Consider the following 144179-nt stretch of genomic DNA (forward strand, 5'->3'; position numbering starts at 1 on the left):
TTAAAAATTTCTTGTAGTTACAACCACGGTTGGCCTTTCCTGTGCACTTACTATAAAGTGCTGATCTAAGCTACTGAGCCGCACAAGCTCATTAATTCTCACCATAACCTTCTGAGATGGCTACTATTATTTCCATTTTGTAGTTAAGGGAATTTTGGTTTAACAACGTTATGTAAGACCAAGCTTGAAGGTGACGCTTTGACCCCAGATCTCTCTCCCCCGACTACGAGTTCCGGGGGCGCGCGGACAGACGGGTTTTTCACTTTCCCGCGGGCCACGCCCCTTAGGCGGGGGAATCCGTCGATGACGTCACGTCCCATGGTGCTTTGCGCGCCCGCGCTACTATTGGCTTGGCAAATAGGCTCCTGTTTCAAATTGTGGCGCCGAGTCGTTGCAGAGTTTCTGGGCAGTGACAAGATTGGGTATTCTGTCCGGCTAGTGCGGGACAGGTCACCCACCGCCAGTCAGAGTCCTGGGTGGAGATCCGGGACGGCTAGCTGCGTGCGTCGGTCCTCCTGTCCGCGCCAGCAACCGGCGGAGGAGGCAAGCACGCGGGCCCACAGAGGTCGCCGAACCTCTTCGAGCACCACAGCCCCCTAGTCCGCCGCCAGGCCTTGATTTTTTTGGCGGGGACAGTCATGGCGTCCCAGATAAATTCCTCCGCGAAGAAGAAAGAGGAGAAAGGGAGGAACATTCAGGTGGTGGTGAGATGCAGGTAAGAGAGACCTATTGGATTCTGAGAGTCGGTCTTTGCTGCTGGGCTCCCTCCTGCGCAGTTCCAGGAGAGAAGAGTTTTGTTTGCGTTTTCCGAGGGCATCCGGCTTACGGGTTTCTCGGTCTGTATATGGTTACGTTCTGCTCAATAAGAATGATACTAGTTGGTGTAAGATGTAAAGTAGGGTCTGTTTTTCAGGCGAAAAAAAGGATGCTTTTTACAGGTTATGGTTAAACTGCTATTCAGGAGATTTTTTGATCATTGTTCTTTACGGGAAGGTGCGTTATTTTTGAACTAACATCGATAAAGACTTAGGTGTCAGTTTTATGCGGTTGCTACTCCATGCATTTTGTCAATTTAGAGATAGCACTGCATACCTACTTTGCAGATTGATTAGCGTTTATCTTGGGGTTATCTCCCATCACTTCGAAAAAAGTAATTGCTTACTTTCTTTAACTATTCTAAATGCAGTATCTTTTACATCTCTGTTAAGTAAACCTTGCTGATTTTTTTTTTAGAGAGATATTTTTTTTTAATATTTATTTTTTAGTTTTCGGCGGACACAACATCTTTGTTTGTATGTGGTGGTGAGGATCAAACCAGGGCCGCAAGCAAGCCAGGCGAGCGCGCTACCGCTTGAGCCACATCCCCAGTCCCAACCTTGCTGAATTTAAACATTGCAAGTTACCAGAAGAACTAGACAGCTTAAGTTAGTGTAGGTGTCTGGTTGTGCGGCAACTTGACTTTCCTTTGTGGAATCATTTGTTCATATACCAAAGGAGACAGAATTTTCTGGATGAGGGTTGTTTAGGGGTGTGTTCAACTCCCTCCTGAGTGTTTTCCAGATAACTTCTCAATCTTTGTGTTCTTTAAGAAACTGGGGTCTCGATATTTTGTCAGGCTGGCATTAACTCTTGGGATCAAGGGATCCTTCAGCCTCACCCTCTCAAGTAGCTGAGATTACAGAAGTGCGCCACTGCGCCCCAATTTAACTAGTAGAAGAAGAACATAATTGTTGTAGAAACTGCTGCTTAATTAGAGATTGAATTATTCAGTTTCTTAGAGCCTCTTCACGTATAGTGTATATGTATCTGTGTTTCTGTTTTTGTTGCTGTTGTTAAAAGTTGCTCTTGCTACTTTTCTGTACCCAGAAGTATCCTAAAATTAAAAGGTTATTTAAAAAACCTATATCAACAAACACTCTTTGATTTTGGTTAACTCAAATCTGGTGACTTGAATTGTAGGTATCTACGGTGATCACTGAGTTTCCAAACTAGGTGTCAGAGAGGAAATTATGTAGGAACCTTAAGCCTAGTCAATGATGACACTTGCTAGTTGAGGTTCTTGGGCTTTAAAATTTTTTTTTTCCAAATGTAGTTTTTTTATTTTGATGTCTAAATATAAGGAAATGTGCCTTCTGTAGAAAAAAGATTTCAGAATTATAAAAAGTTATGAAGAACACTGTAGCAAACATTGTGTATCTATCATCCAAATTAAGAAACATAATAATCCTTATAGCTGGAGTCTCCCATGGACCTCTCCCTATGCCTCCTCATCCATCCACAGTTAACCATTTTCTTGACCTTGATGTTTATTATCTTAATATATTTCAAGCCTTACCTTTTTTTTTTTTAATATCTACTTTTTTTTTAAGTTGTAGATGGACACAATACCATTATTTTATTTATTTACTTTTAGGTGGTGTTGAGGATCAAACCCAGTGTCTCACACATGCCAGCCCCAGCCTGAAGGAGGTTTTTTTACTTTATCACCAATGAAAAATGCTCAGATCTAACATGTACAATAATTTTTATATAGAGAGGGTTTCTACTTTTTCTTTTCTGGTTAGGCTTTTCTCTTTCAGATTGCCTTCCTGGTGCAAGTCTGTCATTAAGCATAAATAAATAATAACATGAATTACTATGCCTTCAGGGATTGGCAAATCTTTTCTGTAAAGAGTCTGGATAAATAAGTATTTTATTTAAATACTTTGCAGGCTCCACATGGTCTCAGTGACATATTCTCTGGTTTTATTTTTTTGAACAATACTTTAAAAACTGTAAAAATTATTCTAGATCTTTGGCAGGGCAAGAGCCAGATTTTATACAGACCTCCTGTATTCCCCCTTCCAACAACTTCCCTCTTTTCTATTCCCCCAGTTTTTAAAATATTCCAAATGCATATAACATAAAATTTACCACCTTAATCCTTTTAAGGAAACAACTTCAGTAGCATTTAATATATTCATAATATTGTGCACCCATCATCTTCATCCGTCTGCATAATTCTTCATCTTGAAAAACTAAAACTCTATACTCACTGTAACTCCACATTTCCCCCTTTCCCCCGCCCCTGTCCATGGTTTTTCCACTCAGTACCTCATATAAGTGGAATCATAATGTAGTATTTATCCTTTTGTGATGGATTTATGTCACTTGAATAATGTCCTTAAGGTTCATGAATGTTGTAGTACATGTCAGAATTAGTTTTATGTTTAAGGCTATGTAGTACACCGTAGTATGTATGTATCACACTTTGTTTCTTCATTTATGTGTTTATGGACACTTGGGTTTCTTCCATATTTTAGCTATTGTGAATAATGCAACTAGGAACATGAGTATACAAATATCTCTTTTGAGACCCTGTTTTCAGTTATTTTGGGTATTTAGCCAGAATTAGGATTGCTAGATCATATGATAATTCTATTGCTAATTGTTTTGAGAAGCTAATATCCTGTTTTCCACAGTAGCTACATCATTTTACATTTCTCACACAGTACAAGTGTTTCACTTTCTTCGTGTCGGTATTAATTCGTGTCTGTATTAACATTTATTATTTTCTGCTTTTTTTGATAGTAGCCATCCTAATGGGTATGATGTGGGGTATTTCATTATTTTTTTTTTATTGCATTCCTCTAATGATTAATCATGTTAAGCATCTTTTGATATACTTATTGGCCATTTGTATATCTTCTTTGGAAAAATGTCTAAGTCCTTTGCCCATTTTTTTAATTGGATTTGTTTTGTTGTTCACTTTTAGTTCTTTACATATTCTGAATATTATATTAATCCCTTTTCAGATGTATGATGTGCACAATTTTTAGCCCATTCTGAGGATTGCCTTTTTGTATGCCTTGTTGATTGACAAGGGCATTTAACCACTGAGTGGCCTCCCTAGCCCTTTTAATTTTTTGAGACAGAGTCTCACTAAGTTGCTTAGGGCCTTGCGCATTTTCTGAGGCTGGCTTTGGAATTGTGATCCTGCTGCCTCAGCCTCATGAGTTGCTGGGATTACATGCCAATGATACAGTCTTTTGATGCCTACAATTTTAAATTTTTTATTAGGTCCAATTGTTTATTTTCATTGTTGCCTTGCTTTTGGTGTGACATCCAAGAAATCACTGAAAAGTTCATTCTCATGAAGTTTTTGCCTTATGCTTTCTTCTAAGAGTTTTTAGAGTTATAGGTTTAAAGATTTAAAGTCTGATCCATTATAAGTTACTTCATTCTTTTGCATGTGGATGTCCAGTTTTCCCCACCATTTGTTGAAAAGACTCTTTCCCTACTGAATGGTCTTGTCTTCCTTGTAAAAAATCATTTGCCCATATATGAAAGGATTTATTTCTGGGTTTTCTATTCTAATCCTTTTGTCTATTTGTCTGTCTTTATGCCATTACCTGACAATTTTGCTTATTATAACTTTGTAGTAAGTTTGGAAATCAAAAATTATGAGTCCTCCAGCTTTCTTCTTCAAGATTATTTTGGTTATCTAGAGACACCATATGACTTTTAGGATGACTTTTTCTATTTCTGCAAAACATGCCATTGAGATTTTAATAGGGATTATGTTCAATTTGTAGATCACTTTGAGTATATATCTTTTTTTTTTTTTTTTTTTTTTTATACTTTTTGGTATTGAGGATAGAACCCAGGGATACTTAACCACTGAACTATACCCAGCCCTTTTTATTTTTTTTTACTCTGAGACAGGGTCTCGATGAGCCTCAGTTGCTGAGGCTGGCCTTGAACTTGCAATCCTCCTGCCTTAGTCTCTTGAGTCACTGAGATTACAGAGTCACTGGGATTACCACACTTGGCTTAATGTCTTAATATTACTCCTCCAGTTCATGAACATAGATATGTTTCATTTTTAAGTACAACCCAGGTGATCCTGTGAGTGTTTTCATTCATTGTATTAATATGATATATTATGTTGATCATTTTACATCCTTGGTTAAATTAATTCGTAAGTATTGGATTCTTCTTGATGCTATTTTAAACGGAGCTGTTTTTGTAACTTCCTTTTTAATATGTAGAAATGCAACTGACTTTTTTGCATGTTGACTCTATACTTTGCTGAATTCATTTTTTTTTTTAAGAGAGAGAGAGAGAGAATTTTTAATATTTATTTTTTAGTTCATCTTTGTTGGTATGTGGTGCTGAGGATCGAACCCGGGCCGCACGCATGCCAGGCGAGCGCGCTACCGCTTGAGCCACATCCCCAGCCCCGCTGAATTCATTTTTAAAAATACTTTTTAGTTGTTGATGTACCTTTATTTTTTTTTATTTATTTATATGTGGTGCTGAGGATGGAACCCAGTGCCTCACACATGCTAGGCAAGTGCTCTGCCACTGAGCCCCAACCCAGCCCTGAATACATTTATTAAACATTTTTTTGTGGAATTTTTAGGGCTTTCCACATATAAAATATCATCTTTGAACAGAGATAATTCTACTTCTTCCTCTGCAGCTAAATGTCTTTTATTTATTTTTTCTGCCTAGAACTTCCTGAACTTTGCTGAATAAAACTGGTGAAAGTGGACATCTTTGCTTTTTTTTTTTCTTCCCAGTTATTGGGGATTGAACTCAGGGGAGCTCTACCACTGAGCTACATCCCTGGTTCTTTTTTTTTTTTTTTTTTTTAATATATTTTTTAGTTGTTGATAGACCTTTTAAATTTTATTTTGTTCATTTATTTGTGCGGTGCTGAGAGTCCCTGCCTCCCACGTCTAAAGGAAGCACTTTGCCACTGAGCCACAACCCCAGCACCCCCCCCCCCCAGCTCTTTTTATTTTTGGCAGTGCTGGGGATTAAATTTAGCGCTTCATGCATGCTAGGCAGTGCTCCACTGCTGAGCTATATCCCTTGCCCTATTTTTTTTTTTTTTTTTTTTTTAGTCAGGGTCTCATTAAGTTGCCAAGACTAGCCCAGGGGGCTGGGGTTGTAGCTCAGTGGTAGAATGCTTGTCTAGCACACATGAGGCACTGGCTTAAATCCTCAGCACCACATAAGAATAAATACATAAAATAAAAATATTATATCCATCTGTAACTAAAAAATATTAAAAAAAAAAAAAAAAAGACTAGCCCAGAATTTAGGATTCTCCTATCTTAGCCTCAGGAGTTTGGGATTACAGGCATGTTCCACCCATGCCCAGTTTGCTCTGCACTTGATCTTATTTATTTATTTATTTATTTATTTATTTATTTATTTATTTATAATTGTAGTTGGGCAAATACCTTTATTATTTTTATGTGATGCTGAGGATCAAACCCAGAGCCTGCATGTGCTAGGCCGCTCTACCCCTGAGCCACAACTCCAGCCCCTGCACTTGATCTTAAAGGAAAAGCTTTCAGTCTTTGACCATTGAGTGTGATATTTCTGGTAGATTTTTCACGTATGACTTTTACTATGTTGATGTACTTTTCCTTCTATTTCCCCATTCATTGTTTTTATCATGAAAGGGTTTTTTGTCAAATACTCTTTTCTGTACCAGTTGATGTGATTCTATGTCCCCCCCCCCTTCATTCTGTATCACATCAATCAGGTTTTGTGTGTTTAACCATCCTTGCATTCTGGGGATGATTCCCATTTGGGAGTGTATATAATCTTTTTAATATGCTACTGAGTTCAGTTTACTAGTATTTTGGTGAGCCTTTCTTTTCCCCTGTGCTGGATATGAAATCCAGAGCCTCATACAAGCTAGTTATGTGCTCTACCATTAAGCTATACTCTTATCCCCTTGTGGAGCATTTTTGAATCAGTGTCCATAAGATCTACTTATCTGTAGATTTCAAATGGTGTTTTTGACTTTGGTATTAAGGTAATGCTGTTCTCATAGAATGAGTTAGGAAATATTCTCTCATCTTCAATTTGAGAAGATTTGGTACTAGTTCTTTTTTGAAATGTTTGGTAGAAATTACCTTGAACTCATTAGTCTAGGCCTTTGGCATATTTTTGATTATTGCTTCAATCTGCTTACCAACTACTTATAGGTCAGATTTTCTATTTTTTGTGGTTTAGTGTTGATAGGTTTTATATTTCTAGGAATTTGTTCATTTCGGTTATAGTTGTTGGTGTGCAATTGTTCATAACAATTAACAATCCTTTTTACTTCTATAGAGTCAGTAGTAATGTTCCCACTTTCACTTTTGATTTTAGTAATTTGAGCCTTTTCTTCCATAGTTGATCTAGCTATATGTCAACTTTGTTGATCTTTTTGAGGAATTGGCTTTTTGTTTCATTAATTTTCTATATTATTTTCCTTTTCTCTGTTTTATCTTTAATCTTCATTATTTTCTTTCTTCTCCTGTCTTTGAGATTAATTCATTCTTTTTCTAGTTCCTTAAATTGCAAAAATAGAGTGTTGATATGAGATCTTTCCTGTTTGTTTGTTTGGTATTGATGGTTGAACTTAGGGGTGCCCAACCACTGAGTTACATTCCCAGCCTTTTTTATTTTTTGAGACAGCATCTTACTGAATTTCCAAGGCTGGCCTCAAGTTTGCAATCCTCTTGCCTCCACTTCCCAAGTTGCTAGGATTACAGGTGTGCATCTCCATGCCCAGCTCCTGCTTTTTTAATATAGGACTTAATATAGGATTTATAGCTATAAAGTTTCCTTTTAGCAATGCTTTTGCTGTATCTTATCAGTTTTGATATGTTGTTTTAATTTCATTTGTCTTGTATTTTCTCATTTCCCTTGTGATTTCTTCTTTGATTCTTGGTCACTTAAGTACACACACTTTTTTTTTTTTTTTTTTTTTAATGCATCTACTATACTTTTATCTCAGTACCTTTGGGATTTCTTTTCTTTCTCTCTATTTTAGGGGGAGTGATAATGGGGATTTAACTTGTGTTCTTTATCACTTAACTACACCCCTACCTCTTTTTTTTTTTTTTTTTTTTAACTTTAAGACAGGTTTTCCCTAATTTGCCAAGGCTAGCCTGGAACTTGTAATCTTCCTGCCTCAGCCTCCAGAGTCTCTGGGATTGTGGACCCGCTGTGCCTAGAGGCCTTTGCAATTTCTATTCTTTACCAGAAAAGCTTTTCCTCCCAAAGATCTACAATGAATGGCTCCCTCACATTTTAATGTTTTTCTTGTGGGTTTTGTTTGTTTTATTCCTTCAGGTTTTAGATTGGTGGCGGGCTGGGGCCAGGGGTGGGGGTGGGGTGGGTGGGTATTGGGTATTGAAACCAGGGACACTTTGCCATTGAGTTAGAAATAGAATTTAAATTGCAAAATAGCTCTTTCTTTTCTTTTTCAAAATATTTATTTATTTTTTTAGTTCTCGGTGGACACAACATCTTTGTTTGTATGTGGTGCTGAGGATCGAACCCGGGCCGCACGCATGCCAGGCGAGCGCGCTACCCCTTGAGCCACATCCCCAGCCCGCAAAATAGCCCTTTCTTAGTTTTTATTTTGAAATAAGTTGCTTAGGGCTTCACTAAGTTGCATATTTTATTTTATTATTTATTTATTTAATATTTATTTATTTTTTTTAGTTTTCGGTGGACACAACATCTTTGTTTGTATGTGGTGCTAAGGATCAAACCTGAGCCGCACACATGCCAGGCGAGCGTGCTACCGCTTGAGCCACATCCCCAGCCCCTAGGTTGCATATTTTAGATTTTAAATATTATCAATCAGAAGCATTTCTTGACTAGCATAAAGTAGCACCCACCTGTCTTCCCTATCATCATTTCCTATCCCCCTTCATATGCTGTATTTTCATTTCTTATCAACACCTAATATATTTATTTGTTTATTTGATGATTGTCTTTCCCTCTTTACCCACCATTAGATTAAAATTTCCCTAAGAACAGGAACTTTATATTTTGTTTGTTTTAAATTTTGTTTGGTTCACTGCTATATTCCCAGTAGCTGCCATATAATAGCACTTGATGACTATTCGTAGACTGAATTTTATACTTCTCCACAGGATAGAACTTTAAAAAAATTTTTTAAAAAAATCATTAATCTCTCTTTCCTCACCATTTTGGTTGTTTAAATTTTTATACTGAGACCAACAAATTGATGTGTTTGTTAGCGTAATCAGTGGTAATTTTGCAGTTTTGAATTAGCTAGGGAAATCTGGATAGGAAAATAGTGGCTCGGCAGTACTCTTTCTACTAGTACAGATAGTTCCAAAAGCTCCTCTAGGAGTTTTGATGACTTTTAGGAATGTGTGATCTATATGAATTTCCTATGACTCAATTCTGACAACTTGATTCGTATTTACTTGGTAACTTAATCATGTGCCCAGGCAAGGGAGTTCAGGGATATGAGGCATAATAGAGTAATTGGCTTTAGCCATAGGAGAGCAGTTCACCCCACTTGTTGATATTCTCTTAGCCTATCTCCGAATAAGTAGAATGTTTAATAATATTGCATATTCATTTGTGTTGTATGCATTGTGTAGGCTTAGTACAATTGGCAAATGATATCATTATGAGATGTTTTCTGGGAATTGTTCAGTTTCCTGATATCACAAATTTGGTCTTCTTTTTTTTTTAATTAAAAAAAATTTTAGTCATAGATGGACATAATACTTTTATTTTATTTATTTATGTGGTGCTGAGGATAGAATCCAGTGCCCCACACATGTGTGAGTCAAACGCTCTACCATTGAGCCCACATATTTGGTCTTCTGATCACTCAAAAGTAAGCTAGTGAAATAGCACACTCCTTCTGTTGTCTGAGTTTTTTTTTTGTTGTTGTTTGTTTGTTTTTAATATTTATTTTTTAGTTCTCGGCGGACACAACATCTTTGTTTGTATGTGGTGCTGAGGATCGAACCCGGGCCGCACGCATGCCAGGCGAGTGCGCTACCACTTGAGCCACATCCCCAGCCCCTGTTGTCTGAGTTTATGTAACAGGTATAGCTTTCTTAAAATACATGTATAAGTGGGCTAGGATTGTGGCTCAGTGGTAGAGCACTTGCCTAGCATGTTCGAGGCCCTGGGTTCAATCCTCAGCACCAAAAAAAAAACAAAACAAAACAAAACAAAAAAAAACCAACATGTATATGTAAAGTTGTTTTCTTAGAAACATGAATGTTTACAACCATTAAGAAATTGTTACTACATATTCTGTTTTATGATGTTTTCATGAAGCCTGTTATACAAAGTGGCTTCTGATGAGTAATGGTAACCAATTTTAACTGCCTATATGTACCAGATTGTGAATTAACCACACACACACACACACACACACACACCCCAAAAAAACCACACAATAAGATGGAGTTTGCAAATATAAAAAATATATATGTAAGCTAATGACATGGGGTATGCTATGGGGAGTTGAGGATATCCTTTTAAAATAAATGGTAACTTGGGTTGTCTAGTGATAAGGGGAAGATAATTTCCTATTTGGCTGTTCCTTCCAAAATGTACACTACTCAGTGAGGGAAATGAACTTGGAATATCAGGTTGTTCCCTTTGGCCCAACTGTGCATTATGTGTATAAATGTCTTAATGGATGGTGCTCAGTGGACTGTGATTCTTTTTAGGTTCCCCATCATTCCTCTTAGAATGACATTTTTTAGGGCTGGGGATGTGGCTCAAGCAGTAGCGCGCTTGCCTGGCATGCGTGCGGCCCGGGTTCGATCCTCAGCACCACATACCAACAAAGATGTTGTGTCTGCCGATAACTGAAAAATAAATATTAAAATTTAAAAAAAAAGAATGACATTTTTAAAAAAATATATTTTTAGTTATACATGGGCACAATATCTTTATTTTGTTTATTTTTTTTTATGTGGTGCTGAAGATCAAACCCAGGGTCTCACACGTGAGAGGCGAGTTCTCTACCGCTGAGCCACAACCCCAGCCCCTAGAATGACATTTATTGAGTAAAGTAGTAACACAAATATTTGAGAACCTATTGTATGCTAAGCATAGTAGTGAGCCCCAGGGAAACAGTAAACTAAACAGGATTTCTTTCCCTAGCAGTCTGAGGTCTACTATGAAACAGTGGCAAATTATTATATGAGAAGTGATGTTTAAGAAAGGATAAATAAGGGCTGGGTTATGGCTCAGTGGCAGAGTGCTTTTGCCTAGCATGTGTGAGGTACCAGGTTCGATCCTCAGCACCATATAAAAATAAATAAATGAAATAAAGATATTGTGTCCACCTAAAACTAATACACATATTTATTTTATTTTTTAAAGAAAGAAAGGGGTACCTAAAAGGTGCTTTAGGAATATAGGGCACAATTCAGTGTGATCTTTAGACAAGTGGGGGAGGGAAGTGTCCTGGGAAGAAATAATCTTCTAAGTGAAATACCTTTTTTTAGGCAGTTCAATAGAATGAAGATCAGTGATCCTATATGTTTGAGCAATATAGCCCTTCTATTCCAGTTTTTTCATTTGAAAAATGAATCTAGTGATACTATAAATGTTACAGTGTTGTGAGGACAAAGTGAGTTAGCACATATTAAGTATTGGGAACAATGAGTACTTGGCACATGGTGCTCAACATATTTGTCATTATTTTTTATCTACTTTTTATTTTATGCCAGATATACACTGGAAGTTTTGCATTTTGAATAAAAATTGACCTGTTCTTTCTATGCCATCATAACCTAACTTGATTAGATTGTAAAAATAGTGAAAATAGAATTCTGGGGTGGGGGACACAGCATTTTTGACAACTTAGCATCCACTCGAAGAAACTGTTAGAATTTGGTTGGGGGGAAACCATACTGGAGGTTGAGCCCAAGGACATTTTACCATTGAGCTACATCCCTAGTACTTTTTATTTTTTATTTGAGACAGGGTCTCACAAAGTTACTGAGACTGGCCTCAAACTTGCATTGTTCCTGCCTCAGCCTCCTGAATGACTGGAATTATAGCTGTGTGCCACCACATCCTGCAAAACTGTTAGGATTGTAATGTTTTATATATCTTTGAAAATTTTTTAAAAAAGAATTTTATTTCTGGGACTAAATCCTTATAATTTTCTCTGCTTTAGCATTTAGTCCCCACTTAATCCTCATTACCAACAGTGAGTCACAGCTTCATATTTCACGTTTTTCTTTTTCTTTCTTTTTTTTTTTTAGGTGAACACAATATCTTTATTTTATTTTTATGTGGTGCTGAGGATCGAACCCAGTGCCTCACACATGCCAGGCGAGCACGGTACCACCTGAGCCACATTCCAAGCCCCTTCACATTTTTCTTAACAATGTTGTTAGTGAAAATGCCATTGATAAAACTCTTGTTGTTTTTTGTGGTTATGATATGGAACCCAAGGCGTCATGCATGCCAAGTAAATTCTCTACCACTGAGCCACATCCCCATCCCAAATTAAGAGTTCTTGAATAACTTTGGGTTTTTGTTTTTACAGACCATTTAATTTGGCAGAGCGGAAAGTTAATGCCCATTCAGTAGTGGAGTGTGATCACGTTCGAAAAGAAGTTAGTGTACGAACTGGAGGATTGGCTGATAAGAGTTCAAGGAAAACATATACTTTTGACATGGTACTTACTTTCTTATAAAAGGGTGCTGCTTTTTAATTATTCACTATTATAGAGTAATCCTAATGTACATATTTCTCCTGGAAAATGGCCTACTCTTATGAATTTCAGTTATCTCTTCCAGTTGTTAAGTGATTTCTCATGAGCTGAATTAGTTAACATATTACAAGTAAAATTATTAAAATGAATATCTTTTACATTTTCTTTAAGAAATTTCTTTATCTTAATAGGTTTTTGGAGCATCTACTAAACAAATCGATGTTTACCGCAGTGTTGTTTGTCCAATTCTGGATGAAGTTATTATGGGCTATAATTGTACTATCTTTGCGTAAGTTGAAGAAAATTTATATGTATGTGTTTTTTCAAATTTATGAAAAGGTTTATGTATTTGTTTTTAATCAAACACTTTGTTAATCTTGACAGGTATGGCCAAACCGGTACTGGAAAAACCTTTACTATGGAAGGTGAAAGGTCACCTAATGAAACATATACCTGGGAGGAGGTATTTTTTATAACACATTTATCTCTAATATGGCAGAAATTTAGCAGAATAAAACTTGTGTGTGAGTCTCTCATGAAATAGAGAAGTTCAGAAAACCCATGTCAAACATGAATTTAGGACTGGGGTATCATACTGTTCTTTGTAACTTTCATTGCCTCACTGCAAAATCCTTTCTTTTGTTTTATAAATTGGGCACAGCAAGAGTAAGGCACAGTTACTAATAATAAAATAGAATAATTATGGCATTATGACACATTATAATTATGACAATAATGTTTTATAATAAAAGTTTTGTGACTGTGGTCTCTCTCTAAATATCTTATTGTACTTTTCACCTTTTCATTTAAAGGAAGCACTTTACGGCCTCTCTTTGACATTTCCAAATTGCTACCACTGATACCCTTAATGCTTTGGGGGACATTACTAAATAAAATTAGTGGTACCTGAATCCTAGGGCAGTTGATCTAATAACCAACAGGGCTACCAGAGACTAATAGGCAGGAAGCATATATTGTTGGATGTGCTGGATAAGTGGATGATTTCATGTCCCTGTCTGGATGGTGTAAGATTTCACCATGCTACTCAGAATGGTGCACAGTTTAAATTGTAATAAAATGTTTATTTCTGGAATCTTCCATTTAATATTTTGGACTGTGGTTGATCATGAGTAGCTGAAACCACAGAAAACAAAACTGTGAATAAGAAAGGGGACTTCTGTATTGTGGAAAAGTTGGAGCATGAATAGAACTTACAGGAAAGGATTTTACAATGAGGTAATGAAAGTTACAAAGAGCAGTATGGTGTTTTATTAATGATGACCTTGACTGTTCAAGAAATTAAGACCATTATATGGTTTAGTTTTGAAGAAAGCATATAGAATATTTCACAAAGATTTTCACCAAATGTGTTTAATAACTTAATTCTTCGAATTATTGAGTATTAGATAAGTCCTTTTTTTAGTGGTAACATAGCTGAGCTGTCAGCATATTCTATACATGGGTGATAAAGTTTTAGAATTATAATCATTATAAGATATAGAATAGACATATCACTTCAAATTATAGAGACTTTTAACAGTTTTATTAAGGATGCTTTGATAGTTGAGAAACATCCCTGTTTTTTTTCTGACTAAAATGAACGTATTACATTTTCATGAGGATAATTGGATAGGATAATTGAATTTGGTTTTATTTATTTATTTATTTATTTATTTATTTTATTGGTTGTTCACAACATTACAAAGCTCTTGACATATCATATTTCATACATTAGATTGAAGTGGGTTATGAACCCCCAATTTTACCCCAAATGCAGATTGTAGAATCACGTCGGTTACACATCCACAATTTTACATAATGCCCTATTAGTAATTGTTGTATTCTGCTACCTTTCCTATCCCCTACTATCCCCCCTCCCCTCCCCTCCCATCTTCTCTCTCTACCCCATCTACTGTAATCCATTTCTCTCCTTGTTTATTTTCCCATTCCCCTCACAACCTCTTATATGTAATTTTATATAGCAATGAGGGTCTCCCATCATTTCCATGCAATTTCCCTTTTCTCTCCCTTTCCCTCCCATCTCATGTCTCTGTTTAATGTTAATCTTTTCTTCCTGCTCTTCCTCCCTGCTCTGTTCATAGTTGCTCTCATTATATCAAAGAAGACATTTGGTATTTGTTTTTTAGGGATTGGCTAGCTTCACTAAGCATAATCTGCTCTAGTGCCATCCATTTCCCTGCAAATTCTATGATTCTGTCATTTTTTATTGCTGCATAGTACTCCATTGTGTATAGATGCCACATTTTTTTTATCCATTCATCTATTGAAGGGCATCTGGGTTGGTTCCACAGTCTAGCTATTGTGAATTGTGCTGCTATGAACATCGATGTGGCAGTATCCCTGTAGCATGCTCTTTTAAGGTCTTCAGGGAATAGTCCGAGAAGGGCAATAGCAGGGTCAAATGGTGGTTCCATTCCCATCTTTCCCAGGAATCTCCAAACTGCTTTCCAAATTGGCCGCACCAATTTGCAGTCCCACCAGCAATGTACAAGTGTACCCTTTTCTCCACATCCTCGCCAGCACTTGTTGTTGTTTGACTTCATAGTGGCTGCCAATCTTACTGGAGTGAGATGGTATCTTAGGGTGGTTTTGATTTGCATTTCTCTGACTGCTAGAGATGGTGAGCATTTTTTCATGTACTTGTTGATTGATTGTATGTCCTCCTCTGAGAAGTGTCTGTTCAGGTCCTTGGCCCATTTGTTGATTGGGTTATTTGTTATCTTATTGTCTAATTTTTTGAGTTCTTTGTATACTCTGGATATTAGGGCTCTATCTGAAGTGTGAGGAGTAAAAATTTGTTCCCAGGATGTAGGCTCCCTATTTACCTCTCTTATTGTTTCTCTTGCTGAGAAAAAACTTTTTAGTTTAAGTAAGTCCCATTTGTTGATTCTTGTTATTAACTCTTATGCTATGGGTGTCCTATTAAGGAATTTGGAGCCGGACCCCACAATATGTAGATCGGAGCCAACTTTTTCTTCTATCAGACGCAGAGTCTCTGATTTGATATCAAGCTCCTTGATCCATTTTGAGTTAACTTTTGTGCATGGCGAGAGAAAGGGATTCAGTTTCATTTTGTTGCATATGGATTTCCAGTTTTCCTAACACCATTTGTTGAAGATGCTATCCTTCCTCCATTGCATGCTTTTAGCCCCTTTATCAAATATAAGATAGTTGTAACTTTGTGGATTAGTCTCTGTGTCCTCTATTCTATACCATTGGTCCACCCGCCTGTTTTGGTACCAGTACCATGCTGTTTTTGTCACTATTGCTCTGTAATATAGTTTGAAATCTGGTATTGCTATACCGCCTGATTCACACTTCCTGTTTAGAATTGCATTTGCTATTCTGGGTCTTTTATTTTTCCATATGAATTTCATGATTGCTTTATCTATTTCTACAAGAAATGCCGTTGGGATTTTGATTGGCATTGCATTAAACCTATAGAGAACTTTTGGTAATGTCGCCATTTTGATGATGTTAGTTCTGCCTATCCATGAACAGGGTATATTTTTCCATCTTCTAAGATCTTCTTCTACTTCTCTCTTTAGGGTTCTGTAGTTTTCATTGTATAAATCTTTCACCTCTTTTGTTAGGTTGATTCCCAAGTACTTTTTTTTGAGGATATTGTGAATGGAGTGTTTTTCCTCATTTCCGTTTCAGAAGTTTTGTCGCTGATATACAGAAATGCCTTTGATTTATGCATGTTGATTTTATATCCTGCCACTTTGCTGAATTCATTTATTAGTTCTAGTAGTTTCTTTGTAGACCCTTTTGGGTCTTCTAGGTATAGAATCATGTCATCTACAAATAGTGATAATTTAAGTTCTTCTTTTCCTATTTTTATGCCTTTAATTTCTTTCGTCTGTCTAATTGCTCTGGCCAGTGTTTCGAGAACTATATTGAATAGAAGTGGTGATAGAGGGCATCCTTGTCTTGTTCCAGATTTTAGAGGGAATGCCTTTAACTTTTGCCCATTCAGAATGATGCTAGCCTGAGGCTTAGCATAGATAGCTTTTACAATGTCAAGGTAAGTTCCTGTTATCCCTAGTTTTTCTAATGTTTTGAACATAAAGGGATGCTGTACTTTGTCGAATGCTTTCTCTGCGTCTATCGAGATGATTATATGGTACTTATCTTTAAGTCTATTGATGTGGTGAATAACATTTACTGATTTCCGTATATTGAACCATCCTTGCATCCCAGGGATGAATCCTACTTGATCATGGTGCACAATTTTTTTGATGTGTTTTTGTATTCAATTTGCCAGAATTTTATTGAGGATTTTTGCATCTAGGTTCATTAGAGATATTGGTCTGTAGTTTTCTTTCTTTGAGGTGTCTTTGTCTGGTTTCGGAATCAGGGTGATGTTGGCCTCATAGAATGAATTTGGAAGAGCTCCCTCTTTTTCTATTTCCTGAAATAACTTGAAAAGTATTGGTATTAATTCTTCTTTAAAGGTTTTGTAAAACTCCGCTGTATACCCATCCGGTCCTGGGCTTTTCTTGGTTGGTAGTCTTTTGATGGCTTCTTCAATTTCATCCATTGATATTGGTCTGTTCAAATTGTGTGTATCCTCCTGACTCAGTCTGGGCAAATCATATGACTTAAGAAATTTATCGATGTCTTCACTATCTTCTATTTTATTGGAATATAGGTTTTCAAAATAATTTCTAATTGTCTTCTGTATTTCTGTAGCATCTGTTGTGATATTGCCTTTTTCATCCCATATGTTAGTAATTTGAGTTCTCTCTCTTCTTCTCTTCGTTAGCAGGGCTAAAGGTCTGTCGATCTTATTTATTTTTTCGAAGAACCAACTTTTAGTTTTGTTAATTTTTTCAATAGTTTCTTTTGTTTCAATTTCATTGATTTCTGCTCTGATTTTAATTATTTCTTGCCTTCTGCTACATTTGCTGTTGTTTTGCTCTTCCTTTTCTAGGGCTTTGAGATGAAGTGTGAGCTCATTTATTTGTTGGTTTTTTCTTTTTTTGAGGAATGACCACCAGGCGATGAATTTTCCTCTTGAAACTGCTTTCATTGTGTCCCATAAATTCCGATATGTTGTGTCTGTATTTTCATTTATCTCTAAGAATTTTTTGATTTCCTCCTTTATGTCTTCTGTAACCCATTGATCATTCAGTAACATATTGTTTATTTTCCATGTGATGTAGGATTTTTCCTTCCTTCTTTTATCATTGATTTCCAGTTTCATTCCATTATGATCAGATAAAATGCGTGGTATTATCTCCACCCCTTTATATTTACTGAGGGTTGCCCTATGGCATAATATATGGTCTATTTTTGAGAAGGATCCATGTGCTGCTGAGAAAAAAGTATATCCATTTGATGCTGGTTGATATATTCTATATATGTCAGTTAAGTCTAGGTTATTGATTGTGATATTGAGTTCTATAGTTTCTTTATTCAACTTTTGTTTGGAGGATCTGTCCAATGGTGAGAGAGGTGTGTTGAAGTCACCCATAATTATTGTGTTGTGGTCTATTTGATTCTTGAACTTGAGGAGAATTTGTTTTATGAATGTCGCAGCACCATTATTTGGTGCATAAATATTGATAATTGTTATGTCTTGTTGGTCAATGGTTCCTTTTAACAGTATATAATGTCCTTCCTTATCCCTTTTGATTAACTTAGTCTTGAAGTCGATTTTATTCGATATGAGGATGGCCACCCCTGTTTGCTTACAAGGACCGTGTGCATGGTATATTTTTTCCCATCCTTTCACCTTCAGCCTGTGTATGTCTTTTCCAATCAGATGTGTCTCCTGGAGGCAGCATATTGTTGGATCTGTTTTTTTAATCCATGATACCAGCCTATGTCGCTTTATTGGAGAGTTTAAGCCATTAACATTCAGAGTTACTATTGATATATGGTTTGTACTTCCATCCATGTTTGATTATTTATCCTTTTTTAAAAAAATTTAGTTTGTTTCTCCATGATTATCTTTCCCCTCGCCCTCTGTCTTTACCAAGGCACTTCCTACTGATGGTTTTGGTTATTGTTTTTCATTTCTTCCTCGTGTAGTGTTTTGCTCAAAATGCTTTGCAATGCTGGTTTTCTGGCTGCAAATTCTTTTAACTTTTGTTTATCATGAAAGATTTTTATTTCGTTGTCATACCTGAAGCTTAATTTTGCTGGATACAGAATTCTTGGTTGGCATCCGTTGTCTTTCAGTGTTTGAAATACATTGTTCCATGACCTTCTTGCTTTCAGTGTCTGTGATGAAAAATCCGTTGTTAATCTTTTTTTTTTTTTTTAATATTTATTTATTTTTTTAGTTTTCGGCGGACACAACATCTTTGTTTGTATGTGGTGCTGAGGATCAGAACCCGGGCCGCACGCATGCCAGGCGAGCGCGCTACCGCTTGAGCCACATCCCCAACCCCCGTTGTTAATCTTATTGGTTTACCCCTGAATGCAATCTGTCTCCTTTCTCTTGTAGCTTTTAATATTTTCTCTTTGTTCTGTATATTGGATATCTTCATAACAATGTGTCTTGGCGTTGGTCTACTGTGATTTTGTGTGCTCGGTGTCCTGTATGCATCTTCAATTTGTATATCTGTTTCCTTTTTTATTTCTGGAAAGTTTTCTGTAATTATTTCATTCAGCAGGTTACTCATTCCCTTGGTTTGAATCTCTGTACCTTCTTCTATCCCGATGACTCGTAAGTTTGATTTTTTTATGTTATCCCATAACTCTTGGATGTTTTTGTCATGATTTTTTACCAGCCTTTCTGAGTTGGCTAGACTCTTTTCAAGATGATATATTTTGTCTTCATTATCTGATGTTCTGGCTTCTACTTGCTCCACTCTGTTAGTGATACTCTCGATTGAGTTTTTAATTTGGTTTATCGTTTCCTTCATTTCTAGAATTATTGTTTGATTATTTTTTATAATCTCTATCTCCTGATAGAGATGCTTAACTTCTTCTTTTATCTGTTTATGTAATTCATTCTCAATGTGTTCTTTCACTGCTTGAATTTGCTGTCTTGTATCCTCTTTAAGGTTCCATTCCATCTGTCTAAGGTGTTCCTTGAGTTCTTTATATGACCATTTTTCTGATGACTCTAGGTCCTCCTGAATATTTAGGCTGTCCTGCATTGTTTGTACTCCTTTTCTTCCTTGCTTTTTGAAGCTGCTCATGTTACTTCTTGTTCTGTTTGATGAGTTACTGTTTACTCCTATAAATTTATTAGATGCTTGGGAGGAAAGGTATTAGAAGGGAAGGGAAGAAGTCACTAAAGAGAATGAGAGTAAGCAGGTAGAATTCAAGGAAGGGGGATAAGATAATTGAAAAGAAATGAAAAGACAAAAGAAGAAAAAAAAGGAAATAAAAAAAGAAAAAAAATTTTTTTTAAATAATAAAAAAAATTAAAATTAAAATTAGAAGAAAAAAAAATTTAAAAAAATTGTAAAAAAAAATTTAATAAAACAACAAGAAAGAAAAATGAAAATGAAAGAAAAACCCAAATCAAAAAAAAAGAGAAGAGAAAAAAAGAAAAAAAAAACTAATAAATGCATTCTTAGAGTTTGATTAACTTCTCTTCCAGTAGGTGGCGCTGTGCCCTCCAGGTCAAGTTTCTCCTGTCAATACGGGGGAACCAATCACTGTGCAGTACCTCCTCCCAGACTGGGCGAGTCTCCAATCCTGAGTGCCTAGGGCCTCCTCTTGTGTCTAGTCACTTTCCACTTTTCATCTAGCCAGGCCCCTCTCACGGGTGCCGCTCACCACAATACTGGTTACACGCCAGGTCTGCTGCTCCCGGGAACCCTGTTTTCATGAACGACTGGGCACACTCTTCCAGTTTGCCATTCCCTCAGACCCTAAGTTTGTAGAGCTTGGGGCTGAGAATCCTCAGCGAATTTTACTTGCCCTCTGGTAGCCACTCCCCCGGTAGCTGATTCAAGAGACCTCAGCTGTCAGCACTGGTGGGAGCGGTAGTTCCGCGTCGCGGGTCCCGCGCCACCTCTGATTCCCTTGGTCTGGCTATCGTGCTCCCGGGAGAGCTGGGAGGGGCCCTTAAGGTTTCCCCGATGTGTGGAGAGGGAAGGCTAGGGAATTACACACCTGTAGCCGCAGGTTTCAATGAGGTTATCTCCTCCGCCGCAGTCTGATGACGTCAGTTCTCTGCCATGGTGGTATCTCTTGCAAATGGCGACAGTTCGTTTCCCTTTGCCGGGCGACCAATGCAGCGGGTGGGTCCTTACTGTCTCTCCCAAGCCCCGTTTCAAACCTGTGGCCACTACCTATGAAGGCTCGGTAGGCATTTACCTCCGTAGGATCAGAAGTGCTGAGTAGTTGTTTCAGCCGGATGGATTAGTGCTGAGTCACAGCTGTTTGTCTGCGGGAAGCAGGCGAACGGGAGCTTGAATTCAGCCGATCCGGGCTCAGAGTGTGTTCTGAGAGGCCCAGACTGTTTGCCCCAGATCCACGTCAGCTCAGCATTGCTTAGTGATCCATTTCCTGGTTCTCAGGAGTAGGGCTACTTGGGATCCTCAGTTCCATTTCCTGGCTCTCAAGGTTGTCAGCATTCTCCCTGTGGTTTGTTTTCATATTCTGCACAGCACAGACACCTGGGCTCCGGATCCAGGTCAGAAGCCTACAAAAAGATTGGAAAAAAAATGGCCTTGAATTTGGTTTTATAAGTAGTATGATTTAATTGGTTTCTGTAATGCTCAGATAGAAGATGGATAAACAGTAAGACATATTTGTGCAATGTTTGGAGAATACTGTTGAACAGACTGTTGAAAATGAGTTGTCTAACATTAAGTTGTTTGTTTTTAACTTTCTTTAGTATACAGTATCTCTCAGTATCCACAGGAGTTTGTTCCAGGATAACCTTCCTGCTATGTCCCCTATGTATGCACACATTGCTAGTTTCATGGTTTGTGCCAAAATCTGAGGATGCTCAAGCCCCTTAAGTCAAATGTTATATTTATATATAACCTATGTATGAAGTCCTGGATTCAATCACCAGTATTACCAAAAGAAAACAAAACAAACAAACATACCTAGGAATTTAAGCATTTATCTGAGGGAAAAAAATCATATAGATGATCAAAGACATCCTTCTTTTCTGTATTAATGGCACTTGGTGAACATCATTATGTTTGTCATTGAATGCTTAAAGATGATTTAAGGTATATCTCCTGTATACCTTAAATCATCTTTAGATTACTTATAATATTTAATATAATGTATATGCTATGTAAATTGCTCATATGCCATCATGCTTAGGAAATACAAAATATAAAATTACAATTTTTTTCCTAATATTTTCTATCCATATTTGGTAAAAGGCAGAGCCAGTGGGCACAGAGGGTGATTGTACTTCTGTTTAAATATAATGTAAAGGAGATCCTTTATAGTTATATGAGTTTTAAGTGCCATAGTAAATGGCATTCTTCATTTATTTTAATCCTCATTACATAATTTCAGGATCCTTTGGCTGGTATCATTCCTCGAACCCTTCATCAAATTTTTGAGAAACTTACTGATAATGGTACTGAATTTTCAGTCAAAGTGTCTCTGTTGGAAATCTATAATGAAGAACTTTTTGATCTTCTTAATCCATCTTCTGATGTTTCTGAGAGACTACAGATGTTTGATGATCCCCGCAACAAGGTAACTGTCTTTGAGAATGATATGTTTCCATATTTTAATGTGTAAGGCTTTAAGAAGTCAGTGTCCTTTAAAAAAAAAACCAAATTAATTGATGTTCTTTTGATATTTGATCAGAGGGGAGTGATAATCAAAGGTTTAGAAGAAGTTACTGTACATAACAAGGATGAAGTCTATCAAATTTTGGAGAAGGGGGCAGCAAAAAGAACAACTGCAGCAACTTTGATGAATGCATACTCTAGGTAAGAAAGCCATAGTTTCCATCCTAGCTCCATTTTCTTAGTTAGGAAATTAGGGGAAATCCAATTGGGATGATTCAAGGTGTGTGGATTACATTCCTAGGTATGTTTGTTTGTTTTGTTTTGGTAATACTGGTGATCGAATCCAGGACCTCATACATTTTAGGCAAGCACTGAGCTATAGCACCCAGCCACCACAATGTACAAAAATAATGCTTATAAACTTTTAAAAATAATATGAAAGCACAAAGAAGAAAATTAAACATTATCATATTCTCTGCCAACCGTCAATGACATTAACAAACACAGTGATGTTCACCAAGTGCACATTTTAATACAGAAAAGAAGGATGTCTTTGGTCATCTATATGATTTTTGTTTTCCTCAGATAAATACTTAAATGTCAGTATTTAGCTTAAGGTATACTTTTGAACACTTTATGGTCTAGCAGGGATTATTTTATGGTGTTTTTGTAGGCATGCTATTTACTATTTCTGCTGTTTAGGAGAAGGAGTTACTTATTTCTGATAACATTTTCAAAACAGAAATATACTTGTACACAACAGTAGACATGGAGGAAGAGTGATCTGATGGCTTGCCTAGTGGTATCTGAATTTATGGTAATGACATATTTCAAGTGGTTCTTACAAATAGGTTGATTGATTGGGAGCCTTCTGCTCTGACACACCAAGTAATTATTCTGATCCCACCACATACCCATTTTCCAGGTGTGTCTAAAAATTCTAGTTAATAATTATTTTAGGTTATTTTCAGGTAGCTTCTTATTGGGGTCTTCCCTATAGGCAGTATATATAAAAAAGGAAAAACCTACTCATTGTTCTATACCTTCTGTCTTCTCTAAAATCTTAATGATATCTCCTGTCTGATAATATTTTTCTTTACCCTTATGGATTTTGGTCTTTTCTGGGTCTTAGTGTTTTATAGGAAGCAAACAATATTTTACTTTATAATGAATGGGCAATGTGGTCTTGTTTTCTAGTCGTTCCCACTCAGTTTTCTCTGTTACAATACATATGAAAGAAACTACAATTGACGGAGAAGAACTTGTTAAAATTGGAAAGTTGAACTTGGTAAGCATCTACCTTAATACCACTGTTTCATTCTTATGGAATGGCTTGACATCTTTACTTCTAGAAAATATTTCTGTAGTTACTGGATTATTAGCCTTCTTTTTTTTTTTCTTTTAAATATTTATTTAATTGTAGATGAAAACACAGTGTCTTTATTTATTTTTGCGTGGTGCTGAGGATCAGACCCAGTGCCTCACATGTTCAAGGCAAGTGTTTTTACCACTGAGCCTCAGCCCCAGCTCCATGGGTTATTAGCTTTCTAGAGGGAGAAGAAATTTGTGTAGAAAATTGATTTGCTGGTAATTTAGTATATTATGTGTGAGAATGCATATCTTTGAATTCAGTTCCAATAGGTTGACTTTTTTTTTTTTTTAAATTAAAGGTTGATCTTGCAGGAAGTGAAAACATTGGTCGTTCTGGAGCAGTTGACAAGAGAGCTCGGGAAGCTGGAAATATCAATCAATCTCTGTTGACTTTGGGAAGAGTTATTACTGCTCTTGTAGAAAGAACACCTCATGTTCCTTATCGAGAATCTAAACTAACTAGAATCCTCCAAGATTCTCTAGGGGGCCGAACGAGAACATCTATCATTGCAACAATTTCTCCTGCATCTCTCAATCTTGAGGTAAACCCTTAGAAAGGAAGCTGCAAAATGTAGAAGTTATAATTCTATATTTAGCTATCATATATTTTAAAAGTTCATTTACTAGTTTCATTCATTTTATACTGTGATAAAAGAATCTGTACATTGCATATGAATATGTTCTGGAGGACAGCACTGAAAATATACAGTTTTTAATCTTAGAACGCCAATTTTGTAAATGGCTTTTCCACAGTCTTCCAAGAAAATTGCTTTGGGTCAATAGCAGTGGGTGTTTGTAATTTCATTGAGAACTTAGGATCAAGTAAATTCTACTGTTGCAGAACCAAGTTGAAAGTTTGAGAACCCCAGCAAAGCAACAAAGATGGTAAATTCTGCTCTTATTTTCTTGTTATTCTCTGCTTTAAATGATATTAGAAAAGTTTTTCTAAAGGCTCCAATTCCCCTTTCATTTAAAAAATATTTTTACTGAAATATAATTTACATCCATAAAATTCACCCATGAAAATTATATTAATTCAGTGACTTTAGTATATTCAGAGTTGTGCAATCATCAAAAAAAAATTTTTTTTTTTTCCGGGGGTGGGAGGACAGTTACCAGGGATTGAATTCAGGGGCACTCAACCACTGTGTCACATCCCCAGCCCTATTTTGTATTTTATTTAGAGACAGGGTCTCACTGAGTTGCTTAGTACGTTGCCATTGCTGAGACTAATTTTGAACTTGAGATCTTACAGCCTCAGCATCCCAAGCCACTGGGATTGTAAGCATGGGCCATAATGCACAGTTACTCCAACCCTTTTTATGTTTTACTTTGAGATGGGGTCTCACTCAGTTGCATAGGGCCTCGCTAAGTTGCTGAGGCTGGCTTTGAATTTGTGATCCTCCTGCCTCAGTCTCCTGAGTTGATGAGATTATAAGCTTATGCCATCACTTAACTTTTTTTTATCATCCCCAGAGTTTTGCTCATTAATAAGCATTTTTTATCCACTCCATTTCCAGCTCTAGATTACTATTTTTTGTATTTATAGATTTGCCTTTTTGGACATTTCATATAAATGGAATCATACAACATGTGAATGTTTTTTTTCATTTAGCATAATGTTTTTAAGGTTCATCCACATTGTAATGTGTATCAAAACTTCATTCCTTTTCATGGGTGAATAATATGTTATCACATGGATATGGATATATGACATTTTGTTATTCATCAGTTGGTGAAGCTCATTGAGTTTAAGACTGTTCTGAACGGTCAAATTATATAGGTAAAGACCCTGAAAATTACAGAGAAGGAAGAAAACACAAAGTAAAATTGAATAGAAGAATAAAGAAGAAAGTGTTAAAGGAAGGATAAAAAGGTTTGGCATAGTAGTCTATTTTAAGATTTATAGATTAGATATAACCATGAATTATTACTTGTAAATTACATAGTACATCCTCAGTGACAAAAAGTACATTATCTTCATGATGGCTTCCCTAATTGACCTTTCCTTTTTATGACAGGAAACTCTGAGTACACTGGAATATGCTCATAGAGCAAAAAACATATTGAATAAGCCTGAAGTTAATCAAAAACTCACCAAAAAAGCTCTTATTAAGGTATTGTGAGTTTTTATGGTATAATATGATTTTGTTTGAGAAGTGTGAAAACAAGGAACTGAAACAGATGATTGTTAAAACAAGATTTGTTAAACTGCCTGTGATAGACATCCTTGTTGTTGTTGAGACAGGGGCTCACTATGGCCTCCCCAGAATCTAAGTCCTGCTTAAGGTTTTTTCCCCCCTTTGGGTTATTATCATTTTTTTTTGTGGTGCTATGGATTGAGCCCTGGCATGCTAGGCCCTAAGGCTTCCTACTAAGCTATACTCCCAGCCTCTTGGGGTTGACATTTTATCTAGTGATTTAAACTGAATGCTTAAATGATATGTTAGTATTTTTTTCTAATGCTGATATGTTGAATTTACCAGTATTATTCCTGAGTTTGCATTCTTAACAGTTTGCATTTATTTACAGTTACAGTTCTGTTTATTTATTTGCATCTTTGAAGTATAATTTTATATACTTTAACATTCATCTATTTTTAATGCATTTATGGATTGTATAACATTGCCACAATTTAGTTTTAGAAATTTTTATTATTCTAGTCCGCCTTTGCCCTTTGCAATTGAGTGGATACTGATAGAATTTCTGTTGATAGATTTGCCTTTTCTGTACATTTCCTATAAATAGAATTATATAATACTTGTATCTAATGTTTCTTGGCTTAACATTTGAGGTTCCCTTTATGTTGTAACATGTACTAGTGGTTTATTTCTTTTTATTGCTGAATAATATCCCTTTGTGTGGATAACACTGTATCTTTTTTTATACACTCACCAATCAGTGAACATTTGAATCATTTCCAGAAATGCCACTATGAACATTCCCATTCTCATTCATGCCTTTGTGTTGATGTTTTACTTTCTCTTGGCTAGACATCTAGGGATTTAATTTCTGCATTATATAAGGAGTTTATCCTTAACTTTCTTTTTTTCTTTTGTTTTTTCTTTTTCTTGTGGTTCTGACCTTACCTTGACACTATGCTTTATTCTTATTTGGTACCAGGGATTGAACCCAGGGGCACTTAACCAGTGAGCCTCATTCTTATCCCTTTTTGTTTTTTGTTTTGAGACAAAGTCTTGCCAAGCTGTTGGAGCGTAGTTAAGTTGCGAAGGTTGCCTTTTAACTTACTATCCTCCTGCCTCAGCCTCCTGAGCCTCTGGGATTACAGGCCTTTACAGCCACACTCTTTTATTTATTTTTTAGTTGTAGATGGACACAACATTTTAATTTCATTTATTTCTTTATTTTTATGTTGTACTGAGGATCGAACCTGGTGTCTCACACCTGCTAGGCAAGCATTCTACCACTGAACTACAGCCTCAGCCTGAATGCTTAATTCTTTATAAGATACCTTTTCAAGGAGATTTTACTGCTTGACTTTCTACTAGCAATGTATGATGGCTGCAGTTTCTTCAATATCTTCTTTAATACTTGTTATTGTAACTTTTTAATTTTAGCTACTCTAAAATTTTAAACATTTTTCTTTTTTTGTTTTTTAAGTTGTAGATGGACATAATACCTTTATTTAATTTATTTATTTTTATGTGGTGCTGAGGATCGAACCCAGGGCCTCACATGTGTCAGGCAAGTGCTCTACCATTGAGCCACAACCTCAGCCCTAAAATTAAAGTTAATGTAAACTGATACCTCATATAGTTATAATTAGTATTTCCCTAATAACTAACGGTGAGCATCTTTTCACATACTTATAATATCATTTGTATATTTTTCATTGAAATATCTGTTCAGGTACTTTATAAAGTATTCATATATTCCAGACATGACTTGCAAATATTTCCTTTCCTTCTTGGCTTCTCATTTTTTTTTTCATGTTGTTTTCTTTTTTCTTTTTTTAAATATATTTTTAGTTGTTGTTAGACCTTTATTTATTTATATGTGCCTCATACATGCTAGGGATGGATGGTAAGGGGTAAAAAGGTAGTAGTTATATGAGGGATCTTTGTGGTGATGACCTGTTAGCATCTTGAGTGCACTACCACTGGCCCCAGCCCCAGCCCCAGCCCTGTGTTTTTCTTTTTTAATATCAAAGTTTTAATGAGGTCTTTGGAGGTTCACATGCCTTTGTAAGAAATAATAGATTCTTTGGGCATTTTGTCAAACTAGGGTATTTTACCACAGGGATGTTGACATCAATAACGATCCACTGATTTTATTTCTCATTTTTCCTTATAGTTGTATGAGTGTCTGTGTGTAGGTCCTTTGGGTTTAGCATCCAGTCAAGATATTAACAGCTTATCACCACAAGGATCCCTCATATGACTACCTCTTTTTTACCCCTTACTTCCCATCCCTAATTGCTGTTACCCACTAATCTTGCCTGTATTTATAAAATTTTGTCATTTTAAAAGTTATCGAATGGAATTGTACAATATATAAATTTTTGTTATTTATTTTTTTACTTTAAATAAATATTGGGGATTTACCACGTTGTTGTTTGTATCAGTAAGCCTTTTTAGTGTTGTTATATTCCATGTTACTTATGTACTTGATATAGTTTGTGTGGTTGAAACATGACTTTAATTTTTGCTATTACAAATAAAACTATTAGCATCCATTTATAGTGATTTGTATAAACAAATTTTTATTTCTTTGGGGTTATTATTTGAATATGTTTGCTGGGTTGAATGACAACTTGAATGTTTCATTTTTTCAACCCATTAAGTCCCCAGATTTTCAGTTCTGCCAATATTTCAGAGAAACTGACATAGGTACATTAAAATGGTTGGAAATCATAGTCTAGAGCTTATATATAAGATTATTAATATTATTATAAATATTATAATTATATTCTTCTTATTATATATTGTATATTCTATTTCAGATTTATAGATGTTCCATATCTGGAATGATGGGACAAAGTGGGTTAAGGAACTACCACACTTTTTTTTTTTTTTAATATTTTTAGTTGTCAGTGGATCTTTTATTTATTTATATGTGGTGCTGAGGGTTGAACCCAGGGCCTCACACATGCCCGGCAATCGCTCTACCATTGAGCCACAACTCCAGCCCTCCCAAACCGTATTTTAGGTGCTGTACCATTTTACATTTCCATGAGCAACATGTGTCATATAATTTCTCCACATCCTCACCAGCGTTTGATGTTATAATTATTTTTTGTTTTAGCTATTTTGATATGTGTGATGGTGTTAGATATCTCACTATGGTTTAACTTATATTTCTCTAATGGCCAACAATGTTGAACATCTTTTCATCTGCTTATCTGATATTTTTATATCTTGCTTGGTGAAATGTCTGTTCATATCTTTAGGCCAATTTTCTAATTGGATTATTTATTCTTTATTGTTGTGGTTTGAGAGTTTGTAATATATTCTAAATACTAATTTTTGCATACAAAGGTTTGCATATATTTGAGGTTTGATTTATTCATCTGTCCTTCTACCAGTATTACCCAGCTTTAATTGTTGGAGCTATATAATGATTCTTGAAATTGGGTGGACAGTTTAAGTGGAAGTGTATAATGAGTACATTAAAAGTAACTTTAAAGACCGTTGAAAGACTATTTCTAAACCAATTAATATTGATTAAAAATATAGTGGTGATTTTTAAAAAAGACGAACATAAAAATTGAACCATATTTTATTTGTTGTATGTGTTCCGCAAACTGAATGGGAAAAAAAAAATACTAAATTGACACCTACAACCTTCCTCTTGTGCAGGAATATACAGAAGAGATAGAGCGTCTGAAACGAGATCTTGCTGCAGCTCGTGAGAAAAATGGAGTATACATTTCTGAAGAAAATTTTAGGTAAACCCTTGCTATGGAGTTAATTTCCAAGAATTAGCAGTTGCTGATAACAGGCTGTTTGAAATAAAATTTACCGATATAGCAATAAGTAAAGTATATCTAATGTTTATAAATGCTTCTTTTGTTTTTAACATTTAAAGGTAGTTATCAAAGAGTTTTTAGAAAATCTTTTATCTGACTTTTTATTTACTTATTTATTTTCTTTTTGCAGTAATAGGGGTTGAACCCAGAGACACTCTTACCACTGAACTATAATCCTCAGCCTTTTTTATTTTTAATTTTGTCCTTGAACTTGTGATCCTCCTACCTCAACCTCCCAAGTAGCTGGGATTATCGGTGTGCAAGCTGATTTTTTTATTGCGCCAAGCTAACTTTTTATTTTAAGTAATTATTGATTTACATGAAAGTGCAAGAAGTGTACAGAGAGGTCCCAATGTACTATGCTTCCAGTTTTCCCCAATTATTACCTCTTACCTTACTATGGCTTAATAGCAAAACCAGGAAATTGACATTGGTAGGATGTGTGTATATAGTTCTATGCAATTTTATACATGTGTGATACTCGATGGGAAAAATGAAATCAGGTCAAGAGATTCCTGGGAATCAAACTCAGGGTTTCCTGTGGTAGGCATGCACTCTACCACTGAGCTACATCCCCAGCCCTTGCACTTAATTCTTTCTTTTGTTGGTTTTTTTGTGGGAGAGGAAAGAGGGAGTTTCCTTTTTCTTTAGTGATGCATTATAATTATACACAGTACTGGGATTTATTGTTACATATTCATAAATGTACACAACAGAACAAGGTAATGTTGGTCAACTTCATTCCACAGTACCTTTTTTTTCCCTTTCCTCCTCCCTTGCCCTGGTCTTCTATTTTACTGGTATCCCTTCTGTTTTCATGAGATCCCCGCCCCATCCCTGTTCTTTTTTCTTTTTTTCTTCTCTGTCTTTCTCATATGAGAGAAAACATATGATCCTTGACTTTTTTTTTAAATACCTTTATTTTGTTTATTTATTTTTATGTGGTTCTGAGGATTGAACCCAGTGCCTCACATGTGTGAGGCAAGTGCTTTGCCACAACCCCAGCCCCATGACCCTTGACTTTTGACTTTCTTATTTAGCTTGACAAAATATTCTCAAGTTCCATCCATTTTCCTGAAAATTTTATTCTTCTTTATGGCTAAATAAAACTCTATTCTCTGTACTTAACTTCTTAAAACTTTATATTTTATTTTTTTTTTCTGTTTCTCTGTAGTGTTCATATATACTTCATCATAGTAAACATTTCATTTTTTTCTTTTCTTTTTTAGTGTTTTATTATGTTTTTTAATTGCTTCATTTTACAGAAGTCCCTATATCTACCACTTTTATGTTTTTTATACTTTGATTTTTATTCAGTAAAAATTGTTTATATTTAAGTTTGATATAAGAATTCCCTTGCCTGGTAGAAACTCCAACTTAAACTGTCTTAAAAATAACAAGGGGATTTAATTGGCTCATAAGTATGAGAAACCCAGTGAACTTATTTGATCTGGGCTGTAGGGTCTAGTTTCTGTCTCCTCACATTGCTTTCCTGATTGGTGGCTTTCTCATAGGGCTGGCTTTTCATCATGAACAATGGTCAGCCACATAGTTGTTCTGTGATTTCTCATTATGTCCAGTGCAGATGAGAAACTGTCTGTCCTTTTCTTCTGTCCAAAACTGGCTGAGTAACATCACTTATAAAATTAGCCCATTATTTAGTATGTGAATTTTCATTTAAATGCCAGTCTCCAGACCCTAAGCCTTATTTCCACTCCCATTTGGGTTTAATGAAAGTGACACTGGAAGTTCAGGTAGTGAGGTAGACCAATGGCTCTCAAGGAAGGGGGGATGATGCCCTCTAGAGGATATTCAATAATATCTTTTTTTTTTTTTTTTTTTTTTTTTGTACTAGGAATTGAACCCAGGGGCCTTTACCACTGATCTACATCCACAGACCTCTTTCTCTTTTCTTTCTTTTTTTCTAATTTTATTTTATTTTATTTTTTTGAGATAGAGTCTCACTAAGTTGCTTACAGCCTCACTAAATTACTGAAGCTGGCCTGGAACTCGGGTTTCTTCTATTTAAGCCTCCTGAGTGCTGGGATTACAGGCATGCATCATCATGCCTGGCTAGTATATTTCTGATGGTTATCACTGGTAGGGTTGCGGAGCACTACTGGCAACCAGTGGATGCTACTCAACATCCTAAAATGCATAGGATATTTCCATACCAAAGAATTATTGGCACAAAATGTCAGTAGTGTTGAGGCTGAAAAATGCTGCCCTAGAGTATAATCCTTTTATCTCATGAGGGTTTATGTGCTGGTGTGATGATGATATTTGTTTCTTGGGGTGGGCATAACATACAGGGGCTAGGAGATGATATTATCATGCCTGCTGCTTTAGTTCTCCCTTATCTCTTCCTCTCGTGATATCAGATGTCTTCAAGTATCAAGTCTTTCCAGCATTCTGGGAAGGCATCTTTATATTCCATATCCCTAATTATAGACTCTTAGGTTGTATCCCTCCTGTCTCTGTTGTAAGTGAGTTACAGCCCTCTTTTAGCTTTCTGGCTTCTCAAATTTGATGTACACACACACACACATGCTTTACCTTTATATGTTGGTTTCAGTTTCAGAATTGGAGTCAAAAGAAAAATGTTTCATTTATAAAACAAAGACTGAGAAAACATTTGTTTTTTGCAATTTATGTTTATTGCTTATCAAAACTTAGGTGTTATTTCATGATGGTGCTAAGTGGTGGAGATGAGTTTGTGTAACTGTCATCATTATGTTATATTCTAATATTTCGTAGGATTGGAAAAAAAATATTAACTGTTAAACTCATTAAACTTTATTTTAGAGCCATGAATGGAAAATTAACTGTTCAAGAAGAACAAATTGTAGAATTGATTGAAAAAATTGGTGCAGTTGAGGAGGAACTAAATAGGGTAAGCATTCGAAACATTAAATGTTACTTGAAAAGCAAATATTAAAATAAAACTTTAGAATGGGAAGGACCCATTTTTCTTTTCTTTTTTTTAATTTTTAGGGTTTTTTTTTTTTAGGTGGACACAATATCTTTATTTTTTATTTTTATGTGGTGTTGAGGATTGAACCCAGCACCTGCGCATGCCAAGCAAGCACACTATCGCTTGAGCCACCTCCCCAGCCCCCCATTTTTCTCTTTTAAGGATTTTTTTTTTCTGGCTCTTATGCTGAAAGTAAATTATATCATAATTTTACTATTATTAATGTTAATGAAAAAGCTACAAAAATTTAGCCAGGTGTTGTTTAATGACTGGGATATTTTCTGAGAAATGCATTGTTAGATTAGGTGATTTCATTGTTGCATAAATATCATATACAAGCCTATACATCTAGAATATACAGTATAGCCAATTTTTATTTATATATTTACTCTTTTACTTTTCAAATTTTTTTGTTAAAAGTTAGGACAAACATACACATTAGCCTAGGCCTATAAAGGGTGAGAATCATGAATATCATTTTCTTCTACCTCCACATCTTGGTTCCCTGGAAAAGAACCAAGTAAAGGGGCAATAAACACACAGTGAGCTGTCATCTCCTTTGATTATAATGCCTTGACCTTCTAAAGTGAGGTGCCTAAGCACCTACCTATGGCTGTTTTACTATTAACTAGGAGTACACTCTAGATAGAGTATATAGTACAGTAAATACATAAACCAGAAACATAGTCATTTATTATCATTTATTATGGTTTATACATGATTGTGTTGTTTCTTAATATGACTGGCAGCACAGTGAGTTTGTTTATACTAGCATCATCACAAACACATGAGTAATAACATTATGACAGCTCTGGCTTCACTAGGTGATAGAAAATTTTCAGTTCCATTATAATCTTTTCTCATCAGTACTGGGGATTGAATCTAGGGTCTTATGCATGCTAGGCAAACATTCTACTACTCAGCTATACTGCTAGTCCCTGGCTTGTTATAATCTTTTTTTTTTTTTTTTTTTTAAGAGAGAGAGAGAGAGAGAGAGAGAGAGAATTTTTTTTTAATATTTATTTTTTAGTTCTCGGCGGACACAACATCTTTGTTGGTATGTGGTGCTGAGGATCGAACCCCGGGCCGCACGCATGCCAGGCGAGCGCGCTACCGCTTGAGCCACATCCCCAGCCCCTTGTTATAATCTTATAGGACTATCACACACAGTCTGTTGTTGACTGAAACATCATTATGCAGCAGAGGAGTAACTGAACTTTTAGAGTTGTTAAAGTTGTAAAGTTAATGCTGAGGAGTTTTTGTTAACATGTTTATCAGATGAAGGAATACAGAGATTGGGTGTTAAATAAAAGTATTAGATTAGGGGGGAGACCTGACTCTGCCATATGTCCTCACATTAACACCTTTATAACACAGATCCACTGACAGTGTTGGAAGAAAACTGAAGAATTAACCACTGCATAGATCTGTTATTTAATTTCTAAAGTTTTGAGTAAACTTACAGGAAGAAACCAGATGCCATATAAAATGTGCTAACCTGCCTGGTAGTTTGTTATAACTTTTACCTAGGAATAATTTGTTTTGTTCTCCTGAACTAACCAGGTAACTAACCAATGAGTTCAGCTTTGCTTTTTTTATTTTTTTTGGTGGTGCTGTGGTGCTAGGGATCAAACCCAGGGCCTCACATGTAAAGCAAGTAACTCTACCACTGAGCTCTCTCACCAGCCTCATTTTGTTTTTGGTGATTGAATCCAGGGATGCTTTACTACTGGATCTATGTCCCCAGGACTTGTTATTTTTGACACAGAGTCTCACTGAGTTATGGCCTTGCTAAGTTGCTGAGATTGGTCTTTTTTTTTTTTTTTGGTACAGGGTTGAACTCAGGGGCACTTGACCACTGAGCCACATCCCCAGCCTTGTTTTGTATTTTATTTAGAGACAGGGTCTCACTGAGTTGCTTAGTGCCTCGTTGTTGCTGAGACTGGCTTTGAATTTGGGATTCTCCTATCTTAGCCTCCTGAGCTAATGGGATTACAGGCGTGAGCCACCTCATCCAGCTGAGACTGGTCTTGAACTTGTGATCCTCCTGTCTCAACCTTCCAAATTGCTGGGATTACAGGTGCATACCACAATGCCCAGCTAGCCCCAGCATTTTAAAAATTCTTAAATGTTTAATGTATTATATTTAGGTTACAGAGTTATTTATGGATAATAAAAATGAACTTGACCAATGTAAATCTGACCTGCAAAATAAGACACAGGAACTTGAAACCACTCAAAAACATTTACAAGAAACTAAATTACAACTTGTTAAAGAAGAATATATCTCATCAGCTTTGGAAAGTACTGAAGAGAAACTTCATGATACTGCCAGCAAGGTTTGTCCTTTGGTTTTTTTTTTTTTTTTTTTTTTTTAGAGAGAGAATTTTTAATATTTATTTTTTAGTTCTCAGCGGACACAACATCTTTGTTGGTATGTGGTGCTGAGGATCGAACCCGGGCCGCACGCATGCCAGGCGAGCGCGCTACCGCTTGAGCCACATCCCCAGCCCTGTCCTTTGTTTTGATTTGTACTTGTATTAAAGAAATTAGAGAATGGGTAGAAGTAACTTTCTATGCTTACATATTAACTATGAGATTCTGTTTATTCAACATAAATGACATTTGTGTCAATTTAAAGAATATTGTTGTACTATTTTATCTATATTTTTCTCATTAGATGCTGATTCAAGTCAAAAGTTAAAATGGAGCATGACTTTATATTTTGTGGACACTTATATTTTGCTTTGTGGTGAAGACAAACTAAATAGTCATTAAGATTTTGCTGTCTTCTAATGATGGAAGATGATGAAAGTATTGCATTTTTTAATTAGGTGTACTTTGAGGAGATAGTAAAACATAATAGAAAAAATATGAGGGGATATGATTACTGCAATAAATTTGCAAAGTCAATTTCCTTGTATAGATGGCTGAGGAGAAAAAAACATTACTAGAGATTTGGATAAATTACCATATAAGCATTTCTTTTGATGTCTAAAATTTACCAGTTCTCATAGAAAAATTCTTATGTAGCATACATATTTTCATTAGATTGCTTTTATCTTAACATTTTCCATGTTTTTTTATTGGTACATAATGGTCAGATTTGTTGTTATTCAATATTTATTATTATTTTTTTAATTTTATATAGTTGCTCAACACAGTTAAAGAAACAACAACAGATGTATCTGGTCTCCATTCCAAACTGGATCGTAAGAAGGCAATTGACCAACATAATGCAGAAGCTCAGGATATTTTTGGCAAAAACCTGAATAGTCTATTTAATGATATGGAGGAATTAATTAAGGATGGCAGCTCAAAACAAAAGGCCATGCTAGAAGTTCACAAGACTTTGTTTGGTAAGTTTCAGTATTTCTAATTATTCTAGACTTTATGTGTTCCATGTGAGGCGAATTTCAAAACTAATAATTTAATACAGGAAAATAATCAGGTGACAGTATCTCTAGTACCCTCCCCAAGGCACACACTATTTATTTAGAGTGGAGATTAATGCTTTTTTTTTTTAATTGTTTTTTGTTGTTGTTGTTGTTGTTGTACATAGACACAATACTTTTATTTATTTTTATGTGGTGCTGAGGAACAAACCCAGTGCATCACACATGCAAGGCAAGTGCTCTACCATAGAGCTACAACCCTAGCCCCAAGATTAATGCTTTTTTGAGCTAAACAAAACAACCTTAAGGGTAATTTCCGCCTGTTTTCTATATATGTTTGTTAAATAATCATATAAATTTAGAAGTTCCTTTTTTTCCTGACCCTGGGGATTTAGTACTCTTACATTTATTGAGCTCTTATTTATTTATTTATTTTTTTAAAAGAGAGAGTGAGAGAGAGAGGAGAGAGATAGAATTTTTAATATTTATTTTTAGTTTTCGGCGGACACAACATCTTTGTTGGTATGTGGTGCTGAGGATCGAACCCGGGCCGCACGCATGCCTGGCGAGCACGCTACCGCTTGAGCCACATCACCAGCCCTTATTGAGCTCTTATTATAGAAATTTCCTCCGCACAAACATTTTGCAACTCTTATTTTTTTTCCCCTTTTGGGAATATATATCTTAAAAGTTTGCTTTACTCTCAGAATATATATGTGTGTCATTATTTTTTTGTGTGTGTGTGTGTGTGTCATTATTATTTTTGTGTGTGTGTGTGTGTGTGTGTGTGTGATTATTTTTAACTGTTCCATTGCTCTCTCCTTTTAGAAAGAACCCGCCTAAAAGTATTAGTTTACTTTTTATTAAAATATACTCAGAAAATTTAGAAGGTTCAGAAATGTAAAAATTTTTAAATCATCTAGATTCTAGTCACATTCAGCCAATCATTATACATTTTTGTATTGATTTCTAGTTCATTTCCCTTCTACATTTTAGAGATTAATTTTAGTATATTCTAATTTTTGGTTTACTGTTATAGTTAAGTTTGATATACTTGTAAATATGTCAAGGGCTTATAGAACACTATAGGACATATATAAGATGTATTTAAAATCTTTTCTTCCTTCAGTAGGGAGCCATTTCTTTTAAGCTTTTGTATTATTACAAATTCCACAACAAGGATATAATTTTGCCTACCTTTTTGAAGTGGGTCTGTCTGTATTTAAATATGTTTATTTATGTCAAAATTTACATATTTCTTTCCTTTTTTTTTTTTTTTGTCATTGTTATAGGAAATCTGATGTCTTCTAGTGTCTCTGCGTTAGACACTATTACTACAGTAGCACTTGGATCTCTCACATCTGTTCCAGAAAATGTGTCGACTCATATTTCTCAAATTTCTAATATGATATTAGAAGAACAATCATTAGCAGCAGAAACTAAAACTGTACTGCAGAAATTTATTGTTAGTAAATATCTTTAATTATTTTTGAAGGGCTTTATTTGATAAGTCATCAAAAAACAATGTTAACTACTCTTCTTTCATCTTAAGCTTTGCTAGACACAATGATATACATCTCTTTGAAAGAGTATATTTACAGTTTTAGAGACAAGTCTCTCCATTGTTTTGTTTTTTTCTCGGTACTGGGGATTGAACTCAGGGATGCTTTATCACTGAGCTACATTGCCACTGTACCCCCCGCCCCCCAACCCACACTTTTTAAAAAAATTTTGAGACAAGGTCTCACTAGGTTGTTTAGGGCCTTGCTAAATTGCTGAGGTTGGCCTCGAACTTGAAATCCTTCTGTCTCAGACTCCTGATTCACTGGAATTATAAGCATATGCCACCATGCCAGCTTCCACTATATTCCCCCTCCTCCCCCCCCCCCCCCCCCGAAAGATTGGTTTCCAAATGTATGTAATTAAGTTCTGACACTTTTTTCACTTGTATCTGGTATGGTTAAGAATAGGAGTTATCAATAAGCTTTCTAATAAGTAAAGGGTAGCTTTAACTCCAAATGAATCAAAGAGACTCATGACTTGTTAGTTGGCACGCCCTCCTCATTTCAAGGGTCTTTGGCATAATCATGTTAAACTAACTTTCAGCCAGAAAGGGGATATTGGATAATTTTTAAACTATAATAGTGTATGATAATAATAGTAATGTGTGATAGTAATAGTCATATGTAATAGTAATAGTAATTTAAGAAAAATAGTAAATAGGATTCTAGGAGCACAACCAGGCATGCTGGTGCACGCCTAGAATCCCAGTGGCTTGGGAGGCAGAGGCAGGAGGATGGTGAGTTCAAAGTCAGCCTCAGCAATTTAATGAGGGCCTAAGTAACTCCACTGAGACCTTGTCTCTAAATAAAATATAAAAAAGGGCTGGAGATGTGGCTTATGTGGTTAAGTGGTCCTGGGTTCAATCCCCATTGCCCAAAAAAAAGAATTCTAGGAGCACATATAACAATTTCCAGGTTTAGATCTGTGTGACCAAGCCTTTCTTTCTTTCTTTCTTTTTTTTTTTTTAATATTTATTTTTTAGTTGTGGTTGGGCACAATATCTTTATTTATTTTTTTTCTATGTGGTGCTGAGGATCAAACCTCGCACATGCTAGGTGAGTGCTCCCAACCCCAAACCTTTGATTCTAAAACTTTTCCCCATGATTCTATAGAAATCACTCATGTAATTATACTTAATATTACCTCTTTCATACCTGATTTATATTTTTTATACTGTAATTATATGGATTGCTACGAAGTTCTTGACCATATTCTGTTTTTTTCCTATGCAGGCTCTCTACCTCCCTTTTTGAGGTTAACAATATTTATTCAGTATTTTCCAAATAAATATTATAAACGTTAGCTGACCCTCATTGAAATTGACAAAGTTAAACATATTTTGTCATTACTAATGTTTCGGTAATTGATTTATTCACTAAATGGTAGTCTTTATTTATGGATGTTTTCCTGGATAACAAGGTGAAAACATTGCCTAAATCAAAAGAAGAGATGACTATTGCTCCCACAGAATTAGTTGGAATTAGTTTTCCAAAGAAAACCAGTATTCTTTTAAGTATTTATTTATTTATTTATTCATTCATTCATTCATTCAAGTTTAAGTACTTAGTAATTTATTTCTGTTTTTGTTTCCCCTTCCTTAGTGAAAAGAAGTTTAGATCAGAATTTATGTTTTAATTTTTTGATACTAGGGGTTGAACTCAGGAGTGCTTAACCACTTAGCCACATTCCCAGCCCTTTTTTAAAAAATTTTTAAAGTTGTTTATGGACCTTTATTTTATTTATTTGTATTTGGTGCTGAGAATCGAACCCAGGGCCTCACGCATGCTAGGCAAGCGCTCTACCACTGAGCCACAACCCCAGCCCTTTTTGTTTATTTTTTATTTTGAGACAGGGTTTCGCTAAATTGCTTAGGGCCTCACTAAATTTCTGAGACTGGTTTTGAAATTGGGATTCTACTACCTCTACCTCCCAAACTGCTGGGATTATAGGCATGCTCCATAGTGCCCAGCTTTTTTTCTCTTTTTATAGAACTTTCTAATCTACACTTCATTGTTAATTTTCCATATAACTTGGTAAGAACAAGAACTTCACAAGTTCTTCTGATAGATTAGGCTCTTAGTCATCAGACCTTCAGAGTCAAACACCTCTAGCCCAAAGCCTACTCTTGGTAACTATTTGTACTCAATCTTTCTGACTGGTAACCTAAACTTAGTTGAAATTTATTTTCAAAAAATGTACCTGTGGGTTTTGAGGTTTTGTTTTGTTTTTTAATTTCCTTTGGAATGGTGAAATCTTATCAATTGACTCATTTCCTCTCTGAATTTTGACTTGTTTCATTAGACTGTTAGGAATATACTATGTGGGCTAGAATTGTGGCTCAGTGGTAGAGTACTTGCCTAGTAGCATGTGTGAAGCACTGGGTTCTATCCATTAGCACTGCATAAAAATAAATAAAATAAAGGTTTGCTATCCATCTACAACTAAAAAAAATAAAATAAAATAAAAAGAATATATTATGTACCAACTGACCATTTTCTTAATTACTAGATGTAGGACTAAGTGACTTATGCTGAATATTAATTTTAGATATACAGATCAGATATCTTAGTAGATTATTAAAAATAGAGAATGTCAGTTTAGAATTTTAATGTTCATGTTTAGTTGCTGAAGATTTTAAGATATTATTATATAACCAGCCAGGTTTATGGAAGTAAAATACTTTTTACAAAGACCTGTTTGCTTATTTTTAAAACCAGAATGAATTTTCAACTGGCCTTCTAAGTTCACTGGAGACAATTTTAAAACCTGCTGTGGTGCATGTATTGGAGATCAATAGTCAACTGAAGCATAGTTTCAAGACTTCATTGACAGTGGCTGATAAGGTAACAAATGTTATGTTCTTTTTTTTTTTTTTTAATTTTTTAAAATACCTTTATTTACTTTATTTATTTATTTTTATGTGGTGCTGAGGATCGAACCCAGTGCCTTGCAAGTGCTAGGCGAGCGCTCTACCATTGGGCCACAACACCAGCCCCTGTTTATGTTCTTTATATGTCAAAATTTATGTGCTATTTAAGAAAGAAACTAACGTGTTTTTTTCCTTCAAAGATAGAAGATCAGAAAAAAGAAATGGATGGCTTTCTCAGTACATTGTGTAACAATCTACATGAACTACAAGAAAATACAGTTTCCTCCTTGATTGAATCACAGACACTTTGTGAAAACTTAAGTGAAGACCTGAATACCATAAAACAATCCCATTCACAGGTATCTTCTTCTTCTTTTTTTTTATTTTTTTAAATTTTTTTTTAGTTGTTGAGGCTGGAGTTGTGGCTCAGCGGTAGAGGGTTCATCTAGCATGTATGGGGCCTTGGGTTCTATCCTTAGCACCACATAAAAATAAATAAATAAATAAAGGTATTGTGTCCAACTACAACTAAAAAATAAATATTTTCAAAACATATCTTTTAGTTGTTGATGTACCTTTATTTTTTATTTATTTATATGTGGTGCTGAGGATTGAACCCAGTGCACACGTGCTAGATCAAGCATTCTACCACTGAGCCACAGCCCCAGCCCTCACAGGTATCATCTTTAACTGACATGAGAATGTAAAACGAAAGTTTTGTGATGGTTTTTTTTTTTTTAAGAGAGAGTGAGAGAGAGGAGAGTGAGAGAGAGAGTGAGAGAATTTTAATATTTATTTTTTAGTTTTCGGTGGACACAACATCTTTGTATGTGGCGCTGAGGATCCAACCCGGGCCGCACACATGCCAGGCGAGCGCACTACCGCTTGAGCCACATCCCCAGCCCCATTGTGATGGTTTGATGTGGTTTAATGATCTGTTACACAATCTGAATGTTGTAAAACCAATTTAGAAAACCTGTCCCAGTGGAATGCAGTATATTTTAGTAACCAAAACAGAGGATCCAAAATCAAAGCAAAGTCAGGTGCAGTGGAGCACATCTGTAATCCTAGTGACTGGGTAGGCTGAGGCAGGAAGCTTGTAAGTTCCATAGCCATTGTTCCTTATAACAATAATTAATGTCAAATATTTGAAAATACTTCTCTTCATCAGTTAACATTTGAGAAATTGCTACATGTAGAACCCTATGCTGAAGCACATTATGACACAACAGCCTTTCTTTACACCAAGATGAAAGATTAGCAAAAAAGAAAAAAATATCTTTAGAGAAAAATGATTATAACAGTTAAAATGAACATGATGTTGCAAGTTCTTTTCTCTAGAATGACATGGGTAGTAGTTAGTATCTTTCATAAACTAAGTCCTACTTTCTCTTCATTATGTCTTTTTTTTTTTTTCTCCTTTTTTGTACTGGGGATTGAACCCAGGGACAGTTAGTCACTGATTCACATCCCCAGTCTTTTATATTTTTCATATTGAGACAGGGTCTTGCTAAGTTACTGACGGCCTTGCTGAGTTGCTGAGGCTGGCTTTGAGTTTGCAATCCTCTTATCTCAGCCTCCCCAACTGCTGGGATTACAGGCGTGCGCCACTGCACCTGCTCTCTTTATTATTTCTGTCTCATTGGTGACAGATATTTAAATTCTAGTAAATTAATACAATTTTTAATTTTTAATGATTGATTATAAATATAATTCATGACTTCTCTTCCATGTAAACTATTCTTCAATATGTGCAGCTTTAAACTAAAGCCAAACCTTCAAACCATAATCTCTATTACCAGATATGTGGAAAAAAACTTCTATTATGATGAAGATTTGAGAAATGGGGCTGGGGATGTAGCTCAAGTGGTAGCGCGCTCGCCTGGCATGCTTGCGGCCTGAGTTCGATCCTCAGCACCACATACAAATAAAGATGTTATGTCCACCAAAAACTAAAAGATAAATATTAAAAATTCTTTAAAAAAAAGATTTGAGTAATAATGAAAATCTAAAGTTTTATTAAATTAGCCTATCATGAAATGACAGCACTGTGGTCAATAAAACTGAAAACTGTTGACATGATTTAGTGAGCAAAAAAGAGTTCTTTTTCTTTGGAGGTGGGGAGGAATTCATATCTATGTCAATCAAAATGAGAGGGGGAAACACATCAAGGTGTTTAGTTATGAAATACAACAACTTTAAAATAGAATATTAGTTTTTGAAATAGATAAGCATGAAACTTTTCAGGGAGGATTAACATCAGAAATTAGTAAAAATTATAGTTAACATTTGTGTATTCTGTTTATTCCTCCCATCAATACAGATACAGATCCTATGACTTGCCCAGTTTTCTAATGAAGACACTGAGACCTTGGGAGCTCAAACAATATTTCATTTTACATATTACATATGCCTAAAAGGCATTCATTTGTGAGTGCCTCTTCTATACATTTCTTGGCAATTTGAAATTGCAGTAATTTCTTATACCTCTATGTAGGGTATCTGCCTTAAATCTATTTACAACTTTGTAGATACCTATACATATATAGATCTTTTATTGTATATGTAATTCCTGAGGGAAGAGTTGTATAGATCTTTCTTTCTTTTATATATATGTATATATATTTGTTGTTGAGATTTGGTAAATTCCATCGATCTATCTGTAAGCTGCTTTTAAGCTTGCAAAAAAATTTGTTTTATATATATGTCATATTCTAAGGCCGATCATTTTTTAATAAATTAGCTGTTTTGTAATGCTTAAAATTGGTAGCCAAATAGGAAACTTGATCCAAAATATATCTTACATGAATGCTTTGATTTCCCTGGCTTTAAAGAAGCAAATTTACTAAGTGAACTATTCCTTGGGTTTTCTAGAATTTAAAGTGAACACTAATGAAACAACTGTGTAAACTTTGAACACATTGTAGGTAAATCTGATAATACCTGTATTACCCTCTACTTTTAGACTAGTAGAATTACTAACAGACTTTCACAATCAGAATGTTAGGTATATATTAAGAGATATTAAGTGGAATGAACAGTAAATATAAGTCCTGGATATGTTTCCAACTCTTCCTTGTAATCTTTTTTTTTAGAGAGAGAGAGAATTTTTTTTTAATGTTTATTTTTCAGCTTTCGGCGGACACAACATCTCTGTTTGTATGTGGTGCTGAGGATCGAACCCAGGCCGCACGCATGCCAGGCGAGCGCGCTACCGCTTGAGCCACATCCCCAGCCCTCCTTGTAATCTTTAGTGTAGCTTCTTCATTTTGCAATGTGGCATGTTATGTGCCTATAAGAACTTGTTTTTAAAGATATTATGTATAAGTAAAGATATAAGAATCTAATTATATTTTATTAATAAAACTCAGCTAGATCCTATAAATTTTTTTAATTCCAGTAATTAATATTTTTGGATTGCTTGACCTATTAAGTTATCATCATTAATTTCCCTTTCTAGTATTATCATCAGTTAGAAAGTAACTATGTGCCTGTCACAATGGTTCTCAAACATAATGTGATATCTGGATGTGTTTTGAAGTATAATAAAAGTAATTTGTTACTAACAATTAAAACAGCAAAGTTTGCAATTATAATTATTTACTTTTTAAAAAATATCTATAAATACTATCCTTTTTGAATCACTTTCACTTCTTTCTTCTATGGGAGAGAAGTGAAGTTAAAGAGCTTCTCAAGAATTTATATTATTCTCACCTAGAGAAGAAGACTTCATGTCATCCATCAGTCATATGCAGAAAAAAGTGTTCAACTGTCATAATTACAAGTCTTTCCCTTTCTCCCATCTTCTTATAGGAGCTTTGCCAGTTAATCAATCTTTGGGCAGAGAGATTCTGTACTTTGGAGGAAAAGTGTAAAAACATCCAGAAACCACTCAGGAATGTCCAAGAAAATACAGAGCAGTAAGCTATTTTTAAATTCTTTTCAACTTTCTATAAGTCTTCTGAATTATTTTAGAAAAAAAGTTTCAAATAGTGCATATAGTTCTTATATATTTTCAAGTAAATTTCTCATTTGTTAACAAGTTAGTATGTATGTGGGTATAACTTAAGTGTATAAACACATAAATAACTTTCTATCCATATTTGTGCTTCTTTTTCAGGCAGTGAAAAATTTGGCTCTTGTTCACATATTTTCTTTTTTTTTTTTTTATTGGATGTTCAAAACATTACAAAGCTCTTGACATATCATATTTCATACATTAGATTCAAGTGGGTTCTGAACTCCCGTTTTTACCCCAAATACAGATTGCAGAATCACATCGGTTACACATCCACATTTTTACATATTGCCATATTAGTGACTGTTGTATTCTGCTACCTTTCCTATCCTCTACTATCCCCCCTCCCCTCCCATCTTCTCTCTCTACCCCATCTACTGTAATTCATTTCTCTCCTTGTTTTTTTTTTCCCATTCCCCTCACAATCTCTTATATGTAATTTTGTATAACAATGAGGGTCTCCTTCCATTTCCATGCAATTTCCCTTTTCTCTCCCTTTCCCTCCCACCTCATGTCTCTGTTTAATGTTAATCTTTTCCTCATGCTCTTCCTCCCTGCTCTATTCTTAGTTGCTCTCATTATATCAAAGAAGACATTTGGCATTTGTTTTTTAGGGATTGGCTAGCTTCACTTAGCATAATCTGCTCTAGTGCCATCCATTTCCCTGCAAATTCCATGATTTTGTCATTTTTTAGTGCTGCGTAATATTCCATGGTGTATAAATGCCACATTTTTTTATCCATTCATCTATTGAAGGGCATCTAGGTTGGTTCCACAGTCTAGCTATTGTGAATTGTGCTGCTATGAACATCGATGTGGCAGTATCCATGTAGTACGCTCTTTTAAGGTCTTCAGGAATAGTCCGAGAAGGGCAATAGCTGGGTCAAATGGTGGTTCCATTCCCAGCTTTCCCAGGAATCTCCATACTGCTTTCCAAATCGGCCGCACCAATTTGCAGTCCCACCAGCAATGTACAAGTGTACCCTTTTCCCCACATCCTCATCAGCACTTGTTGTTGTTTGACTTCATAATGGCTGCCAATCTTTCTGGAGTGAGATGGTATCTTAGGGTGGTTTTGATTTGCATTTCTCTGACTGCTAGAGATGGTGAGCATTTTTTCATGTACTTGTTGATTGATTGTATGTCCTCCTCTGAGAAGTGTCTGTTCAGGTCCTTGGCCCATTTGTTGATTGGGTTATTTGTTATCTTATTGTCTAATTTTTTGAGTTCTTTGTATACTCTGGATATTAGGGCTCTATCTGAAGTGTGAGGAGTAAAAATTTGTTCCCAGGATGTGGGCTCCCTATTTACCTCTCTTATTGTTTCTCTTGCTGAGAAAAAACTTTTTAGTTTAAGTAAGTCCCATTTGTTGATTCTTGTTATTAACTCTTGTTAATATATTTTCTTATTTTTTTTAAATAACACGTTTATTTTATTTATTTATTTTTATGTGGTGCTGAAGATTGAACCCATGGCCTCACGCATGTTAGACACGCACTCTACCACTGAGCCACAACCCCAGCCCAATATATTTTCTTATTTTTCAGTCTTAAAATACATGTTGAGTAATTTCAAAATTTCTAATCTACATCACTGATTAAAAAAATATGCTTACTAACTGGAACAGGGTTAGGTAAACAATGGCTGATGGGCTGGATTCCTGTAATCATAAACAATTTGTTCATAATTTACCTGTTTGTTTACATGTTGTCTTTGACTGCCTGTGCACTGCAGCAGTATAGTTGTCATCAGAATCATTGCACCATAAACCTAAAATACTTTACGTCTGGCTTTTTAAGAAAAAGTTTGCTTATACCTGCACTAGGGTTTTCTGTGGTTTTATAGCCTCATTGCTTGTCAGTCCTGTATACTTACCATATTGAACCCAGGACCTCCATGATAGGCAAGTGCCCTGCTACTGAGCTGTATCCCCTATGTTTTCTTTTAACAGTTTTAGAATTTCATGTTTTACTTGAAATTAAATTTAGGTTGGTGTATGTATGTTTGGTATTAGAGATCAAACCTAGAGTCCTTGACACACGATAGGCAAGTGCTCTACCATTGAGCTATACCCACTCCCATCTCAATATTTTACAGTAAGTCATTAAGTCCATGATCTATTTTAAAGTATGTATACATATGTATTTAAAAGTTCATAAGATTTGTCAAGTTTCAATTTTTTTTCCTATATATATTTTAAACTCATGAGAAGGATATTCTACTTACCCATATTTTTACCCTTTTAATTTTTCCTTATGGAAATCTCAAGCTTCCTTTAGAGTAGGACAGGTTTACAAGCCACAGATTCTGTTTTCCTTTGTCTGAGAATGTCTTGATTTCACCTTCATTCCTGAAAGATATTTTTATTGTATGTAATATTCAGGATTGAGTTCTTTTTTTCAGTATTTGAAATATGTTCTTCCATTTCCTTCTGGCCTCCATAAGATCAGATTTTCATTATTAAAGTAATTGTTCCCCTATTGGCAGATTATCTGCAGCTGCTTCTAAGAATTTTTTCTTCATCTTTAATTTTTAGAAATATAATTACATGTCTATTTAATGTATTTATTTCAGTGTGCCCTATTGGATTTGTTCAGCTTCTGTAATCTGTTGGCTGTGCCTTTCACCAAATGTGGAAATTTTCATCTATTATTTCTTTGAATATTTTCCAGTCCCATACACTCTGTCTTCTCCTTCTGTGACTTTTTTTTTTTTTTTTTTTTTTTTTTTGGTACTGGAGATTGAACTCAGGGGCACTTGACCACTGAGCCACATCTCTAGCCCTATTTTGTACTTTATTTAGAGATAGGGTCTCACTGAGTTGCTTAGTGCCTTGCTGTTGCTGAGGCTGGCTTTGAACTCTCTATCCTCCTGCCTCAGCCTCCCGAGTCGCTGGGATTACATTAAGGTTTATGAGATTACACACCCAGCTTCCTTCTGTGACTTTTGATGACACAATGTTAGCTCTTTTATTATGGCCCCTGAAGAGAAAGCTTTATATCTTTTATTCAGATAAATAGATAAACATACATCTTTCTTGTTCAAATTCAATCAATTCTATTGACCTCTCTTCAAGTTCACTGAGTCTTCCTCTATAATTTCTAAACTACTGTTGAACTCATCAGTAAGGTATTTTATTTATTATTGCATTTTTATAACCCATTTTGTAACTTTTATTTTATAATCAACTTTATAAGTTGCTGGGGCTGGCCTGGAATTTAGGATTTTTTTTTGTACCAGGGATTGAACTCAGGGGAACCTGACCACTGAGCCACATTCCTAGCCCTATTTTGTATTTTATTTAGAGACAGGGTCTCATTGAGTTGCTTAGCACCTTGATTTTACTGAGTCTGGCTTTGAAATTGCAATCCTACTGCCTCAGCCTCCCAAGCAACTGGGATGATAGGTGTGTGCCACAGCACCTGGCAGTTTAGGATCCTTTTGCCTCAATTGCTGGGATGATAGACATGTGCTACCATTCCTAGTAAAGATCCCTTTTTATCCCTGGTAATCCTCCGTGTTCTGGTCTGTTTTATCTGAAATTAATATAGGTACTTCAGCTTTCCTTTGGTAGCTATTTGCATGATGTATCTTTCTCCATCCCTTTACTTTTGGCCTAAATGTTTATATTTAAAATATGTTTTTTATAGACAAAATATAGCTAGCTGCTCTTTTTTGTCAAACTTAACAATATGGACTTCTTTTTTTTTCCTTTTTTCTTTTGTATGGTGCTGAGGAGCAAACTCCAGACCTCATACATGCTAATAAGCAAGTGCTACCATGCCAGAGCCCCCAATTTGTGGCTCTAATCATATATTTAGACCACTTGCATTTAAAATGAAAGTTAACATGATCATATTAAAATCTGTAGATCTGCTGTTTTCTATTTCTTGCATCATTTGTTCTTTTTTTTTTTAATAATTTTTTATTGATTATTTAAAGCATTACATAGCTCATGATATATCATCTTTCATACATTAGACTCAAATTGTGTTTTGAACTCCCATTTTCACCCCAAATATAGATTGCAGAATCACATCTGTTACATATTCACATTTTTACATAATGCCATATTAGTGTCTGTTGTATTCTGCTACCTTTCCTAACCCCTACTATCCCCACTCCCCTCCCCTCCCCTCCCCTCCCATCTTCCCTCTCTATCTCCCCTGCTGTTGTTCAATTCTCTCCCTTTTTTTTCCATCATTTGTTCTTTATTTCATTTTTCCCCTTTCTTTTTCCTAATTTAAATTGAACATTTTTATATTTTCATTTTCTCCCTTACATTGACTTATACCTCATATAGTGTTTTAAAATAACTTAAATCTATCATCAAATAATCTGTTCTTTCATGTTAATAAAATGGCTTTATAATAGTATATTCCCATTTCTTCCTGTGCTTGTGTCATTATTTTCCTATATTTTATATATGCTATGTATACTCACTAGAATTACCGAGGAAATCTGGGTGATACTCATGTACAATGATCATAACTGCTTTTGACATTTTAGTAACTATCTAGATAAATACTGTGAGAATTACAAACAGAAGCATCATATCTGGAAGAGGGCTGGGAAAGGTTTTATGAGAAATGACCACTTTTTCAAAAGTCATTTAATGGTAGAGGTGATGTCAGTCTGCTCTTTATGAATTTAGAAGATTCATTTAGAGCAGGAGCCACACTACCTGCATCAACTCTGTCACTTGAGAGGTATATAATCTTGGGAACGTATATATCCTTTGAGTCTTAGTTTCCCATTTCAACAATGATATTTTCTTTTTCTAGGAAATCTAAGGATATAATCAACAAAACAACTTTTCACAGTAAAAAATTTGGTACTGATTCCGATGGTTTGTCTCAAGAACTCAGACATTTTAACCAAAAAGGTAGAAAATTGGTTGAAGAGTCTGTGAAACACTGTGATACACTCAGTAGTAACCTGGAAAAAATATTTCAAGAGACTGAACAGAGATGCAAGTCTCTGACCACAAGCACAGCTTGTTTTTCTGAACAGTGGGTATCTTGCTTAAATAAAAGGGAAGAGGAACTCCAGAACATGTTGGAGGTAATAATTTTGTACCTGGAACCTACTTTGGGGAGAACAGTTATAATCAGAAAATTAAATATTCTGATTTCAAAACAAATTATATTTTAAGACATAATGACTTAACTTTTTAAAAAAAAGATTTATTTTTCAACTGTAGTTGGACACAATACCTTTATTTTACTTATTTATATTTGTGTGGTGCTGAGGATCGAACCCAGGGCCTCGAACGTGCTAGGTGAGCGCTCTACTGCTGAGCCACAACCCAAGCCCGACTTAAACTTTTAAGTAAAATACTTGGTATGCTTATACATGATCTTGTTTTATGCTTTGGTATGTGTCTTCTACATGCCTAATGTAATATCCAATTTCTGTCTTATATCTAACCTTGATTTTTTTACTTATTTCTTTAGGGAAGGGCACTCTGTCTTTAAATATTTAATACTTTCCATTTGTATTTACTTTTCTCCAGGTACTTTCAAGCCTATTGTTGTTTTAAGAATTTAGGATTTGGTTTGGTTGCTCAAAGGATACTTGATAGGCTTGTGGGTTTGCTTGAACTTAACACTTGCTTGAGCCCTTTATGATTTGTTTTTCTTTTCTGTTCAATAAAAGGATTTCACTATGTTCTCAGAAAGTAGACTCAAAGAATTTAAGTATTTTAAGTTATATAAACAACCTGGGATAAGGAGAAGAACCAGGGCTCATAGAGAAATAACAGACAAGAAAACATACAGGGTTATGAGCCTAGACAACAAGTCATACCAGAAGGAAGCTATGAAAGAATCCTGAACTTGTGTCCAAAGAATTTAATAGCCAACCTGCTAGCATTCCCCTGCTCTAAGATGGTTTAATGGAGCATCAATAAGAATAATTAGGGCTGGAGTTGTGGCTCAGTAGTGGACCACTTGTCTAGCATGTGTGAGGCACTGGGTTGGATTCTCAGCACCACATATAAATAAATAAATAAAATAAAGGTCCATTGACAACTAAAAAAACTATTAAAAAAAAACAACAACAATTATGAGGGCTGGGGATATAGCTCAGTAGAGTACTTGCCTTGCATGCACAAGCACCTGGGTTCAAGCCCCAGCACTACCACCACCAAAAAAAAAAAAAAGAAGAATGACTACAATAGATAAAAACACATCAATTATATTAAAGCTAATTAATTCGTTAAAATTTCAGGGGTTTCTTTTGGATCATGCTAGGGAAATAATGCATTATTTTGAAAACAGGTAAATAAGGAGAAACAACATCCATCTATTTTTTTTTCAAAGAGCCATATCTTGGTTTAACAGGATAATTGATAAAGAAAAGTATTTCATAGAATCTCAGCATGTAAAATGAAGGGAAAATGATACAATTAGAATATCATCACTTTGCAACTCCCAATGAAATAACCTCTGTGGCCATTAATGATTGCTAAATCATTTTATCAGATGTTCAAGAGTTAGGGGAGAGATTATGAGGAACTTTCTAATAGGGTAACTACTTCTGAACCCAGTGATTAATTAATATATATATATATATATATATATATATATATATATATATATATATATATATATATATTAAGAGTCGGGGTTCCAGGAATTGAACTCAGGGGCACTAGACCACTGAGCCACATCCCCAGCCCTGTTTTGTATTTTACTTGGAGACAGGGTCTCACTGAGTTTCTTAGTGCCTCGCTTTTGCTGAGGCTGGCTTTGAATTCGTGATCCTACTGCCTCAGCTTTCCAAGCCTCTGGGATTACAGGTGTGCGCCACCTCATCTGGCCCCACTGATTAATCTTTCAGATATAACCAGGGCATTGTATGCCTGAAGTACCACCTGTCAAATAGGCCTACAGAAATTAAACCTGAATTAGATCAAGCCTGTAAATTTAACCAGTTTATAGAAAATACAGATGAACATAGGAATATATGGGATAGCAATGCAATAGACCAAATACAGAATTTGAGATATCCAAAAGGGTAAAAACCTGATTTTTTCAACAATAGTTTTAAAGGAAAAAAGATGAGGAAGGATAACTTGTAGATCAAAAGAATCTTAAGTCTTAGTTTGCTTGAGACAATCCTTCCTTATATCTGTTATGTTGGAGTAATTATTGGAATAGGGCTTATTGCTTTGAAAAGTGTCCTAGTTTGGATAAAAATTATATAGTCACTTAATTAAGATATATTCAGTATCTAGTGATGAATTCTGGTTCATACAAACCAATTGGGGAAAACATTTGAGATTTGAATACTCTAGACACTTGATCTATAGGAATAAATGTTAAATTTTTAGATAGGATATTTGTCTTAAAATGCTCTTAATTCTTAGACATATGCTGAAGTAAATGGATGAAATGATGTGGAATTTGCTTCAAAATAATCCTTATGATGAGGACTGGGAGGTCAGTCTTATTTTATCTGTGCCCACGTGTTGATAAATGTTGAGACTGGGTGATGAATACAAGAGGTTAATTATCTTGTTCTCTTTACTTTTGTATACGTTTTTAAATTTTATAATGGACAGTTTCAAGGCAAAGGGATATGACATGTTGAATAAAGCACTTGATAACTTTAATTTTAGTAATGAAAGCTTATTTGTATCAATTACAGGTTGTAAACCAATGTTGTGAGACTTCAAGTTCAGAGATCACTGAAAAATTAAGTGGACATAAAGAAGCTAATGAGAACCAACATAATATTTTTCTTGGTCAGATAACTACTGATGAAAAGCAGTTGATAGAACAAAGTCTAGAGCTTAATGAAAGTATAAAAATTGGTTTATCTAAGCTTAATTGCTTTCTGCAACAGGATCTGAAACTGGATATCCCGACAGGTAATTTAAAAAGGAAATAGAATTGTTAAATTTTTTGAAATTGAATTTAATGCTATACAGTGTTAGATGTTATTTAAAACTGATGCTGATCAATTGCCTGATATGAATTTTTCATCTCACTGTAATCAACTTAAAAATGGAAAAATTAGAACCTCAAAATAGTTTTAATATCAAGTATTAGGTGTCATGATATAGCTGGTATATACAAAATTTAGCATCATAATTTAGTAAAATTTCATATTCAAGGAACTGACTAATCTAAGAAAGGGCATTTTAAAAATAAATCATAAAACTGACTAGCCATCTATCTAGCACTCTGTAAAATGACATTTTTTTTTCAGGACCAAGGACCGAACCCAGGGTGTGTCCTAGGCAAGAATTCTTGCCACTAAGCTAAATGCCCAACCCCTATAAAATAATATTTGAATATCAAGAGTATTGGAGGAATTTGTTGACTAAATCCAGTTTAATGCAAAGTTTACCACATTGTGCATTTTGTTATGTGTCCCTCTCATTTTGTTGTGGACTGTTAGCAAATAGGAATTATTACCATTTGAGAGATCAGACATGGCAAAGATCAGTAGATCATAATGATTCAGAGTCCTTCATGAAAAAGATTTTATGCAGGACAAATAATTGGATTATTCTTTGGATTGTGGTGATAATTGCACACCCTGTAAATTCACCAAAAATCATTGAATTGTACATTTAAAGTAAGTGAACTTTATGGTATGTGAATTATACCTCAAAGCTTTTTTTTTTTTTTTTTAAAGAAGCAACTATAAAAGAAAATTGTGCTAAAGGATGTTGGGTTAGCTGCTGGTGGCACATGCCTGTAGTCTCAGCTTCTCAGAAGGTTAAGGAGGATCACTTGAGTCCATGAGTTTGAGACCACTCAGGGCAACATGCTGAGACCCCATCTCTGAAAGAAAAAAAAAAGTTAGTTTATTTTTTCTGCCAAAGACCTATAAGGTTATTGTTCACTTATCAGTGAAATTAGGAATTTTGTTAAAATGTTGAATGAAAAGCATGAGCCAAATAATAAAAAGGTGTGAAGATGTAGCTAATTGTATAGCACCCCTGGATTCAATCCCGAGTACCACCAAACTTTTTTTAAAATTTATTTTAAAAAATAAAAATTATTTATATCTCAAACTTCTACTTTCTGTACTTGTCTAATGTTCACTATAGGCACAACACCACAGAGAAAGAATTATTCATACCCATCAACATTAGTAAGAACCAAACCACGTGAACAGCTCCTTGATCAGCTGAAAAAGAATCAGCCTGAGCTGTTAATGATGATGAGTTGTTCAGAAAACAATAAAGAAGAAAATAATCAGGTAAAATTTAAAGTATCATAATTTTAGAATTCTCCCTTAATCTTGACGTGATTGATTTCACGTGAAAAATGTTATTATTTACCTTTCAAACCTGCCCTGCATCTCATAGTTATCTACACCCACCCCCCGCTTTTTAAATATTTTTTTAGTTGTTGATGTACCTTTATTTTTAAATTTATTTATATGTAGTGCTGAGGATTTAACTCAGTGCCTCACACATGCTAAGCAAGTGCTCTGCCACTACGCCACAACCCCAGTCCCTATCTAACCCTTTTTTGTGATGATTTTTAAGCGTTGGACTTAATCACTCATCTGACTTATTATTTTAGGACATGGATGAAGAAAAGACAGTTCTGGTGCAATACATTGAAGAACCTCTAAATCAAGAGCCATCTGTAGATACCAGTGTGGATTGTTCTTCAAGTGGTGGGGTTCCGTTTTTCCAGGTATCTGATTATATAATTTCATATAATCCTTCCACATCTCCCACAAGTCAATCATTTACTATTCAGTGTAAAGGCATTACTCTTGGTGTACCATAACAAACAAATTTTCAGTCATTGCTTTGGGATGGCTTATTGACTTTTCTGATTTAACTTATTTATATAGTCTGATATAGATAAGGGGTTTTCTATTGGATAAATAAAGGCAAATTTTTACTTAATCTGTATACTTAGCTGGTAATTTTTAGCTATTACATTTATCCCCTTTCTCCTTCTTATATACTCAGAATAGATACTAAGAGGAGTCATTTCTCTCTTCCTTCTGCCTTCCTTCTCCCAAACCTTATAGATCTTGACGTGGAAGGCCTAGATCTTGTATCTGCCCATTAAATTTTGAAGGCTTAAGTGGGTTTTAGAGTGAAGTCCTCTTATATTAGTGATTTATCCTGCCTGAGGCTCTTCTCTTATTAACTATTCCTCAAAGTTTCCTGAGCTCCTTAACTGCCCTGATCTTATGCAGTTAAGTCCTATGACCTCTCCTTATCCTCTTTTTAACACTGTTGGGAACATGGCACTATAAATTATCATCTTTCCCTCTATTTTGAAGATATGAGCATAGGTAAAATAAGAATTTCCTTATGTAAGACATTAACATCTACAGTTTACAGTTAGAGAGCTGCTTCTGATAGGTATTTGCGGGTACCTGTTTTTAATAGATTTGCAGGTCTTTTTTCCTCAAGGTCCAAACATTCTTCCTCTATCCCTGATTTAAACTTTAAAATTCTAGCACAGATGCCCTTAAATTCCTCTCTGTCTACCTCAGGGCAATTTCATCTCCAAATTCTTCCTACCTTTTGCTTTACTTTTTTGCTTTTTAAGAACTGTGAGTATATTTCAGTTTTTGATCCCTTTCTTTTTCTTATGAAGTTAGGAAAAGGGGGAAAGATAGAACCTTAGTGATCACTTAATCCCCAGTCAGAAATCCTTTAATTGTTATTGTTTGTGGCATTTTAAAGGTTAGACTTAGTGACTTAGCTACAGCAAGGAAGTCCCTACAGTATTGGAAGGCTTTGGGGTTTGGTTTTAGATGTTTAGGTGAAATCTAGAGGTGATTTTTTCTCTAATAGCAGTCTGATGTGGAGTGTTTGCTGGATTTAAAAGACAGTGATATGGAGAATTTCTCTGGGTCTAAAATTTTTTTTTTTTTTTTTTTTTTGGTGAGAGCTTTATTTTTGCTGTGCTTGGGGTTGAGCCCACAGCCTGATATATATGCAAGTGTTTTGTTTTTTAATATTTATTTGTAGGTGTAGATGGACACAACACAATGCCTTTATTTTTATGTGGTGCTGAGGATCCAACCTGGGTCCCGCCTGTGCTAGGCGAGCGCTCTACCGCTGAGCCACAATCCCACCCTATGCAAGTGTTTTACCACTGAGCTCATCCCCAGCCCTGTGCTGGGTCTAAAACTTGAAAGTTAGTTTAGGATTTGTCTTAACATTGACGACTGAGTACACAATCAATGTCACCACTATCTTTTTTTTTTTTTACTAGTAGTACTAGGGATTGGTGCTTAACCATGGTGCTTAATGACTGAGCTACATCTTTTTATTTTGAGACAGGATCTCACTAAATTGCCAAGGTTGTCCTCAAGCTTCTGATCCTCCTGCCTTAGCCTCCAAAGTTGCTGGGATTATAGGTTTAATTATAGGGATTATAGGTATAATTATACACCCAATTATCACCAATTCCTTATGGGCAAGTAGGAGGATTCCAATGAAATAAAACTCTCAAATAAGAAATGTGAAATAAATTTTTAAAAACAAGATACACCAAAGTTTCTCTTTTTTTGTTTTTTCAACCTTTTAGTTTTTAAAATTTTTTAATTTATTCTTTTTAGATATACATGATAGTATAGTATATTTTGATGTATTATACATACATAGAATATAACTTATTCTAATTAGGATTATATTCTTGTGGTTGTACATGATGTGGAGTTACACTAGTTATGTATTCATATATGAATGTAGGAAAGTTATGTCCAATTCATTCTACGTCTTTCCTATTCCCATCCTTCCTCCCTTCCTTCACTCCTCTTTGTCTAATCCACTGAACTTCTATTCTCCACCCCCTAACTCTGCCCCAATGTGTGTTAGCATCCACATATCAGAGAACATTTGGCCTTTATTTTGGGGGGATTGGCTTATTTCACTTAGCGTGATAGCCCCCAGTTCCATCCATTTACTGGCAAATGCCAAATTAATTTCATTCTTTTTTATGGCTGAGTAATATTCCATTGTGTGTACACCATATTTTCTTTTTCCATTCACTTGTTGAAGGGCACCTTGGTGGGTTCAATAGATTAAACATTGTGAATTGAGCTGCTATAAACATTGATGTGGCTGTGTCACTGTACCATGTTGATTTGAAGTCCTTTGGGTATAAACCGAGGAGTGGGATAGCTGGGTCAAATGTTGATTCCTCCAAGTTATCTGAGGAATTTCCATACTTTTTTTCCAGAGTTGTTGCACCAGTTTGCAGCCCCACCAGCAATATATGAGTGTAACTTTTCCCTACATCCTCGCCAGCATTTATTGTATTTTTGATAATTGCCATTCTGTCTAGAGTGAGCTGGAATCTCAGTGTGCTTTTAATTTGCATTTCTCTAATTGCTAGAGATGTTGAATGGTTTTTCATATATTTGTTCACCATTCATATTTCTTCTTTGGTGAAGTGCTTGTTCAGTTCCTTTGTCCATTTATTGATTGGGTTGTTTGCTTTTTTGGTGTAAAGTTTTTTGAGTTCTCTCTGTATCCTGGAGAATAATGCTCTGAGGTGGCAAAGATTTTCTTCCATTCTGTGAGCTCTCTTTTCACATTCTTGATTGTATCCTTTGCTGGGAAGAAGCTCTTTAGTTTGATGCTATCTTATTGATTCTTGATTTTACTTCTTATGCTCTAGGAGTCTTGTTGAAGAATTTAGTTCCTAAGCTGACATGCTAGATATTTGGGCCTACTTTTTCTTCTAGGAGGCACAGGGTCTCTCTGGTCAAATGCGTAGGTCCTCAATCTACATTGAGTTGAGTTTTGTGCAAGGTGAGAGATAGAGGTTTAATTTCATTTTGCTACATATGGATTTCCAGTTTTCCCAGATCCATTCATTTGTTGGAAGAGGATACCTTTTCTCTAATATATGTTTATGGTGGCTTTGTCTAGTATGAGATAACTGTATGTATATGGGTTTGTTTCTGGATACACCAGTTTCTTAAATAGCCTATGTACTAGCTTCTCTGTCAAAAATAGAATTGATTTTTATAAATAATAATAATCTTTGTTTCCCTAAGCAGGATATCTCAGCAGCAATATTTATATTTAAACTGGATAAATTTTGTTATAATTGTATGATGTTTAGTAGCATTTGTGGTTTTTACTCACTAGAATTCAGTAGCACCCACTTCCTAGTTAACTGCCCCAAAATGTCTTCAGACATTGCCACATGTCCATTGGGTAGAAAAATCACTGCCTGTTGAGAACCACTACTGTACAGTATAATTTGCAATTTTGTCTTAGAAAATAATGCAGAAAACTAATATTTCTTTTATTCGATTCCTTCCATTGGTGAATATAAAGAAGACATTCACCTGTACTTGCCAGAAATACAGTTTGCTCAAATTTGTGTTGAACTTTTTCTGAATTTTTCCATACTTAAGCTGTCATGCCTACAACCCAGAAAACTTTGAAATTAAAATATAATTAATGTGTATAAAACATTATATTGCTGGGTGCGGTGGACACATCTGTAATCCCAGAAGCTCTGGAGGCTGAGACAGGAGGATCAGGAGTTCAAAGCCAGCCTCAGCAATGGCAAAGCGCTTAGCAACTCAGTGAGATCCTGTCTCTAAATAAAATACAAAATAGGGCTGGGGATGAGGCTCAGTGGGTTGAGTGCCCCTGAGTTCAATTCCTAGTACCAAAAAACAAAAACAAAAAAACCCATTATATTGACTTAATTTCTCCTCTTAAATCCACAGCATAAAAAATCACATGGAAAAGACAAAGAAAACAAAGGCTTTAACCCAGTGGAGAGGTCTAAAGTGGAAGAATCTACAGAGAACTGTGTTACAAAGAGCAGATTACCATTACGAGCCCAGATAAATATTTAGTTAATTTGAGAGTTGATATTATTTTTAAGAAAAATCAAAAATAAAACCTGAAACCCTAGAACTTGAGCCTTGTGTACAGATTAAAAAGGAGTAGAATATTTCAAGACAGTACAGTAAATGTAGTTGAATTTTAATCAATTGTTTGGTCATCCCTATAATTTCTATATATTAAGTTGGATTTCATTTGGGATTTTTATTGAGTAAGTATGTTTCTTGCTTTTCATATAAAGTAGCCTTTCTACAACAAATGAAAAGTATTTTTCTTGTATATTATTAAATATAAAACGTATGTGAATTGTGTTGTTTTAGGTTTGAACTTACATAGATAAATATTTCCAACACTTGGCCTTGGAAAGGACCAACTCATTTATTTTCTTGATGAGACTTATCTATATTTTCTTGCCTCTTCCATAAACTCTGTTGCCTTCTCCTCAGCTTACTTTATCCCTTTTAATTTGTCACCAAACCATATGTTGAACTACAAAGTTTCCTTTCTTATTATTAGAAAACCAGAATTTTACCCAGAAATCTTAAACTATTTTTCAGTGATTATGTCTAAAATTACTGTTACTGATAAACATACCCCTGAGAGTATCCCTTCCTTCAGGGATAATTAAAAAAATTATATATATATATATATATATATATATATATATATATATATATATATTAGTTTTAGGTGGACATAATATCTTTATTTTATTTTTTTATTTTTATGTGATGCTGAGGATTGAACCCAGTGCCTCATGTGTGCCAGGTGAGTGCTCTATCACTGAGCCATAGCCCCAGCCCCTCTTCAGGGATATTTTAATTGATTCTCCCTAGATATAAAAGCATTTCATTCCTTTATTAGCCCCCACAAAACCCAACTTTTCTACAGTATAAATTGCTATTATGGGCAAACTGCCTAGAATTCTGATTCATGGCTTTGTGGCACCACTCTAATGGCCATGTCTTTTGGAGAAGGTCACCATAATTTAAAGAATTTTCAAAACTGTCAATTATGACTAAAGTTTATATTCTTTTGCTTATCTTTGTATATAATAAATTTGTGTGTGTGTGTATATATATATATATATATATTTTTTTTTTCTTCTCTGTTGAAATCTTAACCTTGAAAAGAACCCTGGCATTTTTGATCTGGTGACCATATTTCTGGAAGTTGAGATATTTCAACATGAAGAACCAGAGCATATAGAATTTTGTGTCTACATCAAGTTTAGTATATACATTTTAGAAAGATGATTTTTGATTAGTGATGTAAAACTGTGCCATATTGGAGAATTAGAAAATTTGCTACTTCAAGGAATTAAATTTACCTTGTAGAAGTATTAATTATTTTAATAGAAATAAGGGATATAATTTTTCTGCAAACAGGTGTCAACGTAAACTATCATAATATCTAATAAAATGCCGTTGGAACATCCATAAGTAATAAATTTGGTTTCCTCATTAACTTGCTTGCCTTATAATTCTTATCTGGCAATTATTGAGTTTAACAAACTGCCTTAGTACTACTAAAATGTACTTCTACATAGGTACCAGCAAGGAATAATATCCCTGGTAAACATGCCAAGCTTCCAGTTGCATTCCAAGGGGCTATTCCTTAGGTATAAGATTAATGAGAAATAGATTGCAGTTTAGCTTTAAATCATCTCATTCTCTTCTATTTTAAACTTGAGACTGTTAATGCACCTAATTTAACTGCCTGACAGAAGGAAAAACAATCCATAAAATTTTAACTTCTAGAGACATAAATAAACTATACAAATAAATATTCATATACAGTGTTAGGCACTCAAAACGTATCCAAGCGTTGCATCCACCTAAATGGCATAGTATTGTAATCCCAGCAATTCAGGAGGCTGAAAACAAGAGGATCATAAGTTGGAAGCCAGCCTAGGCAATTTAGTGAGACCCTGTCTCAAAAAAAAAAAAAAAAAAAAAAAAAAAAGCTGGGATGTAGCTTGATGGTAGAGCACTCCTGGGTTCAATTCCCAGGACTGTTAAAAGCAGGGTAGGGTAAGTATTACTTGTAGTAGTTATTACTACAAGGACATGTTCTTTCACAGAAACAATGAAAAAAAATGAAGCAAAAACATTGAGAAACAATGTCTTAACTTGGAAAACAGTTTATATGCTGAGTCAAGAAGAAGGTAATCCCAAAACAGTAGGAAAGTGTTGTGGTGTTTTATGTGGTCTTCACCATCCCCTCCCCATTTTGAAGTCTCTCCAGTAGTCCTAAAAAAGGCAGCCCATGTTCTCCTCATGGGTTTCTGGTGGTTCCTGGTTTCTAGGGAGCAAAGAGGCTTTATTCTCAAAAGATTGTTCTAATTTGAGACAACTGAAGGAATTGCTTTTGTTTCACTAACTCAAAACTCAAGGTAGAAAAGAGGCAAGCATTTCTCAAAAACAAGGCAACATGGCATGGTGGTGCACACCTGTAAACCCAGCAGTTTGGGAGGCTGAGGCAGACAGAGGATTGCAAGTTCAAAGCGAGCCTCAGCAAAAGCAAGGCACTAAGCAACTCAGTGAGATCCTGTCTTTAAAGAAAATACAAAATAGGACTGGGGATATGGCTCAGTGGTTGAGTGCCCCTGAGTTCAGTCCCCAGTACCAAAAAAAAAAAAAATAAGGCAAATGAACAACTCACTGCCCTCTGGGGCCAACAGTTACAGTTGAGGCAAGGGAAGAAGTGCTGAAAGCCTGAGAGGAAATGCAGTGGAGAGAATTTTTTAGGGAAATTAGATCATCCAAAGTACCCACAAATGTGCTGGGGAATCTAGGAAGCTACATGCCCATGGCAAGTTGCAAAGTGAGAAAAGATCTGAGCCTTAGCTTCCACCTGTCGGCTCTCTAGGCTGTGTAAGCAAGAAGTAAAGGCCGTGCCAGATTTTAAATGGCCTGGCTAAGTGTTGAAGGTGCAGCCCAATACAGCCAATCTACAAATCTAGGAGGGTTTTTGTTTTATTTATATTTTGGATGACTGGGTCTTCAAGGAAACCTGTCAACACATGAGCTGAACATAAGCAAAAAGAAGAGACCTTAGAGACCACATAAGTTAAAAAAAAAAACAGCTTAAAAAAGTCACTAGGCGGGGCTGGGGATGTGGCTCAAGCGGTAGCGCGCTCGCCTGGCATGCGTGCGGCCCGGGTTCGATCCTCGGCACCACATACCAACAAAGATGTTGTGTCCGCCGAGAACTAAAAAATAAATATTAAAGAAAAAGTCACTAGGCTACTATAACCCACAGCAAACAATAAAGCCTCTGAGAACTAAAGGATGATTTTGAGTTACCATATTAAAGATTCAAAATGCTCACCTTTCAACAAAATGATGCATGACCCATTCACGGAACAAAGAATAAACGCTGAGAAAGTACACATTGGACTTTTTTTTTTTAATTCTGAAAGTGATTTTTCTTTAAATTTTTAAACATACATAAAATCTAAAAAGTACATACATTTATGGAGTACCATGTGATATTTCAATACATGTACACCTTGTATAATGTTTACTATCAATTCAACATATCTATCTCCTTTTTCTTTTTTTTTTTTTTAACTTGTACTGGAGATTGAACTATGGGGCACTTTACCACTAGCCTTTTTTATTTTTTGAGACAAGGCCTCACTTAAGTTGCTTAGGGTCTTGCTGAGTTGCTGAGGCTGGCCTCAAACTTGGAATACTCTTGCTGCAGCCTCCCAACTCACTTGTATTACAAGTGTGTACCACTGCACCCAGCCAATTATCATTTCCTTATGGTGAAAATATTCCAAATCCTTTCTTCTAGATTTATTGAAATGTACAGTATAATGTTGTTATCTATTGTCAACCCTACTGTGCAATAGGACATCATAATTTCTTACTCCTATCAGTGCTAGACAAAAAATTTTAAGCAACTATTTCAAATATATTCAAAGAGCTAAGGGGATCCAGGAAAGCAATGTCTCCACAAATACAGACTATCAATAAAGAAATTATTAAAAGGAGATGGACAAATTAAAACCTGGAAAGTATAATAATGAGTGAAAAAAACCACTAAAGGATTCTAATAGCAGATGTGAGCAAACTGTAGAAGCAGTAGAAAGAATCAGTGGAGCTCAGACTAGGTTGTTAGAAATTATCCAACAGGAGACCTGTGGTGTGCCAACAAACATATCAACATTTGCAAAATTGGAGTTCAAGGAGAAAAGAGAGACAAAAAGGGACAGAAAGAATATTTGAAGAAATAATGGCCCCAAACACTTCAAATTTGTTAAAAAAATTTTTGAATCTACATGCCCAAGAAGTTTATCAAACTCCAAACAGGATAAATTCAGAAGAAATCCATGCTACTAAAGTAATCATAAGAAAAATGCAACTCAAAGCCACAAGATAGCTGGGCGTGGTGGTACATGCCTGTAATCCCAGTGGCTTGGGAGGCTAAGGCAGGAGGATTGTGAGTTCAAAGCCTGCTTCAGCAAAAGCGAGGTGCTAGCAACTCTGTGAGACCCTGTCTCCAAATAAAATACAAAATGGGAACCAACCCAGATGCCCTTCAATAGATGAATGGATAAAAAAATGTGGCATCTATACACAATGGAGTACTATGCAGCAATAAAAAATGACAAAATCATAGAATTTGCAGGGAAATGGATGGCACTAGAGCAGATTATGCTTAGTGAAGCTAGCCAATCCCTAAAAAACAAATACCAAATGTCTTCTTTGATATAATGAGAGCAACTATGAACAGAGCAGGGAGGAAGAGCAGGAAGAAAAGATTAACATTAAACAGAGACATGAGATGGGAGGGAAAGGGAGAGAAAAGGGAAATTGCATGGAAATGAAGGGAGACCCTCATTGCTATACAAAATTACATATAAGAGGTTGTGAGGGGAATGGGAAAATAAACAAGGAGAGAAATGAATTACAGTAGATGGGGTAGAGAGAGAAGATGGGAGGGGAGGGGAGGGGAGGGGGGATAGTAGGGGATAGGAAAGGTAGCAGAATACAACAATTACTAATAGGGCATTATGTAAAATTGTGGATGTGTAACCGACGTGATTCTGCAATCTGCATTTGGGGTAAAATTGGGGGTTCATAACCCACTTCAATCTAATGTATGAAATATGATATGTCAAGAGCTTTGTAATGTTGTGAACAACCAATTAAAAAAAAAAGAAAAAAAAATACAAAATGGGGCTGGGGATGTGGATCAGTGGTCAAATGCCCCTAAATTCAATCGCCGGTACAAAAAAAAAAACCCACATAAGAGAGATCACTTTACGTTCATGAGAATGACCTCACTAAAAAATACAGAAAAAGATCAAGTGTTGATGAGGCTTTTGGGATAGGAGAACTCTTGTATGTTGCTAGTGGGAATGTAAAATGGTCTAACACTGTGAAAGAAGGTGAGTTCTAAAAACATTAGGATTGCTCAGCAATTTCACTCATAGGTATCTGCCACAAGAAAATAAAACATGCACCCATACAAAAATCAGTAAATAAATATAGCAGCACCACTTAAAACAGCCAAATATCCATCAATTTATGAATAGCTAGACAAAATGTGGCATATGCATGTGATGGACTACTTAGCCATAAAAATTAAGTACTGGTGCATTATGTGGAAGAAACTCAAAAACATTGTGCTCAGTGAATTAAGTCAGACAAAGCTTGCATATTGCATGATTCCATTTTTATGAAATATTCAGAATAGGTAAATACATAGAAACAGAATAGGTAAACATAGAAACAAGACTGGAGTGATGGGGGAGTCTGGGAGTGATTACCTAAGAGATATGTGATTTTCTTTAGGGTATTGAAAGTGTGTTAGAAATAGGTAGAGGTGGTAGATGAAAAACACTTGAATATATTAATAGTCTTATGCTCTACCAACTGAGCTACCCAGGTACCTTATTAAAATATACTAAATGCCACATATTTTAAAATGGTTGTCTTTATATAATATGAACTCACCTAAAAAGACTCATTGAAAATATCAAACAGCATCAAAAATTCAAGACATCGATATTGTTGGCAGATTAATTTTTTTTTTAAATAGTACAATTTAAGCGATGTATTGTGTGCTCAAAAAACTTAGTAGTTTTCAGCTATTTTAAATGTATTTGAAAAGCTAAAGGATACCATATTTGTTTGTTTGTTAAATCAAGAGAAGCATGAGATTGAAGGGTTCTTAAGTAAGAGACTAATGTCTCAACAAATAGAGAGTATCAATAAGGAGATAGAAATGATGAGGAACCAAAAGGAAATTCTGGAGTTGAAAATTGCAATAACTAGCAGGGTACAGTGGCACATGCTTTTAATCTCAGTGCCTCAGAAGGCTCAGGTGGGAGGATTATAAATTTAAAGCTGGCCTCAGCAATTTAGTGATACCCTGTCTCAAAATTTAAAAAAATTAAAATGGCTGAGGGTGTAGCTCAGCAGTAAAGCACCCCTGGGTTCAATTCTCAGTACAAAAGAAAAAGGGGGGGGGATGCAATAACTAAAGTAAATTTATTAGACAGATTCAAGAGCAGATCTGCTTAAGCAAAACAAAGACTCAGCAAACTTGAAAATAGGTCAGCTGAGATTGACCCAAAAATAGAAAAGAAGAATGAAGAAAAGTTCTGAGCATCAGAAACCTATGGGACATTGTCATGCATACCAACTTAGACATAATTGGAGTCCTAGAAGAAGAGAAATGGACAGGATATTTGAAAAAACAATGAAAACCTTCTAAATTTGCTGGAAAACATTATATACCCAAGAAACCCATCAAACCCCCAAGTAGGACAAACTCAAAAAAGGTCCATATCCATACTATTATAATTCAACTACTAATACCCAAAAGAAAAGAGACAAAGACATTTGATCACATGGATCTTTCAGAAGATTAACAGCTGATTTGCCATCACAAAACATGGAGGCCAGAAGTCCATGAGAAGACATTTAAAGTGCTGAAAGAAAATCACTGTCAACCAAAAATTCTACATCTGACAAAAACTATCCTTCAAAAATGAGACTATAAGTCATTCCAAGAAAAACAAAACTGAGGCAATTTGTGATTAGGAAACCTGCCACACAAGAAATATTCAAGGTAGTCCATTGTGATGAAATGAAAAAACACTGGAGAGTAACACGAGTCCATGTGAAAAAACAAAAAATACTGGTTAAAGTTACTAGGTTAATAAAAGACAATATAATATATTTTTGTTTGTAAATCTTTTTAAAATTGTTTAGTTTTAGGTGGACATAATATCTTTATTATATTTTTTGCGGTGCTGAGGATCAAACCCAGTGTCTCATGCATGCTAGACGAGCATTCTACCACTGAGCCACAACGCCAGCCCCTTGTTTATAATTCTTTTTTCCTCCTTTCTGATTTAAAAGACAACTGCATACAACTATCATTATGAATCTGTGCTGTTGGTCACAAATGTATGATTATGTAATTTGCATGACAACATCACAGAAGGGGGAAGGGGACAGCTATATGTGAACAAGGTTTTGTACACTGTTGATATTAAGTTGGCATTAATCTGAACTACACTGTTATATTAGATATTAATTATAATCCTTATAAACAAAAGGAATGATTCAATATATGTACATGTAAAGAAAATAAATGACTGGGCTGGCACTGTAGCTCAGTGGTAGAGGGCCTGCCTCGCACATGTGAGGCACTGGGTTCAATGCTCAGCACCACATAAAAGTAAATAAATAAATAAAGATATTGTGTCCATCTACAACTAAAAAAATTAAAGAAAATAAGTGACAAAAGAGTTAACACGGAACATTATGTTAGTGGACATGGAGTATAGTGGACAAAAAAAAGTATAAAACATAGGAAACAGTAAAATGGCAGATATAAATCCTTCCTTAATAGTAATTACATTAAATGGATTGAATACTCCAATCAAAAGTGAGAGACTGGCAGAATAGATTTTTTTTAAAAAATTGTTTATTTTCTGGTTGTAGGTGGACACAGTACCTTTATTTTTATGTGGTGCTGAGGATTGAACCAGTGCCTTATGCAAGCTAGGCGAGTGCTCTACCTCTGAGCCACAACCCCAGCCTGCAAAATGGATTTTAAAAAATATGATCCAGTAGCTCAGAGGCTGTGTTTACTTTAGCATACACAAAGCACTGGGTTCAATACTAGCCACAAAACATAAAAACAATCCAATATATGCTGTTTATAAGTGGTACAATTTAGATTCAGTGTCAAAAATATGTTGAAAATAAAAGGTTAGTAAAAAATTATACTATGTATATGGTAACCAAAAGAGACTTGTAGTGGCCATTCTAATTCTCTCCAAAATATATTCTAAGACAAAAATTCTTACTAAAGTATAAAGTGGAACTTTCCTTCTTTCTTTTCTTTTTTCTTTCTTTTCTTTTTTTTTTTTAAGATGGGTTTTCACTGTGTTGCCCATGCTGGTCTCAAATTCCTGGGCTCAAATGATTCTCCCACCTCAGCCCACTGAGTGCTGGGACTGTAGGTATATACTACTAATGTCCAGAAAAAGGGACATACTTTATTGATAAAAGGATCAATTCATCAGTAAGATGCAATAATTATAAGCATATGTAATTAACAGCCCAAATACTCCAAAAACTGATAGAACTGAAAAAAGAAACAAAGAATAACAGTTGGAAACTTCAATTTGTTACTTTTCATAATAGAACAAATAGGAGGTCAAGAAAGAAATAGAGGGCTGGGGTTGTGGCTCAGTGGTAGAGTGCTTGCCTAGCATCTGTGAGGCCCTGAGTTCAATTCTTAGCACCACATTAAATAAATAAATATGTAAGTTATAAAAAGTATATATCTAAAAAAAAAATAGAGGGCTGGAGTTGTGGCTCAGTGGCCTAGTAAAGGTATTGTGTCCAAAGAAATAGAAAACAGGAATAATAAGCCAATTAGAAGTAACAGATGTGGAAAGAAAAAAGAATATATTAATATATTAAAATGGGAAAAAAGATCTAACAGACATTTTAAAAAATTGTTTTTAGTTGTAGATGGACACAATATCTTTGTTTTTATTTATTTTTAATGTGGTGCTGAGGATTGAACCCAGTGCCTCACACATGTGAGGCAAGCACTCTACCACTGAGCTACAACCCCAGCTCCCTAACGTATATTTATAGAACACTTCATTCATAGTAGCAAAACACAATCTTCTTAAATGTTTATGGAGTGTTCTGGGATAGACCATAGGTTAGGTCTTAAACATGAAACATGCCTCAACAAATTTGAAGAACCTGAAATCATAGAGTAGGTTGTTCAATCACAATGGAATGAAATTAAAAATTGACAACAGGAGGCTCGGGTTGTGGCTCAGTGGTAGAACACTCGCCTAGCACATGGGAGGTGCTGGGTTCGATCTTCAGCACCATACAAAAATAAATAAATAAATAAATAAAAGGTATTGTGTCTGACCACAACTAAAAACAATTGACAACAGAAGGACATTTGAGAAATTCACAAATCTGTGGCAATTAGAATCCATATTCCTAAATAACCAGGTGTTCAAAGAAGAAATCATCAGGGAAATTAGAAAGTACTTAGGGATGAGAACAAATACACAGAATATCAAACTTACAGGACACACTTAAGCAGTGCTTATAAGCAAAGAGGAAGAAAGTTTTTTTTTTTTTAAGAGAGAGTGAGAGAGGAGAGAGAGAATTTTTAATATTTATTTATTTTTTTAGTTCTCGGCGGACACAACATCTTTGTTGGTATGTGGTGCTGAGGATCGAACCCGGGCCGCACGCATGCCAGGCGAGCGCGCTACCGCTTGAGCCACATCCCCAGCCTGGAAGAAAGTTCTTAAGTCAAAGGCCTAAACTTCTACAGAAAGGGCCAGACAAGGTGGTAAACACCTATAATTCCATCAGCTCGAGGCTAAGTCAGGAGAGTCACGAGTTCAGAGCCAGCTCAGCAACTTAGCAAGGCCCTCAGCAACTCAGTGAGACCCTGTCTCAAATATGAAAAGAGCTGGGAATGTAGCTCAGTGATAAAGTACCCCTGGGTTAAATCTCCAGAAGGAGAAGGGGAAGGGGAGAAAAGGGAATGGGTTATGAGAGGAAGAGAAAGAAGGTAGGAAAAAAGAAGAGCAAAACTTGAAACCCAAAGAAAGAAATAATTAAAGATTATCAAACAGTTTGGTGTGGTGGTAAATGCCTGTAATCCCAGTTACCTGGGAGGCTAAGGCAAGAGAACGGCAACTTGGTGGGCAGCCTCAGCCACTCTGTCTCAAAATTTTAAAAAGGGAGAGGATGTACCTCAGTGGTAGAGGGCTTTCTAAGTTCAATGCCCAGTACTTAAAAAAAAAAAAAAAAAAAAAAAAAAAAAAAAGAAGAAGAAGAGAAAGAAAACTGACTGCCATCATAGCACTGTATATCTAATAAAAGTATTTTCTTTGAATGATAAGGAATTAAGTACTGAATCAAATCCTGGGCCTTGTGCATGCTATACAAGCACTTTACCACTGAGTTACATCCCAACCTATCCTTTTTTATTTTACTTTGAGACAGGGTCTTGCTAAATTGCTGAGGCCAGCTGGCCTCAAACTATCAAGAAGCTGGAATTACAGGCATGTGCTACCATACCTGGCAGTTCATATGTCTTAAGAAATGAAATTTGAGCTTGGCATCATGAAACTGTCAATGTTAATTAAAAGAAATAGTAAAATGTGTTCATTAAGCACAAGAAATAATTACCAAATACCATCTCAGAAACGTAGAAAAGAATGAAGAGCAATGGAAAATATAAATGCATTGGAAAAGGTAAATTAATCACTCTAAAACAATAACAATGTTTTGTAGAGCCTAAAATTTGTATGAAATTAAAATCTGCAAGATGGGAAAAAGGCAAGAGTTTCTAAGCTCCTTTGGTTGTCAGGGACATGGTAGAGTTTCTGATTAATGTTAGACTTTCGTAAGTAAAGTATAAAGTAAATTTAGACATTGATGAGTAAAATTTTAATTGTTTCAGATAACCATTGAAAGAATAGTAAAAGAATCTAAAACTAAAAAGCTAATACAAAGGGAAGATGAAATTTTCCAAATAATCCAAAAGGAGAGAAAGAATAAACACAGAACACACAAAAGGAACGTCTAGAAAGCAATATATAAGAGGGTAGATTTTTAAACCAAATATATCTAATTATGCTAAATCTAAATGGTAAAATAATTCAAGTTAAAAAGCAAGGATTATAAAAATGGATAAAGTGAAATTCAACTATATATTGCCTACAAGAGTCATCTTTTACAAAGATGTGAAAAGTTCTTCTAATCAAAGTAAAGTTGAGGGCTGGGATGTAGCTCTGTAGATGAGTACTTGCCTAGCACCTTTGAGGCCTTGGGTTTTATAACCATCATCCCTCGTTGCAAGACATCAAACAAACCAAACAACCACAGAGTGTCAAAAAGTAGTACTGAAAATAAAAACATTTAATTTATAGATGGTAAAAGTCAATCCATTAGGAAAATATGACATTGCAAGCAACTAACAATATTAAAACACAAAAAAGCAAAAGTTCACAGGACTAAAAAGAGAAATAAATAAAAAGCTTGAACAGACTAACAAAATGGCACCATCCCCAAATGTCCTTGCCTTTTTAACTGTCTATTTACTATATTATCTTCTAGCCTCTTGCCCACCCAAAGTCTTTCATGGATCCCTTCCTTGCCTTCCAAGTATACATCTCCAATGTATACTTGAAAAACCTAAGAAAATAAGTATTTGATCTGATATCCTTTTAATCTAACCTAACTTCCTTATTCAAAAGCTTTTGTTTTGAAGGAGACTTAAACCTTTGCTGCTATGCCTTAGATTGGCAAAATAACTAATGAAGCAGGTGGCTTTTGTTCAGCAGAAGCATCAGGGGCAGATCTCATTTAGGACATGTTCCCTCTCGCTGTTGTTACTGTCAATTGTAGATGAGTTGGCTGGATAAGTCAAAATTAAACTGGTAAAGACAAAATCAGTTCTCCTTCTAGAATCACTCCAATATTTCTTTTTATCAATAGGATTAAACTATGAATTGGTAAACCTAATAATCTTTCCTGAGTCTTCTATAGAGACAATGAGCCTATATATATGTATCTTTAGTATGAAAAAATTACTTAATTAAAATATTCAGTAATTGAAATATTATGTATCATAATAATATTACACATATGTGATATTTGAAATAGCTTGTAATTTTTGTATTTTTTCAAATAAAAAGTAGAAATCAAATTTATTTAAATAATTTTGCATAATATACTTATGTGCCTGATTATAAGAGGCAACATAATTTGCACATACATTTAGATTTGATTAAAAAAAACTTTGCTTTTTTTTCTTTTGTAGAGATTTCCTGGCTTTCACCTTTATATCTAAGCTGACCCATATGGGTGCACATCCAGGGAATACAGAAAGCTATGGGTTTCTAGTTCATAAAGTTTCTTCCATGTGTTACCATTGCTGAAACAATACCGAAGGGTCTCTGGAGCCACAGAAAGCCCTTACTTGAGATTAAATCCTTGCTTCACTGTTTATTACCTCTGTGCCTTTGAACAAGTTGCCTAACCTCTCTAGACCTATTTCCTCACTTGTAAAATGGAATTATTATCTGCTGAATTCTCAAAATGTAGCAAAAGTTTCTGAGGCTGCCAGGCTTGAAGGTAGGTTGAAAATAATGAGCCTGTAGTCACATAGTGGCTGGTCTCACGTCAATTCCAAGGCTGGAACTCCATGTGATAACCTCCTTTCTACCTCCACAATCAATGCTCCTGAAGATCATGAAAGAAAAGGGTCTTATAAACTCTAGTTCAGTGCCATGAGTCATTAGAGTTTAGGAGAAGCTACTTTCCATCCTGTAATGATATTGTCATTGTCATTACTGCTGTTGCAGCCACAACAGCAATGCCACAGCTATCACTACAATTATTGTTGCTCCTGTCTATATCCCTTGTGTCCTCATTTCTTCTGAGAATTCTTCCATATTCCACTCCACTGGATATTCACCTTACCTCCTAGAGAAACATAATAGACTATTTCTCACTAGAAGCCCATAAAGCCCCTTGTACACAAAGTTGAGCTTTCAGCCTGAGTACTCCTGCAGGGGTGATGGTGACCCACGCTTGATGATGCCTACCTGGTGCCAGGTACGGTGCTGGGGGATGAGGGGACAGGGATAACCAAGATATAGTGCCTGCTCTTTGAGAACCATTAGTCCAATGGTGTCCTCTCTGATCTTGGGGACTATTCCCTATTTTACTAAATCCAGTCCCCTAAATCAATCTGGGCATTCATCAGCTTTTTTCCTTTTTAAGCTATTTCTACTTTAACCATTCAATCCTTTTTTCCTCTCTACTTTCCCTCTTCCAGATATCAAACATGGCTCTTTCCTTTCTAGCTTGAGTGACTGTGTGGTTGGAGATACCAACAGTCAAGAAAGGGAACCCATGAGGAACCAGTCAGAATAATCTTTTCAAACTATCAAAGGCTTAGGAAACCTATCTCTGTTGTCAGTTTCTGTTTTTCCTCAACAAAAGTCATCCACAACAATTTTTTTGCATAGTTTATCAGGCTAAAAAAATTAAATCAGCCAAAAATATTTTACCCTTCAAATTCAGAGAAGGAAAGATGGGCTGAAGTAACAGCTGTTGTTCTGCCACCAGGCAAAATTTATTCCCCTCAAACGGAAGTTGAGAACTTACTAGTTTGGGCATGGAGACTAAAACTTTTTAAAGCATAGTACATTTAATTCTTATAACCATATGATGAAGGTGTGATTATTAGCCTGGCTTCTTTTTTTAAGGCTGAAATCAAAACAAAACAATAATACAAAACAGATTGAGAGAGAACACTGGGCCACCTACCTTCTATGAATATATATAAAGATTACACAAATGTCCAGATGCTAATCGAAGAAACCTAAGAAGATTAGAATATTGTCCATGAATATCCAGATCCTTCCCACTCTACTGACTACAGAATCTTGAGTAGCAGTTTCATTGCATTTCTAATTTTGAATCTTCATGTTATGTGTTCATTATAATTAAATCCATTACAATAACAAAAATATCAGACAATCTTGAGTTTGTTTTTGAGACATTCATTTATTAATCCTAGTCTAACAAAGCTTTTCCAGGGCAGGAATCTTGTCCTATCAACCTTTATAGCTCCCACTAAAGATTTAAATCTAGTGTGATAGAATTGTGAATTTACAATGGACTTTATTCTAGTCAAAGATTTCCAAAATCCATATTTTGTGTACTAATTCCAAGCATTATTTAACTAGATCAATATCATATTATCCTAAGAGTCAGGAGAGCCCCTCAGATAACTTCTTCTCCATCGTTGTAGTCGTGATTGGCAACAGCGGCATTACCATCATCACAGTGACCACCATGTATTGAGTGGTTACTGTATACTAGCGATTTACATGTAACAACTCATTTAATCCACATAATTTAATGAGGAGAGAGTATTACAATCCATGTGCTACTATTAAGGAAACAGGAGCCCAGAGATTTTAAGAAATTCATCAGGTCTGGGGATGTAGCTCAGTAACAGCTGGGAGGCTGAGACAAGAGGATCACAAGTTCAAAGCCAGCCTCAGCAATGGTGAGGCGCTAAGCAATTCAGTGAGACCCTGTCTCTAAATAAAATAGAAAATAGGGCTGGGGATGTGGCTCAGGGGTTGAGTGCCCCTGAGTTGAATCCCCAGTCCCCCCAAAATAAACAAATTAAACCTAATAAAAACCAAAGTAAAAATGATGGACACTACACTAATTCACTTTTTCAAAAGTATCCATCAAGCCCTTACTCCCTTCCTGCATACCAGTTTAGGGACAGGCTTCAAAATTCAGAAAGTGCAGAATGGGATGCTTCATAAAGCTACTTTTTACCTTATTCTCCTCCATGTCCCCACACTACCCAGTTTTCTTATTCTAAGCAACCTATGCTGCCAATTTCTTGGGAGACCTGTCATTTTAGCTAGGTATGTGTATTAGGGTTCTCTAGAGGAACAGAATCAACAGGAAGTATAATAAGGGAATTTATCAGGTTGGCTTATGCAACCAGAGGCTGGATAGTCCACAATGGCCATCTGCAGGCTGGAGAGCTGGAAGAACCAGTAGCTGTGAAGTCCAAGGGCTGAAGTCCCAGAACAAGAGGGATCAATGGCACTACCCTAATCCCAGATGGAAGGCTTCTGGAGAATCCACTTTGGAAAAGTGAAGAGGCAAGAGTCTGATATCCTCAGATGACCATAGCAGAACTGGTTGAAGAGCTTGCATCTGCTGGGGCCTCCCTGTGCTTCAACTTTTATTCCATCCAACCCATCATCCTATTGGACGGTGCTGCCCATGCTTAGGGAGGATCTCCATTTCAGTTGGCTATCCCAAATGCCAATCATTCCTAGACACACTCTCATTGACACACCCATAAGACTCTTAATCCAAATCAGGTGAACAATTCAAGTTGACCATGACAGTAGGTCGATTTTATGTAATATCCCTCAACTCTCCTAATAGTCCCAGACTTCTTTGATGAGCTAATCTTAAATAATTCAGTATTTCAGGCCCATTTCACAGCTAGTGGAAAACATGACCTCTGGAGGAGCTGATGGTTTGAACTGAGATGAAGTCTTTGTGAAACAGCAGGGTAAGTTCCTGTAGGTTAACTTATTGTGTTTTTACCCAGAAGCCTCCATTTTTCTAGGAGAACATTGCCACCCTTCATAGATCTGCCTACCTCAGATGGCCACAATGTTTTCCTGCCATTCTCTCTGAATTGAGGTCTCCGACACCAGCAGCCCTGAAGAACACAAGTCCTGTGACTTCTTTGTGGACCTGGCATTGTGACAGTTGTTGCTTTTTCCTTTTCTCAGAATAGAATCTTTAGAGTTAAGGATGGGGGAATTTTGTGTTCATGAGATCTCAAATGGCTTCATGAAAACTTTAAAATCAGGATGTTTTAGTCACTGTTGTATCACTGTGACCAAAAGATCTGACAAGAGCAACTTAGAGAAGGAAAAGTCAATTTTGGCTCATGGTTTCAGAGTTTCAGTCCATGGTTGGCTGATTCCACAGCTCTGGGCAGAACATCATGACATAAGGGCATAGTGGAGGAAAGCTACTCAGCTTATGGCAACCAGAAAGGTGAGGGCAGGGAGAAGATAGAGATAGAGATAGAGATAGATAGAGGTAGAGATAGAGAGAACACTAGCCAAGAGCCAGGGACAAAATATACTCCCCAAGCTCATGCCCTAGTTACTTCCTCCAGTAATGTCCCACCTGCCTACAGATACTACCCAGTAATCCATTCAAATTATTAATTCATCAAATGGAATAATCCACTGGTTATAATCTAATCATATCACCTCTGAACATCCCTGCATTGCTTAACATGAGATTGAAAGGCACCTCATATCCAAATCATAATAGCTGCTTTCTACTTTTTGCCTATTAGGAATAACTCTGCTGTGAACATTTGAAAACAAGTTTTTGTGTGAACATGTTTTCATTCCTTGGGTATATTTCTAGGAGTGGAATTATAGTAGTCTATTGCAACTGGTATTCCAGGTGCTGTTTATCCTGTTTAGCCTTTTCAGGAACTGCCAGATGGTTTTCCAAAACAGCCATTTCATTTTACATTGTCACCAGCAAAGGATAAGGGTTCCAAATCACTATCTTCATCAACATTTTTTAAAAATTATTATGGTTATCCTACCATGTGTGAAATGGTATCTCATTATGGTTTTGATTTGCATTTCCCTGATGACTAATGATGCTGAACATCTTTTTATGTGCTTATTGAACATTTGTATATCTTTTTTGAAGAACTGCCTATTCAGATCTTGAGCCCATTTCAACAACTGGGTGCTCCAGAGGCTGGGATTGTGGCTCAGTGGTAGAGTGCTCACTTAGCAAGTGCAAGGCCGTGGGTTCAATCCTTAGCACCACAGAAAAATAAATAAAATAAAGATATTGGGTCCAATGACAACTAAAAAAAATATTTAAAAAATTGATGATCTTATTATTGAGTTAGATCTTCATCACTTTTTAAATTGAACAAATAAATAACATGAACTCCACCTAAAGCTCCTTGGTCAATAAAGTACACCCACATCACAGTGCTATGTAAAGCACACTGTCGTGTGCAAAATAAGCAAAAAGAACATGGGGAAGAGATATCAGGGTGACTACTGCCCATGTACTTCAAGGCATTCATGACATAGATGTTTCTAGTGGTTCAGATTTGCATTTCATAAGTTAGAAAAACATGAAAACTCTAATTAGATTTTGTCAAATATTAAATAAAATATAATGAAATTATTTAATTAATTAAATGCCATTCCAACAGTTGAAGGTAATAAAACTTGTATTATCAAACAGAACTAAGTTGCTATAACAAAATGTACTGATGCTTTCAAGCTATACCTAATTTGACATTTTACCTCTACGTATATTTAATTATTGAAAATAAGTTGCAAAACACCTAAATTCCTACTTGATAAATTAGAGGTGAGAACTACCTTTTCTTCTTACAAAATTTGGTTCCTTGCACAATAGCAATGACTAGAATAAATGGTGCCAAATTTTTGGAGTCTTGTTTAATTCGGTATATAATTAAAATCTCATGTAGCTTTATTGGTTTTAGTATCCAGCAGAGAAAAAATATTGAAACTCCAAGAGATTTTGAATTAAATAGCTACAACAGTTTTGTTTTATTAGTTCTGACTGTGTGAAAAAAATCATAAGGACAACTTTGGAAAAATCTAGTTCTTTTAGAGCCCCAAATGACTTTTAAAACAATAAAACAAACTATAAAACCTACACAAGTGATATTAAAAATTATGTAGTTCAATAAATGTGACATTCACAAATGTGGTTGTAATTTTTTTAAACAACAGCAAAGTGAACATGGATCTGATGATTGGATTTAGAAAAGGTAGTGTTATATAGCTTAAAAGAATTAAGTGCTTCAATTTGTTGGTGAGGATTATGTAGCTGAGTTGGAATGTTATACCAATGACTTTAAGATCTTCATCCATTTCCCAGGGCCTATGGCTACATCAAAGAAAGTAATGGTCTTCCTTTATTAATGACTATTTACTAATTCTATATTATTGGTTATTTTCTTAGCATGTCTAATATTCATTTTTGAAAGTTTAGAGATTTAGACCTTTTTGGATGGTGGCTGCATCAAGCACAGAATAAACAAGTACTATAAATGCATACTTTTTTTTTTTTTTTTTTGGCGGTATAGGGATTGAACCCAGGGCCTCATGCAACCACTCTGCCACCTAGCTACATCCACAGCCCAACCCATACCAATTTTTGTAGGGGGGTGGAGTCCCGGAGATTGAACTCAGGGGCACTCGACCACTGAGCCACATCCCCAACCCTATTTTGCATTTTATTTAGAGACAGGGTCTCACTGAGTTGCTTAGTACCTCACTTTTGCTGAGGCTGGCTTTGAACACCAGATCCTCCTGCCTCAGACTCCTTAGCCGCTGAGATTACAGGTGTGTGCCACCGTCCCTGGCCCAACACATACTATTTTTGAAGATGGAAAATGAAAGTTCAATAGTAATTTCTGTAAAGGCATTAAATGCATTAGAGGAATCATCCCAGTTATTTGCTAGATAGAAGGGCCAGGGAAAAGGAGAAAAACATAGGAGGGGAAACCTTCTGTGAGAAAAACAATTAGTTATCTGCTTAGTTTGCTGAGGTCTCACTCTTTGAAAACTCAAATATAACTTTAGAAGGCACATTTGAACATTAGATGGTACTGTCCTTTCTTAGTCCTCAGAGACTGTGCCTGTCCCTGGAACACCGAAGAAAATACCTAATTCTCCATCAGGCCACATGATAATGATGCTGGTGGAACTAACAAATATCAGAGTTGACCCACAGAGATCGAAGATTCTCCAATCCAGTCCCCCTCACTGATGTTTTCCAGGGGCAAGGCACTACCTGAAATTATATACAGACTTAACAAATAATTCAAAAATTTTTTACCTTTACAGAATGAGGTGGTACATTCATTTTTAAAGACAAAATCATGCTTATTTTTTCCCCAGTTTTTATATTGAAAACAGGGAAGCTGAAACTATACTACAACAAACATCCATATTCTCTCATAGAATGCGACGCTACATCGTGTACAACCAGAGAAATGAAAAGTCGTGCTGCAATTGTGTACACTGAATCAAAATGCATTCTGCTGTCATGTATACCAATTAAAATAAATAAATTAATTAACTTAAAAATCCATATTCTCTTCACCTCAAGCTACCAAATAATAACTTTCTATATTTGGTTTACCTCCCTCTTCATGTATATATCTATGCATACTTACACAGATGGTATACATAGGCATACATACAATGTGTGCACATGTATGTTAAAATATTTGAAAGTAAGTTGCAGATATTATGACCCATCACCACCAAAAACTTTAGTTTGCATCTTCCCAAGAATAAGAACATTTTCTCATATAACTCACACATCTAAGAGGATATTAATACTGTTGTCTAACATATAATTCATATTAAATTTCCCATGGGTTTAAAAAAAAACCCAGAATCCAATGAATTGGGGTGATACTATGAGACCTTGTGGAAATCCTCATCTTTAACATTTTACCCATGAGTTGAGGTGTTCAATGATTTTTTTCTTAAATGAATTATTATATTTTCCGATTTTAGCAAATTTTCTACATTTGTTAGAAGGAATTCTTGCAGTTTTTCCATCCACCATCCCTTTCTCTCACTTTAAGTATCACTATAGGGGCTGGAACTGAGGCTCAGTAGTGGTAGTGCACTTGCCTGGCATGTGTGAGGCACTGGGTTTGATTCTCAGCACCGCATATAAATAAATAAAATAAAGGTCTATCAACAACTAAAAAATATACTTAAAAATGCATCACTATGGATTCATGAATTGTTATAATTAAAGTGTAAAAATCTGTAATGTATTTTTGAAGCTTAAATCTTCCCAAGTTCAGCCAGTGGGAGTCCCTTCAAGGCAGCCTGTTTTCTCTTCTTCTTTTTTTTTTTTTTAAAGAGAGAGTGAGAGAGGGGAGAGAGAGAGAGAATTTTTAATATTTATTTTTTAGTTCTCGGCGGACACAACATCTTTGTTGGTATGTGGTGCTGAGGATCGAACCTGGGCCCCACGCATGCCAGGCGAGCGCGCTACCGCTTGAGCCACATCCCCAGCCCCAGCCTGTTTTCTTTCCATGGTTTCTGACAAAGGGTATCCATGAACACTTCTTGTATCTTCCTAGACCTAGAATTAGTTACTTCAAGGACTTACTCTATAAATGGGTCACAGATGCCGATGGCTCAATTCTCCAAATATTCAAGAGGTATATTCTCCCTCCGACCTCATCCCTCTCTTCATGGACAGCCAAAGGTATTAATTTTCTGTTATTCTTCCATAGATAGTTTATGTAATAAAGCAAATACACAGATATATTCTTACTGGTCCCCCAGTATTTTGACTAAATTATAACATATACATTTACTGGGTTTGTCTGTACTTGTAGCTCTTCATTGTCATTAGATTCTGAAAGATGCCTATGACCTATCCCAGAAAGATTAGGAGGACCCTTTAGGTCAAATGTTTCAGATGAGAAAAGTCCAGGGTGGTAAATTTACCAAAGCTGCATGAGATAACACTCACATGCTATTCTCTGGACTTGGATGTTGGTCCTCTGATTTTAGCTTATTGTCACCTATTCATCTTTCAAACATAGCTTCTGTGGGGAAGCCTTTGTTTTTCTTAATGCTCTTCCCTCCTCCCTGCCCCCCACAACTAGGTGATGTCCCTTGTTATAAGATTCCAGCACATATATATTAGTGTTAAATGTTTCCTGTCTCCGTGAATTCAGGGATTAGATCTGTCTTGTTCACTGCTGGCACACAACAACTGCTCAAAATGTACGAAGTGAAACTCGAATCCAGGATGTCCGACTCCCAGTCAACTCTTCCTACTTCGGACCCACTGCAGTTGAAGAAATAATATTTCAAGAATGTAAATTAACCCCTACACAGAAAAAGACACACAGAAAAAGCTCGATAAGTCTTTCTATATACACGACTATTAGAGAACCTTAGCAGAAACAGCTCACCGAGAGGTGTGACCACCGCAGGAGGGCATCAATCAAGAAAATTCCCCTTTGCCCCCGAGGCGAGTAGAGGCGCACTGGGCCGCGGCCACGCGGGCCAGCGCCACCTCTCCAATAGAAAACACGTGCAAAAAGCAGGAGCAAGGCTGCGCGTAGCTGCCACCGTCAGGGCTCAGGGACAGAGGACATGGGTCAGCTTTCTTGGATTGCATAGCCTCCTCCTGGAGCCTCAGGATCCCGGCCTTCTCTTGAGTCCTGTCCAGAGCAGCTTCTGCCAGCATCCTAGGGAAGAGTCTGAGTCCGGGGGGTCCCCAAATGAAACTAGCTGCAACAGCCTGAAGCCCGGAACACCTGAAGTCTAGTCGTTTGCACCACCTAAGGACTGCCGCTCTTTTACTTTGGGGCAGCGCTAGGAACTGCTGGCACAATCTAGCTCTGAGCTCGGGAGGCGCCTGAGGCAATAGCCAGTACCACCGTTATTCCAGGGAGCGCGCCGACCAAAGGAAGTTTCTCTCGGGCCCGTGAAGGGACGGCCCTGTTACCATCCTCCGCGCCCCTCGCCTAGGCCCATCTCCTGCCACCCTGAGGCAGGCCTGGACAGTGCTCCCGAGTTTCGTTAGAGATGCTTCCTGGCTGGGGCTACAGCTGCTTGGGTCCTGGCTCTTGACAGCTTCTTTCCTCGCACCTCTCCGACGCACTCACGCTGCCCGGCTTTCCTGGAGGGGGTCCCCGGCAAGGGTGTCGGAGATTCAGTGGCGTTGGCGGTGGCGGGTCACCTGGGCACAGGGTCCCAGAAGCCAGGGAACCGGCGAGTCCCGGGGGCGGGGAGCTCGGCCGGCGGGGGCGGGCCAGGGATGGGGGCGGGAGGCGGCTCTTAGGTCCCCGCGCCATTGGCCGCAGGGCCTGGCGGCAGGAAGGGGCCAGTGAGCGGGCCCCACCCCGTGGCCCGCGGAGCCTATCGCCGGGAGTTCGGATCGCGGATAAATGTAGCGCCGAAGTGCGGGCGGGCAGCTCTCCGAGGGGCCGGAGCGCAGCGGAACCATGCAGTACCCTCACCCCGGGCCGCCGGCCGCGGCGGGCGCCGTGGGGGTGCCGCTGTACGCACCCACGCCGCTGCTGCAGCCTGCTCACCCGACGCCGTTCTACATCGAGGACATTCTGGGCCGTGGGCCCGCCGCTCCCACGCCCACCCCCACGCTGCCGTCCCCCAACTCCTCCTTCACCAGCCTCGTGTCCTCCTACCGGACCCCAGTGTACGAGCCTACGCCGATCCATCCCGCCTTCTCGCACCACCCCGCCGCTGCGCTGGCCGCCGCCTACGGCCCCGGTGGCTTCGGAGGTCCTCTATACCCCTTCCCGCGGACAGTGAACGACTACACGCACGCCTTGCTTCGCCACGACCCCCTGGGTAAGGCGGCCAGGTCACAGTGAGGCCAAGTCGGGGCGACGGCTGGGAAGGCGCCACCCGGCAGGTGGCAGCGCCCGGGAGTCGGCGGTGGCGGAGGGGAGAGGCAATAGAAAGTTGTGGCAAAAGCTATTGAAAAGCGGCTCTCGGGCGCGCGCAGGGACAGGAGGCGCGGGCACCGGCATCGCGCAGCCGGGGCTGACCGCACGGTGACTCAGATTGGTTTTCCTGCACCTTGCAGGCGTCGGGGCACTCGGGCCTGGCTGAGACTTCGGGCGCTGCCGCCGGGGCTAGAGGAGGAGGATAGCCCCGGGCCGCGCGTGTAGTCCCGGGTGGTGCCTCTTTAGGAAAGGGACGGGGAGGAGGGTGTTGAGGCGTCCTGGGCCGGCCTCTGCGGGACAGGGATAACTGCTGGGCCCCGGGTGGTTACGGGGCTGGACTTGGTTCAACAAGCTTGTGTAGTGAAAGAGCCTGACCCTTTCCGTTCATACAGGAAATCTTGAGTTCTCGATAGGAGTAAATCTGGTTTCAGAAGCTGTTAAGTGTTTTCCTGGCTGCACGAAGCAGACCCTTCCCCCGGAGTAGTGCACGCTGCTGATTATTTTATCGACATCCTCAATACAGACAAATTCAGGAAACACTCGACTTCTGATAGCCGGGATCCGTTTTTCTGATATTGTTCATTTCCTCTGTGTGGGATGTGACTTTATGGCAGCTAAAATAACCAGTTGCTTCCTATTTTTTTTTTTTCGAGGCTGTTTTGCACCAGTCTGAAGCCTGACGCAAGCAAAATCTCGAAAAAACAATGCCAGCTTTCAAAGCGTTTAGGCGGCAGGCCTGCAGACACACCGACGGACGGACTGACAGACAACTCTTTGGAGTAGGAAGATGCAGACCCCGGGCACCAGTTAGGAAGGGCAATGTGGACACTCTGGGCACATAGAATTTGTGGGACTTGTCCCCTCAGTGCAGGGGGTGGGGTGCCTGAGAAATAAGTGACTGGGTTCCGGTGGCCCTTGGCGCCTCTGGGGTCTAAAGCCCTAGGGTAAATAAGGAAACGGGCGCCTTGCCTGGGGTCACCAGGGTTTTAAATCAACTGTTATTGGCAGATTCAGTAGGGACCCCAGAGACAATTAACATTTTTAAAAAATATATTTTAATTGTAAGTGGATCTTTTGTAACATTTATTTATTCATACGAGGTGCTGAGGGTCCAACCCAGGGCCTTACCCATGCCAGGCAAGTGCTCTACCACTGAGCCACAACTCCAGCCCCAACAATTAACCTTTGAATGTCAGTGTTATTAAGCGCGATCTTTAGCTCCGTCCTCCACTTTTCCTTTTCACCGTCAGAATTTTGGGATATGTGTCTTACAGCTTTTTTTTTTTTTTTTAGGCTATTATATTTGTATTTTTAAAATTCCAGCCTCCAGGATTTGGTGCCATGGGCCCCGGTGTAGCTCTGCTCTTCTGCTAGGCCCAGAGGGAGACAGACCCTCAGAAGGGCCGGTCTGGGGGCGAACGTTTTCACAAAGCGCGCTCTGGGTTTCCTTGGGTTACTGTTGGGACCGCGCAGGAGGAAGCAAAGGGTTTTTTGAGATAGACCAACAGGAAACACATTGACGGAAATGTTGCCATAGCCCACGGCGTGGCTCTAACTGGCCGCCCCCGCGGGTCGGGTGTGAAATCAGAAGAGGCCACGGCCCCCTGGGGCCAGGATTGGAGGATCCACGTGTGGGTCGAACTCGGCGCGGGCCTGGGCCTGAGCCTGAGCTGTTCTCGCGCAGCATTACCTTGGATGGTGTCCCAACCCCTCTCCTCCCCAAAACGCACATATTCGGATAATTGGAAAGTGCGGTTCACTATGGGAGAGGACTTACGGGTATAAAAAAGTTGTGCATAAATTCAAAAGCGACAGGTGAAAGCGCGTCGTGGTGTTCTAAGCGCAGCTTGTACTGGGCATTCTTTTGGAGATTAAAACATTTGTGTTTGTATCCTAGACATAGGTGTTATGGTTGCTATGTGTCATCTGTAGCTCTGTGTGTCTGTGTGTTGGGGGAGATTAGTGGGAGCGTGCTGGGCTCCCGTTACACGTGTCTTGTTGCGTGGTCTCCTGGCTTCTCATTCCTCACCTTGTCACCCCTTGGGCCAGGCAGGTCCGGGGTTTGGTTAGGCCGCTCCACAGCCTTCGCTAACTGCCGCTCTTCTTGCTCGCAGGCAAACCCTTGCTCTGGAGTCCCTTCTTACAGAGGCCTCTGCATAAAAGGAAAGGCGGCCAGGTGAGGTTCTCCAACGACCAGACCATCGAGCTGGAGAAGAAGTTCGAGACCCAGAAATACCTCTCCCCGCCCGAGCGGAAGCGTCTGGCCAAGATGCTGCAGCTCAGCGAGAGACAGGTAGGCTACTTGGGTCTCCTCCCGTGGCAGGCTGCTGGGGCTGGGGTCATCAAGGCTGAAGAGAGCAGTGGACAGGCTGAAGCCACTGTGCACTCCGGCAAGGTCGGCAAGGTCCGATTCGGTTCCACCCCGGGAGGGCGGATCTGCACCCATCGCCCCTGTCCTCCCTGGGTCCCTCGGGATTCTGGGCTCTTTGCAAGTTTGGTGGGTTTTTTTTTTGTGTGTGTCCCCTCTTTATTTTGTGTCCCCCTCTTTATTTCTTTCTTCTCTTGTAGGTCAAAACCTGGTTTCAGAATCGACGAGCTAAATGGAGAAGACTAAAGCAGGTATCGACATGATTCCGTTTCTATGGAAATAAATATTTGTATCATGTTATCTCAATGCGAGGCCTGTTATGGGTTGTATGCAAAAGTCATTTGAGAGACTATTTAACCTCTTCACCTTGATTAAAAAGACAAATAGTCCTGCTGAAATTCAGGATGAGTTGCTCAGGTGGCAGTAATGCTAAAAGCACCTAATGCAGGTCCTATATCAATTATGCTTAGGTTTTCACACACTGGCTAGTAAAACTCCCAGCTAATTGTTTTATAAACCCCCATATGTTGTTTATCTAATTAACGCAGGAAAGATAAAGTAATTGACAGTAAATGACTTAAGCAGTTATCTTTGGGAGAAAATTGTTTCTTTTATTTACACAGCCATAATAAAACCAGGCAGAACTCAAGGGTAAATAGAAGGAAACAAACACTTTTAAGTCTTGTTTGCACTGTTTTTTAGAATAATTAAATATCAAAGAGTTTAAAATTATTTTTCTGCTAAGGCTAGCTCTTAAAATGATTATTAAACATACAAGAAAACATCCAAGTAAAGGCTAATTCAGTTTTTAAAGAAGCTCTATTGACTTAAAGCTAAAGGTTTTTTTTTTAATGTCCTATTCCTGATGTTTCAAAGTTGTCTGACAATTGATGAGTTGTTTATTTGCCAATGTATATATGCTTTTAAATAATAAATACAATACATTGAAACAATGTGAGTGGGAAAATTTAATGTGTATTTTAAAATTTATTAATTATTTCTTTTTTATTAAAACAAGATGATATCCCAAAGGCTATTCTGAAACAGAAAATAAAATTCCTGTAATTTCATTATTCTAACATGATTTAAAAGATTCACACATTTCCTCTCAGTTGCTGACCTTGTTATGTAATTGCAAATTTGGTGAATATATTACTCAAAAAAACTTAGTATATGTTTTCAAAACACTTAGTATATCATAATGTCCCTGTGTAATATTTATATCCATTTTAGACAAACTCAGAATTAAAAATTCACTGATATGTTTAGTTTTTATTCAAAGACTTGGCTATAGTGTACCTAGAGGCATTCTTCCTTTTCATTTCTAGGGATTGAACCCAGAGGTGCTCTACTGCTGAGCCACATCCCCATCCCTTTTTATTTTTTATTTTGAGATAGGGTCTCACTAAGTTGCTTAGGGCCTCACTAAACTGTTCAGGCTGGCTTTGAACTTGTGATCCTTACGATGCTGGGATTACAGGTGCACACTGTCACACCTGACTTGCCAGGGACTTCTAGTTTCTATGTAATATGGGAAGATTTTTTCAGAAATTCGCCTCAGATTTTAAGCAAATTGTAGTTAATTGTTTCTCTTATTAGTTGGCAGCATTCTTCAAATTCTGCATTTTTTCTTTGCCATCCATGATTTGTGTGTGTAGATGTTCATGAATTTACTCCAGAAAATGATTGAAAAGGAATTCAGTCTAATAATTAATAATTTAATTTTTTTCTTAATTCATCATTAATTACTTCACTGTGTGTGTGTGTGTATGTGTGTGTGTTATGGAACTCAGGGATTTACACATGATATACCCCTAGCTTTTAACATTCTTATTCTTAAAATGTCTAGAGAACTTCAAGTATTTAAATCCTTTTTTTCTTTTTGAGTTGGAGATGATACAATACCTGTATTTTATTTATTTTTATGCGGTGCTGAGGCTCAAACCTAGGGTTTCACAAGTGCTACCAAGAACTCTACCACTGAGTGCTAGCCCAAGTTTGAAGTATTTAAAAAATTAAGATAATATAGTGATCTAAGGTTTCCCCCTAAGCTTTTAAGACTCTTGAGAACATGGGTCAGGGCTGGTTTTAAATGTTTCACTGCTATAATACCTTATATTTGTGACTGATAGTCTTATAAGACTATATCTTTCTCTGAAGTGACAAGCTTCTCCTTCAAATAAGGAATCCCAAGTATGTATTTTCTTTTTTTTAAAGAAAAGTTTTTTTAAAGATGGCCACAATATCTTTATTTAAAATATTTTATTTATTTTTATGTGGTGCTGAGGATCTAACCCAGTGCCTCACATGCACGAGGCAAGTGCTCTATCACTGAACTATAACCCCAGCCCCCCAAGTATGTATTTTCTAAGTAAAAAGATTACAGCTGAAGTATTTTTAAAACATTTTTAAAAATATTTATTTATTTATGTATCTTTAGTTTTAGGTGGATACATTAGTGTGTTTTTATGTGGTGCTGAGGATCAAACCCGGTGCCTCATGCATGCTAGGTGAGCACTCTACCACTGAGCCACCACCCCAGCCCCTATAGCTGAAGACATTTGATAAATAAAATATTGAAAGGATGGTGCTGGATGAAAAGTCACTTTGATTTATGCCTCTTCATATTTCAAGATCCTACCAATCTCCATTTTCATTCCCTTCATTTAGGAGAACCCTCAAAGCAATAAAAAGGATGAACTGGAAAGTTTGGACAATCCCTGTGAGCAGAGGCAAGACTTATCCTGTGAACAGAATAAGGGTGCTTCTTTGGATAGTTCTCATTGTTCGCCCTCCCCTGCCTCCCAGGAAGACCTTGATTCAGAGATTTCTGAGGATTCTGATCAGGAAGTGGACATCGAGGGAGATAAAGGCTATTTTAACACTGGATGATGATCACTGGCATTAGCATGTTCAGAAAATTGGATGGGAAATAACATTTTGCTACAGAAAACAGAAGAACTAGAAAGCAATATGAAAAAGGGAAATCAATTTTCTGGTGTTCTGGAAACCTAAAATATTTGGTGCACTGGCTAATTAACAAACCTACATTGAAACCTTAATCTTGACTTAACCAATGGCATATGTACTGATTTTAGGTTTTTTGATAAAGTGACTAAATTCACCCCCATTTTTTAAAAAAGTAAATTGATATTTTCTATTTATAAAAAATAATTTTGAACTTTTGTTAAATTTTTAAGTTATAACTTTAATGGTTTTAATAGTTTTTTTTTCTTGAAAGACTTTTCATAATCTGTGTCTACATCCTACTTAATGAGAAAGCAAAGAAATACCCCAAATTCATAGGTACGCCTTGGAAAGGGGACCCATCTTTCAGGCAGCCTTGGAATACTATAAAGAGAGACATTCTTTACTTTTCTATGACATTCTTGCACTGCTGCCTTAAATCCAAAGCCATCTCTTGTCTTGGGATGTGTGTTCCTTTTGTTTCAAAAGCAAGAATTGATAAGACTAGACCTAAATGGTTGTTTTGCACTGTCATTTAGTATCCATTTGACCAAAGTGTTAAGGGGATATAGTACCGTCCTACAGGCAGAGAAACTGACTCGCTGGTGATTAATCACAGATAAACTAGAACTCGCAGGTTAAGTGTAAGTAGATTGTAGATATTGTGTTTTATATCAAACAATGTCTATAAAGTGTGTATATAGAATTGTCACTGTAAAAAAAATGACCAAAATGTTGTTTTGTTTTTTAATGAATTACTTGTTTATAAAATAAACCCGTCCATGGGACGACTGACCTTGTCGGACGTCTCCTTCTTTGGTTTAAAAACAAAACAAAACCCACACCTTCCCTTAAAGCGCCCCGGGTGCCAGAGCGTGCTGGGCGCTGAGCTTGCTGGGGCTCCAGCTCCTAGCGCTCTGGGAGTGGGCCAGCGGGGGTCGCCTGGGACACGAGTTTGAGCCTTTCTTAAGGTGTTTGCTGGGGACCTGGGGACGTGTAAGTCTCGGGGGCAGGGGGTGCCTCCTATTCGCGGACCCGCGAGCTGCGGGTGGCGGGAGGAGCCCGGACCCAGGTGGCTCGCCGCAGAGCGCGGGACCGCCTGCGCCCCATCGATTAGCTTCCGCTGCCGCGCTGGCCCCAGCCGCTGTCCTTGACCGGTGTGAGTCAACACTGCGTCATCCCTGAGTGGCCCAGGCTCTGGAGCCCGCTCGGCGTGGCGAGACCGGGGGTGGGGGATGGGGGACCCCGGCGGGAGGAACAGCAGGTGGTCACACACTCCTGCCGCATCCCTACAGTTTGGTAGGTGTAGGGTGGGAGCGGGAATTGCATACCTACAAATGTCCAGGTGATGCCGAAGCTACTGACCCAGAGCGCACACTCTGAAAGCCACTGTTCTAGGGTGCTCCTACCATGAAGAAGCAGGTGAGACCAGTGCTTCTCCACTCCTAGCCTCGCCTGCTTCCCTCACAGCTACTCTAACCTGGGAGATGAGGGTCTGAGAGGGAGAGAACAGAGGGAAGTGGGTGGGAGTGAGACTTGATGGCTGAGTAGAGGAGGGTTCAGGGTTCTGGATGGGTTATTGTGAGATGGGGGAGAATGATATTGCTGAGGTGAAGGTGGCTGTGGGTTGAGACTTCTGACAGTCCTGGTTGCTAGCCCTCATCCATCTACCTGCCTAGTTGAGCCATTGGGTCTCTGACATTCCGGGAAAACCTTGAGAGACCTCTAGAGGGAGAGGCCGAAACCTCTACCTCTAGCCTTGGCCTCTATAGAGTCCTCTAGTTTTTGTGGTGAGGGCCTATGACAGAATGACCCTATCCCTGACCTGGCTGACAGGGCTGTGGCTCTCCAGACAGCAACACTCAGGTGAAGACTGAAAAAGTCACTGCTCTTAGTGGTTGTCACATCCTGTGTTCTTAGATTCCAGGTAGGACCCTGGAATTGCAGGTGAACTAGATTTCTGAGAAAATGAACCCTGGTCCTTAAGTGGAGAGGTGTGGATAGGCCTGGATGTTTGAAGAGTTGAGTTGCAGTTTTAGTCTTTGGCCTGAGTTCTCTCATCTGTAAAACAAAGATGGCCTACTTGATTTACGTGACCTCTTCTTGCTTCCCAATCCCCAATTCAGTTTATGCTCTTTATTATTCCCCCTACTCAGTGTTGGAGCCGAAAATAGCCAGCCAGTGAGAGAGTGTTCCTTCCCATGGGCTGCAGGCTCCAAGCTCCTGACTCTGCCTAACAGGTTACATCAAGGTTTCAAAGGTCACAGTCAGTCTTGTCTGAAAAAGCAACTGTCTGTATCAGATTTTTGGAGAATTGGAGGCTTGTGGATCCGATATTGAGTTAAAGTAATGCTGTAATTTGTGTGTTTTGCTACCAGAGATAACCTCTAGTTAATGTTTATTCTTAGGAGTAACTGTATCATAACTATTAAGTAGAGAAATACCAGCTTATGTATTGATTGACACTAGAAAACTTGAGAATTCTTGTTTTAAAGTAGACACTTCCCTGAAACCAGGTTTAAAGCTAACCCCAGCTCCCTTCAAATTGCTCATTTGAATCTAAACATGTCCTTCAGAATCAAGAGCATGTTAAGTGGAGGAGGTTCAGTACTCCCAAGGACACAGGTTGGCTCTAACTCTTCTATAGTGCCCCACTGCAGACTGCCAATGAATATTTACAAATTCTTCCTACAATCCAGGCATTTTTCATTTGTTTGTCTTTTGGCTATTTCATGTTGAAGCGGCATGTATGACCTTTACAGCACAACTCCTGTCTTGTTTTTAACTCTTTTTATCAGGAGATTCAACTTGAAAACGGTTATCATTTAGCAGAAAGTCAAATAGAAAAGCACATTTTTGTAAGCAAAACGTTAATGATTGGAAGAATTGCCCTAATTTCATCATGACAGTGTGTGATTAATCCCCTGGGTCATTTACTCATACTTTCAGTTATTCAGTTTGTTGGTCTTTGATATTCAGAAAACTTTCTAACTTAATAGGATATTGATTTTGTTGGATGATGTACTTTGACTCTTTAAACAACATCACTTTTAGGGATGACTAGCCTGTTGTGTAGTATTTTATTTAGAGAACTATTGCATAAGGTTTCTTTTTCTTGCTCTTTATGGTTTTCTCGGGTGAAAGCTGATAAGACATCTTGTGGGAAAAGAGGAAACCATCTCTGATAGTGAAAGTACCTATTCTCTTTCAATATTTCTGACATGCTTTTTGTTTGTGGGCTTATTACTGTGAATATTCATCTTAGTGGGAACAGGACAGGTATTCAAGAAAACATGAATATTTGGACTTTGCGAGAAATGCATGTTGCTGGGGGCAGATCCAAGCTTCCCCTTCTAGTTATACTTCCTTGTGGAAGAGAACATGAACTCAACAGCTCACCCTTTTAATTTCTCTTTAAAATCTACTAATTAATAGTTCTTTAAATCTGTGATTGGAGGTCATATTCATGTGACTCTGGATAACATGGGACAGAATGTAGAAAAGTAAATAATCACCCAGATGCTTGAAAATGGTTAGTTTGGTATCTTGTGGTCAAAATAATAACATATTCTACTTACATTTTTACCTTTCATCCCTTTGGGTTTTATGAAATTCCAGATGCATTCTGAAAGCATCTCATCTAATTTTGTCCTTTGATACTTTTTTGGTTCTGTTGTTAAGTTGCATTGAGAAGCACTTTGCAGAGTCCTCCTACTTACCCAAGTATCTGGGCTCCAAGATCTTAGAACACCAGCTACCCTTTCAATATGGTTGTAGGAAATTCCTCTCCACAGATATTTTCCTGGATAAGAGCTGGGATGGAAGAAAAACAGATGGGGTCCCCTGCAAGCCCCTTGCTGGTGTGGGTGGGGCAGGTGTGGAGCACCCTTGGCAAACAATTCTCAGCCTCCAACCCTCAGTTCCTGGAGTTGTGGGCAGCACACCTGAGAATAGGCATCAATACCTGGCACCCAGCAGGCGCCAAGTGTTAGCCCCAAAGCTAGAAAGCCGCAGTGATTCCCTTCTTTTGAGACAGCTCTTTGATTCACAGTTACAGGCGGGAAACCTCTTCAGAAGTCGGATGTACACAGATCTCTGCAGACAATGGAGAGGGAAGGAGACCTTGGAGCTGGCAAAGGCATTTCCTGTCTGTGGAGGATCTTGACTTTGGAGCATCCGGCAGGCGGTCGCCCATGAGGTTTTCGAGGCGAACGAACACTTTCCTGTGTAGCGGTTTAAAAAAGACCAAGATGATGAAAGAAAAAAAGAAAAGTCATTGCCAACTTCAGGCGATTTTCCACATGAAAGCCAGCGGGGCTGCTTCCCATTTAATTTTTGTCGTTGTTGTTGAATGCATATTTTCTAACCATTAATTAGAATACTTTTTAATTTGAAAGGGAGGTTGATATTATTGAAAAATCTTAAATATTAAGAAATCTCCAGTTGGGCATGGTGGTGCCCCACTGTTATGTCAAGTACTCAGGAGGTTGAGACAAGATCTTGAGTTGGAGGCCAGTCTCTGGAATTTAGCAGACCCATCCCCTGCCTCTCAAATCTCATTACTCTCTGAAGACACATCTCAGATGAACACAGAAAAGAGTTCAGGGTAAAGGGTTCCCTCCCCATATTCATAAATACCTGCAAGAAGAGAGATGCCTATTGAGTTTGTCTCACCTTGTTTTTATTTTTTCTTTGATAGTTGAATTATGCCATTCCATCTTTTCTCTCTATTTTTCTTTTTATTCATTTCCTTTCCCCTATATTCCACCTCCCTCTTATGATTCCTTTTCCTCATTCGGCTTATTTCCCCATGAAGAAAATGGGGGCTGGAGTTGTGGCTCAATGGTAGAGCACTTGCCTAGCATGTATGAGGCCCTGGGTTTGGTTCTCATCGCCACATTTAAATAAATGAATAAAATAAAGATCCATCAACATCTAAAAAAATTAAAAAAAAAAATAGAAAATGGGGGCTGGGGTTGTGGCTCAGTGGTAGAGCGCTTGCCTCGAATGTGTGAAGCACTGGGTTTGATTCTCAGCCCCACATATAAATAAATGATTAAAACAAAGGTCCATTGACAACTAAAAAAAAAAAAAAAAAAAGAATAGAAAATGGAGCTAAGTGCTGTGATGCTCACCTGTAATCCTAGCAGCTGGGGAAGCTGAGGCAGGAGGATGGTGAGTTCAAAGCCAGCCTCAGCAAAAGAAAGGTACTAAGCAACTCATTGGGACCCTGTCTCTAAATAAAGTGCAGCCTTTCCCATTTTTTTGTTTTGAGACAGAGTCTCTTGCTAAGTTCCTGAGGCTGACTTGGAATTTCGATCTTCCTGCCTCAGCCTCCTGAGCTGCTAGAATTACAGGTGTGCACCATTGTACCTGGTGAGAGTTGAGGTTTTTTTTTTTTTTAATTTTATTTAATCTTAACTCAAGTCTAGCATTAAATCCAGAAGGCATTGCAGTACAAAATAGGTGATAGCAGCTTTTGTGGATGTTGCCCTTTATTCTATTATATAGAATAAATGGGAAACTAACCCATTTGGGGCACCATTTTCCTCTTGTTTTCTGCTGGAAATGAGCATAATAAAATACACTTTATAAATCTCAAAGCACTAAAAAATGTCTGCCTTTTGGTCCATTAATTTGATGTTTGCCCTGTATAAACTGTTCAGTATCCTATTATTTGGTCTGACCCATTGATACATGTTCCTCAAAGGACTCTAAACACAGTAGCATAGTGGCTTACTGTTATGTGACCAGTATCTAGCATTACAGTAAGCTTTTAAAAAATATTACACTAGAATGAAATTGAAAGCTGTTTGTCCTCCCCCAAAGAGAGGAGAGACACTTTCCTCCCTCCCTGAGCCCTGCACCCTCATTGTATGTCCCATTCCTTGGCCACAAGGAAACAGGGCTTCCCTAAGTGGTTCCAGGAGCACAGCATAAATCACAGTAAGTAGTGGATAGAGTCTGTAAGAGGTTTGGGTCACTGTGGGAGAAGACAGGTGTAGGTCTGTTTAAGCCTAAACAAGCACTAAAAGATGTTCTCCCGCCCCCCTTTTTGTTTTACCGACATGCATTCAAGAGGAAGTGTTTTTGTGGTTTATATTGGCCATCTTTCCCTTTAGACTTGGCAATGTCTTTCAATGTCCAATTCGCACTTCTCAATTTCAGTCAAGAGTTTTATTTACCATATACCAATTGACTGAAAAATGACACCATTTGAAATAGCCTGTTAGTACTATTATTTTTATCAGTATCATTAATTTAACAAGTGGCAACAGGAAACCCAGATGTTTTAAATGATTTCTGAAAATATTTCATAAATTGCAGAGAACATAGTGTGTTTGCTCCACATACTGATTCAAAGTTTTAGCTTTCCTTAGCTGCTTATGGAATGTGCATTACAACAGACTTTCCATTAATTGTAAATTAGACTGGACTAATTCAATAAACGTTTAAAATATGACCCCTGAGTGCAGGTTCAGACATCTAGAGGAAGTGGTTTCTTAGACACCTGCCTCCCCAATGTTGACTTGATGGTACGTAGGTGGAAGGGAGTGAGATAGTTATGATGATATATGGTGCTGTTGATTAGTTAATTGAAGGTAAATTTTTTAGCTTCACCAAGCAATTACCTGATCTCATTAAAGTCTTTAAAATCACCTAAATGCCATTTTGCTTGAAGCAGCTGCCTCTTGTTTAGATATTATTTCAGGCATTAAGAAATACACAATGCTAATGGTGACCAGAGAATTTAAGCATGCAATTACTGGTACATATTATTCAGTATTATCCATCCTGTCTGAACCTGGAGCACTAAAATATATTTACATTTGCACAGTGGTTTACTTAAAAATATTAAAGCACCACGTTTACAAAATATAGATTTTTTAACAAATAAAATTATTTTAAAAAGATGGGCATATTGATTTTATTTATTTATTAATTTTTTAGTTATAAGTGGACACAATACCTTTATTTTATTTATTTATTTTTATGCGGTGCTGAGAATCAAACCTAGTGCCTCATACATGCTAGGCAAGCACTCTACCACTGAGCCCCTACCCCAGCCCCTGATTTTATTTTGAAAGAAACTTTTTATTAAAGTCAAACACACCAAGAAAATCACACATGATAGGTATGTAGCCACAAAACAAATATAACATGTAGTTGGGAATCTGTAATAAAATAGAACATTACCAGACACCTAGAAGGCCCTTTCTGTCAGTATCCCTATATACCACCTCAAGGACACCATTATCCTGATTCTAAATGGTGTGGATTAATTTTTGAACTTTAATACAATGACAGTGTTTTCCCTTTTATCTTCCACTTTTTAATTTCTTTTGTTGGTAAAATTCATTTGTGCTGTTTGTTCATGTTTACTGCTGTATAGTAATCCATTGTATGAATTAAAAAATTTTTTTTAGCTGTCGATGGACCTTTATTGTATTTATTTATATGCAGCCCTGAGAATCAAACCTAGTGCCTCACACGTGCCTGGCAAGCACTCTACCACTTAGCTACAATAACAGGCCCCATTTTATGAATTTTCATGCTGTTTTTCTTCTCCTGTGGACAGTGTGGGGGACCAAATCCAGGACCTTGAGCATGCTAGGTAAGTGCTCTATTACAGAACCACACCCCGAGTTCTCTTATGCTACTTTGAATACTAGATCTAAGTGTGAGAACTGTATCATAGAATTTACAAATAATGCTGTTTACATTTTCTGACCATACACTTCTTTTTCCCATATTTTTATTGGTGCATTATAATCATACATAATAGTGGGATTCATTGTTACATATTTGCACATGCACATGATATAACAATATTATTTGGCTAACATTGTTTCCCAGTGCCTATGCTTATTTTCAAAAGGCATGATCCATGTGTTATTCTGAGAATCCTTAGTACAGACAAATGCAAGGGAGCAAAAAGACCAGGCATACATCAAATTGTCAAGAAACAAATGACTAGCCAGGTGTGGTGGTGCACACCTGTAACCCTAGAGGCTTGGGAGGCTGAGGCAGGAGGTTCTCGACTTCTCAGCCAGCCTCAGCAACTTAGCGAGGCCCTAAGCAACTTAGTGAGACCCTGTCTCTAAATAAAATGCAAAAAGATCCAGAGACGTAGCTCAGTGGTTAAGCTCCCCTGGATTAAATCTCTGGTACCAACAAATAAATAAATAAATAAAATGTATATATACACATACATATATATATATAAATATATATATATATACATATATATATATATGTGTGTGTGCGCGTGTGTGTGTATGTGTGTGTTTAGGTGAGCACACTTGTAACTAGCTCCTTCTCCTCAATGCAAATGATTATGGACTATACTTTTTCCCCCTACATCTTGCTTTTTTCATTGAGCAATAGATCATGAAGACACTCCATATCAATATAGATATAGTATTAATATAGAATGAGGTGTTCCCCCCACCACTCTTGGCTGGTTGTGTTTTTAGGTTATTTCATGTCTGAATTCTAACCCATTTGTTGTCCATTTTGATGCTACTACAAACAATGTTACAATAAATATCTTGTACATGTTTCATGTCTGCTCTGGCATATTTAGGACAAAATCTTAGAAGTGGAATTGAGGTATGTGTACTTTTTATCCAGAGAGATATTGCCCATTCACTCTATATTTTATCATCATTGAGATTATACTGAACATGCAATTTTATTTCTTGTTTTAAAAAATGCTAATATTTTATGTAAATATATTCTTTTCTAAATATGATTTTAGTAGTTGCATAATGTGTTCTCACATACCGATACCATAATTCCTTTGTTGAGTTGTGTGTGTGTGTGTGTGTGTGTGTGTGTGTTACCAGAGATCCATCCAGGGTTTTGCCCACCCTGGGCAAGCACTCTACCATTGAGCTATACTCCCAGCCCCTGCACTGGTTTGTAGTTACAATTTCTTAAAAAACATTAGCACAGGGGCTGGGGATGTGGCTCAAGCGGTAGCGCGCTCGCCTGGCATGCGTGTGGCCCGGGTTCGATCCTCAGCACCACATACCAACAAAGATGTTGTGTCCACCGAGAACTAAAAAATAAATATTAAAAATTCTCTCTCTCTCTCTCTCTCTCTCTCTCTCTCTCTCTCTCTCCTCTCTCACTCTCTCTTTAAAAAAAAATGTTAAAAAAAAAACATTAGCACAATTGCCTCCATTTCAGTCCAATTTCTTCTAGAGTGCACTAATAGAAAATGGTTCATTAATCCAAAAGGGATGAATATTTGATAAATATTGTGAAATGATTTCTGGAGAGAGTTCTATCATTTCAGGAAGTGGGTTTCTGTGTTCTGTCCAGCCTCTGGCCCCACCAGCTGCCTCATTTCAGTTATTTGGGGAATACTCTTTTCCTAATTTTCTTAATTGTGGGGAAGAATTATATTTGTTTTGTATTCCATGTCTTTTATTATAACTAAGGTTGAATTATGTTGTATGCTAGCTCTTGATATTTCTTTTTCTCCTTTAGCATTTTGACTTTCGTGTCTTAGTCCTTTTCTTAGAGTTTTATTTGAACTCTTTTTGTTGGAGGAGATGAGCTTCTCCCCCCAAGTTATTGCAAAAGATTTCACATTTATTAAAAATTGTGCTTCTACTTTCAATCTAGAAAAACTGAAAATTTTTGTGTTGTCAAGTGTAACGATGTCCCCTCTATGATTGCTTCCATTTCTCTTAAGGTTAAAGGCTTTCTTCATTCAGAGAACAAATCAACACCTGCCTGCATTAGAAAATAAACAGACAACAAAAACAAAAACCAAATAGAACAAAAACCCTTCCTTTAAGACTCCTCCTTCCTCCTCCCCACTTTCCACTTGATGGTTAATCTACTTAGAATTTATTTGGCTCCACAGTATCAAATGAGGAACCAAAAAAAATTTTTTTCCCCTCAAAGATCTAAGCAACTGTCCCATTAATTCCAGAATCATTCCTTTTTATCCCTTTTCTTTCATTAGATGTCTGAAAACACATGAGTTTCTGGGCTAATTGCAATGTGTTTATAATTGGTTTCTACAGTGAGTGCGCCTCTTGGCTAGGCTAGGATTAGAATTTACTTTTTGCTATAGAAGGAGGAGAGTCTCTGGTCCTCCCAACAGATAATCAGCTTTCTCTTCCTTCTAAGGTGTGGGTTGACTTTTAAATGGCAATAGCTAGCCCTGCATCAGATTCTACTGTGTCTGGGTCTTGCTGTTCCTGCCTCTTGCACTATAGATGAAAGGACTGTCAAACATACAAAGCACCAAATTTGATAAGCATAGAACTTAGGAAGCTTTATGTGTGTCCTTGGCTGAAATCTCTGACATGCAGGGTCAAGTCTCGCCCTCCAGTCCATTCATATTTTAAATTAAGTCACTTCAGCATTGTACTAGGAAAAAAAAAAACTTAGATTAAAAAAAAAAAAGTAGCTAACACTTACTGAAGGCTTGTATTTTCCCCATTTCTTTAAATCATTATTAATGTCCTCAATAGTTTTTCTTTTATAATTCATACTCATTAATTTTTAAAAATTTATTGAAATGAAATTTACAGGGTATAAAATGAACCACTTAAGACTGAAAAATTCCATGGCATTTGTTACATTCATAATGTTGTACAGCCATCACCTTTATCTACTTCCAAAACATTTCTATTTCTCTAAAATAAAACCCACTGTCTGTAGGTTTCTGTGTTCTGTCCAGCCTCTGGCCCCATCAGCTGTTTTTTTTTTTTTTTTTTTAGTTGTAGATGAACACAATATCTTTATTGACTTATTTTTATGTGGTGCTGAGGATTGAACCCAGTGCTTCACACATGCCAAGTGCTCTACCACTGAGCTACAACCCCAGCCCACCAGCTGCTTTTTATATCTTAGGATTTACCTATTCTGGGAATTTCATATAAATTGAATAATACAATATATGATCCTTTGTGTTTAGTTTCTAATACATTAGCACAATATTTCAAGGTTCATCCAAGTTGTAGCACATATCAGTATCTCATTCCTTTTGATGACTGGATAATATTCAATTGTATGAATATACCAAAGTTTGTTTATCCTTTCTTCGGTTGATGGGGCTGTTTGGTTTTTTGCTCTGAATATGTGTGAACAAGTATCTATTTGAGCATCTGTTTTCAGTTATTTGGGGTATATACTAAGGAGTAGAATTCCTAGATCATATGGTAATTCTATATTCAACTCTTTGAGGAACTGCCAAATTGTATTCCATTTTTACTGCACTATTTTACATGCCCATCAGCAATGTACAAGAATTCTAATTTCCCTATCTTCACTCACACATCTTTTCCATTTTCTTAGAAGTATAGTCTTCCTCATGGGTGTGAAATGGTATCTCATTGTTGTTTTAATTTATGTTTCCCTAATGATAATTATGTTGAGCATCTTTTATATGCTTACTTGCAATTTATTTATCTTCTTTGTAGAACTATCTGTCCTCCCTATAGATATTCCATTCCTCTCCCTATTTAAAAATCGAGTTATTTGTCTTTTTGTTGTTGAATTGTAAGAGTTCTTTGCATTTTCTGGATATAAGACCCTTACCAGATATATAACTTGCAATGATTTTCTCCCGTTTCATAGGTTGTCCTATTTAGTTTTGTTATAATGTCCTTTGATGTACAAAAATTTTTAGTTTTGTTTTTTGGTAGCGGAGAGCAAACCCCTGGGCGCTTAACCACTGAACCACATCCCCAGTCCTTCTTATTTTTTATTTTGAGACAGGGTCTCACAAAGCCTTGCTGAGTTGCTGAGGCTGGCTTTGAACTCCAGATCCTCCTGTGTCAGCTTCCTGAGCCGCTGGGTTACAAGCACGTGCCACCATGCCTGGCAAGTTTTTGTTCTGATGAAGTCTTATTTGTTGATGCTCATGCTTTTGGTGTCACGTCTAAGAATCCATTGCCAAATATAAGGTCATAAAGATTTACCCTTATGATTTCTTCTAAGAGTTTTATGATTTTCATTCTTATATTTTAGTTGTTGATCAGTTTTAAGTTTTGGCTATGGCATGAAGCAGGGATCAACATGATTCTTTTTTATGCAGATATCCAGTTGTCTGAACACCACTTAGAAAGATTCTTTTTGAATGATGTTGGCACTATTGAAAGATGTTGGCACCCTTGCTGAAAATCAGTTGGTCCAAGCAATTTGTCCAGGGTTGCAGATCTGGTCTAGGATTCAAGCCAAGGTTATCTAACCACTCTATCTCTTGATTCTGAATCCCTGCTTCCCCTTTGGGGTGTGTGTGTGTGTGTGTGTGTGTGTGTGTGTGTGTATGTGTGTGTGTTAATATTCTTTATGGAAAAATGAGAGAGAGAAAGAGAAAGAGAGATAGATAAATAGATAGAATAGATAGATAGATATGTATATTTATCTACAATAAATTGTCCCATATGACTCTTGCCCAAAAAACAAAAACAAAAAGAAAGAAAATAAATGTATGGATTGTGTCTGGATTTTTCATTCTAGTTTATTGGTCATTAGCTCTATCCTTATGCTAGTCCCACACTATTTTGGTTACTGTATCTTTGTAATAATTTTGAAATTGGGAAGTATAAGTTTTCCAACTTTGTTCTTTTTCAAGATTGTTTTGGCTAAGAGTTGATTATATGCTAGATAGTATTATGAACCTTAGCATACATTGTGTTATATAATCTGTGTATGAATTATATAACAGAGTTGTGCAATTCTGTTCTGAATAATACAATTCTGTACCGTAGATATGCACATCTGCATTTGACAGGCTAAGCAATTTGTCCAGGGTTACAGATCTGGTGGTAGGTCTAGGATTAAAGCCAAGGTTATCTCACTCTCAAGCCCACTTTCTTAAGAATTATAGATATTGTCTGTCAAAGAGGAGAGACCACTGGAGCTAATGATGTTATTTACTTTAGGTTTACAAAAGGTTAGGTAAACAAAAAGGTTAAAAATCTGTTTGTACTAGTGAACATTTCTTAATTGGTAACCCACAGACTGATAAATACACTGAAACCCATTTTTATTTTCACATTCAAGACTTAATTTTTATGAGGTTTGTGACTGCTCTGATAGTTTTGCATCCTCTTCTGCCTTCCTCTTTTTGTGATCTTATTTCTTCAGATGGATGTTTTGAGGTTATTATCTATTTTGAGAAAATTGCACAAATCTGATTTATTATCACAACAGCTCAAAAATGGTTCCTGTTGAAGTCTTCTGCATTGTCAAACCGTGAGCTCTTGTTAATTTCCTTCATTGGATGGAAAACTACTGCATGTGGGTGATGCCCAAGAATGTTTTGTTTTGTTTTTGGAGTGCTGGGGATTGAACCAGGGCTTAGCACATGCTGGACAAGTACTCTACCACTGAGCCACATTTCCAGTCCTTTTTATTTTGAGACAGTGAATTAAGTTGCTCAGGCTGGCCTCCAATTTGCAATCCTCCTGCCTCCGCTTCCCGAGTATCTGAGATTACAGGTGTGCACCACCATGTTTGGCTTTAATGTGTTTCAAGCTAATTCATTGTTGAGAAGTCTCAACTTCCTTAGGTGGACCAGAGCATTATACAAAATTTTTTTTCTGTTGTAAGTATCCATAAATTTAAAAAAGTAAATACAAGATGCATTTTTTATACCAGCAAGCTGTTCCTATATCTTTTTTTTTTTTTTGGTACAGGGATTGAATCCGGAGGAGCTTAACCACTGAATCACATCCTCAGCCCTCTTTTATATTTTTAATTTAGAGACAGGGTCTTACTAAGTTGCTTAGGGCCGATTAGTTGCTGAGGCTGGCTTTGAACTCTTGATCCTCCTGCCTCTGGAGCTGCTGAGATTACAGGGATGTGCCACTATGTCTGAACGTTTCTATATCTTTGGTGTAGTTTCTATTGATCTATTTATATTCTACATGCAGTAAAATTCACTCATTGTTCAATCGTCTGTGAGTTTTGAGTCAGGCATAGGATTGGGTAACCCTGCAACACACAGGATATAGAATAGTTCCTGCATCCCAAGAAATCCCCTCCACTTCTTGCTGTCCCTTTGAGGCCAACTCCTAAGCCCAATCACTGGTAACCACTCATTTGTTCTCTGTCCCTATAGTTTTTCCTCTTTTAGAATGTCATGTAAATAGAATCATAAAGTGTGAAGTCTTTTGAATGTATTTTTTTCAATTAGAAGACTGCATTTGTGATTTCTCCATGTTCTTATGATTATCAACAGTTATTTTCTTTTATTGCTGAGTATATTCCATTGTGTGAATATACCACAGTTTGTTTTATCCATTTACCACTTGGAGGACATTTGGATTATTTCCAATCTTTGGTGGATACATATAAAGCTGCTATAAACTGCTCATGTAAAGGTCTTTGTATGAGCATAAGCTTTCATTTCTCTTGGGAAGATATCTAGGAATAGGATTCTTGAGTTATGTGATAAATGCAGTGTTAACAGAATTTGAAACTGTGGATTTTTTTTTCAGATTCCTAGAGCTGCCATAAATTATAACAATTACCTCATAGTTCTGTAGGATAAAAGTCTGAAATCTGGGTGTTGATGGAGACATATTATCTCTGAAGGTTCTAGGATGAATCCTTCCTTGCCTCTTCTGAGCTTCTGGGGGTTCCTGGAAATCCTTGGCATCTCTTGACTTGCAGTCAAGAAGGCCAGTCTTCATGTAGCCTTCTCTTACATGCCTCTCTGTGTCCTCTTTTCTTCTTTTTTTCAGTCCCAGGGATTGAACTCAGGGGCCCTCAACCACTGAGCCACATCTTTCCAGCCCTATTTTGTATTTTATTTAGAGACAGGGTCTTACTGAGTTGCTTAGCACCTCACTTTTGCTGAGGCTGGCTTTGAACTTGGGATCCTCCTGCCTCAGCCTCCTGAACCACTGGGATTACAGGTGTGTGCCACTGCGCCTGGCTTCTTTTCTTCTTTTAAGGAGACAGTCAGACAGCCATTGGGTTTAAGGCCCATCCTAATCCCATATGGTCTTAAATCTGCAAAGACCTTATTTTCTTTCTCTTTTTTTTTGTGGTGCTGGGGATTGAACCCAGGTCCTTGTTCATGTGTGGCAAGCACTGAGCTATATCCCTAGCCCAAAGACCCTATTTTCAAATAAAGTCATATCTTGAGGGTTAGGGTGAACATGAATCTTGGGGGGACACCATTCAACCTACTGTTTCTATGTAGTGGCTGTACCATGTTACATTCTCACCAGCTGTGTCAGAGAGTTCCAGATTCTCCCTCAAGCACTCATTGTCGTCAGGTTTTTTATTTTATTTTTTAAAGCCCATTCTAAAAGGTGAGTAGTGGTGTCTTGTTGTGGTTAGGAGATGCATTTCTGTAATGTCTGATAATGTTGAGAATCTTTCTATATACTTATTTGCCATTTGTATATCTGGTGAAGTGTAGATTCAAATCTTTTGCCCATTTAAGAAAAATTGGTTGCTTTATTTTTACTTAGTTTTGAAAGTTCTTTATATGTTCTGGATATAATTGTTTTGTCAGATATATGATTTGTACATATTTTTTCGTGGTCTGGAACTTATGTTATTGTTCTCTTAACATGTTTTTGTTTTTGAGTTTTGCAGTATGGGGGAACTGAACCTAGAAGTGCTCTACCACTGAGCTATCCGCCCCCTTCCCATTTTGAGCAGGAATCTTGCTAAGCTGCCCAGACTGTCCTTGAACTTGTGATCCTGCTGGTTCAGCCTCCTGAGTGGCTAGGATTACAAGCATGTACCACCATATCCAGCAACATTTATATTTGTTTGGAGCAGAAGTCTTACATTTTGATGAGTTCAATTTATCAATTTTTTCTTTTATGAATCTTGCTTTAGGTGTTATAACAGAACTCTGCCTAATCCAATATCATAAATATGTTCTCTTGATGTGGCTTTGAAACAATAAAGGTTGAATTTGGCCAGATAACAAGTTGGCTTGGGAAAAAAAAATCATTGAGTTTTCTTAGTAACAATTAATTGAGTTACATTATGTGGTGGTGCAGGTATTCAAACAATGTCTTTAGAGCTCCATTATCCTCTTCCAGTTCTTCTCTCTTCTGAACACAGAGCCCTCTATCTCAGGCAGGGTCTCCCTTTAGGTTTAGCAACTCCAGGGTTAGCAACTTCAGGGGACAGAAGAGTTTGTCTTCCCACAATAGTTTCTTTCATCCAAAGCTACAGAAGTTTCTCTCTTTGGACTTCCTTGGTGTTCATGCTCATTCAACACAGAACAGATTATTATAGCCCAGAAATGGAATATGACAGATGACCAGCTGTTACTCACATCCCCAGTCTTTTTTTTTTTTTTTTTGTACCAGGGACTGAACTCAGGGGCACTCAACCACTGAGCCACATATCCAGGTCTATTTTGTATTTTGTTTAGAGACAAGGTCTCACTGAATTGATTAGCACCTCACTGTTGCTAAGGCTGGCTTTGAACTAATGATCCTCTTGCCTCCACCTCCTGAGCCGCTTGGATTACAGGCATGAGGCACTACTCCCCAGATCACATCCCCACTCTTAAAAGTAGGCATGGAGAAGGGTCAACCCCACATAGATCATATAAATTGTGATAGACCCAACCTAATCTTTTCTTAAAATTGGGCATCTCGCCACAAAGCCATGAAAAGATAATTTCGGCTTTACTATAAATTACTGCAAATTCCGAACCTGCTTGGAATGCCTGCCCATGCCTTGAACTCACCCATGCCTGGCTCTCTGACCAGATAGCAGCCCTCTCTGAAACTTTGGTGACGTCTCACAAATCTTGGCCTTCCCTGGCCAGACAACGACCCTCTCTGAGGCTCTAATGGTCCTCATAAATTCTGATGTTGGGGCCAGCAAAAAAAAAAATGTAAACTACCATTAGTGTAAACTACCATTAGTGTGATGCTTGTCAGAGTTCTGTTATCTGTAACCCCCCCTTTGTGTAACTTTCTGGGCTATAAAGCTGGGCTGCAGGAAAGCTGAGGTGCTGTCTTGTTCCCGCTGTTTTGGGAGGGAAAGGCAGCCCGGCCGGTCGAAATAATAAGCTTGCTTTAATTTGATTTTAATTGGAGTCAGTGGTCTTTTCTTGCATCCTGGTCTAACAAATTGGTGGTGAATAAGTGGCTTTCTAGAAAAAAAAATTAGGGAGATCTTAACAGAAGAAGAGAAACTGAATGTTTGTCAGATAAAAATAAGTGAGAAAAGGTCTTTTGCAATTTGTTTTTATCAGTTTCCAACAACCACCTGAATTGAGGCAGTGGCCACCTTTTATCGAGAGCTTTCTGTGGGCCAGATGGTGTCCCAAGTGTCTTATATGACCCCAAATTTCTCAAAACCCTCTGGAGAAGATAGTATTATTCTCATCCTTAATTTACATGGAGAACTAAGATTTGGACCCTGGATCCCAGGCCAGATCTTCTGACTTCAGTGCCTACCCCAGGAGTCACTATACATGCTGTTGTTTTTCCCCTACTCTGAACCAGACAGCCCATTCTCTTTCTACTTCAACTTGACCCTTTCATTGACATGGATGCGTTCTTGGGGTGGGGCTTGGAGTCATCAGCATTTCAGCACTTTCCCCAATGGCAGACGATCTCTGGCTCCTATTAAGTGTTGAGAGTCACAGCCTAGTCAGAAAGACGCCTGGCATATTGCCAGAGGGAATGGTTGAAAGGTGACACCAGCGAACCATTGAGATGATGATTTGAGTTAAGCTGTATATAATTGCTGTGATGCTGGATTGATTGAGTTGTATATGGACCCTGCTCCGGGAATAGGGCAGCTCCAGGAATCTGCCTCCTGGCAACCGCTACTTTGGAGTTCTTGTGGGGTTTGGAGAGATTGGGCGCGCGGAGCCCGGTGGAAGGACTGTGTTCCCGAGTAGTGTGTGTGCAGTGCCAGTGAGAGTTGGGGAATAAAGAATTGCTGTTTGAACCTACAAGGCTTTGTGGTGGTTTGGTTATTTGTGCCCAGCCAGACTGCGGCAATTAAGTTATTTTTTTTTTTAAGAGAGAGTGAGAGAGGGGAGAGAGAGAGAGAGAGAGAGAGAGAGAGAGAGAGAGAGAGAATTTTTAATATTTATTTTTTAGTTCTCGGCGGACACAACATCTTTGTTGGTATGTGGTGCTGAGGATCGAACCCGGGCCGCAGGCATGCCAGGCGAGTGCGCTACCGCTTGAGCCACATCCCCAGCCTGGCAATTAAGTTTTGGATCCAGAGTACAGGAAGATGTCTTGACCCCCCTCCCATTTCACCTGTTTTTTTATTGATAGAGGATCCAGCTCAACAGTCTCCTGTCTCTTACCATCACCAGAGATCACTAGTTTATATCAGAGTTGAACTCTGGACAAAAGATTTTGAGGAAACTAGACTTTAAAAGCTTGAGAAAGAAAAAAAGAAAAAGAAGGTATTTGTACATGGCAGATTGAGACAAAGCTTCTTAATGGAGTAAAGACAAACAAAAAAAGCCTTTAGTTGAAGGGCAGCCATGTAAACTAACATTAAGCGATTTAGACAGAATCTAAGCCTCATTTAAAAGAGTGAAGCTGTAGGTGGTGAAAAAGTACATTTAAAAGTACAGTATAGATGATAATTGGAAGGCTTTAAAAGGTTAAATTGAAGGTGGTCGAGATACCTTCATGGCAGAAAAAAGAAAAGAGAGATATAAAAAGATTCAAGATGTGGAAATATATTTTAATATGGAAGGTTAAAAGAAAAAGAAATGTTTCTAGATGAGATAATCTTTGTGTGGTAAAGTAAAAAGTTGTATAATGTCTAAGAAAGTTGCAAAAGGCTTTGAAAGGTCAAATTGAAGGTGGTTAAGATGCCTTCATGATGGAGGAAAGAAAACCCATGAAAATGGGAAGATAATAGGATAAAAGATATTTGGATAAAGAAGATTAAAAATTTGAAGTGAGAAACTTTAAAGACAGAGTATAGAAAGTTAAAAAGAAAAGATAAAGAAGATGTAGAAAGATAGAAAAGATGTAGGAAGACAAGAATTTTAAATCCACAAAATAGGAAACAAACAAAAAAAAACTAAGAGAAAAAAAAAGCAACTAAGGGTGAATGTACAAACTTTAGAAGAAAACTAGAAGATAGAAACAAGATAAAAAAATGGTTAAAAAAGTCAAATAAAGGTATTTCAGATAAAAATACAAAAAGCTAAGACAACTATTAGATACAGACATTCAAGATAAAAAAGGTAGAAGAGAGAAGTTTAAAGTCAAATATTGGATAAAATAGAAGAACAAGGAGATTATTAGTAATTTTTTCAAAAAGCCCATCAACTTTAATTTCTGGTGGTGCAGAAATTAGAAGTCTCAGATGAGGGTGTTAAAATTTATAGACAAGAGCCAATTTAGAAAACGTTAAAATAGAAGGAAATTGGTTTAAAACCACATCAAAAAATTAAAAGGACTAAAGTAATTCTAAAAACTAAGGCAAAATGCTTTTGGAAGACTTAAATTTAAAAGGATCTTTAAATTTCCAAAGGATGCATATAGGATATTTTGGAACATCATCCCTGAAGAAAAATCAGTTAATGTTTTACTTAACAGGAATCCCATAATATCCACAGGGACAAAGAAGAGTTGAAAGAGCTCATCAAACTATTAAAATGTACTTATTAAAGCAAAAAGAGGGAATTGGAAAGGGGTATATATCCCCCAAAGATAAACTTAAAATAACCCTTTTTACTCTAAACTTTTTAAATTTGGATTCATCAGGGGTTGGTGCTGCGGAAAGGCATATGTGTCCAAAAAATGTACATAAGCCTAAGGTACTTTGGAAGGATATTCTAACAGGATAATGGAAAGGTCCTGACCCAGTGATTGTCTGGAGTCGGGGTTCTGTTTGTGTGTTTCCACAGGGAGAACAGCAGCCGATTTGGATTCCAGAGAGGTTAACCAAAACAATTTCTACAGACCAAAAGGAAGATGATTTGACTCAAATCCATAACAGCTGATATCCAGAACTCCAGCTTGGCTATTCTTACATCTGCGACAGTGATTAACCAGGGTGCTTTTTTCAATATCTATTTTATTATTGCATTTTCCCACATCATAAAGTTCTATTTTATTTTTTGAGCTCATACAGACCTAGGTTAATGTTTTTCTGATCAGTTTTATTTTTTGACTGTGGAGTTTTAAAACATTGCAATGGAGATTTCACCTAGGTAAAGCTACAAGTCCTTTACTATTGTCTTATGTGTTGTACGTTTGTGTGCACTCTTGTGTTTTGTGTTGTATGTCTGTATGTGTGTATGTCCATATTTCATATATGAGAAGCGCTCATGAAAAAATGGATCCGAATTTTTTTTATTCACATGATTTTAATGGTTTAATTTAAATTAGGTAAACAGCTGTTAAGTATTGTTTTTAAAGGAGGTTAACAGATCTGTTTGTTTACCTTCACCTTTCCTTTTCATTATATTTAATAATTCTGTTCAGGATAATGTCTCTTTAGCATCATTGCCAGAATTCCTATCTTCATCCCAGTGCCAGTGAAGACAAAGATAGAACCAAACTACAGCTTCTATGATAGCTATCACAGTAAACTGTATAAACTGATGCATCAATGAATATAACTCAACAAGTAATGCTCAATCAAGGAATCAACTTACTTTGGGAGGAAATGGACATATTGATAGACTCCTCTGCTTTGAACTGCTTGCAGAACTTGCCTGGACTATGTATCACTTGTATGCATTGTGAACTATCGTTTGGTGCAGCGAATTGTGGTACTGCTGGCATATCTTTGCTGATGGTGTCACCAGTGATGCAATTTTTCCAAAGGAGCCGTCAATTGGCTTGGTGTCGTGGCATTTCTATATCCTCCTCCCTTCTGCTAGTGATGGTCTAAAATTTGGGGGCCAACAGAGGTGAGGCAAAGAACCTCACCCCCCACTGGCACCAAGGCCAAATTTGGGGGCCAAAAGAGGTGAGGCAAAGAACCTCACTCCCCCACTGGTGCATAGGCCTATCCACAAGCATGGCTGTATGCTGGACCAGTAGTCAGTGACGGGTATGATCCAATTGCAGTGGTATCAACCTAAGACAGGAGGCTGACGCCTAGAGGTGAGTTCATCCCATGACAGGTAAGAACCATATGTTGAATTGGACAACCTACCAGGCTTGGTCCCTAAGCCACGTTGCTTGTTGTTTAATTAATCAGAAGGGGGGAGATGCTGAGAGCCATAGCTAAGTAAGAATGACACATGGCAATTTCCTTGTCAGCCTACCCCATGTTGCTTAGAGGGAGGACTCTCCATTGTGGAATTGGGCTTGTTTGAGTAAGGTGACCCTGCTCAAGGACCAGGGTGGATCTGGGTTTAGGGAGGATCCTGCTGGATTAGGGTGGGTCCAGGTTTAGGGTGTATCCTGCTGGGAATAGGGCGTATCCTGCTGCCTCAGGCGCCCGCCCGCTCCTTGAGTTCCCGTTGAGTTCTTGTGGGCTTGAGAGAGTATTTGGGATGCAGAGTGCGTGTGGATTTTCCCCAGAACGTGTGTGTAGAGTGCCGGTGACAGTTTGAGAATAAAGAGTTGCTGTTTGAATCTACAAGGTGTGAGTGTGCTTCTTGTCCCTCTTCTAGGGCAGACAAGTACCACTTTGTTCTCATACAGGGCCGGAGCTCCAATGGGCTTCTCCAGGTATTCTTGCTTCATCCTCAAACCTTAGCAGGTGCTTCAGGGCTGTACCACCACAGGGAAAACTCCTCTCAGGTCCAGCTTCCGATATTTCTTATGGGCACCAAGTGGAGGCCAACAGAAAAGGGATGGCAAGTAGATGGAGATTTCTCTTGGATCTGGAGTACACAGGAATTTTAATCTGCCATGTTAGTTTACATTTAGCCTGTAAGAATTTGTTTTCTTCTTAACCAGTTTTATGGTGATTATTTCTTATTCCCATTCTCTGTCAAAAGAGAAACAGTTGATATGCCCTGTCTCCTTGGAAGGGTCTATCATCTTTACTTCTCTGATGGGCTCAAACAATTTATGGTTTTGTAGGTTATCTATCTTCTGCTTATCAATGTGGAAGGAACATCCCCTTTTGGCTTTTTACATTAAGTAAAAGTGGAACCTCCCACATTCAAAGCTTAGAAAAATGGCTTTCATAGGAAATATTAGAAATATACTAGCCTATGCCAGGCATGATAGTGCATACCGGTAGTCCCTGCTTCTTGGGAGGCCGAGGCAGGAGGATCAATTGAGCTCAGGAATTTGAGGCCAGCCTGGGCAACATAAGAAGACCCTATCTCTTAACAAACGAACAAACAAACAAACAAAAAAAAAAAAAAAGGAAAGGAAAAAAGAAAGAAAGACTAGCCTAAGAGAGTTATTCCAGGGTTAAGTTTGGTGTGTCTTACTCTCTTTTGGATATTTATGCAGCACATTAACATCTTGAAAGCTCTGAGTTCTGTAGAAGACAAAAATATATTTAACAAAGTATCTCTATAATTTGAACCCAGTTTTGGGAAATAGAGACCTTGCTGATGGTGTTCTATTCTCTGGGACCAAAACACAGAGCAAGGATCCCTCAAAACAGTACAAGAATCCTTGGGAGATATTCCTAGAACCAAAGCACCCTGAAATTGAGTCCTGGGTGATACTGACACCCTCAGCAATGGCGTATGTCAGTAGTCCTAGTATTTAATCTGGTATGCTATGACTTCAGAGAGAATATCTGCCTGAATGAAACACGAAGATGGGGGGCTGGGGATGTGGCTCAAGCAGTAGCGCGCTCACCTAGCATGTGTGCGGCCAGGGTTCGATCCTCAGCACCACATACACACAAAGATGTTGTGTCTGCCGAAAACTAAAAAATAAATATTGGAAATTCTCTCTCTCTCTCTCTCTCTCTCTCTCTCTCTCTCTCTCTCTAAAAAAATAAAAAATAAAAATGCAGTGACCTGTTTCAAAATGAATCTTACTTTAAAAAAAAAAAAAGAAACACGAAGATGGAACACAAAATCAAAATGAAGTGTCTGGAGGTATGTAGACAATTCTATCACCTCTCCTCTCTGACATACTCCACTTTGCTCTCTAAAACCAACAAGAAATCTCTTGGGGGTGGGGGGTGGCTGGGATTGTGGCTCAGCGGTAGAGCGCTTGCCTAGCGCGGGACCGGGGTTCCATCCTCAGCACCACATAAAAACAAAGGCATTGTGTTGTGTCCATCTACACCTAAGAAATAAAAATAATAATAAAAAAAGAAACCTCTTCCTGGCCACTATATTTATACAGCTTAATGTGATGTGATCACCAACCTGCAATGGGTGGGGCAAACCCTGCATATGGAGTTGGTTTGGTAAATTAGGGCTGGATGTGAACCTATTTTATGGATCCTCATTGTTGTCAGAAATGATTCCTCAGCTTTTTATTAAATCTTTAACCTCTTGGCTGTGGTTAGCCCTAGGACTTAAGAGTGGGCCTTTGTTCCTGCCCTCTATTTCCTCAGTTACATTATTATATCCTTTTTTTTTTTTTTTAGAAAGAGAGAGAGAGAGAATTTTAATATTTATTTTTTCTTTAGTTTCGGCGGACACAACTTCTTTGTTTGTATGTGGTGCTGAGGATCGAACCCGGGCCGCACGCATGCCAGAATCAAGATTTAAGAGTATAAAAAAAATAAATAAAAGTTCTCATTTCGTAATGGGAAAAAGTTTCATCTTCCTAGTTTTAGCCATGGCAAAAATTAGGTTCTATTTTTAATTTTTAAAAATTTTTAAAATACTTATTTTTTAGTTATAGGCGGACACAGTATCTTTACTTTATTCTTATGTGGTGCTGAGGAACGAACCTGGTGCCTCACGCATGGTAAGCAAGCGCTCTGCTTCTGAGCCACAACCCCAGCCCCAGGTTCTATTTTTTAAATGATTATTTTTATTGTAAGATCGTTAGTCCTTTTTATTTCTTGGCTATGTCAGCTAAACTGTGACCATAAATAATGATTATGGAAGCTAACAGCTTTTTCAGAAGATACTAACCTAATTATATTGAGAACATCAAGTATGAATCAAGAAGTATATCATAGCCAGGCATGACGGCTCATGCCTGTAATCCCAGTGATTTGGGAGGTTGAGGCAGGAGGATGGCAGGTTCAAAGCCAGCCTCAGCAACTTAGATAGGCCCTAAGCAACTGAGCAAGACCCTGTCTCAAAATAAAAAATAAAAATGGATGAGGATGTAGCTGAGTGGTTAACCACCCCTGGGTTTCATCCCCAATGCCAATCCCCTCACCCCCAAATAACAACAACAACAACAACAACACAACAAAAGAAGTATACCATGACTTAATTGTTTATTACACAAAAATGATATGGTCCCCCATGTCTTCTATGTCTCCTCACTATCTATCTATCTAGGAGGGTATTTAGCTAGGCAATGAGGGGTATTAACTATACACAGCCTAGGCAAGCGTGGCCAAATGAGCCCTGCAATAACACATCGGCAGCCTTGGCAAGGGCTGGCTATGAATAAGCACAGAGCACTTAGCCTGCCCCTTCTGATGTGTTTGCTGATACATTTGCAATTTCATGCACAGTTTTCAATGTTAAGCATTAATCTGAAATGGGCGCTGAAGCATCAATAAAGTCTACATTTTGCTCCTTTTAATGCAAATGCTAGATATAGATTTAATGCAAAACTAAACATTTGGCTCAATATGTTCTACTCCAGTAAATTAGCCAGTGTTTGTCATCTTTTTTAAAAAACCCGGTTTAATGCCTCATTTCACATGGTTTTGTTAGGGACAGATAGAAAGCTGATAACAATCCATTTGTCCTGTTACGATAGCTCCTTGCCACACCACTGAGGTTGAGCCACAGTGCTCATTTCCTTTACAAATCCTGTTGAGTTTAAGTGGCTCAGCTGTTTTTGAATATTTGGCCAGAGTATAGCTTTGCTGGGCAGGGGCCCCAGAGCGATGGGTTCGGAAATGACTCAGTGAGCCCAAAAGGGAACACAGCATCAGTAAACCCCTCTTGTGTGCTGTTGGAGATGCATTATCTTCACAATGACCCACAGAACTACCCTCCACTTGGCCTGAGGAGGAAATTGGGGTCCCAAGATGAAGCTGCACAGCTGGTGAGTCCACACTGTCCGGCAGCTAGGGACTGCCCATCCCCTCTTTTCACCAAAAGTACATTATTTGTCATTCAAGGAGATCACAAAGGCTACCTCCTCCAGGGAATCATTGCGGACTGCCTGCCCATTGATCATCCCTCTTTGATGTTTTTATTGCACTTCATCTAGGCCTCCAATGTAGTCCTTGAATATTTTGCCTTTTAATATATTAATTGAATACCTATTTGACTCCCCTTGAAAGTGCTGTCTCTTAAATACCTTTGTATCCACTTGACGATTTTCCCTATCAAAGACAGTCAATAAGTTTTTTTTTTCATTAAAATCATTATAAAGTAGATAGTTCTCAACATCTCAAATCTCACTTCCAGAATGAGGAAGTGTACTATCTTCAAGGGGGCAGGTTTGGCAGTAAGCTTGGCTAGGGTTGCATCCCAGGAATAGAGTTTCAGATTCCTTACTTTATAAAATGATAATAGTAGTAAGGGATAATTGAAGTAACTATTTCAAAAGATTGTTGCAAAGTCCAGTGACAGAGGGCACACATAGTGCTTAGAACAGTGCCTAGTGCATGGAAAATGCTCAACATTTTCAATGACATGGGCTATTATTTTTCCTGAAAAAGTTGGAGATTTTACAGCACAGACAGGAAACCGTGTGGCACTTGATTGTCTACAATTCTGAAAATTTTTTCAACAGGAAGATTGTTTTGATTGAGTAATAGCTGAGCTGACAAAGTTCAAGAGCCATTGAATAATACCAATCATATAAGATCATGGACAAAGACATGATTGAGGAAAGCTCAGGCCCAGGTATTGGCAAGTCCTGGGTTTGCCACATACCTGGAGTCCACGGTCCACTCTTCAATTCCAATCCTGGATATTGACAGGAAGTTTTTGTAGGGACAAAGTTTCTAAGTAATATGAATATAGCTTTCTGAGAATGACTTTCCAAATAATTGTGTACCCATTGACAAGTGAAATACTTTCCAGATCTACCCAATCAATATGTACCAGAGAGAAAGTTTCAAACACTTCAGAGAGCTAATTTGGTAACCCCAGGGGAACATTCTATTCTTTGTTATGGATAGTTAACCAACTCTTCTACTTGCTAAGTTAACATTATCTGGCTCAGGGTAAGCCCTGAATCTGCTCATAGATAAATATGTGTTAAAATTTGGATACCTTCCTCCAAAATGAAAGCATATTCCTATTTCTGAAACTCAATTTTCTATCCATAAAATGACCAAATGACTCTCAGTCTCCCCTCTAACTTCTCATGACTCTGCCTCGCCTGGGATGCTATGAAATCAATTCAATAATATTGACCCAAATGTCCTAGACTTCCTGACTCAAGACCTGGCTGGAACCCACTGACTAGAAGGGTTGAAAGATGTGCAGAGAAGAACTGTCTTCCCCAGGAAAAGGAGAAGGTGAGACAATTGGTGGTGGTTATGTTTCCCCCAGCTCCTGGGCCCCTGGCCTCTGCTTCCATATAACAACTTTCCCTCTGTAGGGGGTAAGTGGCAGGAGGGTCCCACGTCTGAATTTTCTTAAGCAGCCAGGTATTTTACAGGACCCCAGTCCTGACACAGCACCTTTGTTCTCACTAAAGGACATGACAAGTGGGTATAAATGAAATTACTTGAGCAGCCAGTGTGAGGGGGAAGAGAAGGGCAGGAGGTCTCACAGCCTGGACACTTTGGCTCCAGCCAGCTGGAAAAGTCAACAGCTCTAACAGAGGTCCCCAAGCCTGGTGTGCCCCAGTAGCACCTGGGAAGATTATTCTAAGTACAGATTCTTGGGCTGTGGCCTAGAACACTGAGCGAGCGAATGGTGGGCCTATGGTATAATATATATTATAATAATTATCATTATTATTTAAATATTCTGTATTATATATAATATTATATAAATATTATAAGATTATAACTATATAAATATTATATAATATTTACATTATATAAATTTATATTATATATTATAAGAATAATTATTATTATAATATTAACCAATTGCTTACAATATTTATTGCAATTATATACAACTCAGAAGCTGGGAAATAACAATAGATGATATATAGTAAATTTTGAAATTGAAAAGTGTGAGTCTTCCAACTTTGTTAAGATTGTTTGGGGGCTGGGATTGTGGCTCAGTGGTAGAGGGCTTGCCTAGCATTCATGAAGCACTAGTTCAATCCCTGGCATCACAAGAGAATCAAACAAATGAAATAAAGGTTTTTTTTTAAAAAAGAATATATTAAAAAAAAAGATTCTGTGGACTGTTCTGCACTTTCATACAAGATTCACTCGTCAATTTGGCTTTGGAGGTACAAGGTTGGGGGGCCGCATTTGGCAATGACCTTTTTTTGTTTGTTTTTGGTACCAGGGATTGAACTCAGGGATGCTCAACCACTACGCCCTATTTTATATTTTATTTATATTTTTATTATATTTATATTTTATATTTTATTTATAGACAGGGACTCACTGAGTTACTTAGTGCCTTGCCATTGCTGAGATCCTCCTGCCTCAGCCTCCCGAGACTCTGGGACTATAGGGTTGCACCACTGGGCAATGACCTTCTTGAGGGTTCGTCCCCAGGTGGTGCAGGGCATCACCTGGTGAGAGGCAAGGAGCCTGTGTGTGTCTATGTGGCAGAATCTATTTATTTTATTTCATTTTAGTGCTGAGGATCGAATTACGGACTTCGTGCATGCTGGCAAGTGCTCTACAGTGAGCTGCCCCTTCAGCCCTCAGTATATAGCTATTGATTGATTGATTGATTGTACTGGGATTTGAATGCAGGGACACTTAACCATTGAGCTACATCCCCAGCCCTCTTTTCTGAGACAGGATCTTGCTAAATTGCTGAAGCTGGTTTTGAATTTTCAATCCTCCTGCCTCTGCCTCCAGAGTCACTGGGATGAGAGGAGTGTGCCACCGTGCCTGGTTTTTAAGAAACTCCTGAGTGTTTCTTGAGGCAGCTAGGCTTGGGGATCCCCTTGGTTTAGGTGATGAGGAGAGAGAAGAGATAAGAGGAGACCAGCTGGCAAAGCACATGAGCTCCACCCGTGCTCCAGTGGGGCCTGCAGGAGTGGCATCCCAGCTCTTTCTAGCTGTGCCCATGATTGAGCCTTAACATCTCAGAGCCTCTGTTACCTCATCTCTAAAGTGGAAATCATAGTAATGACCTCAGAATACTGCTGTGGAGGGTCAATGGACAAGGCCTACAAAGCCCTCAGCAGAGGGCCTGGCACAGAGTGGGCACTGAATGGATGTTAGTTACTGCCATGATTACTGTTAACATTAGTGTGACTTTTAAAGAAACATGAGCCTCTCTGATTAATAGGTCAGGAAATAGCTCTATCCAAAGAGCTTTTATGAGAGAGAGGAGGCCAGTAGAACTTATTCTAGATTTAGAAAAAAAAATGTAAATAAGATGATAGAGAAGTCAGATTTTGGGTTGAGCCTGAGGATTCTGAAGGGCAGAGGGAGGAGCAGGTATCCATCCATTGCTGGAAAACTGTGGGTGGCTGTGGAGGGGAAGAGGCTTGCAGGAGAGTCTGGAGGCCTGGGTGTAGGTGTGGCTCTGGGTGTTTGCCACACCTTCACTACTCTTGGCCTTTGATTTCTTGTTATTTGTAGGGTCTCTTAATCACTTTGGGCTGCTCTAACATAACACACACTAAGTGACGTGAGCATTAATATCTTAGTTCTGGAGACTGGGAAGTCTGAGATCAAGGTGCTGATAGATCCAGTGCTGATAAGGGTCTGCTTCTTGGTTCATAGATGGTTGTCTTCTGTCTTTGTCCTCATGTGGCAGAGAGAAAGGGAGAGAAAGGAAGCTCTCTCAGGTCTCTTCTCATAAGAGCATTAATTCCATGTGAATTATGTTTAGTAACATTGGGGTAGCTCTGGACAATATCTAAGGCCTTCTTTCCCAGGTGATTTACTCCAGAGCCTCTTAAGGACCACACTTCTAACACCATTCTCAAAGATGACTCTTGAAATAGAGCTGAAAATGTTAATAATATTCAATGTAGGTGATGACTATGTAACTAATGATTAGAATATTCCTTTAACTTCTTATATGTTTGAAATATTTAACAACAAAGATGAACCAAGCTATCATTGACAGATGTCAGCTGGTGGCTCATATTAATCCCAGCTGGCATGACCCTGAGCAAAATGAGGAAGCAGGCACAGTGGGCTTCAGGGTCCTCTCTTCTTTCCCTTGAGGTCCCCACACTGCCTCCCACGTAGTTCAGCCCTCCAAGACTTCCCTTCATCAAGAGACTCATTTTCCAACGCTCCAGATTTAATCATGAAATTAGTTCGAGGCTTCATTCCAATTCCTACTTCTACATGTAAACTAAGTGGCATACGTGTCAGATGCGTGCCTGTGTGAGAGGGAAAGGTGAAGGTCATATGCTACCCCTTAAACTCCATCAGATACAAAGCTTCTCCCTTGTTGTCTGGAAAAGGCCAACACTTCCTCCAAGTTTTAATATTCTATTCCTGTACAGAGCAATTCAGTGTGTTGCCAAAACCACTGCTCTCCATTCAGGCGTGTGTGTGTGTGTGTGTGTGTGTGTGTGTGTGTGTGTGAGAGAGAGAGAGAGAGAGAGAGAGAGAGAGAGAGAGAGAGAGAATGCGTGTGTGTGTTTAACCCACCAATCTGTTGGATAGAAAAATAAGTGATGGTTTGCCCTTATGTAAACAAAAACAGTCAATTAATTGATAGGGATTTCCATTTTTTAACCAGTTATTGCATTATATAGTCTTAGATAAAGAAAATGTTTGCTAAACTGCTTTTCTCAGTATTGCACAAATACAAATTCAAGGAAGGATTTTCCTTTTGTTAATATCTTCCCTTGTGGATATCTAATCTGATATCAAATCTTTCTCTTTTTTTCTTCCACAGTCTTCCCAATTGGCCTTGATTTCCTGAGTCTTAGTTCTCCTCTAAGAGACACCTCTCTCTAGGACACCTGCAGTGCTGCCAAAATTCTAGTCATTCCCAGACCACTGTCCAGGTTTTTGCCATATCTGAGTATCATCCTTTTTTTTTTTTTTTTTTTTTTTTTTGCACCAGGGATTGAGTCCAGGGGTGTTTAACCACTCAGTCATACCACCAGCCCTTTTTTATTATTTACTTTGAGACAGGGTCTTGCTAAGTTGCTTAGAGACTAAGTTGCTGAGGCTGGCTTTGAACTTATGATCCTCCTGCTTCAGCCTTCTGAGCCACTGGGATTACAGGTGTGTGCCACCAAGTCTGGCTTCATCCTTCTTTTTAACCAGTTTTCTTTACAACAAATTTACTACAAAAATGAATTCATCTTTAAATAAGACTTTATATAATTACATAAGTATTATTTATGGTAACCACTTATCACTCATGATAAATAAAAGGTGACATAAAAAATAAATACAGTGAAAACAAAACAATGTTCCTAAATTCTAGCTGGATTTCCTATGAAGAATCTCAGTGTAGTTAGGCACAGTTTCACACACCTGTAATCCTATCAATTCAGGAGGTTGAGGCAGGAGGATGACAAGGTTGAGGCCAGCCTCAGCAACTTCGTGAGCCCCTAAGCAACTTAGTGAGGTCCTATCTCAAAATAAAAAAAAAATAAAAATGGGCTAGGGGTATGGCTCAGTGGTAAAGTGCCCATGGGTTTAACTCCCTGAACTTCCCCCAACCAAAAAGAAGGAAAAAATCTCAAGCTAAGCTGGGTGCAGTGGTGCGCATCTGTAGTCCTAGCTACACAAGAGACTAAGGCAGGAGGATACCTTGTGTCCAGGAGTGTAAAACCAGCCAGGGCAACATAGTGAGACCCTGTCTAAAAAGCAAAGCAAAACAAACAAACAAACAAAACCCCACAAACAGTAATGAGAGAAAGAATCTCTAAGACCTACTTTCTCTTAGCTAAAAAAAAAAAAAGTATCATGCGTTAAACTTTAAAAACATATAGCACCAAACTCAGATATTTTTCCGCCTTGAATTAATCCAAAGGCATGACAACTGAAAAATGAATAACTTCTTTAAGTGATTTACTGTTATTAAACACCTACATTGACCTTTTATACCAAAAATATTTGCACACTACACTTTGGAGCTCTGGACCCTGGCAGATGGTCTTCTAGTCGGACCACTCAAGCCTCTTTTGCCTTACTTTGAGTGCCCAGGCTGCCCCCTCCCTTTCTGATTTTGTCTTCTTGCATTCTCTCTCTCAGGGCTCTTCAGCCAGCACTTCACCACACCTGCCACTCAATCCGATCTGCAGAGGCAAATTTTGTGAGCATTCTTCCTAATCCCTGTTTCCCAAGACTCTCTCTGTCTGTAATGTAGAGATGTATAATAACACTGGCCTCACAGATGTTGCAAGAATTAAATGGTTCAAAGGAGAGTGCCTTGAGCAGTTGCCATAATAAGTGCTCAATAAATAGTAGCTGTGGTTGTTAGCCATTAAGTCATTCAGTCTGACCCAGGAGTGCCAGCTCCTTTCAAACACTCAGTCCTTAAACTACACATGTTCATTAGCTCTTACAAATGCCACTAAGCTGTTGCTTTACTTAAATTCCTGTTCAGTGATGCAATACCGTTTGTGTTTGCTTTGCACATCTCAGACCTGAATTAGCTACCAAAGTCAAGTAGTTCTGAAAGGGAGTGTGATTGGAGGTCACTTCCTAATGTTCCCGACTGAGACACTCATGACTTTATGGAAAGACCATCTATATTCTCCCTTGGTGGACTTCTAAGAAGGGATGTGGCCTTTTGCCCTCAAGGGACCTGAGTCTGAGGTGGTACATTCACATGGTAAGTTCAGTTTTCTTTGTGTCTTTTGCCTTTCACACCAGACACTTGGAAGCCAGGCTCATCCTCTTATAAAAGGACATCCAGTTGAGCCATACAGTAAAGAAGGTAAACATTCTTTTAAACTAATTTATCAATTTAGCAGCACAGTGGTGTTGGGTTACCGGGGTCAACAGCCAGCAGTCACATTCCTCAGTTGTTTGATTGGTAAAATGCGTTAACAAACAGCCAGGGAAACTCTTTCTGATTAATCATGTTGATAAGTTTCTTTCTAGTGTGCTATAAGCTCTTTTAATTTAATCTGCTTGGACAGCAGCCCATTGGGGTGAAGTATCTTGACTTATCTAAAGACGCATTGATGAGAAGGCTACTGGGACTGGAATTTTATGGTGATATCACATAATCATTAACACATGTGGCTACTGCTTTTCTGCATTTTGATTCCTTTCTCCAAAAAAAAGAAGCATTTGTAGGGGTATGGGTATTAGGTGAGTGAGGATGGAGACCTAGATTCGATGATGGGAAAAGAGGCTGCTATTACCAGCTGAGTCTGAAAACATTGTTGCCGGAAATTTAAAAAAAATTGAAAACATATTTTAAGAATGCTGGTGAACAAAGGAGGGCTTCTGATCCCTGTTTCCAAAGACTCTCTTTGTCTGTAATGCAGAGATGTATAATAACTGGCCTCACAGATGTTGCAAGAATTAAATGGTCCAAAGGAGAGTGCCTTGAGCAGTTGCCATAATAAGTGCTCAATGCATACATTTATTTATTTATCTCAAAAAGCAAAAACCTACTAATTCAGTTTCTTGGCACTATTGGCATTTGGGGCTCGACAATTCTTTGTTGTAGGGAGCTGTCCTGGGCAGGTAGGATGTTTATCCTCTGCCTAGTTGATGCCAGTAGCACCCCTCCCCCATCCAGTTGTGATAAGAAAAAGATCTTTAGAAATTGTCAAATGTACCTGAGGAGCAAAGTTGCCACCAGTTGAGAACTATTGTTCTAGAGATGTACAGTTCTAAATCTCGAATCACTGACCATGGCTCTGTCTGTCCTATTATACCATCATTTAAGACAATTAAACATTGAACTCCTGCAGGGGGCCTTCCTGACTGATTCCTTCATCTGTCCCCTTTCTGGTGAGAACTCAGTCTACAATGTCTCCTTCTCCACTTTCTTCTTCTTCCACACACAGAACACTGTTCTGAGGAACTATTCAATCATAGCTCAACAAATAATCAGGTTATTCTTTCTCGCTTATGCTAGTGACACCTCAGAAGCAATCCAGATGAAATTTTGACCAGGCTGGCCTTGAACTCCTGGTCTCAAGTAATCCTCCTTTCTCAGCCCCCTGGATACCTGGGACTATAAGTGTGCACCCCCATGCCCTGGGAGAAGGGGAATATATATATATATATTTTTTTTCTTTAATTAAAAACTGACATCTAAAGGAGAGAAATTTACATTTGAGAGTTGAGAAGCTGCAGGAAGAAGTGGAAGAATTACTGAAATTTAAAATACTTCACATCCACTAAGAACTCACTAGGTGCCACGTGCATTATCTCACTTAATTCATATTGCCCCCATTTTTCCAATGAAGAAATAGAGGTTCAGTGAAATGAAGTCATTTGATTGCACAGAGCTGAATTGGCAGCATGAGGATTTGAACCCAGGCAGCTTGGCTCTGGGGCAAGTACTCAGCCCCTACCTACTCCTACAGCTACAGCCCTAAAGGGGTGGAGGATCATCAGATAAGGCCCCGGACCAAGGGGAGGGGTAACTTTTCAGGAGTTGTGAGAATGCCTTGGCTGAATATAGAGGCCCCAGCTTTCAGAGTCTGGCCCTATGCAAATCACCAAGTGAATGTGGTCCCATTTCTCTGTTTCCATCTGCCTTTGTGAAACTGCTTCTGCTTAGCGGTGTGGAGTATTGCTTTCCCAGTTTAGAAAGTTAATTTATAAAGGCAGCTGAAGTGAAGAATATGGTTCAAGAGGGTGACCCAGCTGCAGGTGTTGGGGGAATAAGGTGGGGGCAGGGGATGTAGAGCTGGAGATTCAAGAAGAAAAATCTTGTAACTTTGAGGTACAAGAAACCTCAAAAATTAAAAAAAAAGGTGAAAAGACAAAAGTATGGATGTAAGCTCAAAGCCTTGGCAGTATCCATCCCTTACCTGTTCTACACCCTGATTTTTTTTTTATATTGTATTTCTGATACGAAAGCACAAAGTTGAAGTTTCCAATTTCTTGGTGACAAAGTGCATACAAACTTTGAGAAAGATAAGGTCATGTTCATCTCTTCTAAAAAAGTAGACATGTTGGAGAAAATTCAGATATGAGGAAGAACAAACATGTAACCCGTAATTCCACCACGAAGCAGTCTCTGGTTTACATATTTTGAGCCATATTCTTACTCGTCACAAAGAAAATCATCAAGCAAATTGTAATCAAATGATTGGATGACAGGGAGAAAAAGAAAGGCCATGGGGAAGGTCACACAGAATAAAATCAGCTACCATCTGATTCCTTTAGTAAGTTGCATATTTTGCTGCCAGCAGAATGGCAGTTCCCAAAGATGAGGACCCCATTAGGCCCCTCCTTCACCCTGACCCATAGGCATCATCTTTACCTTGCTCTAAGCCCCCTCTCCAAGCCTTGGGCAAGCCTCTCAAGGACTTTCCAAAGCCCAGCATCTGCCCTAGAAAAACCCTCCAGGAACCAGCCACCTCTGAGTGCCTCAACACTTTTCTTCAGGCAGTCTCTCATGAATAGTGCTCCAAGAGTCATGGCCTTAAAAGACTCTCAAAAACTCCAGCATTCTCTTTGGAAACATCCTTCTTGGACCTTCTGGAGGGCCATGCTGCCGGAAGGCATAAAGAGAAATGAAGCCAAATCACTGGGGAAGCTTTTGTTTGGCGGAAATCTGTTGTCAGCCTGTCTTCCACTCTATTGCGATGCTGTGTGTGTGTGTGTGTGTGTGTGTGTGTGTGTGTGTGTAAGTGTGTGCTTGTGATGTGTGGTTTAGATATTTTTTTTCCATTTGACAGAGGTGATTGTTTTTCTCTTACAATGAGTTTTTATTTGTTTTTAATAGAAAACCCATCAACGGTACAAAAAGGCATGGGTATCACTCTCCTCCAGCTGCCCAGGATGTTGGGAGGAAGGAAGGCCAAGAGGAAGAAGGTGGCTCAGGTCCTGCTGCCATGAAGAAGCAGGAGGCCAAGCAGGTGATAAATCCCATTTGAGGAAAGGCCTAAGGATTTTGGCACTGAATAGAACATCCAGCCCACAAGGGACCTTACCAGCTTTGTCAAATGGGCCTGCTACCTCTGGCTGCAGTGGCAAAGGATTCCCTCTCTCAGTGACTGAAGATGCTTTCTGCCATTCATATGCTCAAGCTTGGGACCACCAGACAGCCACTCAGTTGCAGAAGCTAACCCAGAAGTATAGAGACACAGCAAGAGCAGAGTCCCTGGCTGAGAAGAAAGCTGTAGGCAAAGGTGGTATCCTTATTAAGAGATCATCCGTCCTTCCAGCAGGGGTTAATACTGTCACCTTGGGGTGAATAAGAAGGCTCAGCTGGTGGTAACTGTACATGAGGTGGATTCTATCTAGCTGGATACCTAGATAGAATACCATCTATCTAGGTATACCATACCATCAAAGAAAGCTAGACTGGAACACATAGTCCACGGAAGAAGTAAGTCACAATTGCCTTTACACAGGTCAACTTGGAATCCAGGAGCTCTGGCTAAGCCAATGAACAATATCAATTACAATAATAGATCACTGAGGAGAGGGTGTCCTGTGTTCAAAACTCTGAGGCTCACCTTGCCAAACTGGAAAAGGCAGAGGCTGAAGAACTTGTCACTAAACTGGGTTAAATGTGCACTGTTGAGTTTTTTGTTTTTTAATTTTTATAATAGTTGGATACAATCTTTATTTTATTTATTTATTTTTATGTGGTGCTGAGGATTGAACCCAGCACTTCGCACATGCAAGGTGAGCGCTCTACTGCTGAGCCACAACCCCAGCCTCCATTGTTGAGTTTTTAATTGACATAAAAATAATAAAATTATCCCTAAGGAAAAAAAAAATCCCAGCATATACAATGAAAATTACATCTCCCTCTCCAACCTCTGTTATCGAGTCCCTCAGTTCCCACTCTCGGAGGCAGCCATTACTAATGGCTTCTTGTGTATCCTTCAGAGATTCCATGCATATTCACAATCCCCCTTCAACCTGTTCTGTGACCAGAGAGCATTCTTTTAATGAACATCGACTCTGTTATTCCTTTTTGAGGCTTCCCAATGCGTGCAGAACAAGGGTCTGAATGCTACGGGGGCCTCCAAAGCTCTGCTAGTTCTTTAGCCTCCCCTCAGAGCACCTTTCTCCTTGTATTAGGCTCCATTCTTACTGAGAGCCAGCCACCTATGCTCTCCCCTCTTCCATCTTCTAGAGAAGCTCCTTCAAGTCTGTTTTCACATCACTTGTTCAGAGGGGCCTTTCTTACTTTTCTTCTCTGAACACAGTTCTTCACTATCAACATAGTTAGATCATTTCTCTTAGAGGATTTTCTGTAACTTGTGGGATGTGGGATTATGTGTTTAGTGTCTTTCTTCCAATTGGACCATAGGTGCCCTGAAGGTAGGGCCCCCACCCTCCCAAGTAGTAGTACCACACAAAGTCCTGGCAGGCAGCATGTAATAAATATTTGTTGAGGCAATAGATGAAGTCTTGACTGAGTATTTGGGTGGTTTAGAGGAAATTGCAGATTTCCTGCTTTTTGGCTTAGAAATAAATGAAAGGTTTCAAATGTACATAAAAGTAGAGTGCATGATACAGTGAACTTCTATATGCACATGCCCAGGGATCATCAGTTGTCCAGATTTTGCCATGTTTATATGAGATTTTTTCCTCTTTTACTTATTCTTTTTTCTAGCCTTTTGAAAGCATGGAAACATCAGCTCCCATTGATTGTTTACTATGTGCCAGTAACTGTACTAAATGTTTCTTACATATATTGTCATTTAATTTATCTCAACAACTCATTCTTAGCCCCATTCTAGAGATGAGGAAGCTGAGACTGTAGTGTCCCCACCTTAACATATAAAAATTTGAGAAGCCAAAGTTCCTGTTTTTAACTACCAAACATTGCTTGTTGAAGATTTAATCCAATGCATTTCTTTCCCACTGCCCTATACATTTTTAAGAATTGTTTGAAGCATTTTTTGACATGCCTAAACTGTAAGAATAATAGTGATAAGCAGAATCACAATTGGCTTTATTATTCCCCTATTTAAAAAATCAGTTCAGCAATAAGTATTTATCTAACCCTTTTTAATTTATCAAGTACTAGTGAAGAGCTGGGGAAACAACGGTGAGCCAGATTAGCACTGTTTCTGCTCTGGTAGATCAAAGTCGAGTCAGGTCTTCCCACATTAATTCAGAGAGTTTGTGGTGGAATCCATCCTAGGTAAATACACTCTTGGTTTTTCAGCTGAGTCTGTGGGTTTAGAATGAGAGAAGTAAGGTGGATCAGTGGATGTTGAGGATTCAGAATAGTCAAGTCCATTATTCAGAGTTTCTCCACTTGCCCTGTTTCATGACTCCTTTGGAGCAAGACTGTTTTCATCTTGAAATGGAGAGAGGGGAGAAACAGATACATAATCCAAAATTACCACAATAGCTAAACAGGGCTGCTGTGTACAGTTGTGCAGTTTGTGTGCTTCACAAGGACACTGTTGAGAAGGTAGACTGAGCTGAGATCCAGCCCACCCCCACCTGCCAAGTTGTGGTTCCTTCCAGGGCTCTGGAACCCTAAGGAAGAGGCTCCCTCTTCTTTCCAAGCCTCCCACTGCAGACCCACTGAAGGCTGTGGGCTACAAAGGCATCGTATGTGTGAGCTCAAGGTTACCCTCTAGATAGATCTGGAAAAGAAAGGAAAGAGTGATAATTTAAACTGTTGGGTCAAATTAAAATTTTGGATTATGTGTAAAGTTCACCATTTGTTCTTTCCATGTCTCCGGTTACTTGGCTGATGAAATTCTAAGTGTCTTAAGGGTTTTTTTGCCCGTATTTTTTATTGGTGCATTTTAATTGTATACAATGGAGGGATTCTTGTATATTCATACCTACACACAATGTAACAATATAATTTGGCCAATAGCATTCCTCAGTATTTCCCCTTGCCCTAAAGTTTTGATAGCAGTAAGAATATAAGAACTGGTTCAACATAGGAAACAAGTATGGTAATTAGAAGCATAACCTTCATAAGATACATGTTGTGACTTGATAGATTATGTGGACCAGAAACAATGAGAAATCATGATAATTTCTGGGAGTTATTTCTTAGACTTAATTTCTGGAGTTAAGTTTGATCCACTTGCCACAATGAGGAAGAAAATAACCTCTGCATAGCTCTCTAAGAATAAACCTGGAAGTTTTCCATATGAAGCATATTCATTGCTTTCACTATTATGTATAGTAATAGTAACAGCTTTCATTTAGTGGGCACAGATATGTGCAAACTTTACATGCATTGCATTATTTAATTATCTTCATAGTCTCATAAAGAGACAGTATTATTTCACCTTTATGCAGAGGGACACTGACAATTGAGTCACCCAGAGTCATAAGAGAAAGAAATGGTGCTGGTATGGTGGTACCTACCTGTGATTCCAGCAATTCAGGAGGCTGAAGCAGGAGGATCCCAAGTTGAAGTGCAGCCTATGCCATTTAGCAAGACCCAGTCTGTTTTAAGTCGGCTTTTTCGCAGCTAAAACCAAAAGACAAGAAATTTTAGAGGAGGAAAAATTTATTTGGTGCTCACAGTTTCAGAGGTCTCAGTCCACAGATGGCCCACTCCATTGCTCTGTGTCTGAGGTAAGGCAGAATATCAGGGCAAGAAAGGCATGACAGAGAAAAACAGCTTAGGACATGACAATCAGGAAACAGAGAGAGTTCCCCTCATCACAGACAAAATATAAACCCCAAAGGCACACCTCCAGTGACCCAGGTCTTCCAATCATACTACCTGCCTACAGTTACCACCCAGTTAATCCTTATCAGTGGATTAATGTGCTAATTCAGTTAAGTCTCTTATAACCCAGTCATTTCACCTCTTACCTTTCTTGCATTGTATCACAAATAAACTTTTGGAGGATACCTCATATCTAAACCATAACACTGTTTCAAAATAAAAAAAAAATAAAAAATAAAAAGCTCAGTGGTAAAGTGACCCAGTACCAAAAACAAAAACACTTGCACACATAAAACTATCATCTTATGTATGTCTGTTCTGGGAAGAAGGATCTGTGTAATCAGGTCTCAATCTTGAATGGATACTTACAACATAAAATTTAGACTAATATTAAAATATTAAAAAGTGAAAGAAAAGGAAACAATTTCCAGTCTCCTCCAAGTTGGAATCATTCTCGGTTTTCCTTTCTTAAATACCCACTGCCCTCATAATGCTGATGACCAGAAATCTTCCTTGGGCAGTGCAGCTAACTGGCCACTCTTTTTTAGTGAGTCACAGTTCATACTCATGTCACAGTCTCAAAACAGCCATAGCTTTTTATCTCAGCCAACTTCACTGCTTAGCAGAAGCACTGACTGAAGAATAAAAAAAAAAAATATATATATGTATATATGTGTGTGTTTGTGTGTATATATCTCATAAGGTTTTTTTTTTCTTTTTAAACAGTCCCCTCACAACTATCTATAAAAGCAGACAGTAATCTAAAAGGACCAAGACAAAAGAGTTATGTGATGGGATTTGGGAGGATCAAAGAGACTTCGATTTAAAAACATGAAGAATGTAATTTTGTGGGGGAGTTTAGGGCAGGAGGTGGTGACTCTCTGTTATGGTTTGGATCTTAAATGTCTCCCAAACACCCATACATTAAAGACTTGGCCACTAGCCTGTGGTGCTGTTGGGAGATGGTGGAATCTTTAGAGGTATGACCTAGGGGGAGGAAGTTAGGTCATGGGGAATGTTCTAGAAGGGAATATTGGGATCCCCTCCCCCCACACACTCTTCTTGTCTCTTTATTTGCTTTCCATCTGCCATGAGGTAAATAGGTTTCCTCTGCCACATGCTTCCCACCATGATGTGCTACGTAGCCACAGGCCCAAAGGCAACAGGGCCAAGTAACCATAGATTAAAATCTCTGAAACTTTGAGTAAAAATAACTTTTTCCTCCTTATAAGTTGTTTACCTCAGGCATTTTGTCACAGTGATACAAAGTTAAGATATCTACACATTTGAGAGAGATGATTTGCATGGTCTGAGATTGTAAGGGTCCGGCGAACGTCGGAGGAAGAGACCACCAAGAGACCAACTCATGCAACCGCAGAAGGGGGTTTATTGAGAATCCAGCGCGCTGGGGCTCCATGCTCACTCAACAAGGGAGAGCGGCCCAGAGCCCCGAGCAGGGGTTGAGCAGTGCTTAAGTACACTTTTTGGGGAGGGCAGGAACTTTACATACGTCATGGTCCCCTTTAACAAATCATCATACGCCGCGGGAAAATCAAACAACAATTCCTGAACATGATTAGTATATTCATTGGCAGGAACAGGTCAGGCGGGAGTGATAGGTCAATCCTAAGGAGGGGATACATTCAACCTGATTGGTTTGGGCCCTGAATGCCTACGTGCCAAGCTGCACAGGGTCCTAGGTTATTAAACAACTAAATGGGGTCAGGGGGAATATCTACTGGGCAGTCCCGGGAATTGTCCTAACAGCTACAGGAATTTCAGGTTTTTGGGTGTAGCATAGGAACTTAACAATACCCGGTCCTTTACATTTTAACTCAGGCTCTACAGCTTAGAAACTTTACAATACCCGGTATTTTACACTTTAACTTCAATTTCTTTTACTCTTACAAGATCACAGAAATGATCAGGAATTAACTATAATTATTTTTGATTTGGGTTCAAGTGCATTAATTAATTTGCAACTCTTAACTAGGATGGTATTTTATTTCACCTTTTAAAGTACAGAAGCCTGCAGTGTTAAAACATTTTTTTTTTCTCATTTACAGGTACCTACACAAAGCCAGAAGCACTATTGTATATCTTTATTTATTTATTTGTGGTGCTAGGGATTGAACCCAGGGCTTCATGCATGCCAGGCACATATTTTACCACTCAGCCATATCCCCAGGCCAGCTTAAAGTTTTTTTTATAAGACAAGGTCACTAACCTCATGGTAATAAAACTCATATTTGTTTTGCCCTTACCCTTTTCTATTTTAAGTATTTTGTAGAACTTCTTTCATTTAATCTTACAACCATCCTGTGAGGAAGCTACTATCATTACCGGCATTTCATAGATGATAAGACAGAGGCTCACAAAAAACATACAGTCCCAGGAATGGCATTTGCCTCTAGTCCCAATTACTCAGAAAACTGAACTGGGAGGATCACTTGAGCCCAAGAGTTCAAGACCAGCCTGGGGGCTGGGGATGTGGCTCAAGTGGTAGTGCGCTCGCCTCGCAGGCGTGCGGCCTGGGTTCGATCCTCAGCACCACATACCAACAAAGATGTTGTGTCCGCCGAGAACTAAAAAATAAATATTAAAAAAATTCTCTATCTCTCTCTCTCTCTCTCCCCTCTCGCTCTCTCTCTTTAAAAAAAAAAAAAAAAAAAAAAAAAAAAAAAAAAAAAAGACCAGCCTGGGCAACATACTAAGACCCTATTTCAAACACACACACACACACACACACACACACACACACACTTAAAAAAACAAAGTTAAGTTACATGGGATGAATAAATTTAGAGATATAATGCAGACCACGAGAACTGTAGTTAATAATATTGTATAGTACACTGCTATCTGCCCAAAGGGTATATTTTAGGTTCTCCTACCCCAGGCCAAAAAAGAAAAGTAACTATGAAATATGAGCTATGAAAATTTTTTTTTGTCTATAGTAATCACTTCCCTAAATATATCAAGATATATATCAAAACTTCAAATTAAAAAGAGAGGAAGGAAGGAAGGAAGGGGCTCAGAAATGATAAATAACTCGCTCAAGGTCACATAGCTAGTAAGTGTCAGAACCTATATTCAAAACCAAGCAGCCTGTCCCCAGCCTGGCTCTTAACCCCTGTTTGATGTATCTCCTAACTTTTTATGAGGAACTAAGAATGCTCATACAATCCATACTGCATAGAGAAGGCTAGGCAGGAATTGCTTCTTGCCCACTTTTTGTTCTAAAGATGAGAGGTTTCGCCTGAACACCCCAACCTCTATCTCACCTTCACTCCTCCCCTGGGGAGATTGAGTGGGTCACTTGCGAGGGACGGGAAAGGGTCAGACATGGCCTATCTTCTTCACATTTTGTTCTGCTCCTCCAGGGGCAGCTCTTCAGGAGAGAGGTGAGGAAAGCCTTCAGGGTATATAGGTCTACCTAACACTGAGGAGAACTTTTTCCCTTATCAGCCACAATCTTCACATCAGCTTAGTAAAGTGGTTATTTGGCCCCCATTTATTTATTTCTTATCTTCTTTCTCAGTTTAACTAGAACTCAGATGGAGAAGAGAGTGTTACATATCTTCAACACACTGTTCCCCAAGAGCTATTTGGGGAAATAAAAAATATGGATAAGTAATAAGACATCACATGACTTAAAGACTCTTGATGTAACCTACTCCCTTCCTAGGCAACTAGTTCATCAATTAAGCTAAAGAAGAGAAACAAAGCAGGTACTTTGTTTAACTCTGGCAAAAAATGAGGTGAGATGAGATTTATTATCCCTGGGCTATTCATAAGGAAACTGTATTGTATTCTTTTGGTAAGTACTGGGTGTGATCCACAGCCGGGCTTTGTTCTAGGAGACTCAGAGAGGTCATGGGAATTGCTTCTGTAGAAGAACTAGGAATTTGAACTCAAGTCTGGAATATAAAATGGGATAGATCTTCTTTGGAGGAAAGCGATAGTGGGAAGAAATAAAACAATCATAATAGGTACATGTTGAACCCTGACTTCATACTAGTGTGACTCTTTATACCAATCAGTGCTTTATGATATGTTGTCTCAGTAAATTTTTGCATCACTCTTATAAAGTAGGTAGTTATCCTTATTATAATACACACAAAAAGCCTGACACTCCATGATGTTAAATAATTTCCCAAAGTCCATACAGTAAATGGCAGAAGTCCAATTATAATTTCATTGCAAACCTTTAGCCCATGAGCAGTGCTGCCTTTGTTTCCCGGATGAAGGAGCCTCTGATATGACATCAGAGCATCACCGGTCCATTAAAATTAGCCAGTGCAGATCAACCTGGTGGATGTGCTTGGAGGTGTTGAAGAGAAGGGAGGAACCAGAGGAAGCTGCATACAGGAGAAAGGGCTGGGAGCAGAACAGAGTGATTGGCATTGGGTAGATTCATCCAGGCGTGGTGGAGAGGAATTGTCAACCAGGTTTTAGCTGGTACATGTTTGATGACAGCAAAGCAAAGAAAAATAAGCCAGCAGGTTGAAAAGTGGGGATAATTTTCAAATGGTATGACTTTGAACATGGTAAGTCAGTTGTAAACAAACAAACAAAACAACGTGGTAACCACAAAACCCTGTCTCTTCTGACCCGGAGGAACTGACCTGGTGAGAAGATGGTCTCCACCCAGATCTCCAGGATTTTGTTTGGGGTTCTATGCGTTCAAGACGCCGAAGACCCAGGATCTTGTCGTGACTTTTTCTATTAATTAATATGTTTAATATTAATATGTTTAATATTACATAGATAAAGAAACCACGTTGGGATGTTTTCACTTTTCATTTGCATGGTTTATCACCATTTATGAAAAGTCTGAATCTTTGTGCTCAAAAATAGGGAGCCATTCAATTTTTCTGGACCATATTATCCTTGACTCTAAAATGAATAGGTGTCCTCTGGAGTTCCATCTAGCAGTAATATTTTTTCTCCTCTCCTGTAGGGCAGGGAAGACTACCAGATTTCACCAGAATTTCTGGCACATAGATAGTGGTCAATGCATGTTTGATGAACTGAGATAATTAAGGCAGTAGTAATAAATGAAAAAAAATCTCAAATGAGGGCATGTCCTGTTGGTTATCTTCCTGTTGCCTATGCTTCATGATTCATCTGCTTGAGCCTTTGACTTATCACACTTGTCATGTCCTTGTTAAGGAAACCATCTTCCTCCTCACAAGTCACTCCACCCCCTGAGTTCTAACTTCTCTCTAGAATAGTTACTTTATGAATCCCTTGTGTTCCTTTGTTTTGTTTTGTGGTGCTGGGAAATGAACTTAGGGCCTTGCATATGGCAGGCAATTGCTCTACCACTGAGCTACCCACTGAGCCATTCTTTGCGTTCTTGATTCGTCTTACAAAAATCTTTTGATTTCCCAGTTCACAGCAGAATTGGCTCTTTCATTTGATGGATGCATGGAGAGTTTCAATTGCTCCCTTTCTAGCCAAACAAATATCTACATGAGGGATGTGAAGAAGACACATTGTTGGAGGGGAAATACCCAAATGAGTGTGTACCAATGGAGTTTTATTCAGCCATAAAGAAAAATGAGATTATGTCATTTGCAGGAAAATAGATGGAATTAGAGAACATTATGTTAACCAAAATAAGTCAAACTCAGAAGGTCAAAGTTCATGTTTTTTCTCATATGTGGAAGCTGGAAGTGAAAGAGGAAAAGAAAGGCGGGGATGGATTTTTATGAGTAAAAATCAAAGGGAGATCACTAGAGAAAAGGGACCAAAGGTGGAAGTGGGGAGGAATGGGGGGAAGTGCTGGGGAATGATATTGGCCAAATTACGTTGTGTGCATGTATGAGTATGTAACAACAAATTCCATCATTATGTGCAACTACACTACACCAATAAAAAATGTGGAAAAAATTGAGTGTATACAGTGGCAAGAATAATATTTCAAGGATAAAAGATTCATGTTTGGTATAAACAGATATGTTTAATATTATATAGATAGAGAAACCATGTTGGGACTTTTTCACTTTTCATTCGCATGGCTTAGCACCATTTATGAAAAAATGTGCTCAAAAATCCAGACTCAAAAAAAAGATCATTTCCATCTAGGTTTCTGAGTAAGTGCTTAATAATGGTTTATAAAAGGGGTGGTTACTCTGTCTCTCAAACTCAGATTCAGAGCATGGAGACAGTGGCACTGAGGCAGGCAACCATACCAAGGGATGGCCATTTGAAGCTTCTTTCAGCTTTAGTGCTTTTCTCATTTTCTGTAGGAAATAGCTAGCAATTTTGAGGGGTTGCTTGGCCATGCATGCGAAATATGAGCTGCTGGGATTCCTTCAGGTATTGGTGTAAAACTAGCAGAAGAGATGGGAGGTCTCAGAGGCTTGTTAGAGGTTGAGTTTTGCTAATGAATTACAATTCTAATAAGTATTTATAATAGGGATCTGTAAAATAATTACTATTATTTCAAAGAGCAACTGCTTTATATCTCTGAAGATTTCAGATCACTTCATCAAGTCGATTCTGGTCAGAGTGGGTGTCTTAGCACCTGAATCTTAGTAGAGGGACAGAGTAAGGGTTCTTTAATAAATAACATAGATCTGACAAAATGTCTCAATCTGCAGAATTCCTAGAGAAAAGAAGATGGGTGTTAGGTGCAGGAGCCATGCAAGCTTGTCACTCAGCTCTCCCTTAAGAGAGAACTTGAGAGCTGGGCACTGTGGTGCAAGCATGTGTAATCCCAGTGGTGCAGTCCCAGTGGCTGCGAGGCTGGGGCAGGAAGATGGAGAGTTCAAAGCCAGCCTCAGGAACAGCAAGGCTCTAAGCAACTCAGTGAGACCTGTCTCTAAATAAAATACAAAAAAGGGCTAAGGATGTGGCTCAGTGGTTGAGTACCCCTGAGTTTAATCCCCAGTACCCAAACAAAACAAAACCAAACAAACAAAAAACTCAGAAAGAACTTGACATTGAGTTGGGAGAAATGCAATTAACTACAGCACTACTGGGATCCACTATAGCTTTTGAATGGGGGCTATCCTCTTCCTGGGCAGCTCCAGGTAATGACCAGGAATGGTGAAGGTAGGCCTAGATATTTCTGCCTAATGCAGGACTTCTCAAACAAGCAATCTTTGCTTCAAAACATCACGTTGAGTTGGCTGAGATCTATATTATGATCCAAAGCCCTCCCTGCCCAATCCTGTTGTCTCCTCCTCTATCTTTTTTGGTGGTGGGGGTTCTGGGGATTGAACTCAGGGGCATTCTACTACAGAGCCACATATCCAGCCCTACTTTGTATGTTATTTAGAGACAGGTTGCTTAGCACCTGGCTTTTTTGCTGAGTCTGGTTTTGAACTCACCATCCTCCTGCCTCAGCCTCCCAAGCTGCTGGGATTACAGGCATGCACCACCATGCCTGGCCTCCTTTATCTCTTATAGGTGTGCCTATCCTCAGTAAATCTCTTGCATTCCTAACTCTGTCACAGAATCCTAGAGGAACTGAACTGAGAGGGAAGAGGAATCCTAGAGGAACTGAACTGAGAGACAGGGAAGAAGGCATGTGGTCATGGTAACCCCTCGAAGACCTGGGGGGCAAACTGTTAAGTCTTCCAGCCCAGGCTTGGGGAAATGCAACCTTATCCCTTAGACAGGGGACCCTTGATTTAGAAGCTGAGTTTCCTTGTATTATCTTACAATCCAAAGGATAGCAGGAAGTTGGCTGTCATTTTGTAGAGGAGGACACTGGTGTCAAAGATCCCCAGGAATTCACAATCAGCATAAATGGGCTCACAGAATAATCTTCTGAGAACAGAGTCTGAGTTGTGTTTGCTGTTGTGTTGGTCCAGTGCAGGGACACAGGGAGGTCGTCTCACTGTACACTACTGCCATTTAATGGAGGTGGTGGAGCTTGCCCAAGAAAGGGACAGCAGAGTGTGGTTGTTAAGTGTTTTGGAGGCAAACAGGCCTGGGTTTGAGCCCATCTCTGCTATCTGCTAGCTTTGTGCCGTTGGGCAAGTTACTTAAGCTCTTTATCTCTCCATTTCTCAGTTTCCTCCTTGGGAAGATGGAGATGATCAAGTAAGTCTACCTTTTAGATTTGCTGGGAAGATTTTTAAAAGTTCCTTCTTATGAAGCGCTGGGCATCATGCATGATTGATTCAGGCATAGATCTTTGTTGTAAGCAACAGAAACCAACTCATTTGATTGAAACAGATAAAGAATGGATCAAAAAGACAGTGGGCGGCTCCCAGAATCCCCAGTGAGGCTGGTGAAGCAGCTCAGATATCAGAAGCAAGATCAGCATCGAGGGGCCATAGTCAAAATCATGTGATATAATCAGCCTGGAGAGGATACTGCAGAGGCTACCGCAGATCACTGGATGCCTTACGGTGTACGAAAACCTCTGCTCCTGCTGTGCCCTGTTATAGACCCAAGTCTTATTGCCACTGCTGCTTAGAAATGTGATGTGACTGTCCCTACCACTGCCAGCCCAGGAAGCAAAGGGCACGAGGCCAGGGCCCCACAGTCCCCTACAGGGGTATTCCCAATCACCTAAGGACTTCTCACAAGGTCTCTCCTCCTGAAGGCTCCACCACCACCCATCACCACTCTTCTGGGGACCAGGCCTTTAACCTAAGGACCTTTGGAGGACAGTCAAGATCCAAACTAGAGCCATTCTCCTCTGCTTTTCCCCTTGGGTTTCCCCGTTCCCCTCCTTTCTCTCTTGCTCCTCTTTTCTTTTTGCAGGTGGTGCACACCTGTAACCCAGCTACTTGGGAGGCTGAAGTAGGAAGATCATAGAGCCCAGGAGTTCAAGGCCAGCCTGGATGAGATGGTAAGACCTTGTCACACACAAAAAAAAAAAAAGGAAAAAAAAATACATGACCCAGTGATTTCTTGTGAATTTCCAGTCTGTTAACTTTCCTTCCTCAATATTCTGGAAAAATTTTTCTTTCCCTTTTTCATCTGGCTTCTGCTCCTTCCATTCCACTGCAGTTGTTCTTTTCAAGGTTGTCAATGACCTCTGTTGCCTTACCAGGGTCACTTTTCTGTCCCCCTACTTGACCCTGACCTCCACTTGAAACTCCTTCTGTTCTTGGCTTGGTGACATCACATTTTTCTTCTGGTTTTCTAGGGCTACTCTAACCGGAGGCTAGAAACCTGAGATCAATGTGACAGCAAGGTTGATTTCTTGGCTTGCAAAAGTGTCACCCGGATCTCTATCTTCATCTTCTTGTGGCATTTCCCCTGTCTCTGTGTCCCAGTTTTGCATTTTTATAAGGATATCAGTCATGCTGAATTATGATTTTATCTTCACTGATATTCACATCAATGCTACTTTCAAATAAGCTCAGATTCTGAGGTGCTGGTGGGGGTTAGAACTTGAACATGCAAATTTTGAAGGGATCCACTTCTAAACACTGCCTCCCCTTGGACTTGACCTTAGACTCACCTGAGAACTTCATCCAAACTATGACTTTAACTACCACCCCCTCACCTTAGAGTGGTGATACCCAAAGGCTTTTCTCTAACCTGCTCTCTCCTCACTGAGATTTGGACAGACAGATCCAATTACTCAGTGGTCATGTGTGAATATTCACATGCCCCTTTATATTTATAATGTCCAAACTGAATTTATCTATCCTCAAATTTGTTAATTCTCCTGAGTTTCTGGACCCAAAGACTGGCTCCATCATCTACCTGGCTCCTCTAGCCTGCCCTGGAAATTATGTCGTGAGCTTATTCTATCTTGCCATCTCCCAACCCCTTCCAGTTACCAAGTCCTGCCAGTTGTACCACTTCAAAAGCTATCGAGTCTCTTCCTTCTCTGCTCTCATTTCCTTGGTTTGGTTTGCATTTCTTTTAGCTTGAATTACTATGACTAATAATGACGATAATAACAAAATTTTATTGGACCCTTTTATTGAGTGTCAGGCCCTTATATAAGATGCTTTCCAGTCTTCTTCAATATATATTGCTTCTACAAGGATTCTCACAAAACAAAAATATGGCAGATATAAATGGTGAGGCCCCCCAAATATAATTGGTCAAGACAAATGTAACTTTCTCTTTTTTTCTATAATTCAACTTAATGATTGTTTTGAACTTTCATTCCACCTGGTGGCAGAAAACATAATCTCAGATAATATTAAATAAACAGTTAATTCCTGCACTGTGGTTTTTCATTTATTATTTCTCAAAGTTAATAATAATAATAATAATAGTAATAATAATAATATTGAGACTGTCAATGTTTTTCTTGATAGCATAGTATTTTAGCATATGAAACACAAAACTTTTGGCTAATCCACTATTTATGAACCTTAGATAATTTGTTATTACATAATATTTGTGACATATCTTTGTACAAATGTGTCAGTAGAACTGTATACCCCCAAGTGGAAATCGCAGATTGGAGGGTAAGTGCATTTTAAATGTTCATAGCTACTGCCAAATTGTCTTCCAAAGACTTTGTACCAATTTATATTCTCACAAATGGTATATGAAAATACCTGTTTTCCCACATCAGCACCAACAGTGGGTATCATCAAACTTTTAAATATTTGTCATATTTTGTTTTAATTGTATTTCTTTAATTATGGGTAAGGTGAGCATTGTTTTCATAATATACTGTTTTTTAAACCCGTCCCCCCCAACTCAATTTTTCATGAATACCTTTTCATTTAAATAAATTTGTATCACTTTGGATGTACTTTTAGGAATTTAGTAATAGTTACAAACCACACTAGACAGAACCTTGTTTGGAATAAAAGTAGGATGTTTGTGACTAAGAAATTTTAGGTGAACACTATACCTCAGAATTAATATCAGATAAGCCAAGAGTCAGCACCACCCCCAAAGAAATTTAATGTGGACCACAAGGGCAAGTCACAGATGTAATTTTAGATCTTCTAATAGCCACATTAGAAAAGTGAAAATAAATAGATTGACTTAATTCAATAATGTATTTTAACCATGATATGTGTAAAATAGTATCATTTCAATATGTAATCGATATAAACTTATGAAGGAGGTATTTTACTTTCTTTTTCTTTTTATTCTAAGCCTTCTAAGTTTATTATGTATTTTATACTTCAGCACATCTCACTTTGATTAGCCACATTGCAAGGGCTCAATAGCCACATGTGGCTAGTGGCAAGTATATTTGATAACTTAGATAAGTAGTTGTAAAGAAACTTGACATTGCACATGAGCCGCAATTAATGCCCACATAGTTTGGAATGGCACATGATAACTTGCCTACAATTTCAAGGCAAAGTTCAGTTATTTTTATTTTTTCAGTTAAATGCTCATACTGGCTGTATGTAGATATGGCCAAAATACCACATTGTAGCAATGAGTCATTTTTGTTAGTCATGAAACAAAAAAACAATTCATACATTTTACTTTGTTTCTCAGAAGTGAGAGATGTTTTAATAATGTGTTTTCATAAGATTTGCCAAAATTTTTACATTGCACAATAGCTTTTTTTTCCCCTTTTCCTTTTGGAGAATTGTCAGTTGATGAAACTTTTAAAGGGAGTAAGAACAGATGTGTTGACAGTTTGGGAAGGTAAAAACAATTTTACTTGAAGAAAAGTCCTTGGGGGAAATGATAGTCTCCCAAGGATGTTTGAAATCTGCTTATGGGAAGTATTGAGACTTCAGCGGATGCTGGGATTTAAGTTAAGAGTCAGCAGACCTCAGGGAAACCCTGACTGTCCTCCAAATATCATAGGGCAGATTGGAACCAGTCCCCTAAATTGACATTTAATAACAGTATTTGCATTTTAATTAGTTGCTCGAAATTTGCCCCCATGATCGGTCCATTAGGTAAATGTTAATCCCTCTTCCTCCTTTCTAAATTATAATGCTCCAAAACCCACTAACTTGGGGAAGAAAAAAGAAGCATTCTGCAAAGTTGTGTAAATGATTTATAATATGGTTTGAGAAACTCTTCATTAAAATGATATCCAATGTTCAATTCAAACATGGAGATGCTAAGACATTAGAAATGGAATTACAGAATACCAGTTGGAAAAGCCCCAACACACCATTTGGTGCAGGCCAATCCATTTATTTACAAATTGGAAAACAGACCCAGAGGTGGAGACTTGCTTAAGGTCACATGGCTACGTAGAGGTCTAGATACCTGGACCACAAGTCCTCTTTAGTAAAAATTATAGCCAATATTTACCAAGCACTTGCTAAGTGCTAGGCTCTGGGATAAGTATTTTTTATTAATTTCAACAATTCACAAAATCTTTGAAATATAAAGTATTTCAAACTAAAAAAAATCCTCATTTTTCTCTAACAATTTTCTTCTTGATGCTTTATTTGCTTTCTTTTTGGGGAGTGGGGGACTGGGGAATGAACTCAGGGGCTCTTGACCACTGAGCCACATCCTCCATCCTATTTTTTTGTATTTCGTTTAGAGATGGGGGTCTCACTGAGTTGCTTAGTACCTCCCTTTTGCTGAGGCTGGCTTTGAACTTGCTATCCTCCTGCCTCAGCCTCCCAAGCCTCTGGGATTACAGGTGTGTGCGCCACCACACCTGGCTTCATTTGCTTTCTTAAACAGCAGTTCCTGACGCACAAGTCGCTTCACTTCCAGATTCAAAGTGGGCAAGGTTCCTAGGTATAAACCACTGGGCTGTGTTTTGAAAGCTAAATAAGCATTAACCTATTCACAGCAAAAGCCTTATGTATTTTTATGAAAGTCTCAGAGAGGCTTGGAAAGCACAGTCCCCTCTCTTTCTTCTTTATTTGTTCACAAATCACTTCTTCCCTCTCTTCTTTTTTCTTTCCCTCCATCTCTCCTCTCCCCTGCCTCCTTTCCTCTTTCACTTCCCCACACCCTCCCTTCTTACCTTTCTTCCTTCCCATTTTAGAAAGTGAAGCAGTAAGGGCAATTTTGGTTGAGATTCTAAACTTTTTTTTTAATTTGTCTTAGACTTGTAGAATGTTGGAATGCAAGAGTGTCAGGCATCATCTGAAGGGAAGTGAAGCCTCAGAGAGGTAAAGGATTTTGTCTGAGGTCAACTGACTGAACTCCTGTGGAGAGTAGAAAGCTACTATGAAGCAAGAGTCAATCAACCCAAGTTCAGTCAACCCAAGTGGAAATCTATCCAAATAGCAAAGGCGATGTCTGATTGGTTCTAGAACTCTCATCTTTTTAAAATCATTTAATTCAATCTCAAACCAGTAAGTTCTTCAGCTTCACTTGAATGAGTCCAGAGTCCCTGGCAAGGAGCCTCAGAATGAAAAACAAACTTTGAATCACAACCAGCACTTCAGAATCCTTGGAATTGGGGCCAGGTAGCCTGGGTGGGCCTACATAAGAGTAGGCTCTCAGAGATGCCAGGGGTCAAGACTCAGAAATACATGAGGAAGAAAATGACTTTTATGAACTTGGTTTCTTAAAACTCTTTAAGGTACTTGGCTATGAATCAAACCAACACTTTAAGAAGACTCAATGGGGGAGAAATTGAAACTGGGTTTGCACTTAAAATTCAGGTTTCCAGGGCTGGGGTTGTGGCTCAGTGGTAGAGCACTTGCCTTGCATGCATGAGGCCCTGGGTTCGATCCTCAGCACCACATAAAAAATAAATAAATGAAGATATTGTGTCCATCTACAACTAAAAAAAAATAAATAAATGAAAAAAATTTCAGGTTTCCAGGCTCCAGGTCCTCAGGGACAGGTGGCTGAAGTTCTCAACACCAGAACACTTGCTTTCACATTGAAATAACTTCAGCAGAGGAGTCTCCAAAGTCTCATGTGGAAACTCAATAAACGAACCAAAGACAGCAGACCGAGAGCTAAGTGAGAGGCCAGAGATGGCCCAGCCACCTAGATACGGATCCTGAACTCTGGGTAGTAACCTGAGAAGGAGCTCTGAGGTTTGTTCCTCAGAGGCAGCTTCTTTATGTGGGAGACTACTTGGAGCTGGAAGATAAACTCATGTGCTTTCTGACCCTTGCTTCCCTTGTAAAATGAGAAAGAACTAGCTTACATGATTGCCAAAGTCTCAATTACATGAAAGAACCATGTGACTCTAGAATTATATTAAAATAATAAATGGCATGTAATCCAATTACTTATTTTTTTTTTTACCATGCTAATTTTTTATCAACATGGTGCAGAGGTCTCACCATGTTGCCCAGACTGAACACCAGACCTTCCTGCCTCAGCCCCCTGAGTAGCTGGGATTACAAGCACACACCACTGCGTCTGGCTTTATTGTCCTAATTTTTCTCCCATCCAGGTTGAGGCTTGACTGAACTGACTGAATTTAGGGGAATACCTCTGATGCCCTAAATTACTTGTGAGAACTTAATATCACAGTTTTTTAAAAAGGCCATTTGAACTGCTGCATTCTCTTTGAGATCCTAACCTAGAAAGCAACCCAGAGGCAGAACACTATTAGATGTCAGCAAGACGAGTGGAATGTTCCCCTCTGTGCTCAGAATAAACCAAGCTCCTACTGATGGCCTACAAGGTCCTGCAAGATCTGACTCCTCCTTACTTTCCAGCCTCCTATTACATCCTCTTTTTCTTCATTCAGTTGTTTCTGGACATGGAGGTTTTTCTTTAGATCCTTGAGAGCACAAAATTCTTCCCTAACTCAGAACCCTCCTATAGGCAGTTTTCTCTCCAGGAGCTCTATTCCCTCCCTCTTGGTCTGTGAGAATGATTCAGGCTTAAACATCACTTGATTGGTCAAGTCTTTGATCATCAGCTCATCTAAACTGACATCGGGACACTTAATATAATTTTGTGACTATGCATATATTTTTGTGTCTAATATTTCCCTCCCTAATTTGACTAGGGAGTCCCTGAGGTCAGGGGGCTGTCTCTTTTTTATTTACCATTGTATTTCCTAGCACATAGTAGGCATTCAAAAAAAATTTTGTTATGTAAGTGAGTTGAACGAGAAGCATTCACAGAAAATTCCCAGCACCATCTGTTCTTATTGGTTGTTTACATGTGACACAACCTATACAAACACTTAATGAAACTGTCCCTTTGACCCTATTTTGGCATTGTGGAAACAGCCATTGGTTCTCGGGTAAGTTGGCAACTATTCTAATGCGTGTTTATTCAGACCGAATGGGCCTCTTTAATGGCTCAGTGAGAATACCACTGAGCCAGTTAATACAACCTCAACTCCTTCAATCTGAGTTCTTGTTAAATTTCAGGGAAGTTCTCCAGACCCAGAAGACACCTGAGATTTAGAGTTTGAACTATGGTATCCTTCAGAGAGTAAAGTCAAGTGACTCTTGAGTGACTTTGCCTACAAATAAAATTCAGAATCAGGACATTCGTAGAATTACCACATGGTCACCAGACTATAATCAGTTTTGCTTAGATGTTGCTGGGACCACATGAAAAAGAGGTTATTTATTAAGAACGGAATAGTTCCTTTAAAATTCTGTAGCAATCATGTCTCTCTCTCTCTCTTTTTTTTTCTTCCAGTCCATGGAAAGTGTTATCTCAGGCAGCTTTGTGCAGGAAGTTGGGTTTATCACTTCCTCACAGTTGCAGCTTGTCTAGGACTTAACTACATGCTATCAGATTACATCAAAATGTGGGCCTTTGTGTTGAACTCATCAAAGGAGTGGACCCTCAGGACTTGATATCACTTCAGTGCATATGCAGCCATGTAGCAAAACAAAGTCTATCTAAACAGGACAGAACTATTTCTGTTGTGTGGCAGCTCGGCTAGCTCCCGCTTGCAGAAATGGTTGGGTTTCAGGTGTCTGCAGTGTTTCACTTCTTGTTTTTATATTTATCTCCTTTTAGAATTGCAGTCATTTGCCTGGTTGTGTGCAAGGAAGGAAAACCCAAAATATTACCTACAAGGGAGGAGGCCAGATCACTCCATCCAGTGTCAGTTGGAGGTAGAATAACCTTTATCTCCTCCTTTTTGTTTCTCACTTGAGAACTCCAAGCGCTGCTGTCTTGATTTGGGCTTTCAGAGCTGGCTGCTCCCTACTTAGGGGTGGAGGGTGGGGATGTGTGGGGGAGTGTTGAATCGGGGCTTTCCTAGGTCCTTGATCAAGCTATTTCACCTCTCTGAGCTTCAGTTTTCCCATCTGAAAAATGGAGATAATAATAGCACCTGCCTCATAGTCTTATGATATGTAGATCAAAGAATATGAGAAAAGTGCTTATAAAAAGCATTCCTCCCCGGAAAGATGTTAGTATTTTAAAGACTGAGGGGACGCTGTGCCCCATGCCCTGCAGGGTGGCCAGACTAGCTGGCAAAGTAGTTCCAGGCCGGCCTAAGTTTCTCAGGCTGCACTTCCACCTTTGGGGTCTGGTTGCTATTTTCTCCTCCTTGGAGTTCCCTCTTCTCTGTGGTGGGCTCGCTGCCAGATGCTGCCTCTATTGGCAGCCACAGGAAGCCAATGCAACTGTGAAGTAATACTTCTGCCCCAGGGCTGGCTCCACCCTGTTGACCAAGTTTTTTTTCGATCTGCCCCGATAACTCCTTTTAATGCTTTGCCTAAAAAGGACTTTCTCACCCAGCCCTGCTGCGCTGGGAAATGGCTGACTGCCCAGGAGGCTCAGGACACATCGCTTTCGGGGGATAGAAAGGGCGAGTAGGCTTCCTCCGCCCAGCTCCATGCTTCAGGGGTTTGGGGGTATCATTTTGCAGCAACTGTCCAATATGATGTTCATTTACCAAAAGCAGATGTCAAAGAAGAAAGGATAGAACTTGACTCTACCGAATCTTGTTGAGCCAGTGGAATATAATGAGGCATTCTTTAAAAAATTATTTGCATGGAGGAAGTATGCAAATTTTCACAGGCCTAGGACCGGAAAGAAATTTAAGTTACACCTAAAGACTACACACTTTAAGAAGGTAAAAGAGTTTTTTTTTTCCCCTTCTCCTTTTTCTTTTAAAAAATCTGAACCCACTTGAAATAGAAAACTGGAGCAAGCCTCGTGCTTTATGGCTTCTTTTTCCTCCCTTATTCACTGATGGCTTGCTCTCTTCATAGCTCCTCCCATCGTTCTGGAGGTATGTCCTGTGAGCCACAGTGCATCCCAGCTATTTAGAGGATCACTTCAAGGTCACCAACCACCTCTGGCTAGCTTGAGGTTAATGCCAGGGGTCCCGTGCACAGGATTTTGCCTCTCAGTCTGTCTTGGGGGTGGGCTCTTTAGATATCTTTTCATCTTTTAACCCTGGCAGATATTTCTGACTCCCCTCAATGGCCACAGAACCGGTCTCATCTCACCTTCAGACTCTTTGCAGGACACAGATTCCCAGTGTGGATCCTGTATCCCTGCCTTCCCTTGTCTGGAAAGACAGTTGGGACATTTGTTTATAATCCTCTTGCACAGCTGTGAATGCTAAGCCAACACCAGTATGTTTTGTAGATTGATGAGATTAAAAATCTTTTCCTTAAGATCAGAGGATTCTTTCTGGGCATCAAATGAGAAAAATCCCCCAATTTGGGTGTAACTAGAGTAATTTAATAGTTTTCTGTTGGTATCCTTTATCTAATTTTTTTCAATTGTCCTTTATTTATTTATTTATATTTGTGGTATTGGGGATTGAACCCAGGGGTATTTTACCACTGAGCCACATCCCTGGTTCTTCTTTTTTTAAATGTTAAGATAGGGTCTTGCTAAGTTGCTGGGGCTAGGACTTGCAGTCCTCCTGCCTCAGCCTCATGGGTTGCTGGGATTATAGACATGCAGCAAATATATCAGGTAGGTGAGTTGTCTTCTTCTTAATGACTGTGCATCAGTTAGGGTCCTTTTGGCAGGAAATACAGCCAACTTTTACTGTTTACTATATTCCATAACACAGTGTCTGGAGGAAGGATACTCCAGGGTTGGAAGTGGTTCATAGATCATGTGCATCATTTTCTGCTCAGTCCTACTAACTTGTACTTTTATAGTTCAATATGGCTGCCACAGTTCCAGTCGTCACATTTTGGACAACAATCCCCTGAAAAAAAGCTCCAAATCCAAATTCTCAAGCTTTTCTTTTGGTCAATAAGTAAAATTCTTCCTAGAAGCTTCCTAATAGACATCTTCCCTCCTCCTGTCTCCTCTGGTCCTGTTGTCTAAGATTGGGTTACTTGTCCCTTTCTAGGCAGAGATACCCATGCATCTGTCATTTTTAGTAGAACTTTTCCTCATCAGTCACTATGTTGTCTTCTGAATTAGTTGAAGCAGGTACGTGTAATTTTATTATACTGCAGCGATGAATTTGGGGCAAAGTCCATACTTGAAATATAAAGATTATATTTGGCTTTGAGTTAGAGGACAGTGTATCACTTAACCATAAACTCTCCAATCCCTTAAGATCCAGCCATTCTTAGTAAGTTAGTGTTACTGTCTTAGCCCCTTAAAGCAAGATGGCTTCAAGCCATTCTCCTCTGGGCAGCCAGAGGTAGCAGCTGTGTTGACTGTTAGGCCAGCTAGGATGTGCTGGCAGAATTTCTAGGCCTCCCCAGATGAGGGTAATTGGTTTCCCAGGAGCCCACAGGTAGCCATTTTTGATGGCTGATGAACCCTGTCTGGAGTAGTGAGAAGCTATAACTCTCTTCATTCCTTTTGGGCCAGGGATTTCCCCTCTTCTCTGCACTAGGCATACAGAGAAACGGAGGTATTCCTTGTAAGGGATATTGTATTTTATTTTAAGGAGATATTCCTTGTAAGGGATATTGTATTTTATTCCTAGAAAATTATCTTTCAGTGGGCTAGGGCTCCTCATCAAGATCATGTTTCCTACTCCCAGAGCCTACTGGCATGTTCTAGGTACTAGGGCTCTAGATTGTTATAAACCTAAGGCAGACATGGAAGGCTGAGTTCCAGAATCATTTAGCTAATCTTTTTTTTTTTTCTTTCTTTGGTACCAGTGCTTCACCGCTGAGCCACATCCCCAGCCCTTTTTATTTTTTATTTTGAAACAGGGCCTTGCTAAATTGCTGAGGTGGCTTTGAACTTGGGTTCCTCTTGCCTCCAGAGCCGCTGGGATTACAGGCATGCACCATTGCACCTGGCTATCTGGCTAATCTTCATCCTTCTTCCTCGATCTATTCTTATTTTCTCTAACTCAACAACTCCAAAATGAAAGTTGGAGCAATCATCAGTCCCTCTTTCCTTCCCTCCTTCTCCTGTTCTCTGCCTC

General features: G+C 38.1%; 2 protein-coding genes and 1 long non-coding RNA gene across 3 annotated transcripts; all 3 read left to right on the forward strand.

The window, feature by feature from the left end:
* The first annotated feature begins 393 nt into the window (after positions 1-393).
* Positions 394-58731, forward strand: KIF11 (kinesin family member 11). Its single transcript, XM_081268564.1, has 22 exons — positions 394-715; positions 12347-12479; positions 12707-12804; positions 12900-12978; positions 21990-22175; positions 22290-22414; positions 23411-23501; positions 23884-24126; positions 25606-25701; positions 29404-29492; positions 32379-32466; positions 34698-34886; positions 35699-35906; positions 37235-37407; positions 40223-40348; positions 40575-40733; positions 44188-44294; positions 49177-49456; positions 52046-52268; positions 53460-53611; positions 53941-54057; positions 58085-58731. The coding sequence occupies exons 1-22, from the start codon at positions 639-641 to the stop codon at positions 58214-58216; spliced, it is 3171 nt and encodes a 1056-aa protein (XP_081124690.1). The 5' UTR covers positions 394-638; the 3' UTR covers positions 58217-58731.
* Positions 58732-79357: 20626 nt separating this feature from the next.
* On the forward strand, positions 79358-86978 carry HHEX (hematopoietically expressed homeobox). The gene is made up of 4 exons (XM_081268563.1): positions 79358-80745; positions 82958-83136; positions 83412-83462; positions 85882-86978. Exons 1-4 carry the CDS (start codon positions 80379-80381, stop codon positions 86101-86103), a joined length of 819 nt encoding a protein of 272 aa, XP_081124689.1. The 5' UTR covers positions 79358-80378; the 3' UTR covers positions 86104-86978.
* Positions 86979-109048: 22070 nt separating this feature from the next.
* LOC308634595 lies at positions 109049-112646 on the forward strand. Its single transcript, XR_014019039.1, has 2 exons — positions 109049-109979; positions 112587-112646. It is a non-coding gene; the product is annotated as an uncharacterized lncRNA (long non-coding RNA).
* Positions 112647-144179: the final 31533 nt, after the last annotated feature.

The sequence above is a fragment of the Spermophilus citellus genome (genome assembly GCF_964194105.1).
Source record: "Spermophilus citellus genome assembly, chromosome: 15".
NCBI classification, from domain to species: Eukaryota; Metazoa; Chordata; class Mammalia; order Rodentia; family Sciuridae; genus Spermophilus; species Spermophilus citellus.

What these genes read in the sequence shown, in the direction of transcription:
- KIF11 (XM_081268564.1), top strand. Translation starts at nt 639, where the DNA reads ATGGCGTCCCAGATAAATTCCTCCGCGAAGAAGAAAGAGGAGAAAGGG. An exon ending in TTCATGATACTGCCAGCAAG is followed by an intron (nt 34,887 to 35,698) that starts GTTTGTCCTTTG and finishes AATTTTATATAG; the next exon opens with TTGCTCAACACAGTTAAAGA. An exon ending in AGTTCACAAGACTTTGTTTG is followed by an intron (nt 35,907 to 37,234) that starts GTAAGTTTCAGT and finishes TCATTGTTATAG; the next exon opens with GAAATCTGATGTCTTCTAGT.
- HHEX (XM_081268563.1), top strand. Translation starts at nt 80,379, where the DNA reads ATGCAGTACCCTCACCCCGGGCCGCCGGCCGCGGCGGGCGCCGTGGGG. An exon ending in GCTTCGCCACGACCCCCTGG is followed by an intron (nt 80,746 to 82,957) that starts GTAAGGCGGCCA and finishes TCTTGCTCGCAG; the next exon opens with GCAAACCCTTGCTCTGGAGT. An exon ending in TGCAGCTCAGCGAGAGACAG is followed by an intron (nt 83,137 to 83,411) that starts GTAGGCTACTTG and finishes CTTCTCTTGTAG; the next exon opens with GTCAAAACCTGGTTTCAGAA.